This window comes from Staurois parvus, unplaced genomic scaffold (assembly GCF_062004578.1).
Source record: "Staurois parvus isolate SC_StPar_1 unplaced genomic scaffold, SC_StPar_1.0 ptg002024l, whole genome shotgun sequence".
Classification (NCBI taxonomy): domain Eukaryota; kingdom Metazoa; phylum Chordata; class Amphibia; order Anura; family Ranidae; genus Staurois; species Staurois parvus.
In genome coordinates this window covers 1-114,275 of record NW_028319820.1, presented here as the reverse complement: position 1 = coordinate 114,275, position 114,275 = coordinate 1, and the positions used below count along the sequence as shown (strand labels likewise).

The 114,275-nt window shown below is 50.6% G+C and overlaps 1 protein-coding gene across 1 annotated transcript; it reads left to right on the top strand.

Moving 5' to 3' along the window:
- Positions 1–25,941: 25,941 nt before the first annotated feature.
- On the top strand, positions 25,942–99,164 carry LOC149433013 (mannosyl-oligosaccharide 1,2-alpha-mannosidase IB-like; the record flags this gene model as incomplete). Its single annotated transcript, XM_089664758.1, has 2 exons — positions 25,942–28,686; positions 98,909–99,164. Coding segments are annotated over exons 1-2 (564 nt in total), but the record flags the coding sequence as incomplete, so codon positions are not given.
- Positions 99,165–114,275: the final 15,111 nt, after the last annotated feature.

Sequence of the window (114,275 nt, the reverse complement as noted above, 5' to 3'; positions counted from 1 at the left end):
CCTGAGCCTTATATACTGATGGATCTCTCCTGACACCCTCACCCTTATAAACTGATGGAGGTCTCTCCTGACACCCTCATCCCTTATAAACTGATGGAGGTCTCTCTTGACACCTCATCCTTATAAACTGATGGAGGTCTCTCTTGACACCCTCATCCTTAAGAGAGACCTCCATCAGTTTATAAGGATGAGGGTGTCAAGAGAGACCTCCATCAGTTTATAAGGATGAGGGTGTCAAGAGAGACCTCCATCAGTTTATGACACCCTCATCCTTATAAACTGATGGAGGTCTCTCTTGACACCCTCATCCTTATAAACTGATGGAGGTCTCTCCTGACACCCGAGTCCTATAAACCGATGGAGGTCTCTCCTGACACCCTGAGTCTGATAAACCGATGGAGAGATTCCATGTACTGCTGTGGAAGGGTGTACCGACTCTGCAGTTAGTTGCACACATTCCACCTTTAGGCACATTCTGTCTTCTCATTTACTTTCCTTCCTCCTGACACCTTATCATGGCTGCCAGATACACCTTTATGGAGCTTCCACCCTACAAACTGCAAATCATAAATCTCCACCTATATGTATAGACATGGATCCGCCCGGCTCCAGTCACCATGGAGAACACAACACCAACCACATGTCACCCTGCAGACCCAGAAACTCAGCACAGGGATGGTGGGAACCCCTCATAATGGGCACAGCGGGTGTACAGACCCGGGAACTCAGCACAGGGATGGTGGGAACCCCTCATAATGGGCACAGCGGGTGTACAGACCTGGAAACTCAGCACAGGGATGGTGGGAACCCCTCATAATGGGCACAGCGGGTGTACAGACCCGGGAACTCAGCACAGGGATGGTGGGAACCCCTCATAATGGGCACAGCGGGTGTACAGACCCGGGAACTCAGCACAGGGATGGTGGGAACCCCTCATAATGGGCACAGCGGGTTGCATGGAGTTAATCCTAAGATGTTTAACAAACACAGAAATGTCAGTTATTGGTTTGGAATTGGACATTTCTGGTTGAACTTGCCCTCCCTCTGCATTCTCAATGACGGTCATTTTATGGGAGATGGGGGAGGGTGCTTAGCCCAGGACTATTAGACCCTAGAAGCCATAGAGATTACAGTCCCTGTCCAGGAAGCCATGACCCCGGAAGCAGAGTGTTAACATGCACACCTGAATCACATATATACATACTACTGCCAAAAGTATTGGCCCCGGCCTCCCAATCATGTGATTCAGGTGTTCCAATCCCCTCCATATCATGTGATTCAGGTGTTCCAATCCCCTCCCAATCATGTGATTCAGGTGTTCCAATCCCCTCCATATCATGTGATTCAGGTGTTCCAATCCCCTCCATATCATGTGATTCAGGTGTTCCAATCCCCTCCCAATCATTGGACTCAGGTGTTCCAATCCCCTCCATATCATGTGATTCAGGTGTTCCAATCCCCTCCCAATCATTGGACTCAGGTGTTCCAATCCCCTCCATATCATGTGATTCAGGTGTTCCAATCCCCTCCATATCATGTGATTCAGGTGCTCCAATCCCCTCCCAATCATGTGATTCAGGTGTTCCAATCCCCTCCATATCATGTGATTCAGGTGCTCCAATCCCCTCCCAATCATGTGATTCCGGTGTTCCAATCCCCTCCATGGACACAGGTGTATACAATCATCCCCCTAGGCATGCAGACGGCTTCTACAAACATTGGTGAAAGAATGGGTCGCTCTCAGGAGCTCAGTGACTCCAAGCGTGGTCCCGTGATAGGTGGCCACCTGGGCAATAAGTCCATCCGGGACATTTCCTGGCTACTAAATATTCCACGCTCAACTGTTAGTGGGATTATAACAAAGTGGAAGCAACTGGGAACAACAGCCACTCAGCCACCAAGTGGTAGGCCACGTCACATGACAGGGCGGGGTCAGCGCATGCTGAAGCGCACAGTGCGCAGAAGTCGCCAACTGTCTGCAGAGTCAATAGCTAAAGACCTCCAAACTTGGTGTGGCCTTCAGATGAGCCCAACAACAGTGCGTAGAGAGCTCCATGGAATGGGTTTCCATGGCCGAGCAGCTGCATCCAAGCCTTCCATCACCAAGTGCAATGCAAAGCGTCGGATGCCGTGGTGTAAAGCACGCCGCCACTGGACTCTAGAGCAGGGGGAGGCGTGTTCTCTGGAGTGACCAATCACGCTTCTCTGTCTGGCAATCCGATGGATGTGTCTGGGTTTGGTGGTGGCCAGGAGAACGGTAGTTGCCTGACTGCATTGTGCCAAGTGTAAAGTTTGGTGGAGGGGGGATTATGGTGGGGGGTTGTTTTTCAGGGGTTGGGCTTTGGCCCCCTAGTTCTAGTGAAGGGAACTCTTAAGGTGACATTTTGGACAATTTCATGCTCCCAACTTTGTGGGAAGAGTTTGGGGATGGCCCCTTCCTGTTCCAACATGACTGCGCACCAGTGCACAAAGCAAGGTCCATAAAGACATGGAGGAGCCAGTTTGGGGTGGAGGAACTTGACTGTCCTGCACAGAGTCCTGACCTCAACCCCATAGAACACCTTTGGGATGAATTAGAGCGGAGACTGTGAGCCAGGCCTCCTCCCCCGACATCAGTGCCTGACCTGACAAATGTGCTTCTGGAAGAATGGTCCAACCTTCCCATAGACACCCTCCTAAACCTTGTGGACGGCCTTCCCAGAAGAGTTGAAGCTGTTATAGCTGCAAAGGGCGGGGCCAACTCAATATTGAACCCTACGGACCAAGACTGGGGGGCCATTAAAGGTCATGTGTGGGGAAAGGCAGGCGGCCTAACACTTGGGGCAATATAGTGTATATATGGGGGGGGGAGAATACATGGGGCAATATGGTGTATATATGGGGGGGGACAATACATGGGGCAATATGGTGTATATACGGGGGGGACAATACATGGGGCAATATGGTGTATATACGGGGGGGCGGGGACAATACTTGGGGCAATATGGTGTATATACGGGGGGGGGGACAATACTTGGGGCAATATGGTGTATATACGGGGGGGACAATACTTGGGGCAATATGGTGTATATACGGGGGGCGGGGACAATACTTGGGGCAATATGGTGTATATACGGGGGGGCGGGAACAATACTTGGGGCAATATGGTGTATATACGGGGGGGACAATACTTGGGGCAATATAGTGTATATACAGGGGGGGGGACAATACATGGGGCAATATGGTGTATATACGGGGGGGGACAATACTTGGGGCAATATAGTGTATATACGGGGGGGGACAATACTTGGGGCAATATGGTGTATATACGGGGGGGGGGACAATACTTGGGGCAATATGGTGTATATACGGGGGGGGACAATACTTGGGGCAATATAGTGTATATACGGGGGGGGGGACAATACTTGGGGCAATATAGTGTATATACGGGGGGGGGGACAATACTTGGGGCAATATAGTGTATATACGGGGGGGACAATACTTGGGGCAATATGGTGTATATATGGGGGGGGACAATACTTGGGGCAATATAGTGTATATACGGGGGGGGGGACAATACTTGGGGCAATATAGTGTATATATGGGGGGGGACAATACTTGGGGCAATATAGTGTATATACGGGGGGGGACAATACTTGGGGCAATATGGTGTATATATGGGGGGGGACAATACTTGGGGCAATATGGTGTATATATGGGGGGGGACAATACTTGGGGCAATATGGTGTATATACGGGGGGGACAATACTTGGGGCAATATAGTGTATATACGGGGGGGGACAATACTTGGGGCAATATAGTGTATATACGGGGGGGGGGGGGGACAACAATCTCGTGTATATCACAAGCACTGTAATTAGTCACCATACACACATATAATACATCCAACACACACAGAGTGGAACTCACATCCTGAAGATGATGGTCCCGACTCCGGCCATGATGGAGGGTTCCTCTTCCCTGTAGGTCCAGAAGAAGGATCAGGTTTGGTGATGTGCTCAGTACTCCTCCCTCCAGGGACTGTCAGAATGCAGACAATGTTTGGTTTTCCTCCCTCCAGAGACTCTCGGGATTTAGATATTACTCAACATTCCTTCTTCCAGGGATTGTGAGAAATGAGATAACGGGACTAGTACTCCTTCCTCCAGGGACTGTCAGGCTAGAGATAATGCTCAGCACTCCTTCCTCCAGCAGTCCTCAATTCGCAGTAATGCATCACAAGGAGTGTCCCCACACCTAGGTGCGAAGAAGCCAAACCCAGAGCAGTCCTTGTGCTGGGAGGGACTGTCACCTGCTCCAGGGGACAGTCTGCTCTCCCATAACAACTGAAAAAGGTTCACCAGGAACAGTCTGAGTAGAAAGGACCCTCACCAAAACAGGAGGAGACCCCCATCAGAGCAGGAGAAGACCTCCACCAAAACAGGAGGAGACCCCCATAAGAGCAGGAGAAGACCTCCACCAAAACAGGAGGAGACCCCCATCAGAGCAGGAGAAGACCTCCACCAAAACAGGAGGAGACCCCCATAAGAGGCAGGAGAAGACCTCCACCAAAACAGGAGGAGACCCCCATCAGAGCAGGAGAAGACCTCCACCAAAACAGGAGGAGACCCCCATCAGAGCAGGAGAAGACCTCCACCAGAGAAAAAGACTTCCAAAAACGCAGGGGGAGACCACCCTCGGAGCAGGAGGTGACCCTCCACCAGAGCAGGGAGAGGCCCCTACTAGAGCAGGGGGAAACCCACTCTACAGCAGGAGGAAACCCACTCCAGGACAGGGGGAGACATCCCACTAGAGCAAGGGGAGGTCCCCACTAGAGCAGGTGGAAACCCAAACAAGAACTGGGGGGAACCCCCTACTAGAGCAAGAGGAGGCACCCACTAGACCAGGAGGAAACCCAAACCAGGGCTGGGGGGCAGAGACACAAACTACTGCGGGGAAATCTCCCCATTGTGGGAGGGGCAGAGACACAAATACTGCGGGGAAATCTCCCCATTGTGGGAGGGGCAGAGACACAAACTACTGCGGGGAAATCTCCCCATTGTGGGAGGGGCAGAGACACAACTACTGCAGGAACTCTCCCCATTGTGGGAGGGGCAGAGACACAACTACTGCAGGGAAATCTCCCCATTGTGGGAGGGGCAGAGACACAAACTACTGCGGGGAAATCTCTCCATTGTGGGAGGGGCAGAGACACAACTACTGCGGGGAAATGTCCCCATTGTGGGAGGGGCAGAGACACAAACTACTGGGGGGAAATCTCTCCATTGTGGGAAGGGCAGAGACACAAACTACTGCAGAGAAATCTCCCCATTGTGGGAGGGGCAGAGACACCAACTACTGGGGGAAATCTCTCCATTGTGGGAGGGGCAGAGACACAAACTACTGCAGAGAAATCTCCCCATTGTGGGAGGGGCAGAGACACAAACTACTGCAGAGAAATCTCCCCATTGTGGGAGGGGCAGAAACACAAACTACTGGGGTGAAATCTCTCCATTGTGGGAGGGGCAGAGACACAACTACTGCAGGAAATCTCCCCATTGTGGGAGGGGCAGAGACACAAACTACTGCGGGGGAAATCTCTCCATTGTGGGAGGGGCAGAGACACAACTACTGCAGGAAATCTCCCCATTGTGGGAGGGGCAGAGACACAAACTACTGCGGGGAAATCTCTCCATTGTGGGAGGGGCAGAGACATAACTACTGCAGGAAATCTCCCCATTGTGGGAGGGGCAGAGACACAACTACTGCAGGAAATCTCCCCATTATGGGAGGGGCAGAGACACAACTACTGCAGGAAATCTCTCCATTGTGGGAGAGGCAGAGACACAACTACTGCAGGAAATCTCCCCATTGTGGGAGGGGCAGAGACACAACTACTGCGGGAAATCTCCCCATTGTGGGAGGGGCAGAGACACAACTACTGCAGGAAATCTCCCCATTGTGGGAGGGGCAGAGACACAACTACTGCGGGAAATCTCCCCATTGTGGGAGGGGCAGAGACACAACTACTGCAGGAAATCTCCCCATTGTGGGAGGGGCAGAGACACAACTACTGCAGGAAATCTCCCCATTCTGCAGTTTATAATGTTAGGTGACACTCGGGTGCCTGTAGTTCCAGCAATCTTCCAGTAGGTGTCAGAAGGCCGACACCAGTACATGCAGTGATCTGTATATCAGCCCGGGTGGCTTCCTCTGTATTATCGGTTTGGTTGGTTTTGCACATTTTTAGCTGCTTTTAGTAACTTTGTTGTCTTCTCCTTTTAAACAGTTTATTCTTCAATTCAAACGGAGATGTCCTTTAAATTCCTCAAAGTTCACCTTTCATCAAATATTGATCCCCTCCCCCATCCGCCTCTCTTTTCTTTTCATCACATCAGCATCAGTCCCAAAGTATCTACCTTGGCTGGAAAAATCGCTGTCTCAGCATCCCAGTGCAGCGGGTCATGTGACCGAACGCCGAGGCATCGATCATGATCGAATAGGAAGAGCAAAGTTCACACTGGCTTCAGCAAAGGTCATGTGACTGTGCCAAGGCACTTGGTCATGTGATGAGCCACCATGGGTGGGAACAGCATTGTATGGCAGCTAGGATATTGTAAAGGGGCTGGATCCCCTCCCCCCCAACTATTGATCACTGCCCTTTGACAATGATCACCGGCTGAAATGCCACAATTTAAAGACCTCCCCCAACTACAGTGACCATGGTGGCAAAACGCCAGCCAGACCCGGAAGGGTGAAACATGGATTTGTCTGGATGAGACGCTGGAGAGTCACATGACAGCTTCCGTCAGGGCCAGCCTGGCAGGGGGAGGAGTAGCATGTGTACTCTGACAGTACTGGAGCCGGACCCCGCATCGGTCCCAATCCATCCGAAGCTTTACATATCATTCAGAGAATTCATCCTCCCATCCCATGACTGATGGGGGATGGGAGAGAGCTAAGAAACAGTACAGGGAAAGTGCGGGATATGTTCAGAAGTCTGACATCCGGCTCCTCCCCTTCAGTCTTGCACAGGTGTACCGGCTCCTCCCTTTCAGTCTTGCACAGGTGTACCGGCTTCTCCCTTTCAGTCTTGCACAGGTGTACCGGCTCCTCCCCTGTAGTCTTACACAGGTGTACCGGCTCCTCCCCTCTAGTCTTGCACAGGTGTACCTGCTCCTCCCCTTCAGTCTTGCACAGGTGTACTGGCTCCTCCCCTTCAGTCTTGCACATGTGTACTGGCTCCTCCCCTTCAGTCTTGCACATGTGTACCGGCTCCTCCCCTTCAGTCTTGCACAGGTGTACCGGCTCCTCCCCTTCAGTCTTGCACAGGTGTACCGGCTCCTCCTCTTCAGTTTTGCACAGGTGTCCCGGCTCCTCCTCTTCAGTTTTGCACAGGCGTACTGGCTCCTCCCCTTCAGTCTTGCACAGGTGTACCTGCTCCTCCCCTTCAGTCTTGCACAGGTGTACCGGCTCCACCCCTCCAGTCTTGCACAGGCGTATCGGCTCCTCCCCTTCAGTCTTGCACAGGTGTACCTGCTCCTCCCCTTCACTCTTGCACAGGTGTACCGGCTCCTCCCCTTCAAGTCTTGCACAGGTGTACCTTCTCCTCCCCTTCAGTCTTGCACAGGTGTACCGGCTCCTCCCCTTCAGTCTTGCACAGGTGTACCGGCTCCTCCCTTTCAGTCTTGCACAGGTGTCTCGCCTCCTCCCCTTCAGTCTTACACAGGTTTATCGGCTCCTCCCCTGTAGTCTTACACAGGTGTACCGGCTCCTCCCCTCTAGTCTTGCACAGGTGTACCTGCTCCTCCCCTTCAGTCTTGCACAGGTGTACTGGCTCCTCCCCTTCAGTCTTGCACATGTGTACTGGCTCCTCCCCTTCAGTCTTGCACATGTGTACTGGCTCCTCCCCTTCAGTCTTGCACAGGTGTACCGGCTCCTCCTCTTCAGTTTTGCACAGGTGTCCCGGCTCCTCCTCTTCAGTTTTGCACAGGCGTACTGGCTCCTCCCCTTCAGTCTTGCACAGGTGTACCAGCTCCACCCCTTCAGTCTTGCACAGGAGTACCTGCTCCTCCCCTTCAGTCTTGCACAGGTGTACCGGCTCCACCCCTCCAATCTTGCACAGGCGTATCGGCTCCTCCCCTTCAGTCTTGCACAGGTGTACCTGCTCCTCCCCTTCACTCTTGCACAGGTGTACCGGCTCCTCCCCTTCAAGTCTTGCACAGGTGTACCTTCTCCTCCCCTTCAGTCTTGCACAGGTGTACCGCCTCCTCCCCTTCAGTCTTGCACAGGTGTATCGGCTCCTCCCCTTCAGTCTTGCACAGGTGTATCGGCTCCTCCCCTTCAGTCTTGCACAGGTGTACCGGCTCCTCCCATTCAGTCTTGCACAGGTGTACCTGCTCCTCCCCTTCAGTCTTGCACAGGTGTACTGGCTCCTCCCCTTTAGTCTTGCACAGGTGTACCAGCTCCTCCCCTTCAGTGTTGCTCAGATGTATCAGCTCCTCCCATTCAGTCTTGCACAGGTGTACCGGCTCCTCCCCTTCAGTCTTGCACAGGTGTACTGGCTCCTCCCCTCCAGTCTTGCGCAGAGCTCCTCACAATGTGCAATAGAAGCTGCAGCCAGCCAGTCAGAGCTCCGCCTCATTTTTTTTGCACAATCTTGTGAATTTTTTATGCATTTTTGACACGTTCAAGTGCATTTTTTATGTGCTTTTGACGCATTCCGATGCACTTTTTTATGCATTCCAGGTCATTTTTTTCTCCTCTTTTTCAATTTAAATAGAGACTTGTGCGTTTTTGGTGCGTTATACCGCGTTCTAATACAATTCTGTGTAGCCTTTGCTACTTCTTTTTCTGCACCCGGAACGCACTGGAACTGCGAGCGCTGATGTGAACGATGACTTTGATAACCAGATCTCTACTTTCTGTGTGTTCCGAATACGTTTCCGCATGTGCGTTTTTTTGCACTTTCTGGTGCCTTTTTTATGTGTTTTTGCACGTTCCAGTGCGTTTTTTATGCTTTCTGGTTAATTTTTCCCCTTTTTCTTCAAATTAAATAGGGACATGTGCATTTTTGGTTCGTTCGTGCGTTTTTGATGCGTTTTACCATGTTCCAGTGCAGTTCTGTGCAGAAAACAAGCCACCTGTGCTACTTTTCTTTCTGCACCCGGAACGCACTGGAACTGCGAGCGCTGATGTGAACGATGACACCGACAACCATATCACTGACTATCTGTGTGTTCTGGATGTGTTTCCGCATGCGTGTTTTTTTGCACATTCTGGTGCCTTTTTTATGCATTCCTGTTCATTTTTTCACCTATTTTTCATCAATTTAAATAGAGACATGTGCGTTCTAGTGCGTTTTTGGTGCGTTTTTTATGCGTTATACTGCGTTCTAGTTCTGTGCAGCCTGTGCTACTTTTTTTTCTGCATCCGGAACGCACTGGAACAACAAGCACTGATGTGAACGATGACATTGACAACCATAGAACCTACTTTCTGTGTGTTCTGGATGCGTTTCCACATGTGTGTTTTTTTTGCACATTCTGGTGCCTGTTTGATGCGTTTTTGGTGCGTTTCAGTGCGTTTTTTATGCTTTCTGGTTAATTTTTTCCCTTCTCTTTTTCTTAAATTCAAATAACGACATGTGCATTAATGTGTTCCGGTGCGTTTTTATGCATTTTACTACATTCCAGTGCAGAAAAAATGCTCTCCAGTGCGTTTTTTGTGCTTTTTCCTGCATTCCAGTGCTTTTTTTTATACATTCCAGTTCATTTTTAACCCTCTCTTCTTTAATTTAAATAGGAACATGTGCGTTCCAGTGTGTTTTTGGTGCGTTCCAGTGTGTTTTTGGCGCGTTCCAGTGCGTTTTTGATGCGTTATGCTGCATTTGAGTGCAGTTCTGTGCAGGAAAAATGCAGCCCGTGCTACTTTCTTCTGCGAGTAGAACGCATTGAAACTGCAAGCAGTTCCAGTGCATTTTTGATGTGTTTTGGTGCGTTCTGGTGAGTTTTTGTGCATTTTGGATGCAGAAAAAAGGCAACTGAAACGCATGTCGTGTGAACTGGTCCTCAGGTGTGAACTTAGGGTGATTTGCAGTTGATCTCAATAGCAGGGAGATCAGACTCTACAGACTGCAGAGGGCGTCATATCAGAAGGCCACACCCCCCACGCCTCTTTTCTTGCAGCGTCTTCATCATTAGGCCCGGGTTCACATACATGTGGTGCATTATATCGCATGTGACTTGCGCAGGAACCGCGCCACATTCCTGTGCAAATCGCATGTGAATTCTGTGCGGTGCGATCCGAGTCGTACATTTTGTATGGCTCTAATCGCGCCACGCCCGCACCAGAAATGTACAGGACCCTTTTTTTTGGGTCGGCACTAGAATCGGATCGCACGGGTATTTGCACCCATGTGATCCGATTCTGCGCATTGCACCGTGTTTTGCGGACCGATTTTGGGGTGTTTGTAACGTAACATACACACCCGCAGCGCTTCGCAGGAACGGGGTGCGATTCTGATGCGGCATAGGACTCACAAAGAAACCACTGCAAATTCCACTCCGCATCGGTGCGAACGCTGGCTCCAGGGGCGGACTGACCATTTGGAAACTCGGGCACTGCCCAAGGGCCCGGGGTCAGTAGGGGGCCCCATGAGATGCCCCTGGTACCTTTTTCATAGGCTTTTTTGAGTTTGGGCAAGGACACAGGGGCCCCATGATCCCCTATTGCCCGGGGGCCCCATGAGTTGTCAGTCCGCCCCTGGCTGGCTCACTCGTGAACGCTGCCAGTTAGAAATGTTTATTTAAAAATAAATATTTTCTACAAATAAAGATTTTTAAAAAGAAAGAAACAAAATATCAATTTATTAAAAAAAAAAGAAAAACGACTCCAAAACAATTAGGTCCAAATCAGACCCTTGCGGTCCAACAATGCGCAGTCCAACAATGCGCGGTCCAACAAGGCGCGGTCCAACAAGGCGCGGTCCAACAACGCGCAGTCCAACAAGGCGCAATCCAACAACGCGCGGTCCAACAACGCGCGGTCCAACAACGCGCGGTCCAACAAGGCGCGGTCCAACAAGGCGCGGTCCAACAAAGTGCGGTCCAACAAGGCGCGGTCCAACAAGGCGCGGTCCAACAAGGCGCGGTCCAACAAGGCGCGGTCCAACAACGTGCTGTCCAACAAGGCGCGGTCCAACAAGGCGCGGTCCAACAACGTGCCGTCCAACAATGCGCGGTCCAACAAGGCGCGGTCCAACAAGGCGCGGTCCAACAACGTGCGGTCCAACAAGGTGCGGTCCAACAAGGCGCGGTCCAACAATGCGCGGTCCAACAAGGCGCGGTCCAACAACGTGCGGTCCAACAAGACGCGGTCCAACAATGCGCGGTCCAACAAGGCGCGGTCCAACAAGGCGCGGTCCAACAACGCGCGGTCCAACAACGCGCGGTCCAACAACGTGCGGTCATGCATCGTCATTTACCTGTTGTGGTGTGCTGGCAGGCCATCCGAAATAAATGCGCCTCCTCACCACGACGCACAGTAACGCGTGACGCCGCGCAGCCGGATATTAGAGCGTCAATGAGACCTTCTAGTTTTCTTTTCTTCTCCACAAAGACAGAGAATTTCCCATACATGCCCCCCCTCCCCCCACCATCCTTTTATTTCCTATAATGGGAACATCGCCTCCGATAGCGAGACTCCGAAACGTGACGAACGATCGTTTCTCCCGCAATACGCAGATCGGCTCCGGGAATGAACTCATTATGCGTCTTGTCGCTGGGAAGTTAATTAGCGGTCAGCGGTCTCGGCGGAGGAGGCTGATTATTGGATGATGGATGGGAGCGCGGGGAGACGCCGTGGTGCTGCCATCGGATGGAACTGCCGCGGTCGGATACGTAGCGCCAACATGTTCTGCGGGGCTGTACAAGAATGAAGGATAAAGGGAGGAGCATGCAGGGGCTTAACTATAATACATGGGGGCCCCAGTGACCTCTCCGGGGGCACCAGCCACTGTCTATTGGGATATAGGGCCCCCAGTGACCTCTCCAGGGACACCAGCCACTGTCTATTGGGATATAGGGCCCCCAGTGACCTCTCCGGGGGCACCAGCCACTGTCTATTGGGATATAGGGCCCCCAGTGACCTCTCCGGGGGCACCAGCCACTGTCTATTGGATGCAGAGTTCAGGGGTCAGTAGTAAGTGATGTAGAGTTCAGGGGTCAGTAGTATGTAATGCAGAGTTCAGGGGTCAGTAGTATGTAATGCAGAGTTCAGGGGTCAGTAGTATGTAATGCAGAGTTCAGGGGTCAGTAGTATGTAATGCAGAGTTCAGGGGTCAGTAGTATGTGATGCAGAGTTCAGGGGTCAGTAGTATGTAATGCAGAGTTCAGGGGTCAGTAGTAAGTGATGCAGAGTTCAGGGGTCAGTAGTATGTGATGCAGAGTTCAGGGGTCAGTAGTATGTGATGTAGAGTTCAGGGGTCAGTAGTATGTGATGTAGAGTTCAGGGGTCAGTAGTATGTGATGCAGAGTTCAGGGGTCAGTAGTATGTGATGTAGAGTTCAGGGGTCAGTAGTATGTGACGTAGAGTTCAGGGGTCAGTAGTATGTGATGCAGAGTTCAGGGGTCAGGAGTAAGTGATGCAGAGTTCAGGGGTCAGGAGTATGTGATGCAGAGTTCAGGGGTCAGTAGTAAGTGATGTAGAGTTCAGGGGTCAGTAGTATGTGATGCAGAGTTAAGGGGTCAGTAGTAAGTGATGCAGAGTTCAGGGGTCAGTAGTATGTAATGCAGAGTTCAGGGGTCAGTAGTATGTAATGCAGAGTTCAGGGGTCAGTAGTAAGGGACGCAGAGTTCAGGGGTCAGTAGTAAGGGACGCAGAGTTAAGGGGTCAGTAGTAAGTGATGCAGAGTTCAGGGGTCAGTAGTATGTGATGCAGAGTTCAGGGGTCAGTAGTATGTGACGCAGAGTTCAGGGGTCAGTAGTAAGTGATGCAGAGTTCAGGGGTCAGTAGTAAGTGATGCAGAGTTCAGGGGTCAGTAGTATGTGATGCAGAGTTCAGGGGTCAGTAGTGATGCAGAGTTCAGGGGTCAGTAGTATGTAATGCAGAGTTTAGGGGTCAGTAGTAAGTGATGTAGAGTTCAGGGGTCAGTAGTATGTGATGCAGAGTTCAGGGGTCAGTAGTAAGTGATGCAGAGTTCAGGGGTCAGTAGTATGTGATGCAGAGTTCAGGGGTCAGTAGTAAGTGATGCAGAGTTCAGGGGTCAGTAGTATGTAATGCAGAGTTCAGGGGTCAGTAGTAAGTAATGCAGAGTTAAGGGGTCAGTAGTAAGTGATGTAGAGTTCAGGGGTCAGTAGTAAGTAATGCAGAGTTCAGGGGTCAGTAGTAAGTGATGTAGAGTTCAGGGGTCAGTAGTATGTGATGCAGAGTTCAGTGGTCAGTAGTAAGTGATGTAGAGTTCAGGGGTCAGTAGTAAGTGACGCAGAGTTCAGGGGTCAGTAGTAAGTGACGCAGAGTTCAGGGGTCAGTAGTAAGTGACGCAGAGTTCAGGGGTCAGTAGTAAGTGACGCAGAGTTCAGGGGTCAGTAGTAAGTGATGCAGAGTTCAGGGGTCAGTAGTAAGTGATGCAGAGTTCAGGGGTCAGTAGTATGTGACGCAGAGTTCAGGGGTCAGTAGTAAGTGACGCAGAGTTCAGGGGTCAGTAGTAAGTGACGCAGAGTTCAGGGGTCAGTAGTAAGTGACGCAGAGTTCAGGGGTCAGTAGTAAGTGACACAACCTTCCTTCTTTCCCTTCTTCCATCTTTCCTTCTTTCCCCTTCTCCCTTTTTTTCTTTCCCTCCTTTCTTCTTTTCATCTTTCTTTCTTTTTCTCCTTCATTCTATTCCTCCTTCCTTTCTCTCTCTCTTTCTTTCTTCTTTCCTCTTGCAACCGAACTCTAGTGCTCCACCACTGGGCTCCGTAGAAGGGATCCCCGGTCTTCGGGCTGCTCAGTCCTGGCCTATTTTTTTGTCCCAGTCTGGGCCTTATAACATGTATAACGTGTAATAATCTATATAACGTGTGATAACATGTATGACGTGTGATAACCTGTATGACGTGTAATAACATGTATGACGTGTGATAACCTGTATGACGTGTGATAACCTGTATGACGTGTGATAACCTGTATGACGTGTGATAACCTGTATGACGTGTGATAACCTGTATGACGTGTAATAACATGTATGACGTGTAATAACCTGTATGACGTGTGATAACCTGTATGATGTGTGATAACATGTATGACGTGTGATAACCTGTATGATGTGTAATAACATGTATAACGTGTGATAACCTGTATGACGTGTAATAACATGTATGACGTGTGATAACCTGTATGACGTGTAATAACATGTATGACGTGTGATAACCTGTATGACGTGTGATAACCTGTATGATGTGTGATAACATGTATGACGTGTGATAACCTGTATGATGTGTAATAACATGTATAACGTGTGATAACCTGTATGACGTGTAATAACATGTATGACGTGTGATAACCTGTATAACATGTATAACGTGTGGTAACATGTATGACGTGTGATAACCTGTATGACGTGTGGTAACATGTGTGACGTGTGATAACCTGTATAACGCGTAGTAACATGTGTGACGTGTGGTAACCTGTATAACGTGTGGTAACATGTATGACGTGTGATAACCTGTATAACATGTATGACGTGTGATAACTTGTGTAACGTGTGGTAACATGTATGATATGTGATAACATGTATAACGTGTGGTAACATCTATGACGTGATAACTTGTGTAATGTGTGGTAACATGTATGTCATGTGATAACCTGTATAACGTGTGGTAACATGTGTGACGTGTGATAACTTGTGTAACGTGTGGTAACGTGTGATGTGTGATAACCTGTATAACATGCATAGCGTGTAGCGTGTAATCCCAGCAGATAGTTGGTTATATAAGGATTCCATCTTGCTGGTGGAGAGGTGGAGGGGCTGCCAGCAGCGGGATGTGCAGTCTGTTGGATGCGATGGCCCCTGGGCCCCCTCGCCGTCTCTCTCCAGCCTCCCCTCCCCCCACCCTGCGGTGCCATCTCTCCGCAGTCGGCCGCCGTCCTTCACACGCGGCTGCCGCTGTTTGCTGTGGCATTATTTAAGTTGCAGTAATGAGCGTCACTCCTGAGGCAGAGACGCCGGGCAGTAAATTGCCGCCGCTCGTCAAGTGTGACAGAAGTTCTTAGCGAGGGAGCGCGGCGTGCCCGGCCGGCGTCCCGGTGCCAGCTCCCGCAGCCATGGCAGGACTGTAATTGGATCCATAAATCTGATCCGTATTTGCACACGTCCGGCGAGTTTAGTTTTAGCTGGCGTGTTTAAATCAGCGCTGCTAAGAGGCGCTCCATAGATCAGCGGGAAGAGTCGCTCCGCCGCAGAGGTGGCACCGCTGTGGCCCGGTACCGGAGTGTGCTGCGCGCCCCATGCCCGGCCTTCACCTGATCTATAGGGTGATGGAGACGTGGGGCTCATCCACATAGCCGTGATTATAATGCTCATATCTAAGCTCGCTCGTGCTGCATAATCACAAAGTCGCATGTATTGGCGTGTAAATGCACCGACACGATTGGATGTGAATGCGTCCGCACGCCGTACAAGGAGCTGTGCATTTACAAGCGTTTAGGCATGACCCCATTCACACTGCATTGTGGGAACACGCACAGGACATGTGACCCAGGGCCAGGACAGGGGGTGGGCAAAAGGGAAGGACGCCCTGGGCACGGAGGGGATTTTGGATGGTTGTGCTAGAATGGGTGATTTGGAGGGGAGGGGGGGTTGTACTAAGGGGGTGTATTCTGTTAGGAAGGGGACATTTTGGGGGGAGGATTGGTGGTAGGAGAGGGGATTGGGGGGGAGGGGGGTTGTACTAAGGGGGTGTATTCTGTTAGCAAGGGGACATTTTGGGGGGAGGATTGGTGGTAGGAGAGGGGATTTGGGGGGGTTATACTAAAGGGGGTGTATTTCTGTTAGGAAGGGGACATTTCGGGGGGGGAAATTGGTCATAGGAGGGGGGGTTGTACTAAGAGAGTGGATTTTGGTTACGAAGGGGACATTTTGGGGGAGGATTAGAGGTAGGAGAGGGGATTTGGGGGGGGTGTACTAAGGGGGGTGTATTTCTGTAAGGAAAGGGACATTTTGACATTTTGGGGGAATATTGGTGATAGTAAAGGGGATTGGGGGGGTTTTACTAAGGGGGGGTGATTTCTGTTAGGAAGGGGGATTTGGGGGGTAATTTCTGCCAGTAGGTATGACTGAAGGGATTCGTGCTGAAAGGGGGAACTTTGGGGGGAGGATTAGTGGTAGGAGAGGGGATTTGGGGGGGTTGTACTAAGGGGGGCGTATTCTGTTAGGAAGGGGACATTTTGGGGGGGAAATTGGTCATAGGAGGGGGGGGGTTGTACTAAGAGAGTGGATTTTGGTTAGGAAGGGGACATTTTGGGGGGAGGAATGGTGGTAGAAGAGGGGATTTGGGGGGGGTTGTACTAAGGGGGATGTATTTCTGTTAGGAAGGGGGATTTGGTGGGGGGGATTTGTACCAGTAGGGATGATTGAAGGGATTTGTGCTAGAAGGGGAAATTTTGGGGGGAGGATTAGAGGTAGGAGAGGGGATTTGGGGGGGGTTGTACTAAGGGGGGTGTATTTCTGTAAGGAATGGGACATTTTGGGTGAATATTGGTGATAGGAGAGGGGATTGGGGGGGTTTGTACTAAGGGGGGGTGATTTCTGTTAGGAAGGGGGATTTGGAGGGGGGAAGGGAATTTGTGCCAGTAGGTATGATTGAAGGGATTCGTGCTGAAAGGGGGAACTTTTGGGGGAGGATTAGTGGTAGGAGAGGGGATTTTGGGGGGTTGTACTAAAAGGGGTGTATTTCTGTTAGGAAGGGGACATTTTGGGGGGAGAATTAGTCGTAGGAGAGGGGATTTGGGGGGGAGGGGGGGTTGTACTAAGGGGGATGTATTCTGTTAGGAGATATTTTGGGGGGAGGATTGGTGATAGGAGAGGGAATTGGGGGGGTCGTACAATGGGGGGTTTGATTTCTGTTAGGAAGGGGGATTTGTGCCAGTAGGGGGTGATTGAAGGGATTTGTGTTAGAAGGGGAATTTTTTGGGGGGAAGGATTGGTGGTAGGAGAGGGGATTTTGGGGGGTTGTACTAAGGGGGGGTATTTCTGTTAGGGAGGGGGATTTGGGGGGGGGGATTTGTGCCAGTAGGGATGATTGACAGGATTTGTGTTGAAAGGGGAAATTTTAAGGGGAGGACTAGTGGTAGGAGAGGGGATTTGGGGGGGGTTGTACTAAGGGGGGTGTATTTCTGTTAGGAAGGGGACATGTTGGGGGGAGGTTTGGTGGTAGGAGAGGGGATTAGGGGGCGTTGTACTAAGGGGGTGTATTTCTGTTAGGAAGGGGGATTGGGGGGGGTTTATGCTCAGAGGGGAAATTTGAGGGGTACAGGAATTGTGCTGGGGAGGGGGGATTTAGGAATGGAGAAAATCTGAGCTGGGAGGGGGATTTGCATTGGCAGCGAGGAAATTATTTTGGGGGGAGAATTTTGGCTGGCAAAGGGAATTTATTCTTGGGGGGGGGGGGTGTGAAGATCAGTGCTTCAATTTTTTTTTTTTTTTGGGGGGGGGTTTGCTGACTGCTGACATATAATGCACATTGGGGGGGGGGGGGTTTGCTGACATATAATGCACAGACATTGGGGGGGCACTGATTTTACCCCACTAGGGGCACTGCACTGTATGCAGCAGGAGGCTGCTGTATACTCCCCAACCTGAAGGTGGCACTGTGCTGTTTCTTCAGGCTGGTAAGAGCCCACTGAAGACTAATTGTCCCCTTCTACGGGCTCCAGGCGGCCATCTTGGGGAGGACGGCATATCTTTTTGGATACTGAAATCCTGTAGGCAGCCATCTTGACAGCGAATTCTATAACTTAGAGATTCTGCGTCATTCGATGCATCCGAGGACATAAGAGAAGGTCAGAACCCCTAACCAGGGTCATGGTGAGCCCAAACCCCATGCAATTCCAGTATCCATGGAGATATGCCGTCCTCTCCAAGATGGCTGCCTGGAGCCCACCAGATTCATCAGGGGTCACACTGAACATCTGGGCCGTAAGTAAGGTGCGCGGTTTAGTTTCATTGCATCCGGAATCGTTTTGTTTCGTTGACTTTTTCGCGACCGGATTCAGGTCGATGAATTCCAATCTAATTCAAATCGAAAATATCGAACCAAATTCATTGTGAAGAATAGCTGGTTCTATGCTATTCAAATTTCAGAAAACAATTCTATTCTATTCTATTCTGTTTTTTCTCTTCTGTTCTTTTATTCTCTATTCTGTTCTGTTTTATTCTTTTCGAAATTCAAATAACAGAAGATGGCTATATTCTTTCTTATTCTATTCTAGACTATATTTTTCTATTCTGTTCCTATATTTTCTATATTATTCTATTCTTTTATGTTCTGTTTTATTCTATTCTGTTTTTTTTTCTATTCTTTTCGATATTCGAATTTCAGAAGACAGCTATATTCTATTTTGTTCTTTTCTAATCTATTTTTTCTATTACATTTGTTTATTTTGAGTCTATTTTAGTCTATTCTTTTCTATTCTATTCTGCTCTGTATTAGTCTATTCTTTTCTAAATTAAAATTTTGGAAGATGGCTATATTCATTCTAATCTATTCTGTTTAATTTTTTTTCTATTCTATTCTTTTCTAATCTATTCTATTATTTTCTCTGCTATTCTATTATTTTCTAGTCTGTTCTATTCTATTCTTTTCTATTTGATTTTTTGTTCTAATCTGTTTTATCCTATTCTATTCTATTCTTTTATGTTCTAGTCTTTTCTAAATTCAAATTTTGGAAGATAGCTGTATTCATTCTATTCTATTTTATCTATTCTACTCTATTCTTTTATTTTCTGCTATATTCTATTATTTTCTGACTATTCTATTCTTTTCTAGTCTGTTCTATTCTAGTCTTTTCAAGTGTGTTCTATTCTATTTTCTATTTAATTTTTTTCTATTCTGTTTTATCCTGTTCTATTCTATTCTTTTATGTTCTACTCTTTTTCAAATTCAAATTTTGGAAGGTGGCTATATTTATTCTATTCCCATCTATTCTTTTTTTTTCTATTCTACTCTATTCTTTTCTAATCTATTTTTTTCTTTTCTGCTATATTCTATTATTTTCTATTCTATTATATTCTTTTCTATTTCATTTTTTCCATTCTGTTTTATCCTATTCTATTCTTTTATGTTCTATTCTATTCTATTATTTTATTTATATTCTATTTTATTATATTATTTTATATTTTTTATATTCTATTCTATTCTGTTTACTCTATTTTTCTATTCTATTCTTTTTCAAAATTTTAATTTCAGAAGACAGCTATATTCTATTCTATTCATTTTTTTCTATTTTTTTTTATTCTATTTTTTTCTATTCTGTTTTTTTCTGTTATATTCTGTTCTATTCTATTCTATTCTTTTTTTCAATTTGAATTTCGGACGACGGCTATATTCCAGCACTGATATAGTCTTTGAAAAAAATCAGCAATATTCAGCAAAATGTTTCAAATGTGTTTTTAAAATTCGATTGAAATTTCCGGCTGAAATTTCGTTTTGCTGTTTTGGATTTATATAAAATTTGTTACTATCATAATTTGGAAATTCGGATACATCGAATCTCTGAATAAATAAAATTTTGTCCGCATTTCAGAAGGAAACTAATTGCACTTGTCTAGTGCCTGATGGCTTCAAGCTGATAGAGAGCAACGGGGAGAAGAGGGGACGCACCCGGGGCCTGCTAATGTCTGGGAAAATTTGGCCATCAGGACAGGTCTCCTCATTCGTCCAATAGCACGCAAGGACAGGTGGTCACATGCATAATATGATACACTGTATGGCCAAAAGTATTGGCCCCGCCCTCCCAATCATGTGATTCTGGTGTTCCAATCCCCCCCATATCATGTGATTCAGGTGTTCCAATCATGTGATTCTGGTGTTCCAATCCCCTCCCAATCATGTGATTCTGGTGTTCCAATCCCCTCCATATCATGTGATTCTGGTGTTCCAATCCCCTCCATATCATGTGATTCAGGTGTTCCAATCCCCTCCCAATCATGTGATTCAGGTGTTCCAATCCCCTCCATATCATGTGATTCAGGTGTTCCAATCATGTGATTCAGGTGTTCCAATCCCCTCCATATCATGTGATTCAGGTGTTCCAATCATGTGATTCAGGTGTTCCAATCCCCTCCATATCATGTGATTCAGGTGTTCCAATCCCCTCCATGGACACAGGTGCATACAATCAAGCCCCTAGGTATGCAGACTGCTTCTACAAACATTGGTGAAAGAATGGGTCGCTCTCAGGAGCTCAGTGACTCCAAGCGTGGTCCCGTGATAGGTGGCCACCTGGGCAATAAGTCCATCCGTGACATTTCCTGGCTACTAAATATTCCTCGCTCAACTGTTAGTGGGATTATAACAAAGTGGAAGCCACTGGGAACAACAGCCACTCAGCCACCAAGTGGTAGGCCACGTCACATGACAGGGCGGGGTCAGCGCATGCTGAAGCGCACAGTGCGCAGAAGTCGCCAACTGTCTGCAGAGTCAATAGCTAAAGACCTCCAAACTTGGTGTGGCCTTCAGATGAGCCCAACAACAGTGCGTAGAGAGCTTCATGGAATGGGTTTCCATGGCCGAGCAGCTGCATCCAAGCCTTCCATCACCAAGTGCAATGCAAAGCGTTGGATGCCGTGGTGTAAAGCATGCCGCCACTGGACTCTAGAGCAATGGAGACATGTTCTCTGGAGTGACCGATCACAGTTCTCTGTCTGGTAATCCGATGGACATGTCTGGGTTTGGTGGTGGCCAGGAGAACGGTACTTGCCTGACTGCATTGTGCCAAGTGTAAAGTTTGGTGGAGGGGGGATTATGGTGTGGGATTGTTTCTCAGGGGTTGGGCTTGGCCTCCTAGTTCCAGTGAAGGGAACTCTTAAGGCGACATTTTGGATAATATCATGCCCCCAACTGGGGGCTCAGGTACCCTCAGCCCCCAAGATTCCACCTGTCAGATCCAGGAGGTGCGGGACACCAGAGGGTACCAATTCGATTCTGAATTTCAGAAGGAAAAAGTCTAATTTTCGAATTCGGTCGAATTGGTATTACGAATTTGAATTTATTTTATTCAAAATTCAAATTTCGGAAGACAGTTATACGCTTTCTATTTTAATCTATTCTATTCTTTTCTATTCTATTCCTTTATTTTCTATTCTCGTTTATTCTTTTCTTGCTTTCGTATTTAAGTTAAATTCTGTTCGATTCGAATTTCAGATTAATTTTTCTTTTGTTATTTCAGATTCATCCAAATCAGTTACTATTTTAATTTGGATACATTAGAATCTCTGAATAATGAAAAATGAATCCGAATTTCAATTCGGAAGGAAGCAGACTGCACACGTCTGGGAGTGGCTATGCGGTCAGCACTTCCTCCTGGCAGCGCTCAGGTCGTTGGTTTGAATCCCAACCCCGGCAGTACATGGCAAAACGCTGCGCTAATCCGCATCCTTCGCTAACCTAGTTCATGGTGATCCTTGTTCAGGTGCCTCCTGATGCCGGGTGACAACGCTCTGCCCCCCTCCCCCAATTATGCTCCTGCGTTGTCACCGTCCTGCAGAGAGAGAGGCGGCCCGCAGCCCTCCCGCTCAGATGATTGTTTTTATCTCTGGGAGCGGGCGAAGCAGATTCCCTCCCCCGTATGAACCCGCCGCTCAGCAGACCGCGCGCTTCGATAATGACGCAGACTTTCCGGCCCAGCCAATGACATCGCATCAAACCGAGAAATTCGCCCCTCCGGACTCAACCTCCGCAGACTCCGCACTCCAGGCTGACGGCTCATAATCCGGACAGAGGAGAGAATAGCCGTCCACCGTACATCACATTCCCCATCAGAGCCCCCCCCTGTTACATCACATTGCCCATCAGAGTCCCCCCCTGTTACATCACATTGCCCATCAGAGTCCCCCCCCTTACATCACATTCCCCATGAGAGTCCCACCCGTTACATCACATTGCCCATCAGAGTCCACCCCTTATATCAGAGCCCCCCCCCCTTACATAACATTCCCCATCAATGTCCTCCATACATTACAGTCGGTATCAAAGTCCCCCCTTTTATCAAAGCCCCCATCAGAGTCCCCCCTTACATCACATTCTTCATCAGAGTCCCCCCCTTACATGACATTCCCCATCAGAGTCCCCCCCCTGTTACATCACATTGCCCATCAGAGTCCACCCCTTATATCAGAGATCAGAGCCCCCCCTTACATCACATTGCCCATCAGAGTCCACCCATTATATCGGAGTAACCCCCTCACATCACATTCCCCATCAGTATCCTCCGTATATTACAGTTGCTATCAGAGTCCCCCCTTTTATCAAAGCCCCCATCAGAGTCCCCCCTTACATCACATTCTTCATCAGAGTCCCCCCTTACATTACATTCCCCATCAGAGTCCCCCCCGTTACATCACATTGCCCATCGGAGTCCAACCCTTATATCAGAGCCCCCCCCTTACATCACATTCCCCATCAGAGTCCCCCCTTGCATCACATTTCCCATGAGAGTCCCCCCCCCCTTACATCACATTTCCAATGAGAGTCCCCCCCCCTTACATCAAATTCCCCATTAGAGTCCCCCCCTGTTACATCACATTGCCCATCAGAGTCCTCCCCTGTTACATCACATTGCCCATCAGAGTCCACCCCTTATATCAGAGATCAGTGCCCCCCCTTACATCACATTGCCCATCAGAGTCCACCCCTTATATTGGAGCCCCCCCCCCCTTACATCACATTCCCCATCAGTGTCCTCCATACATCACATTCTTCATCAGAGTCCCCCCCGTTACATCACATTGCCCATCGGAGTCCAACCCTTATATCAGAGCCCCCCCCCTTACATCACATTCCCCATCAGAGTCCCCCCCTTGCATCACATTTCCCATGAGAGTCCCCCCCCCTTACATCACATTTCCCATGAGAGTCCCCCCCTTACATCACATTTCCCATGAGAGTCCCCCCCCTTACATCAAATTCCCCATTAGAGTCCCCCCCTTACATCACATTCCCCATCAGAGTCTTCCGTACATCACATTCCCCATCAGAGTCCTCCGTACATTACAGTCTCTATCAGACTACCCCCTTTTATAAAAGTCCCCAACTGACTCCCCTTATATCAGAACCCCCCCCCCCCCCACACCCCTCACATCAGAGTCTCTATCAGTCCCCATAAAACCACCTGTTTTATCAGGGTCCCCATCAGAGTCCCCCCTTACATCAGGGTCTCCATTGGAGTCAAAATTCCCCCTTATATCAGAGCGCTCATTAGAGTCCCACCGTATAGCAGGTTCCCCATCAGAGTTCTCCCTAACATTAGAGTCTACATTTGACTTTTCTTAGATTCCCCCTGTCACGGATCCCCCACACGCCACGCCCACAGCGACTAGCAGACCGAGGCGTGCCTTGTGGCCGTGACTGGGGGTAAGAGGGAATAAAGGGGACTCAACTTTGAATATATAAAACCGTATATAAGATCAGCCGTGATACACTTTCACAGCCCGCACTACCTCTTGGCCACCACCGGAGGGAGACTCCACTCCAATCCAGCTGGCTGACCACACACTGGCAGATACAAATCTTACATACAATCTGGTGCACTGACTAGGGTTGAGCAGCTTAGGAATCACACCCTTCTAGAGTCCCTCCAGCTATCCTAGCTTGAACCCCGGTGTTAATCACTCCTCCACTGTCCACACCCCCCGCACCAGACACACCACAAACGGTAGCCTGCAACCACCCAACAGTTTATCCGCAGAACGGTCTGCTGGGACACCCCACACACACACAGATCTCCGTCTGGCCGATCTGTTACCTTTACAATCTGCACGCAATCTGCCCACACACAGTGCAATTGCATACAGATTGGCAATGAGCTTGACCGAGCGTATAAAGGCACTAAAATACAATACAATCTAATCTCTCCAATCTGATCTCTCCAATCCAATCTCTCCGGAGATATGAGCCTGAGCTTAAGTACCCAGAAGTCACTAATTAATTTTATGATTTAATATACCGAAGTGGGCGGAGCATAAAATATGTACAAAATATAAAAAGTTACAGAAATACAAAAAATACAATAAGACACACAAATGACTAATTACTATAAAATAAAAGGGAATGAAAAACAGAATAAAACTTTTACCGAGATCTATCCTGCGACTGGAGCAAGTCAGAGCGTCAGCAATCCGTCAGTCAAATCGAACCGGCTCCGTACAAATCACACTGTCCCAATGTCCGGGTAACCCATTTATGGGGATATGGACGTAGGCGGTCATTAGTCCTCGGCCAATTGACTCTGTACCCGCCCACAGGATGTTCTGGGTGCTGACCTGCCCAAAGTCAATCGGACCAAGACCGGCTTGAATCACTAAGTCAGGGATTGGATTACTGACACCAGCGCATCAGTCTGGTCGCAACAGTACCAATCACTGTTCGGCTGTCGCACTCCAGCACCACCTAACCATTTCCTGCATTTATCTGACATTCTACATAGGTCACAAATATAGTTTTTATATGTCGATGTGACCCACAGAGCGCCCCATCAGAAGGAAGTATTTTCATCTCTCTGCAACTAATATTTTCCCTTGTATGAGGGATGAAACATACTCCTTTGATGTATGGATATGCTTTAAAGCTCTGGTCTCCCGCTGTCATGAAGCCAACCTGTCTCCAGCCGTTTCCTTCTCGATTTCCCCAGAAGGTGACAAATCTTATTAGCCCCCAGGTGTCACTTCCAGAGGAAGCTAGTCCCTTCAGATGCTAATTGTGACCATCTGTCTCTGAACACCTCATTTCCCCCAATGACAAGGACTACATTTAGGATTACATATTGCTACAGGTCACATTTTATCTACTCAAATCTGTACATTTTATGTCACAGGTGGTGTGTGGCATTGTGCGGGCGTGCAGTTGTATGGCTTTGTGCGGGTGTGCAGTTGTATGGCGTTCTGCGGCATTGTGCGGGTGTGCGGCATTGTGCGGGCATGCAGTTGTATGGCTTTGTGCAGCATTGTGAGGGGGTGCATTTGTATGGCGTTGTGCGGGTGTGCGGCATTGTGTGGGTGTGCAGTTTTATGGCGTTGTGCGGGGGTGCAGTTGTATGGCATTATGCGGGTGTGCGGCATTGTGCAGGGGTGAAGTTGTATGGCGTTGTGCGGGTGTACGGCATTGTGCGGGGGTGCAGTTGTATGGCGTTGTGCGGGGGTGCGGTTGTATGGCGTTGTGCGGGTGTACATGGCGTTGTGCGGGGGTGCAGTTGTATGGCGTTGTGTGGGGGTGCAGCATTGTGCGGGTGTACGGCGTTGTGCGGGGATGCAGTTGTATGGCGTTGTGCGGGTGTGCGGCATTGTGCGGGGGTGCAGTTGTACGCCGTTGTGCGGGGGTGCGGCGTCGTGAGGGGGTGCAGTTGTACGGCGTTGTGCGGGGGTGCAGTTGTATGGCGTTGTGCGGGTGTGCGCCATTGTGCGGGTGTGCGCCATTGTGCGGGTGTACGGCGGGTATAAAGCTTTGTGACAGACTGAGGACTCGGGTGACAGATTCACAATACAATCCTCTCTAACGTCCTCACACCCCTCCCCCCTCATGGGGTAATTAGGATGAATGATAACCCCCTCTAACTCTATTGCCCTTACTTCCCCGATTCTGCCCATACCCAACATGGCGCATGCTACGCCTCTTTTTCCCGCCCCGCGCCGGAAGTGACGGTTACCCTCCGAGTCCCTCAGCGGCCGCCAGCGGTGCTGTTCCGTGATTGGCTACTGGACGCTCGGCGTCTCCATGGCAGCCCCTCCTCGCTCCGCCCGCCCGGCCAAGATGGCGCTGGCATCGCTGAACGTCTGAGGAGAAGGGAAGAGCCAGAGAGCCGGGCCCGGTATAGGCCGATAGTCAGAGGAACCGGATACCGACTCAGGAGAGCCTGCCAGGGGGTGCCACACCCGTTACTGCCAGGACCAGGAGGAGACCAGCCCGGGGGAGACCACAGACGTGTGCCAGGAGGGGGCCCCAGAGAGTGGGGTGCAGGAGAGGGGGGACCCCGACTTATCCTGACAGAGACTCCCACAGAGGGGCCCCCAACCTCACCCTGACCACCGATACAGGGGGGACCCCAACAGACACCCACCAGAGAGGCCCCCCGACCTCACCCTGACTACCAATACGGGGGGACCCCATTAGAGACTCACCAGAGGGCCCCCCAACCTTACCCTGACCACCAATACAGGGGGGACCCCAAAAGACACCAACCAAAGGGGCCCCCCACCTCACCCTGACTACCGACACAGGGGAAACCCCACCAGAGACCCCCCCACCTCACCCTGAGCACCAATACAGGAGGGACCCCATTAGAGACCCACCAGAGGGACCACCCACTTCATCCTGATCACCGATATAGGGGGGCACTTCACTCTGTGGAGACCCTCTACCTTCAGAGGGGTGTTCAAAGCACCACAGATACAGGGGGGAAACCTTCTGAAGACCTTCCAGAGGGGCCCCCCACCTCACTCTGACAACAGACCCAGGGGGCACCCCACCTGACCCTGCTGAAGGCTGCTAACAGAGGGGTGCACGGAGCACCCCACCTCACCCTACCGGAGACCCTCCTGAGGGGCACCCCACCTCACCCTACCGGAGACCCTCCTGAGGAGCACCCCACCTCACCCTACCAGAGACCCTCCTGAGGGGCACCCCACCTCACCCTACCGGAGACCCTCCTGAGGAGCACCCCCCCCTCACCCTACCGGAGACCCTCCTGAGGAGCACCCCCCCTCACCCTACCGGAGACCCTCCTGAGGAGCACCCCACCTCACCCTACCGGAGACCCTCCTGAGGAGCACCCCACCTCACCCTACCGGAGACCCTCCTGAGGAACACCCCACCTCACCCTACCGGAGACCCTCCTGAGGAACACCCCACCTCACCCTACCAGAGACCCTCCTGAGGAGCACCCCACCTCCCCCTACCATAGACCCTCCTGAGGGGCACCCCACCTCATCCTGACCACAAACACTGAGGCACCCTACCTGACCCTGTTGTAGACCCAGAAGAGGGGACACCCTGCTTCATCTTGACCACAGCAATAGAGGACCCCCTCCCCCCCTTCACCATCACAGGACACCACCAACACGGGGAACATCCTGCTGGAGACTTACTAATACCTCACCTTGGCCACAGACACAGGGGGTCACCCTGCTTGAGACCCCTACAATTAGAGGGGTGCACCTCATCTGACCCTGCCAGGGAGAGGTGCCGGGGGTTGGGCCCTCCACCACCTGGGAACAGCCGGCTTCAGACTGTCCAGATCTGGGGGTACAGCATTGAGGCCTGGACAGACTGCTGTCATTGGAGAGGCGGCCACCATCACAGACATCTACTGAGCATTGGAGCCAAGGGGCACGACTTGTCATATCCTGGGGTACACCAACTAGGGGCATCCCTTCTGGAAGAAAAGGTGTGCACAGGGCCACCACCAACATTAGAGTAAAGGGGCACTGTTGGATCTTGGGGTACAGCAGGGGGGAACCCCGTCTGGACAGACTGCAGCTACCAGAGGGACATCTGACAAGCGTTGGAATTAAGGGAACCCCTCTGGCATCAGACTAGTTGGATTTTGGGGTGCACTCTGTTCCTTCCACCACTACAGAAATCTGCCAAGCATTGGAGTAAAGGGGCACCAGACTAGTTGGTATCTCGGGGTACAGAAGTGGGGGCTTCCCACCTAACCCTACCTGCCATTAGAAGGGTAGAAGGACATCTGGAAGGGTCTGAAGACATCTGCCAAGCTTCCGAGAAGAGGGGCACAGGAGGCATCAGGCTTGGGGTACTGCTGGCACTGCACCAGGGGCTCCCCGCCTGACCGTTCCATTTTGGAGGAGATTTTGGTGGCACAGTGAGGGGGCCACACCGGTGGGAGACCTCTCTCCTAGAACATCTGGCACCTCATAGAGTGGCATCTGGCACCGTATGATTGGTAATTGAGTGACACCTGGCAGAGCACTGGGAACAGATGGCACTTGACACCAAGCTTGCTGAGAAGACTCCAACACCCGGTACCGGGTAACACGTCTCCTCCCGATCAGTGGCCTTGTTGTGGACATCTGCCCCCTCCCCCCACTCCCACGCCGGAGTTTAGGGGGTGCCAGTGACTTTCCCGTGCCCCTCAATGCATTGTACGTTTGGCATCACCTGAGGCCTGTCGTTCCCCCTCCGCTTCAGACATGACCACCCCGGCCCTGCTCCCGCTCTCCGGGCGCCGGATCCCAGCGCTCAACCTGGGGGCCTCTTCTATCCCCCATCACCGTGCCACCCTGAGGCTCTCCGAGAAGTTCATCCTGCTCCTCATCCTCAGTGCCTTCATCACTCTGTGTTTCGGGGCTTTCTTCTTCCTCCCGGACTCGTCCAAACACAAACGCTTCGACCTGGGCCTGGAGGACGTGCTGATCCCCCACATAGACTCCGACAAGGGGGACAAGATGACCGGGAACTTTCTCATCCACGGCCAGGGCCACGACGAGCACCGCCACAGGTAAGACCCCACACCATACTTCTATGACTCGGGATTTATATTGTTACAAATTATCAAGTGAAAGGAACAAAAATAAAATGCAACTCCATGCAACAATGATTCATAATCGTAGTATAAACACCGCGATTCCAATTCATGAACACAAGGTGCGCTTGTTCCAACATTTCCTTCAATTGGGAAATAAGGAGTGGATTGGCCACTGCCAAATTAAAGAAAGGGGGAAAAATATATATATATACACACAAAGGGTATGAAAATCTGGTAAAATTGGTTTAGTATGATTAAAAAAAAAAAATGATATATATATTTTTTTTTATTATCATTTGTTTTTTAAATCATAATAAACCAATTTTACCAGATTTTCATACACTTTGTGCGTGTGTATATATATATATATATATATATATATATATATAGTGTAATAATATGTAATTTTAATAAAAGTTTAAACATTTTACAATACCTAAGCTTGATTAGAAATGTGTGTATTTGTGTTTTGTTTGTTTTTTTACATACATATGGAGAGTAATAATGATACTTTGGTAAAATAGATTTGGTGCAGATACAAAAAATAATTAAACATTATATATATTTATATAAAAATACCTAAGCTTGAATCTAGATATGTTTCTCTCTCTCACGCGCTCTCTATAGATATATATACACGTACATACACTGGAAAAAAAATGTAATGATATATATATATTTAGCCAAATTTAAAGGAAGGGAAAAAAAAAAAATGTGTGTGTACAGCGCTGAGCAAACTGTTGGCGCTATATAAATACTGTATAATTATATATATAATATATATATATATATATATATATATATATATATATATATATATAATGTATGTGTGTGTGTATATACATACACATACCCACATTATATACATACATATACACACACACCTATATATATATAATTTTTTTTTTCCCTTTAATTTGGCTATATCATTATATATTTTTTTTTTCCGTGTATGTATGTGTATCTATATCTATAGAGAGCGCGAGAGAGAGGAACCTATTTAGATTCAAGCCTAGGTATTTTAATATAAATAATATAAAATGTTTAATTATTTTTTTTGTATATGCACCAAATCTATTTTGCCAAAGTACCATTATTACTCTCCATGTGTATATAAAAAAACAAACAAAACAAAAATACACATATTTATAATCAAGCTTAGGTATTGTAAAATGTTTAAACTTTTATTATATTACATATTATACAATATATATATATAAATTTTTTCTCCTTTTTTTTTTTTTTTCTATTGTTATATAATGTTGTTTAATATATATATCAATCTATATAAAACGTTATATATTATAACCGTAGAAAAAAAAAAAAGGAGACAAAATAAATTATATATATATATTAAATTATTACATTTTATAATACCTAAGCCTGATTATAAATGTTTCATACCATATATGTATGTATAAATATAACATTTTATTATATAGTATCAATATATTTTTTTAATTAATAATAAAATATATATATATATATATATATATATATATATATATATAATTTTTATTTATTTTTTTTTATACAATATATTCATCCCAGCTTGACTCTGCATGTTTTTTTTTTTTAATATCAGGAATTGTATCTGTGAGGGGATAAAACGAAGGGGAAATAAATGATATAAAGGAGTATAAAGACGCAGACGGTGGGGGTAGCGCACAGCGGGAGAAGGGGGGTGGGGGGGCGTCAGGCTTGTGACTCGGAGTTTTCTGTTCGGTAACTTTATTTCAGTGACACCCTGTGAGCTCTGTGTTTTGTTGCTCTCTGGTGATGGTTTTTGTGCCGCGGATTAGACTGACGCAGTTGTCAGCGTACAATATTTATCTGTTACAAGGCAGATACACAACCGTCTGGAAGGTGTCTGTGTCTCCGTGGCCCCGGGCCCCTCTGTGTGTACGGGGCTCTTGCAAGTCATAGAACACGGACAGGAACGTTGAGCAGTACAGAGCCGTGCTGCGAGGTACAATCGTATGACTACATCCAGAGACATGCCAGACAGAGCCCTACAGACAGATTTACAGGGATGAGGTGTTATTCAGTGTGGTGTCATGGAATGTCACCTTTATGGACACACAGGGTGTCACCCAGTGCTGTATAGAGATACTTACTAAGGTGTCACCCAGTGCTGTATAGAGATACTTACTAAGGTGTCACCCAGTGCTATATAGAGATACTTACTAAGGTGTCACCCCATTTAATATAGACATACACTTGCAAAGATGTTACGCAGTTCCATAGATCTGTACACTTACTAAGGTGTCACTCGCCCCATATATTTGTACATTTACTATGGTGTCACTCGTCCCATATATCTGTACACTTAGGTGTCACCCAGTTCAATATAGACCTACAGCTATTAAGGTGTCCATATAGATATTATTATACAGTATTTATATAGCAGCAGAAGGTTTTCTCAGCGCTGTACATTATAGTGGGGACAGAACATGAGACAAGACAGTAACAATACAATACACGAGGGGTGCAAGGGACCTGCTCCTTGGAGCTTACAATCTAGGAGGGGGGGGATAGTGGTACAGGAGGGAGTGGCTGTGGGGGATGGATGGTGGGAGGAGTGGAGGAGGTTAGTTGTTAGGTGGGGGTGGGGTAGGCTTCCCTGAAGAGATGGGTTTTCAGGGTGCGCCTGAAGGTGAGGAGGGTAGGTGACAGTCTGATGGATTGGGGTAGGGAGTTCCAGAGGATGGGGGAAGTCCTGGAGAAGTCCTGCAGTCGGGTGTGGGAGGTGGAGATCAGGGAACTAGAAAGTAGGAGGTCCTGTGAGGAGCGAAGATTACGGGTTGGGTGGTATTTGGGTATCAGGTCGGTGAGGTAGTTTGGGGCGGAGTTATGAATGGCTTTGTACGTCTGTGTTAGTAGTTTGAATTTAATGCGTTGGGCAATCGGGAGCCAGTGGAGGGAATGACAGAGGGGGGTGGAGCCAGTGGAGGGAATGACAGAGGGGGGTGGAGCCAGTGGAGGGAATGACAGAGGGGGGTGGAGCCAGTGGAGGGAATGACAGAGGGGGGTGGAGCCAGTGGAGGGAATGACAGAGGGGGGTGGAGCCAGTGGAGGGAATGACAGAGGGGGGTGGAGCCAGTGGAGGGAATGACAGAGGGGGGTGGAGCCAGTGGAGGGAATGACAGGGGGGTGGAGCCAGTGGAGGGAATGACAGAGGGGGTGGAGCCAGTGGAGGGAATGACAGAGGGGGTGGAGCCAGTGGAGGGAATGACAGGGGGGTGGAGCCAGTGGAGGGAATGACAGAGGGGGGTGGCAGGAGCGGAGAGGTTGGTGAGGTGGATGAGTCTGACCGCTGAGTTCAGGATAGACTGGAGCGGGGATAGTCTGTGTTGGGGTCGGTCGGTGGGAAGTACACTTAGTAAATGTCTGTATATCTGTAAAGGGCTGAGTGACACCTTATCAAGTTTATATCTATATGGAACTGGGTGACACTTTACTAAGATACTATATGGATCTAAGTGACACCTTTATTAAGCGTACATCTGTATTGGTCTGAGTGACACCTTACTTAGTAAATGTCTGTATGGAACTGGATGACACCTTAGTAAGGCGTCACCCAGCTCAGTATAGACATAAATTTACTATGGTGTCATCCACACTAAGGTGTCATCTGGTTCCATATAGACAGACACTAAGGTGTCATCCCTTTCCATCTGAACGCCTTGACTCAGCTGACAGATCAGATGGTGTCATCCAGTTTTCTATAGACGCACATTTGCTGATGTGTCACCTGACTCCATATGAACACTGACTGAGCTGACAGTTACCAGGAGATCTGTCACACCTCTCCATATATCCCCACACATAGGTAGGTGTCATCAAATGCCATTCAGATGCACACAGCAAGGTGTCACTCAGCCTCCTATGTACACATTAACTGAGATGTTGTCCCCTGGAGACCTGGGAGATCACCTGATGAACTGAAGCCAATGCGGCACCCAGTCCCCCCTGCACCCAGCCCCTCCACACACCCAGTCCCCACACCCGTCCCCCCCCCCCCCCCCCCGCCACCCAGTCCCCCCGCACCCAGTCCCCCCTGCACCCAGCCCCTCCACACACCCAGTCCCCACACCCGTCCCAGTCCCCCCGCCACCCAGTCCCCCCTGCACCCAGCCCCTCCACACACCCAGTCCCCACACCCGTCCCCCCCCCGCCACCCAGTCCCCCCGCACCCAGTCGCCCTCCACACACCCAGCCCCCCCTGCACACCCAGTCCCCACACCCGTCCACCCAGTGCCCCCCCCCCCCCGCACCCGGTCCCCCCCCCCCACCACCCAGTCCCACACACACACATTTAGGCTGATTTGCTGAAAGAGTGAATTAACATCACTTGGTAGGCTGTAGCTGATTGGCCGATCCTTTCCGAATGAAAAATAAATGTAACCAGAAATGTCAGCCGGATGGATAATTGCAGCGACTTTTATGGAGTGAAGATTCTCGCCTCCTTTAGTGACTCGTCCTCATCGACTTGTGTGCTGCATAGTCCGTGAGTGTAGTGCGGGGACTCCAGACATTCCATGGATGTGACATGTGCGTCCCGTGTCCGCGGTGTTCTGCTGTTACTATAATCTACATTTATATATATATACACGGCTCCACCAATGAGAGGACGACTCTGAGGACCCATCAGATCCCAATGGGGAGGAATCTCCTGCTGGATCTCTATACTGACATGGACGGGTGATGGGGGACGGTGATGGGGGGGGACGCCCCATCGTTGGATGGAAATGATGGACCTACAGAGGACTGAATTCAGACACCCCAAAAATCAAAGTGAAGAAATGATGCAGCCGGGGAATCCATGTTGGTGAAATGTCATTGCAGCAACTCAGAATGGCCCTCAGTAGTCTGTGTGGCCCCCACATGCTTGTATGCATGCCTGACAACGTCGGGGGAGGGTCCTAATGAGACCACGGATGGTGTCCTGGGGGATTTCCTCCCAGATCTGGACCAGGGCATCACTGAGCTCCTGGACAGTCTGAGGTGCCACCTGGGGGCGTCGGATGGACCGAAACATGACATCCCAGAGGGGTTCTATTGGATTTAGGTCAGGCGAGCGTGGGGGCCATCAATTCCTTCATCCTCCAGGAACTGCCTGCATACTCCCCCCCCCCCCCCCCCCCCCCCCTTCCACATGAGGCCGGACATTGTCCTGCACCAGGAGGAACCCAGGACCCACCGCACCAGGAGGAACCCAGGACCCACCGCACCAGGAGGAACCCAGGACCCACCGCACCAGGAGGAACCCAGGACCCCCTGCACCAGGAGGAACCCAGGACCCAGCGCACCAGCGTAGGGTCTGACAGTGGGTCCAAGGATTTCATCCCGATACCTAATGGCAGTCAGCGTGCCATTGTCTATCCTGTAGAGGTCTGTGTGTCCCTCCATGGATATGCCTCCCCAGACCATCACTGACCCACCACCACAACGGTCATGCTGAACCATGTTACAGGCAGCAGAACGTTCTCCACGGCTTCTCCAGACCCTTTCACGTCTGTCACATGTGCTCAGGGGGAACCTGCTCCCATCTGTGAAAAGCACAGGGCGCCAGTGGTGGACCTGCCAATTCTGGGGTTCAATGGCCAATGCCAATCCAGCTCTATGGTGCCGGCCAGTGATCACAGGGCCCACTAGAGGAGGTCGGGCCCTCAGGCCACCCTCATGAAGTCTGTTTCTGATTGTTTGGTCAGAGACATTCCCACCAGTGGCCTGCTGGAGGTCATTTTGTAGGGCTCTGGCAGGGCTCATCCTGTTCCTCCTTGTACAAAGGAGCAGATACCGGTCCTGCTGATGGGTTAAAGACCTTCTACGGCCCTGTCCAGCCCTCCTAGAGTAACTGCCTGTCTCCTGGAATCTCCTCCATGCTCTTGAGACTGTGCTGGGAGACCCAGCAAACCTTCTGGCAATGGCAGGTATTGATGTGCCATCCTGGAGGAGCTGGACTGCCTGTGCAAACTCTGTAGGTCCAGGTATGGCCTCATGCTACCAGTAGTGACAGTGACCCGAGCCAAATGCAAAACTAGTGAAAAACAGTCAGAAAAGATGAGGAGGGAAAAAAATGTAAGTGGCCTCCACCTGTAAAACCATTCCTGTTTTGGGGGTCGTCTCATTGTTGCCCATCTAGTGCACCTGTTCATTTCATTACCACCAAAGCAGCTGAAACTGATTACCAACCCCCTCTGCTACTTACCTGACCAGATCGATATCCCAGGAGGTTCATGGACTTGATGCTAGACTCTGATTACAAAGTCTTCCTTTATTTTTTTTTATCAGTGTATATTAGGGGAGATCCGCCGTGTAATCTGGGAAAACTCAGCCGGAGGTTTGTGAAAACAATTGTAGCTTTACACCGGAGTCAGGAAGGGCAGAGAACAGCGGGACAGAAATCGGCGGGTTTATTCTGTGATGTGTTTACATTCCGGGGCAGGATAACCAAAGATCTGATACAGAGAGCGCTGTGCTGTGTATGGTGTAACTCTGTCCTATCATTGGGGTACACTCAGGGTGGGGCTCCCCAGGTGCACAGAGGGAATGGCAGGATATCATTGGGGTACACTCAGGATGGGGCTCCCCAGGTGCACAGAGGGAATGGCAGGATATCATTGGGGTACACTCAGGATGGGGCTCCCCAGGTGCACAGAGGGAATGGCAGGATATCATTGGGGTACACTCAGGATGGGGCTCTCCAGGTGCACAGAGGGTATGGCAGGATATCATTGGGGTACACTCAGGATGGGGCTCTCCTGCTGCACTGAAAGCATTGCAGGATATCATTGGGGTACACTCAGGGTGGGGCTCCCCAGGTGCACAGAGGGAATGGCAGGATATCATTGGGGTACACTCAGGATGGGGCTCCCCAGGTGCACAGAGGGAATGGCAGGATATCATTGGGGTACACTCAGGATGGGGCTCCCCAGGTGCACAGAGGGTATGGCAGGATATCATTGGGGTACACTCAGGATGGGGCTCCCCAGGTGCACAGAGGGTATGGCAGGATATCATTGGGGTACACTCAGGATGGGGCTCTCCAGGTGCACAGAGGGTTTGGCAGGATATCATTGGGGTACACTCAGGATGGGGCTCCCCAGGTGCACAGAGGGTTTGGCAGGATATCATTGGGGTACACTCAGGATGGGGCTCTCCAGGTGCACAGAGGGTTTGGCAGGATATCATTGGGGTACACTCAGGATGGGGCTCCCCAGGTGCACAGAGGGTTTGGCAGGATATCATTGGGGTACACTCAGGATGGGGCTCCCCAGGTGCACAGAAAGCATTGCTGCCCATTCTCCTTCCTAGACTTGCAGGCAGTGCCGCCCGTTCTCCTTCTTAGACATGGAGGCAGTGCCGATCTTTCTCCTTCTTAGACTTGGAGGCAGTAACACCCGTTCTCCTTCCTGGACTTGGAGGCAGTGCCGATCTTTCTCCTTCTTAGATTTGGAGGCAGTGCCACCCGTTCTCCTTCCTGGACTTGGAGGCAGTGCCACCCGTTCTCCTTCCTGGACTTGGAGGCAGTGCCGCCCGTTCTCCTTCTTAGACTTGGAGGCAGTGCCACCCGTTCTCCTTCTTAGACTTGGAGGCAGTGCCGCCCATTCTCCTTCCTGGACTTGGAGGCAGTGCCGCCCGTTCTCCTTCCTGGACTTGGAGGCAGTGCCGCCCGTTCTCCTTCCTGGACTTGGAGGCAGTGCCACCCGTTCTCCTTCCTGGACTTGGAGGCAGTGCCACCCGTTCTCCTTCCTGGACTTGGAGGCAGTGCCACCCGTTCTCCTTCCTGGACTTGGAGGCAGTGCCGCCCGTTCTCCTTCCTGGACTTGGAGGCAGTGCCGCCCGTTCTCCTTCTTAGACTTGGAGGCAGTGCCACCCGTTCTCCTGCTTAGACTTGGAGGCAGTGCCACCCGTTCTCCTTCTTAGACTTGGAGGCAGTGCCACCCTTTCTCCTTCCTAGACTTGGAGGCAGTGCCCCCTGTTCTCCTTCTTAGACTTGGAGGCAGTGCCCCCTGTTCTCCTTCTTAGACTTGGAGGCAGTAACGCCCGTTCTTCCTAGACTTGGAGGCAGTGCCACCCGTTCTCCTTCCTGGACTTGGAGGCAGTGCCACCCGTTCTCCTTCCTGGACTTGGAGGCAGTGCCACCCGTTCTCCTTCCTGGACTTGGAGGCAGTGCCACCCGTTCTCCTTCCTGGACTTGGAGGCAGTGCCACCCGTTCTCCTTCCTGGACTTGGAGGCAGTGCCACCCGTTCTCCTTCCTGGACTTGGAGGCAGTGCCACCCGTTCTCCTTCCTGGACTTGGAGGCAGTGCCACCCGTTCTCCTTCCTGGACTTGGAGGCAGTGCCACCCGTTCTCCTTCCTGGACTTGGAGGCAGTGCCACCCGTTCTCCTTCCTGGACTTGGAGGCAGTGCCGCCCGTTCTCCTTCCTGGACTTGGAGGCAGTGCCGCCCGTTCTCCTTCCTGGACTTGGAGGCAGTGCCGCCCTTTCTCCTTCTTAGACATGGAGGCAGTGCCGCCCTTTCTCCTTCCTAGACTTGGAGGCAGTGCCCCCTGTTCTCCTTCTTAGACTTGGAGGCAGTGCCGATCTTTCTCCTTCTTAGACTTGGAGGCAGTGCCGATCTTTCTCCTTCCTACACTTGGAGGCAGTGCCGCCCGTTCTCTGCCCTTATCTTGGTCCCCTGTGAGGGTCAGTGCCAACCTACCTGCCTTGTGTGGAGGGAAGTACCACCCTCTCCCTCTGTAGAAGCAGAGGCACACTGGTGTTGGCCGTAGGACCATATATCAGTATGCAGTCAGGTTGGTGATTTACTGGTTGTCACCGATTGGACTGCATGGTCCTCAGGGACTACTTATTCCTCAGCATTGAAGACCCCTGGAAGTGAATTATTTAAAATATTTACAGCCCTCCAGAGAGGCCAGCCAGCCTCTGCCTGCTAATCTCTTCCCATCACCCAGCAGCAGCACACCGATCAATGCGCAAGCACTCCGAGTACCGGAGAGATCTTCCTTCATACTCCATGTCCCACCATCCCCTCCGAAACCACAGCCTCCTGCCATCAGAGCAGCCAATCACATTCTTCCCTGTAGTAGCCAAGGGTAAAAATGGCGGTGAGTTTGGTGCTCTGTGTACGGTACATCCGGCGCTGGGTTTGGCGCTCTGTACGGTACATCCGGTGGTGGGTTTGGCACTCTGTATGGTACATGCGGCGGTGGGTTTTGCGCTCTGTGTACGGTACATCCGGCGGTAGGTTTGTCGCTTTCCGTGTACGGTACATCCAGCGGTTCGTTTGGCGCTCTGTACGGTACATCCGGCGCTGGGTTTGGCGCTCTGTGCATGGTACGTCCGGCGCTGGGTTTGGCGCTCTGTGTACGGTACGTCCAACGGTGGGTTTGGCGCTCTGTGTACGGTACGTCCGGCGGTGGGTTTTGCGCTCAGTGTACGGTACATCCGGCGGTGGGTTTTGCGTTCAGTGTACGGTACATCCGGCGGTGGGTTTTGCGCTCTGTGTACGGTACATGCGGCGGTGGTTTTTGCGCTCTGTGTACGGTACATCCGGCGGTGGGTTTTGCGCTCTGTGTACGGTACATCCGGCGGTGGGTTTTGCGCTCTGTGTACGGTACATCCGGCGGTGGGTTTTGCGCTCTGTGTACGGTACATGCGGCGGTGGGTTTTGCGCTCTGTGTACGGTACATCCGGCGGTGGGTTTTGCGCTCTGTGTACGGTACATCCGGCGGTGGGTTTTGCGCTCTGTGTACGGTACATGCGGCGGTGGGTTTTGCGCTCTGTGTACGGTACATCCGGCGGTGGGTTTTGCGCTCTGTGTACGGTACATCCGGCGGTGGGTTTTGCGCTCTGTGTACGGTACATCCGGCGGTGGGTTTTGCGCTCTGTGTACGGTACATCTGGCGGTGGGTTTTGCGTTCAGTGTACGGTACATCTGGCGGTGGGTTTTGCGCTCTGTGTACGGTACATCCGGCGGTGGGTTTTGCGCTCTGTGTACGGTACATCCGGCGGTGGGTTTTGCGCTCAGTGTACGGTACATCCGGCGGTGGGTTTGGCGCGGTATTCCCTTGCAGTCATTGAATGCTCACATGTAAAACATCTCCATCAACTGATTTCTTGGTTTTGATGATTTGCGGCTCCGGCTGCAGTGAAGGGGCCCCAGAGAATTCACAACATAAATATTTCCCTGTAATCGAAGCAGCACTTCGCCTCGTAGACACGACGCAAAGAGGACCTGTCATAATATAGGAATCCTTCATAAGCAGAGCACAGTGCTGGCCGTTGTGGGAGCCGCCTCACAATTTGCTGTGAAATTGATTTGTAATATTTGTTTTATGGCGACCTCCATCTTCCTGAGCCGCGTAGTATCCTCCTTCATTCCACCCTCGCCGCCCGTTCATTCCACCCTCGTTGCCCCGTTCATTCCACCCTCGCCGCCCCGTTCATTCCACCCTCGCCGCCCCGTTCATTCCACCCTCGCCGCCCCGTTCATTCCACCCTCGCCGCCCCGTTCATTCCACCCTCGCCGCCCCGTTCATTCCACCCTCGCCGCCCCGTTCATTCCACCCTCGCCGCCCCGTTCATTCCACCCTCGCCGCCCCATGGGGTGATATTTACATTCTAGATAACACTCAGCTGATCGGATTTGTCCTCCCAGGTTACTCATGTTGACAAACAAGGTTGTTACTTTGTATATTCTATGCTCTCCCATTATTTTGTGTCATCGCTTTATAATGTAGCAGATATTCTTGAATATTTGATGAAACTTCAATGTAGCACTTTGTATCATTCATTCAAAAACATTCATTCACAGTTTAGGCCCCATTATTATTATTATTATTATTATTTGTATTATTTTTATCATTTTTTATTGTTTTTTATTATTATTTTTATTATTTTTATTATTTGTTATTATTTGTTATTATACAGGATTTATGGCGCCAACAGTTTGCTCAGAGCTTTACAATATAAAGGGAGACAATACAGTTCAATACAAGAGGGTAAGGAGGGCCCTGATCCTAGGAGCTTACATTCACATGGGGTGATTATCTGTATGCCCCATGCAGGGCCGTCTTTCATACCTGGGGGATACAGAGTTGTTATGTGCATTCTTATGCAGGTATCCAATTGTTGTCTGTTGGGACACAGCCGCCATGTCTTGATATGACATGTGAGCCCCCAAATGCACACAGAGTGAGTTTGGGGAGTCACACCTGCATGTCAGCTGTGTCCCCCAATGGACAACAACAGGATGCCGGCACAGTGGGTGCACCTACAGCATCTCACAGAAGCAAACTTCTTTGCCATGAGATGCCATGTTGAACCTCCAGTGACCGCTATTTCCCAAAGACAACCTCTGGATATGACGCTGAGCACGTGCACTCAACTTCTCTGGTGGACCATGGTGAGGCCTGTTCTGAATGGAACCTGTCCTGTTACACACCTGTATGGTCTTGGCCACCGTGCTGCAGCTCAGTTTCAGGGTCTCGGCAATCTTCATATAGCCTCGGCCATCTTTATGTGGAGCAACAATTCTTTTTTTCAGATCCTCAGAGAGTTCTTTGCCATGAGGTGCCATGCTGAACTTCCAGTGACCAGTATGAGAGAGTGAGAGCGATAACACCAAATGTAACCCACCCGCCCCCCATTCACACCTGAGACCTTGTAACCAGGGGCGGACTGACCATTTGGAAACTCGGGCACTGCCCGAGGGCCCGGGGTCAGTAGGCATGAGATGCCCTTGGTACCTTTTTTTTTTTTTTTTTTTTTTTTTTATAGGCTTTTTTGAGTTTTGGCAAGGACACAGGGGCCCCATGACCCCCTATTGCCCGGGGGCCCCATGAGTTGTCAGTCCGCCCCTGCTTGTAACACTAATGAGTCACATGACACCGGGGAGGGAAAATGGCTGATTGGGCCCAATTTGGACCTTGTCACTTATGCAGGCCAACAATTTTTCGTCCGAAAATTGAAAACGTCGTTAGCTCGGTAATCCGCCGGTGTCATCAATGATTTCGAAAATCGGCCGACCGAGTCCTAAAGTTCACCTCATATAACAGGCGAAACTTCTGTTCCTTCCAGGTCACGGCTCAGGCGCGTATCCTTTTTGGAAAAACGATCGTACGATTTGACCGTCATTGAGTCGAAAATTGGTCGTTCACGAATTTTCCAACCTGCCCAATCACTGAAAAGGGGAGGAACTACGAAAATTGGCCCGTGCCATTGACCCCACTAACAGAGCGAAAATAGGCCGATTATTCTTAAGTCCGATTTTCGGATGAAAAATCGGTCGAATTTCGACACGTATGGCCGGCCTTAGGGGCGGAGTCACTTTTGTTTTTGGCGGTTTAGACATGAATGGCGGTGTGTTGAGTTATTTTGAGGGGACGGCAAATTTACATGTTATACAAGCTGTACACTGACTACGTCACATTGTAGCAAAGTGTCATTTCTTCAGTGTTGTCACATGAAAAGAGAGAATCAAATATTGACACAAATGTGAGGGGGGGGCTCACTTCTGGGAGATACTGTGTGTGTGTATATATATATATACATTGTATACAGTCCGGGGGAGGGGGGCTCACTTCTGGGAGATATATATATATATATACATTGTATACAGTCCGGGGGAGGGGGGGCTCACTTCTGGGAGATACTGTATATATATATATACATTGTATACAGTGCGGGGGAGGGGGGACTCACTTCTGGGGGATGCTGTATATATATATACATTGTATACAGTGCGGGGGAGGGGGGACTCACTTCTGGGGGATACTATATATATATATATATATACATTGTACACAGTGCGGGGGAGGGGTCGGCCCTCAGCGGGGCACACATCTAGTCACCCAGCGTGAATGGGCCTCTATAGTGCTCACCAGGGACACGCCTGTTTGCATGTTTAGACTTTTCGAGATTTTACACCGTCGGTTTCTACATTTTTCAGTCTTTTTTTTTAATTTGCAGCTTTATTTAAAATAATCTGTTGCTCCTGCCATGAAAGTCCTTGTTTGGACCCTTCTTTTTGGAGGGTGACAACAACTTTGTCCCTGTCTCCCGGTCCTCTCCCAGTCCTGTTCATCCTTCCTGTTGTGACGGTCAGGCCATTCTCGTCAGATCTTCCCACCGTCGATCGATGGTTGTTTGGTATTCGCTGTTTTTCATACATCTGTTCCCTAGGAGCCGCTTCCTCCAATGTGAGTAAAGGTAGGGACTCTGGAGATCACCCCCTGGGAGAGAGCGGTGTGTAAATCCATCCAGCGGTGTCATCTATAGACGCCATTTATTACTCCCCCACCGGGATGACACCTGATGAGCTGGTAGTTGGATCATCACTCATGCTGGGGGGGGGGGGGGGGGAGTAGACTTCGATGTTCCATGAATAGGTGAAGTTTCATTGTTACAGTTCTCAAATCTTTGCCTCTCCCGGCAGAAATGGTGAAATTTTGGCATTGATATGGAAAATCTGACCGATCGTACCAAAATCTGTCTGTTATTGAAGGACCGTGATGACAGGAAGCCATTGAAGGACAGTGATGACAGGAAGCCATTGAAGGACAGTGATGACAGGAAGCCATTGAAGGACAGTGATGACAGGAAGCCATTGAAGGACAGTGATGACAGGAAGCCATTGAAGGACAGTGATGACAGGAAGCCATTGAAGGACAGTGATGACAGGAAGCCATTTATCATCACACAGTCCATTGGCTCCTATTTAAATCCTAATGACAGCAGAAATCCCCCAAATGGCCCGGATCAAATATTTCTCTCCCCTGGAAGGTTCGGCCTTGGTACAGAAGTCTCCGCCCCCTGGAAGGTTCAGCCTTGGTACAGAAGTCTCCGCCCCCTGGAATGTTCAGCCTTGGTACAGAAGTCTCCGCCCCCTGGAATGTTCAGCCTTGGTACAGAAGTCTCCGCCCCCTGGAAGGTTCGGCCTTGGTACAGAAGTCTCCGCCCCCTGGAAGGTTCGGCCTTGGTACAGAAGTCTCCGCCCCCTGGAAGGTTCGGCCTTGGTACAGAAGTCTCCGCCCCCTGGAAGGTTCGGCCTTGGTACAGAAGTCTCCGCCCCCCTGGAATGTTCGGCCTTGGTACAGAAGTCTCCGCCCCCTGGAATGTTCGGCCTTGGTACAGAAGTCTCCGCCCCTGGAATGTTCGGCCTTGGTACAGAAGTCTCCGCCCCCTGGAATGTTCGGCCTTGGTACAGAAGTCTCCGCCCCCTGGAATGTTCGGCCTTGGTACAGAAGTCTCCGCCCCCTGGAATGTTCGGCCTTGGTACAGAAGTCTCCGCCCCCTGGAATGTTCGGCCTTGGTACAGAAGTCTCCGCCCCCTGGAATGTTCGGCCCTTGGTACAGAAGTCTCCGCCCCCTGGAATGTTCGGCCCTTGGTACAGAAGTCTCCGCCCCCTGGAATGTTCGGGCCTTGGTACAGAAGTCTCCGCCCCCTGGAATGTTCGGGCCTTGGTACAGAAGTCTCCGCCCCCTGGAATGTTCGGGCCTTGGTACAGAAGTCTCCGCCCCCTGGAATGTTCGGGCCTTGGTACAGAAGTCTCCGCCCCCTGGAATGTTCGGGCCTTGGTACAGAAGTCTCCGCCCCCTGGAATGTTCGGGCCTTGGTACAGAAGTCTCCGCCCCCTGGAATGTTCGGGCCTTGGTACAGAAGTCTCCGCCCCCTGGAATGTTCGGGCCTTGGTACAGAAGTCTCCGCCCCCTGGAATGTTCGGGCCTTGGTACAGAAGTCTCCGCCCCCTGGAATGTTCGGGCCTTGGTACAGAAGTCTCCGCCCCCTGGAATGTTCGGGCCTTGGTACAGAAGTCTCCGCCCCCTGGAATGTTCGGGCCTTGGTACAGAAGTCTCCGCCCCCTGGAATGTTCGGGCCTTGGTACAGAAGTCTCCGCCCCCTGGAATGTTCGGGCCTTGGTACAGAAGTCTCCGCCCCCTGGAATGTTCGGGCCTTGGTACAGAAGTCTCCGCCCCCTGGAATGTTCGGGCCTTGGTACAGAAGTCTCCGCCCCCTGGAATGTTCGGGCCTTGGTACAGAAGTCTCCGCCCCCTGGAATGTTCGGGCCTTGGTACAGAAGTCTCCGCCCCCTGGAATGTTCGGGCCTTGGTACAGAAGTCTCCGCCCCCGGGAATGTTCGGGCCTTGGTACAGAAGTCTCCGCCCCCGGGAATGTTCGGGCCTTGGTACAGAAGTCTCCGCCCCCTGGAATGTTCGGGCCTTGGTACAGAAGTCTCCGCCCCCTGGAATGTTCGGGCCTTGGTACAGAAGTCTCCGCCCCCTGGCATGTTCGGGCCTTGGCACAGAAGTCTCCGCCCCCTGGCATGGTCGGCCTTGGCACAGAAGTCTCCGCCCCTGGCATGGTCGGCCTTGGCACAGAAGTCTCCGCCCCCTGGCATGGTCGGCCTTGGCACAGAAGTCTCCGCCCCCTGGCATGGTCGGCCTTGGCACAGAAGTCTCCGCCCCCTGGCATGGTCGGCCTTGGCACAGAAGTCTCCGCCCCCTGGCATGGTCGGCCTTGGTACAGACGCACGAGGTGACCCACACGGGTTACAATGGCAATTAAAGGGTCATTTCCCACATCTGTGACTTTTTAAATAGCAATCAGTGTCAGTGTATGAATAGTCAATGAGTTTGTTGGCTCTCACATGGATGCACTCAGCAGGCTAGATACTGAGCCATGGGGAGCAGACAAGAACGGTCAAAAGACCTGCGTAACAAGGTAATGAAACATTATAAAAATGGAAAAGGGTATAAAAAGATGTCCAAAGCCTTGAATATGCCAGTCAGTGCTGTTCAATCACTTATTAAGAAGTGGAAAATTCGGGGATCTCTTGATGCCAAGCCATGGTCAGGTAGACCAAGAAAGATTGCAGCCACAACTGCCAGGAGAATTGTTCGGGATACAAAGAAAACCCCCACACAGGTAACCTCAGGAGAAATACAGGCTGCATTGGAAAAAGATGATTTGGTTGTTTCAAGGAGCACAATACAACAGTACTTGAACAAAAATTAGCTGCATGGTTGAGGTCCCAAAAGAAGCCTTTTCTTGTGCCAATGCCACAAAAAAAGCCCAGTTACAATATGCCCAAGAAAACCTTAACACGCCTCACTGGGCTTTTTTGTGGCATTAGAGCAGTAAGGGCTTCTTCCTGGCAACTCCACCATGCAGCTCATTTTTGTTCAAGTATCGTCCAGTTGTGCTCCTTGAAACAACCACACTGCGTTTTTCCAGAGCAGCCTGGATTTCTCCTCCGGTTACTTGTGGGGGGTTTTCTTGTATACGAAAACAGTCTTCTGGCAGTTGCAGCTGCAATCTATCTTGGTCTACCTGACCTTGGCTTGGTATCGAGAGATCCCCGAATGTTCCAATCTTTCTTGGTCTTCCTGACCTTGGCTTGATATCGAGATCCCCGAATGTTCCAATCTTTCTTGGTCTACCTGACCTGGGCTTGGTATCCAGAGATCCCCGAATGTTCCACTTCTTAATAGGTGATTGAACAGCACTGACTGGCATATTCAAGGCTTTAGATATCATTTTATATCCTTTTCCATCTTTATAAAGTCCCATTACCTTGTTACGCAGGTCTTTTGACATTTTTTTTTCTGCTCCCTATGGCTCAGTATCTCGCCTGCTTCTGATCCGGGCCATTTGGGTGATTTCTGTTATTAGGATTTTAAAAAATGGCTTCACATCATCACTATCCTTCAATAAAAGACAGTTGTTGGCAGATCCGTCAGATTTTCAACATCAATGCCAAAATGTCACCATTTCTGCGGGGGGAGGGAGACTTTTGAGCACAACTGCATATCGCATATGTTGAAAAAAGTCCATAGTGACCGCACAGATGTCTGACAGATCAGCCCATGCTGCAGCCTCTCACCTTGAGATTTGCTGCAAAGTTACAATGTACAGTCTGATCAGTGGGAGAGAGGAGACTGAGGAAATGCTTCCTCTTGCCTGCAGCATACCTGGAGTTCAGCTTTAAACACAGCAGTAAAAACCAGACAGTTTCCCAACTTTCTCCAATATATTCCAGTTGTCATAGAGATTTTGGTTTCAGTTTTGTCTCCGGGATCTTTTCTCTCTGCTTCCTGTATCCGAACCCCGAGGATTTTTTCTTTTTTTTTTTTTTTTAATTCTAAATGACTTTCTGTAAAAAGATCTTTTTTCTTCTTTGATGTTTTTATTGATCGTTCCAACTTGGAAAAGGAACAGAACGTCACCTGACCATGGCTGGTTCCAGACAACAGATGGTAGTGCAGGAATTATAACCAGCATAGAAAAAGGTGCAAAATGCCGCAGAGAGAGCGACCCGACGAGCGACCCGACGAGCGACCCGTCCTCTCCACCACGGGGCCCGGCGTGGAATCCGTGTACTTATCATGGGTGGAGGGGGCGGGGAGGAAAAACTGAGTGTGGTGGGGGTTCGTCTTCTTAACCCCTTCCAGTCCGGACGCTTTTTCCCCCCTCCCGGTCCGGATGCGTTTTCCCCCCCCCCCTCCCGATCCGGATGCGTTTCCCCCCCCCCCCTTCCAGTCCGGATGCGTTTTCCCCTCCCCTCCAGTCCGGATGCGTTTTTTTCCCCCCCCCTCCCAGTCCGGATGCGTTTTTTCCCCCCCCCTCCCAGTCCAGATGCGTTTCCCCCCCCCCTCCCAGTCCGGATGCGTTTTTTCCCCCCCCCTCCCAGTCCGGATGCGTTTCCCCCCCCCCCTCCCAGTCCGGATGCGTTTTTCCCCCCCCTCCCAGTCCGGATGCGTTTTTTTCCCCCCCCCTCTCCCAGTCCGGATGCGTTTCCCCCCCTTCCCAGTCCGGATGCGTTTCCCCCCCCCCTCCCAGTCCGGATGCGTTTTTACCCCCCCCCTCCCAGTCCGGATGCGTTTCCCCCCCCCCTCCCAGTCCGGATGCGTTTCCCCCCCCCCTCCCAGTCCGGATGCGTTTCCCCCCCCCCCCTCCCAGTCCGGATGCGTTTCCCCCCCCCCCTCCCAGTCCGGATGCGTTTCCCCCCCCCCCCTCCCAGTCCGGATGCGTTTCCCCCCCCCCCCCCCAGTCCGGATGCGTTTCCCCCCCCCCCTCCCAGTCCGGATGCGTTTCCCCCCCCCCCCTCCCAGTCCGGATGCGTTCCCCCCCCCCCCCCCTCCCAGTCCGGCAGTCCGGATGCGTTCCCCCCCCCCCCCCTCCCAGTCCGGATTCGTTCCCCCCCCCCCTCCCAGTCCGGATGCGTTTCCCCCCCCCCTCCCAGTCCGGATGCGTTTTCCCCCCCCCTCCCAGTCCGGATTTCCCCCCCCCAAAAAAAAGTCCAAACATTTGGAAAAAAAAAAGTGTTTTTCTGATAACATTTTGCAAATAAATAATCCTTCATAAATTTTGGCCAAAATGTATTCAGCTATCTTTTTAATAAAAAAAAAAAAAAACTAAAAAAACCCAAATTATAATATTTTCAATTTTTTTTTTTTTGATTATTTTTTTTTTTTTTTTACATACTGTCACCCTAGCAGTGTGGTGTCACCATGGTAACACTGTACTACTTGTGGGGGGTGATGAAGATTTTTTTTTACACTGATTGATTTTACACCCATAAAGGCTGTACAATCATTTCTCCTTCTCTCTGGCTGCATTCTTGCAGCCATTGAGAAATACTGTGAGAGCTGTGATTAGTCACAGCTTGTCACATGGTACAAGGCTGTTGTGAATAGCCCTGTACCATGTGACCTCTGTGATCATTCACAGATTTCATTGGTAGTAAGCAATGATGTCAGAAGTGACATCTTGCTTACTACTGTTCATGTGATCACTGATTGGCTAATCAGTGATCAGGATCTCACACAGAGGTCCCGCACAGCGATCGGGAGCGCGGACAGGCAGTGAATGCGGGTGACGTTTATAAACGTCACCCCACCTCAGCGGTGCTCCCGTCCAGCTGTTTATAGACATGGGCCCGTCGGGAAGTGGTTATAGGAGATCTCCGGTCACCGTTTATACTTTCCTTTTAGAACATTATCATTGTAATAACGATACAAACAATAGTTGTTTTGAAAATTTAATATGATTACTTGAAAAATCTCTTTTTTTATGTTGTGCGTTCCCCTGTCTGCTGGCAGCCTCTTTCCACAACTTCCTGGATTCCCAGCATGCTTTGCATTCCTAAAAACTATATATCCCATGCTACCTTGCTGCCGGCAAGCAGTGATCCCCCATACTGACTCCACCTCCTGAAACTCCTCCTCTCAGCACCTCTCTTTCAGAAGGTGGGCTCTGTGTAATGTGTGACACAGCAGTGCCAACTCACAGGGCATAGTGACTACATGTGCTAGAATTCCAGGAAGTAAGTGTGGGGGGGGGGGGGGGCGGGGCTTCACAAAGTAAGTTTACAAAATTCTAAATTGTTCAGATTAAGGCCCCTTTCATATGGGTAGACCAGTCGGGTCTGCCTGTCCGTTTATCAGGCGGACCTGATTGGACCCTTTATTGTCCTCTATGGGGCTTTGGGTGTAAATGGACATGTGCCCGTTCATACCTGCCTACATCCAACCTGGACCGTTCCGCTAGAAACAGACCGATTGGGATCGGTTCCCCGTCCGTCTAGCGGATCGGATGGCATTTGGTTGTAAGTGGACAGGCAGTTGTTTACATCTGACCGCCCATTGGAGGCGTGGAGCAGCCATCCATCTGTTCAGCGGGGATCAGTGGACTCCCGGCGGAGTCCGCCCCCGCGAGACGGGGGGCCTGCTGGCGGAGTCCGCCCCTGCGAGACGGGGGGCCTGCTGGCGGAGTCCGCCCCTGCGAGACGGGGGGCCTGCTGGCGGAGTCCGCCCCTGCGAGACGGGGGGCCTGCTGGCGGAGTCCGCCCCTGCGAGACGGGGGGCCTGCTGGCGGAGTCCGCCCCTGCGAGACGGGGGGCCTGCTGGCGGAGTCCGCCCCTGCGAGACGGGGGGCCTGCTGGCGGAGTCCGCCCCTGCGAGACGGGGGGCCTGCTGGCGGAGTCCGCCCCTGCGAGACGGGGGTCCTCCTCGCGAGAAAAGGGAGAAAATATTTGGAATACAATATGAAAATGAATGTGAGATTCTTCATTTTGATCATAGATCCACTTCAGACGTGGCCCTGGTGTCAGTGAGTGTCACTGTCCTTTTCAGGGAGGTGGCCCCCTAGATGGAAGGCCTCCTGAGGCTCTGGTGGTCCGGCACAGTCCGGCATCCCTGTATTATTACGGGCAATGAGGTTTTAGGTGTCTGTTGGCAGATTTCATAGGATGGTTTGTCGGTGTACAGCGATCCTTTCCCTCAGGTGATCTGGGACAGAACGGCATACGTGGGGGCGGAGCTCCATGGAAAAGTCAATAATTGACAATAAACACAGGATATGTACATTGTCTCCCATAAAACACGGGAGACTCCCAGACCTGTTTGCTGAGCTGCGGGGAGTATTTGTGGGAGAAGCGGACCAGTTCCCTTTATAAAGCAGGAACGGGATTCCCCAATGTGGAGGCCGGGTATCCCTGGGGGGACTCCTACACCTCGGATTTGTGGGTGTTCACACGTCAGGGGCGTTCCTCTGGAAGGAATATTCCTATGCTGCCCATTCTGGCTTAAAGGCTCCATGTAAAAAAATCACCAGTTCCCTTCAGGAGATAAAAACGCTGATATAGAGCATTTCTGGACGTGTTTTGGAGCCTCTAGCATTTTTTTCTGCCAAAAAACTCCAATCAAAAATGCAAAATAGGTTTTTTCTTTTTTTTTTTTTTTTCCTGCCTCTAAACCAGCCCAGGGGTGTGGAAATTTTTGAAAAAACTACTTGTCCAGGGACTAAATCGGGGCCCCAATCTACAGGTCCCTCGTGCCCGTCTGCTTGTCCCTCGTGCCCGTCTGCTTGTCCCTCGTGACCGTCTGCTTGTCCCTCGTGACCGTCTGCTTGTCCGTCGTGACCGTCTGCTTGTCCCTCGTGACCGTCTGCTTGTCCGTCGTGACCGTCTGCTTGTCCGTCGTGACCGTCTGCTTGTCCCTCGTGACCGTCTGCTTGTCCCTCGTGACCGTCTGCTTGTCCCTCGTGACGTCTGCTTGTCCGTCGTGACCGTCTGCTTGTCCGTCGTGACCGTCTGCTTGTCCGTCGTGACCGTCTGCTTGTCCGTCGTGACCGTCTGCTTGTCCGTCGTGACCGTCTGCTTGTCCGTCGTGACCGTCTGCTTGTCCGTCGTGACCGTCTGCTTGTCCGTCGTGACCGTCTGCTTGTCCGTCGTGACCGTCTGCTTGTCCCTCGTGACCGTCTGCTTGTCCCTCGTGACCGTCTGCTTGTCCCTCGTGCCCGTCCGCTTGTCCCTCGCGCTCGTCCGCTTGTCCCTCGCGCTCGTCCGCTTGTCACTACAAAGACATGCTGGGAGGTGAATTGGCTGGTGTCTAAATTGTCCCTAGTATGTGTGAATGTGAGATTGTAGCCTCCTCGGGGGCGGGGACTCATGTGAATGAACAATATATATGTAAAGTGCGGCCTAAATTGATGGCCTGAAATAAATGTCACTTCCAGGTCCCCGTTGAGAGTTTGCAATGCAATCCCCGGGAAAGAATGTAATGCGGTGCAATACATTCAGTGGAGCACACAGGCACATACCCCCCCCCCCCTCGCGCCCGTCCGCTTGTCCCTCGCGCCCGTCCGCTTGTCCCTCGCGCCCGTCCGCTTGTCCCTCGCGACCGTCCGCTTGTCCCTCGCGACCGTCCGCTTGTCCCTCGCGCCCGTCCGCTTGTCCCTCGCGCCCGTCCGCTTGTCCCTCGCGCCCGTCCGCTTGTCCCTCGCGGCCGTCCGCTTGTCCCTCGCGCTCGTCCGCTTGTCCCTCGCGCTCGTCCGCTTGTCCCTCGCGACCGTCTGCTTGTCCAGATAAAAACAAAATACATTTTTTTTTAACCAAAACCATATTTATATTGGAGGTGATATTGGGAATGTCGGGGTTTTAAAAACAAAAGGAGCTTTATGGCGACTTAAATGTTTCATATTTTTGAAATTTCACTGTTTATCTCATATTTGGGGGGGGGGGGGGGTATGTGCTTGTGTGCTCCTCTGAATGTATTGCACCGCATTACATTCTTTCTCGGGGATTGCATTGCAAACTCTCAACGGGGACCTGGAAGTGACATTTATTTCAGGCCATCAATTTAGGCCGCACTTTACATATATATTGTTCATTCACATGAGTCCCCGCCCCCGAGGAGCCTACAATCTCACATTCACACATACTAGGGACAATTTAGACACCAGCCAATTCACCTCCCAGCATGTCTTTGTAGTGTGGGAGGAAATCGGAGTATCCGCCCCTGAGGAGCATACAATCCCCTCCCCCCGAGGGGCGTACAATCTAAGGTCCCTAACTCACATTCATACATACACATACTAGGGACAATTTAGACAGGAGCCAATTCACCTACCAGCATGTCTTTGTAGTGTGGGAGGAAACCCACGCCAGGCACAGGGAGCACATTTGTAACTTTGTAGAGGCAGCCCGGAGATCAGGCTGTACATTGTAACTTTGTAGGGGGAGATCAGACTGAGTGGAGGAGAGGGCTGTGACTGCCCCCCAGGTTAGGATGTGATCACCATGGGTAGCAGAGTAGATCGGTCCCCTCCAGCCTAGATATACCCATGAAGAGTCGGATCGTCATGTCATCACGTATGGTGAGGCTCGCCGTTCCGGTCCGCGCTGCTCATGTTTCCAGGGACAGTCTGGGGAGCTGCTGTTTCGGCACGTTAATGGAACGCTCTCATTAGCCTCAGTAGGAATAATTATCCCTCTAATCAGAGTCCATTAATGATCAGATCTCATTGCTGAGTGCCGTCTCATCATCTGTGCACTTTGCTGATCCATCTGCGTCCAGTAAATGGGATGATGGGGGGGGGGGGGGTGACGTCGAGAGCCAAGAACTCAGCCGTGAAATCCTGAAATGATGGTCATATCTGCCAAGGTTTAACCCCTCGTAGCACTGAGTGTGATTTCTGTCTGCTGTCTCCTTCCTCTTTCTGCAGGAGTTGCTTCTGACAGTCTATGCTGACACCATAGGATCCTGGGGGACACCCCAAACTTTCTAAACAAAGGGCCAGTTTTTTTGGCCTTCAGACTTTACTTCGGGTTCACACGTAAGCGTAGGTGGTGTCAACGGGAGAAACGGTGCCCCATAGGTGGTGTCAATGGCAGAAACAGTGCCCCATAGGTGGTGTCAGCTGGAGAAATGGTGCCCCATAGGTGGTGTCAATGGGAGAAATGGTGCCCCATAGGTGGTGTCAGCTGGAGAAATGGTGCCCCATAGGTGGTGTCAATGGGAGAAATGGTGCCCCATAGGTGGTGTCAATGGCAGAAACAGTGCACCATAGGTGGTGTCAATGGCAGAAACAGTGCACCATAGGTGGTGTCAGCTGGAGAAATGGTGCCCCGTAGGTGGTGTCAACGGGAGAAATGGTGCCTCATAAGTGATGTCAGCTGGAGAGATGGTGCTCCGTAGGTGGTGTCAACGGGAGAAACGGTGCCCCGTGGGTGGTGTCAACGGGAGAAACGGTGCCCCGTGGGTGGTGTCAACGGGAGAGACGGTGCCCCGTGGTTGGTGTCAACGGGAGAGACGGTGCCCCGTGGTTGGTGTCAACGGGAGAGACGGTGCCCAGACGGTGCCCCGTGGGTGGTGTCAACGGGAGAGACGGTGCCCCGTGGGTGGTGTCAACGGGAGAGACGGTGCCCCGTGGGTGGTGTCAACGGGAGAGACGGTGCCCCGTGGGTGGTGTCAACGGGAGAGACGGTGCCCCGTGGGTGGTGTCAACGGGAGAGACGGTGCCCCGTGGGTGGTGTCAACGGGAGAGACGGTGCCCCGTGGGTGGTGTCAACGGGAGAGACGGTGCCCCGTGGGTGGTGTCAACGGGAGAGACGGTGCCCCGTGGGTGGTGTCAACGGGAGAGACGGTGCCCCGTGGGTGGTGTCAACGGGAGAGACGGTGCCCCGTGGGTGGTGTCAACGGGAGAGACGGTGACCCGTAGGTGGTGACAACGGGAGAGACGGTGACCCGTAGGTGGTGTCAGTTGACAGAATAGTGCTTTGTATCAGTTGGAGGAATAGTGCCCCAAAGGGCCAGATAATGGCAAGCAAAGGGCCACATTCAGCCCCCCGGGTAGCAGTTTGGAGACCACTGGTGTAGGGGGATGGGGTGCTGACTGTACGTAAATGTGCAGCTCTCACATCCCTGACTCCCTCGTAGATTCGGTCTGTCCGGTCTTCATGTCAGGGAAGGAAAGGTATAAGCAGATTAGACTTGGGTTTCACATTGCCGGAAATGTACGATCGTTTGGGCGTGCAGCGATCGCTCCACTTTCTCAGGTGACACCGACAGGAAATTGACACAAGGAAGGCAGAGCTCTCTATAAAAGTCAAGCATTCCCAGTAATTACAGGAGATCGAATGACACCGGCCAGATCCGGGGACTACAGGAGCCGGCCAAACCTGTTTGTGACGGTGTGAGGAGCATTTCATGGAGCAACATGGAGGGCCACGTCACACTAATGGTCCTGTTTGGTGGTGGGAACTTGTCAGCAGCAGGTTCTCCATGCAGGGCTGTACTGGCCCATATGTTCCTCCTTTACTTTGCTGGGGGTGGGGTGCACCTGCACTTCAGGGGTTAATTGCTTAATTAGGTCTAGGGCAGGGGTGTCCAAACTACGGCCCTCTAGTGTTGAGGAACTGCAAGTTCCATGAGGCCTTGCAAGACTCTGACACCCAGAGGAATGATGGGACTTGTAGTACTTCAGCAGCTGGAGGGCCATAGTTTGGACACCCCTGATCTAGGGGAACAATTAAAGAAGATTTACTATCCTGATCCTCCACTCCTCCTTCCCTCTAGACCAGTCCCCGCAGTATCCTCTCCCCCATGCTTCAGTGGTCTAGATGTCATCAAGACCAAAGCCTTGCATTGGACATACCAAGGGACAGTCCACCAGTGAAGTGTGGGGGTGCACCATCTGCTGGGGGAGGAGTTCAGGTAAGTTGGTGCAGTAAAGCGTCCTTCTGGCACCTCCACCATGCAGCTCATTTTTGTTCAAGTATCGCCATATTGTAGTCCTTACAAACAACCACCTCGTCTTTTTCCAGAGCAGCCTGGATTTCTCCTGAGGTTTCTTTGGGGTTTCTTTGTATCCCGAACAATTCTTCAGTCAGTTGTGGCTGCCATCTATCTTGGTCTACCTGACCTTGGCTTGGCATCAAGAGATCCCCGAATGTTCCACTTCTTAATAGGTGATGTAACAGCACTGGCTGGCATATTCAAGGCTTTTGATATCTTTTTATGTCCTTCTCCATCTTTATAAAGTTCCATCACCTTGTTACGCAGGACTTTTGACAGTTCTTGTCTGCTCCCCATGGCTCAGTATCTAGCCTAGTCACTGCTTCCACGTGAGAGCTAACAAACTCATTGCACTATTTATACACTGACACTGATTGCAATGTAAGAAGACACAGATGTGGGAAATTAACCTCTAATTGGCATTTTAACCCGTGTGTGTGTCACCTTGTGTGTCTCTACCAAGGCCCAACATTCCAGGGGGCGGAGACTTCTGATCTAGGGGGCGGAAACTTCTGATCCCGGGGGGGCGGAGACTTCTGTGTGTATGTGTGTGTGTGTGTGTGTATATATATATATATATATATATACACACACACATTGTATACAGTCCGGGGGAGGGGGGGCTCACTTCTGGGAGATACTTGATATATATATATACATTGTATACAGTCCGGGGGAGGGGGGGCTCACTTCTGGGAGATACTTGATATATATATATACATTGTATACAGTCTGGGGGAGGGGGGGCTCACTTCTGGGAGATACTGTGTGTATTATATATATACATTGTATACAGTCTGGGGGAGGGGGGGCTCACTTCTGGGAGATACTGTGTATATATATATACATTGTATACAGTCTGGGGGAGGGGGGACTCACTTCTGGGAGATACTTGATATATATATATACATTGTATACAGTCCGGGGGAGGGGGGCTCACTTCTGGGAGATACTTGATATATATATATACATTGTATACAGTCCGGGGGAGGGGGGCTCACTTCTGGGGGATACTATATATATACATTGTATACAGTCCGGGGGAGGGGGGACTCACTTCTGGGAGAACACTGCAAGTTACCACCAACACAAGATAGGGCAGCTCTGTATTCATGTTGACATCACTGAAAGTATTTATTTCAGAGAACCTGAATATGATTTGGTATCGGCCTCGTGCAATCCATGTACAGCAGAGCTCAGACTGAGAGAGGAAGAAGCAGCACAAGGAGAGGCCCAGTGTTGCTGCAGTGCTCATATTCTAACAAGGAACCTTCTTATGGGAGGAAAGAGCAGAGGGATGATTACATCAGCCTGCTTCTTCTCCTTCTCCCGTCCAATCACAGGCTGGAGGCGGGACAAGACCTGCTGGTAAAGAGTATAGCTTATGGTGCCGCTCCGAGCTATGGATGGAAGGAAGAGGATCACCCCACCGGCCAGCGAATTCAGTGTCAACCCAATGTCGAGGAATGGCCTCAGCTGCCGTTCTGGCCCAACCTACTGACGCGTTTCATCCCGCCCACTGGGGGCTCGGTCACACAGGTGTACCTGCAGGTGTGCGTTTCACCCCGCCCACTGGGGGCTCGGTCACACAGGTGTACGTTTCACCCCGCCCACTGGGGGCTTGCTCACACAGGTGTACCTGCAGGTGTGCGTTTCACCCCGCCCACTGGGGGCTTGGTCACACAGGTGTACCTGCAGGTGTGCGTTTCACCCCGCCCACTGGGGGCTCGGTCACACAGGTGTACCTGCAGGTGTGTTTCACCCCGCCCACGGGGGGGCTCGGTTACACAGGTGTACCTGCAGGTGTGTTTCACCCCGCCCACTGGGGGCTCGGTTACATAGGTGTACCTGCAGGTGTGTGTTTCACCCCGCCCACTGGGGGCTCAGTCACATAGGTGTACCTGCAGGTGTGTGTTTCACCCCGCCCACTGGGGGCTCAGTCACATAGGTGTACCTGCAGGTGTGTGTTTCACCCCGCCCACTGGGGGCTCGGTCACATAGGTGTACCTGCAGGTGTTATTGAATTAAAAAAAAAAAATCGTGTCTCCTGCCCTATCCTACAGGGCTGTGCTGTATAAATGTCAGGACTGGATGGCAGGGCAGACATACTACTGTCATGTATGTATTGTATCTGTGTGGCATGTAGGTAAGGCCGGCCCCTTCAGCAGAACATTCAGATTCTTGGTGAGCTCGGTGGTGACAGGTTCTCTTTGCGGGATGCTTTGTTGCTGCACACATGTAGGGCCGTGACGGGCGACGAGTATTCTCCATTCTGGGCTTCTCCGGGGATCATAGAAATATCTTGTACCATTTCCAGCCACGCAGATCCGATCCGACGTTCGTATTATTCGTGCTCCGCGTTCGTCTCGTCATGCCGGAGCGTCGTCACATTACACCCAGCGTCTTGTCAGGATGAAATCGCAGATTTTCCTCCTCTCTGATTGGACGGATGACAGATCACACCTCGCTTTTCTCTCCTGACCACCTATTTGTGGACTAATTAATGAGGGGACTGTCCTCTGTCCCCCCCGGCCGTGGCATGGGAAGGGTGGCTGGCAGCACATCTGTCGGCACATATGCCGGTTTTGTTTCAGTGGGAGTTGTAGAATCGGATCAGCGCCGTCACATCCCAACGTTCTGAGAGGACTCGGCGCACCAGACGATGAATTCCTCTCGCCGTCCTAATGAGGCGTATTGTGCCGCGGCTTCCAGTAACGGATACCCGTCTCCCTCCATATGTCTCGTGATCCCGTCTCCCTCCATATGTCTCGTGATCCCGTCTCCCTCCATATGTCTCGTGATCCCGTCTCCCTCCATATGTCTCGTGATCCCGTCTCCCGCGCCGCGCACAAAACACCCGCGCTGCCCCTCTGACCTGCCGCTTGGCAGCTCGCCTCTTCATTAAGGCACTCAGCGCCTGAATCCCCCCCCCCCCCCCCCCATTGCTGCAGGCCGGCATCCCTGTCTGTATCTATAGCAGGCCTTGTGACTCCACAATTCCCAGCTATGAGATGACTGCTGACATAGTCCTTCTCCGGGACCCCTGTGGCCCTCCGATCCACAATCCCACCTGATGTAGAAATATACATCCTATTTACCTACAAGAAGTCTGTTTCTCTGTTCAGGAGCTGGTTCATTTATTACAGGTACTTGTATATCACCGTCATTTTATGCAGCGCTTTACATATATATCGTACATTCACACCAGTCCCCGCCCCCGAGGAGCGTACAATCCCTGCCCCTGAGGAGCTTACACTCTAAGGTCCCTAACTCACATTCATACATGCACATACTAGGGACAATTTAGACAGGGGCTTATTCACCTCCCAGCATGTCTTTGGAATGTGGGAGGAAACTAGAGTACCCGCCCCTGAGGAGCGTACAATCCCCACCCCTGAGGAGCGTACAATCCCCACCCCTGAGGAGCGTACAATCCCCACCCCTGAGGAGCGTACAATCCCTGCACCTGAGGAGCTTAAAATCTAAGATCCCTAACTCATATTCATACATAAACATACTCGAGCCAATTTAGACAGGATCCAATTCACCTGCCAGCATGTCTTTGGAATGTGGGAAGAAATCGCAGTACCTGCCCCTGAGGAGCGTACAATCCCTGCCCCTGAGGAGCGAAAATCTAAGTTCCCTAACTCGCATTCATACATACTAGGGACAATTTAGACAGCAGCCAATTCACCTCCCAGCATGTCTTTGTAATGTGGGAGGAAACCGGAGTACCTGCCCCTGAGGAGCGTACAGTCCCTGCCCCTGAGGATCGTACAATCGAAGGTCCCTAAGTCACATTCACACATTAGGGCCAATTTAGCCAGCAGCCTATTCACCGCCCAGCATGTCTTTGGAATGTGGGAAGAAACTGGAGTACCTGCCCCTGAGGAGCGTACAATTCCCACCCCTGAGGAGCGTACAATCTAAGGTCCCTAACTCACATTGATACATACACGGGACAATTTATCCAGCAGCCAATTCACCTCCCAGCATGTCTTTGGAATGTGGGAGGAAGTTGGAGTACCCACCCCTGAGGAGCGTACAAGCAAGGCCCCTGAAGAATACGCGCCTGAGCCGTGACCCGGAAGTTTTGCCTGTTATATGGGGTGAACGTTATGACTCGGTCGGCCGATTTTCGAAATCATTGATGGCGCCATCGAATTACCGAGCGAACGACTTTTTTTTTATTTTTGTATGAAAAATTGTTCAGTATTCGACCCGTGTATGGCCGGCATTATATAGGAGCTGGTTAATAAAGAACACCCATCCTAATCCGCACTCCTGAAGCCTGAGGATACGAATACTGATACGATGGGTTATATGTTTTGTTACAATGTATTAAAAACAGCGATATCAGAAAACAAGGAAGAAAAGAAAAAGGAAGAGAAACAAAGAAAGAGAATAATGAATAAAAATGTATGAAAAAAATTGTAAATGAAAAGTAAAATAAAAAATGAAATAACGTACACAAACGCAGATAAAAGCGAGTAAATATCCCGAGATGATATGTGGGCTGAGAAGCCACATTTGTCAATGATGGAAATTTAAATAATGTATACAAAAAACGCATGTCTGCTTGGGATAAACTACAAAAAAACCCCATCCATATTCAGACAGGAAAATATCAAAACAGCAGAAAAAAATCAAAAGTAACATAAAAAAACATCGCATCAAAACCCAATTGTGATGTATCAAAAAGTAATGCATCAAAAATCAAAAGTAACGCATCAAAGCCCAAAAGTCACGCATCAAAAAACAACGCATCAAAGCCCAAAAGTCACGCATCAAAAAACAACGCATCAAAAATCAAAAGTAACGCCTCAAAAAGCAACACATCAAAAATCAAAAGTAACGCATCAAAGCCCAAAAGTGACGCATCAAAAAACAACGCATCAAAAACCAAAAGTAACGCCTCAAAAAAACGCATCAAAACCCAAAAGTGACGCATCAAAAACTGAAAGTAATGCCTCAAAAAACAACGCAGCAGAACTCAAACATGACGCATCAAAAACCAAAAAGAAAAGCAAATCCCAAAGGAAAAAAAGATGGTATGGCGCGGTGCGGTATGTGTGGTGTGGGGACAGCTGACCGCCAGGAGAGCCTGCGGGGGACCCCAGAAGAGGAGGATCGGGGCTGCTCTGTGTACACCAATTACACAGAGCGGGGAAGTATAGACATGTTTATTATTTTACAAAAACAAAAGAAACTTTTTAGAATGTTTTGGACATAACGTGTGGAGAATTGCCCCGCGTGTGGCCGGAAATAACGTGTGGAGAATTGCCCCGCGTGTGGCTGGAAATACCGTGTGGAGAATTGCCCCGCGTGTGGCTGGAAATACCGTGTGGAGAATTGCCCCGCGTGTGGCTGGAAATACCGTGTGGAGAATTGCCCCGCGTGTGGCCGGACATAACGCGTGCAGAATTGCCCCGCGCGGTGGCGTGAATGGGTGCGGGGGGCGCAGTGGAGGGGAGTGCGGTGGGGGGGTGGGTGCGGGGGGCGCAGTGGAGGGGAGCGCGGTGGCGGGGGTGGGTGAGGGGGGCGCGGTGGCGGTAATGGGTGCGGGGGGCGCAGGGGTGGGTGAGGGGGGCGCGGTGGCGGTAATGGGTGCGGGGGGCGCAGTGGAGGGGAGCGCGGTGGCGGGAATGGGTGCGGGGGGCGCAGTGGAGGGGAGCGCGGTGGCGGGTGGCGGGGGGTGGGTGCGGGGAGCGCGGTTGGGGGGGTGGGTGAGGGGGGCGCGGTGGCGGGAATGGATGCGGGGGGCGCAGTGGAGGGGAGCGCAGTGGAGGGGTGGGTGAGGGGGGCGCGGTGGCGGTAATGGGTGCGGGGGGCGCAGTGGAGGGGAGCGCGGTGGCGGGTGGCGGGGGGTGGGTGCGGGGAGCGCGGTTGGGGGGGTGGGTGAGGGGGGCGCGGTGGCGGGAATGGATGCGGGGGGCGCAGTGGAGGGGAGCGCGGTGGCGGGAATGGATGCGGGGGGCGCAGTGGAGGGGAGCGCGGTGGCGGGGGTGGGTGAGGGGGGCGCGGTGGCGGGAATGGATGCGGGGGGCGCAGTGGAGGGGAGCGCGGTGGGGGGGTGGGTGAGGGGGGCGCGGTGGCGGGAATGGATGCGGGGGGCGCAGTGGAGGGGAGCGCGGTGGCGGGGGTGGGTGAGGGGGGCGCGGTGGCGGGAATGGGTGCGGGGGGCGCAGTGGAGGGGAGCGCGGTGGCGGGGGTGGGTGAGGGGGGCGCGGTGGCGGGAATGGGTGCGGGGGGCGCAGTGGAGGGGAGCGCGGTGGCGGGGGGTGGGTGAGGGGGGCGCAGTGGTGGGGAGCGCAGTGGCGGGGATGGGTGCGGGGGGCGCGGTGGCGGGGGTGGGTGAGGGGGGCGCAGTGGCGGGGATGGGTGCGGGGGGCGCAAAGGTGGGGAGCGCAGTGGCGGGGATGGGTGTGGGGGGCGCGGAGGTGGGTGCGGGGGGCGCAGTGGCGGGTGCGCAGTGCGGCCTCCTGTGTGGTTGGGGGTTCGGCATGCATTGGTATTCCAGGACGGATGTGATATTTCCGCATCCTCTGATTGCACCCAACAAGCGCTCTGTGAAGAGCCTCTCCACTCACAATGACACTCGGCTTGTTTGTTTCCCCATAAATACCGCTTCAGGCGGCGGGTGACAACGACTCCCATATTCTCCTCACACTCGCAGTCCTTGTTATCTCCGGGGACAGAAGAGGCCGGGGCGCCCATCCTCCGCTGCTAAAACACCTGACTAATTCACCTGTCAAAGCTTGTCTGATCCCTTTTCCCTCGCCGCGTCTACGCCGTGCCGAAGGGAGAAAACTCGCGGCGATAAGGCCGGCTCTTCTATCATCCCGTACGGCTCGGGGACGCCAGGATTCTGTACGTCTGTCCACATGGAGGAAATATATATCTGAAAATATTCTTCACAAATATATCGACATAAATTCAACTCGCTACAATGTCGCCGTATTCAATGTATTTCAAATTATATTTCAATTAAAAAAAATTTACATTTTTATATATATATTATAATGTTTTTATTACAAAATATTTTTAAAAACACATTTTCTAATATACTGTATATCTTTAAAAATACAAATCTACATTTTTGGAACGCATTTACAAATATATGTGAAAAAAAAATCTGAAGACTATATTTAAAAAAAAAAAAAAATTTAAATATTTTTCATATGTTTTGTAATATATGAAAAAACGCATTTCAACATGCTTCGTATATATATATATTTACAGTGAAGGAAATGCGTATTTGCCCCCCGTGATGGTCAATGTTCGCCCCCCGTGATGGTCAATGTTCGCCCCCCGTGATGGTCAATGTTCGCCCCTCACACAGAAATGATCGGTCTAACAATGGAATGTTCGCCCCTCACACAGAAATGATCGGTCTAACAATGGAATGTTCACCCCTCACACAGAAATGATCGGTCTAACAATGGAATGTTCGCCCCTCACACAGAAATGATCGGTCTAACAATGGAATGTTCGCCCCTCACACAGAAATGATCGGTCTAACAATGGAATGTTCGCCCCTCACACAGAAATGATCGATCTAACAATGGAATGTTCGCCCCTCACACAGAAACGATCAGTCTAACAATGGAATGTTCGCCACTCACACAGAAATGATCGGTCTAACAATGGAATGTTCGGTGTAACACTGAGAGACAGAATACAACAACAAATTCAGCAGAAATGCGTCTAACAAATGATGACGGATCTGCATGTTCATGAGGGAAAGAAGGATTTGATCCCCTTCACAAAACATGACTTAGTACTTGGTGGCCAATCCCTTGTTGGCCATCACAGAGGTCAGACATTTCCTGGAGTTGGCCCCCAGGTTCGCACACATCTCAGGAAGGATTTTGGCCCACTCCTCTTGGCAGATCCTCTCCAAGTCATTAAGGTTTGGTGGCTGACGTTTGGCAACTGGAACTTTCAGCTTCCTCCACAGATTTTCAATCGGATGAAGGTCTGGAGACTGGCTAGGCCATTCCAGGACCTTAATGTGCTTCTTCTTGAGCCGCTCCTTTGTTGCCTTGGCCGTGTGTTTTGGGTCATTGTCATGCTGGAACACCCATCCACCACCCATTTTCAATGCCCTGGCTGAGGGAAGAAGGTTCTCACCCAAGATTTGAGGGTACATTGCCCCGTCCATCGTCCCTTTGATGAGGTGCAGTTGTCCTGTCCCCTTAGCAGAAAAACACCCCCAAAGCAGAATGTTTCCACCACCATGTCTCACAGTTGGGATGGTGTTCTTGGGGTCATAGGCAGCATTCCTCCTCCTCCAAACACGGCGAGTTGAGTTGATGCCAAAGAGCTGGATTTTGGTCTCCTCTGACCACAACACTTCCCACCAGTCCTCCTTGGCATCATTCAGATGTTCAGTGGCAGACTTCAGACGGGCTGGACATGTGCTTTCTTGAGCAGAGGGACCGTGCGGGCACTGCAGGATTTCAGTCCTTGTCGGCGTAGTGTGTTACCAATTGTTTTCTTGGTGACTGTGGTCCCAGCTGCCTGGAGATCATTGACAAGATCCTCACGTGTAGTTCTGGGATGATTCCTCACTGTTCTCATGATCATTGACACTCCACGAGGTGAGATCTTGCATGGTGCACCAGACCTAGGGAGACTGACACTTGTTTTGTGTTTCTTCCATTTGTGAATGATTGCACCAACTGTTGTCACCTTCTCACCAAGCTGCTTGGCCATAGTTTGGTAGTCCAGTCCAGCCTTGTGTAGGTCTACCATCTTGTCCCTGACATCCTTGGACAGCTCTTTGGTCTTTGCCATGGTGGAGAGTTTGGAATCTGATGGTTTGATGGCTCCTGTGGACAGGTGTCTATTATACAGGTAACACAATGAGATTAGCAGCACTCCCTTTAGGAGACTGCTTCTAATCTCAGCTTGTTACCGATCGGTACCCCCACTGAGAGCAGGTGCAGATGTCCAGCGTGCCTCGAACTTCCTGTGTAACTTCCATTAGTGGTTGTAGACCCTTCCAAATATCCAGTGATGGGACCGGCCTCAGGTGATACACAGAGATGAAACAAATCCTCCTTCATAAGTTGTACTGGTTTATCTGCAGTCTTCTCTACTTCTGTTCAAAGTACTGAATGTATACAGCTTGTCTGTGTATTATTTATTTATTCCAGGTACTTCTATAGCGCCATCAATTTACACAGCATTCTACATATATATTGTACAATCTCATCAGTCCCCGCCCCCGAGGAGCATGCAATCTAAGGTCCCTAACTCACATTCATACATACTAGAACCAATTTATACAGGAGCCAATTCACCTCCCAGCATGTCTTTGGAGTGTGGGAGGAATCCAGAGGAAACCCACGCAGGCACAGGGAGAACATGCAAACTCTAGGCAGGTGGTGCCGTGGTTGGGATTTGAACCAATGACCCTAGTACTGCCAGGGGGAAGTGCTAGCCATTTAGCCACTATGCTGCCCCAATGATACACTGCGCTGCCCAATGATACACTGTGCCGCTCAAAGATACACTGCGCTGCCCCAATGATACACTGCGCTGCCCAATGATACACTGTGCCGCTCAAAGATACACTGCGCTGCCCCAATGATACACTGCGCTGCCCAATGATACACTGCGCTGCCCCAATGATACACTGCGCTGCCCAATGATACACCGCGCTGCCCAATGATACACTGTGCCGCTCAAAGATACACTGCGCTGCCCCAATGATACACTGCGCTGCCCAATGATACACCGCGCTGCCCCAATGATACACTGCGCTGCCCAATGATACACCGCGCTGCCCCAATGATACACTGTGCCGCTCAAAGATACACTGCGCTGCCGCAATGATACACCATGCTGACCCAATGATACACCGCGCTGCCCCAATGATACACTACGCTGCCCCAATGATACACTGCGCTGCCCCAATGATACACTACGCTGCCCCAATGATACACCGCGCTGCCCCAATGATACACCGCGCTGCCCCAATGATACACCGCGCTGCCCCAATGATACACCGCGCTGCCCCAATGATACACCGTGCTGCCCAATGATACACCGCGCTGCCCCAATGATACACCGCGCTGCCCTATGATACACCGCGCTGCCCAATGATACACTGCGCTGCCCCAATGATACACTGCGCTGCCCCAATGATACACTGCGCTGCCCCAATGATACACTGCGCTGCCCCAATGATACACTGCGCTGCCCCAATGATACACCGTGCTGCCCCAATGATACACTGCGCTGCCCAATGATACACCGGTCCGCCCAATGATACACTGCGTTTCCCCAATAATACACTGTGCTGCCCCAATAATACACCGTGCTGCCCCAATGATACACCGTGCTGCCCCAATGATACACCGCGCTGACCCAATGATACACCGCGCTGACCCAATGATACACCGCGCTGACCCAATGATACACTGTGCTGCCCAATGATACACTGTGCTGACCCAATGATACACCGCGCTGCCCAATGATACACCGTGCTGCCCCAATGATACACTGCGCTGCCGCAATGATACACTGTGCTGTCCCAATGATACACTGTGCCGCTCAAAGAAACAGTGCGCTGCCCCAATGATACACTGCGATGCCCCAATGATACACTGCGCTGCCCCAATGATACACTGCGCTGCCCCAATGATACACTGCGCTGCCCCAATGATACACTGCGCTGACCCAATGATACACTGCGCTGACCCAATGATACACTGCGCTGACCCAATGATACACCGCGCTGACCCAATGATACACCGCGCTGACCCAATGATACACCGCGCTGCCCCAATGATACACCGCGCTGCCCCAATGATACACCGCGCTGCCCAATGATACACCGTGCTGACCCAATGATACACTGCGCTGACCCAATGATACACTGCGCTGACCCAATGATACACTGCGCTGCCCCAATGATACACCGTGCTGCCCAATGATACACCGCGCTGCCCCAATGATACACTGTGCCGCTCAAAGATACACTGCGCTGCCGCAATGATACACCATGCTGACCCAATGATACACCGTGCTGCCCCAATGATACACTACGCTGCCCCAATGATACACCGCGCTGCCCAATGATACACCGCGCTGCCCCAATGATACACCGCGCTGCCCTATGATACACTGCGCTGCCCCAATGATACACCGCGCTGCCCCAATGATACACTGCGCTGCCCCAATGATACACCGTGCTGCCCAATGATACACCGCGCTGCCCCAATGATACACCGCGCTGCCCTATGATACACCGCGCTGCCCAATGATACACCGCGCTGCCCCAATGATACACTGCGCTGCCCCAATGATACACTGCGCTGCCCCAATGATACACTGCGCTGCCCCAATGATACACTGCGCTGCCCCAATGATACACTGCGCTGCCCCAATGATACACTGCGCTGCCCCAATGATACACCGTGCTGCCCCAATGATACACTGCGCTGCCCAATGATACACCGGTCCGCCCAATGATACACTGCGTTTCCCCAATAATACACTGTGCTGCCCCAATAATACACCGTGCTGCCCCAATGATACACCGTGCTGCCCCAATGATACACCGCGCTGACCCAATGATACACTGTGCTGCCCAATGATACACTGTGCTGACCCAATGATACACCGCGCTGCCCAATGATACACCGTGCTGCCCCAATGATACACTGCGCTGCCGCAATGATACACTGCGCTGCCCCAATGATACACTGCGCTGCCCAATGATACACTGTGCTGTCCCAATGATACACTGTGCCGCTCAAAGAAACAGTGCGCTGCCCCAATGATACACTGCGCTGACCCAATGATACACTGCGCTGACCCAATGATACACCGCGCTGACCCAATGATACACCGCGCTGACCCAATGATACACCGCGCTGCCCCAATGATACACTGCGCTGACCCAATGATACACTGCGCTGACCCAATGATACACCGCGCTGACCCAATGATACACCGCGCTGACCCAATGATACACCGCGCTGCCCCAATGATACACCGCGCTGCCCAATGATACACCGTGCTGACCCAATGATACACTGCGCTGACCCAATGATACACTGCGCTGACCCAATGATACACTGCGCTGCCCCAATGATACACCGTGCTGCCCAATGATACACCGCGCTGCCCCAATGATACACTGTGCCGCTCAAAGATACACTGCGCTGCCGCAATGATACACCGTGCTGACCCAATGATACACCGTGCTGCCCCAATGATACACTACGCTGCCCCAATGATACACCGCGCTGCCCAATGATACACCGCGCTGCCCTATGATACACTGCGCTGCCCCAATGATACACCGCGCTGCCCCAATGATACACTGCGCTGCCCCAATGATACACCGCGCTGCCCCAATGATACACCGTGCTGCCCAATGATACACCGCGCTGCCCCAATGATACACCGCGCTGCCCTATGATACACCGCGCTGCCCAATGATACACTGCGCTGCCCCAATGATACACTGCGCTGCCCCAATGATACACTGCGCTGCCCCAATGATACACTGCGCTGCCCCAATGATACACTGCGCTGCCCCAATGATACACTGCGCTGCCCCAATGATACACCGTGCTGCCCCAATGATACACTGCGCTGCCCAATGATACACCGGTCCGCCCAATGATACACTGCGTTTCCCCAATAATACACTGTGCTGCCCCAATAATACACCGTGCTGCCCCAATGATACACCGTGCTGCCCCAATGATACACCGCGCTGACCCAATGATACACTGTGCTGCCCAATGATACACTGTGCTGACCCAATGATACACCGCGCTGCCCAATGATACACCGTGCTGCCCCAATGATACACTGCGCTGCCGCAATGATACACTGCGCTGCCCCAATGATACACTGCGCTGCCCAATGATACACTGTGCTGTCCCAATGATACACTGTGCCGCTCAAAGAAACAGTGCGCTGCCCCAATGATACACTGCGCTGACCCAATGATACACTGCGCTGACCCAATGATACACCGCGCTGACCCAATGATACACCGCGCTGACCCAATGATACACCGCGCTGCCCCAATGATACACCGCGCTGCCCCAATGATACACCGCGCTGCCCAATGATACACCGTGCTGACCCAATGATACACCGCGCTGACCCAATGATACACTGCGCTGACCCAATGATACACTGCGCTGCCCAATGATACACCGTGCTGCCCAATGATACACCGTGCTGCCCAATGATACACCGTGCTGACCCAATGATACACCGCGCTGACCCAATGATACACTGCGCTGCCGCAATGATACACTGCGCTGACCCAATGATACACCGTGCTGCCCCAATGTTACACTGCGCTGCCCACGTATGGTGTATTTGTTATTGAAACTTTGCTTTTCATCACCCGCTGTGCTAATATCGTGACATAAAAAATTGGAACTATCACTAATTTATTCTTTAGGGTGTCTGCTGTCAGCAAATATATGATGTTTGGGGGTTCTATGTAATCTTCAATCCTAAAATTATTTTTTTTTTTTAAAGATATTTGAAAAAACTACTCTGGCAGCAAAAGGGTTAAAACATGTTTTTTCCATTTGGGGTTTTTTTTTTTTTTTTTTAGTTAAGGGTCAGTTCACACTCCATGCGTTTCAGTTGCTTTTTTTTTCATCCAAAACGCACAGAAAGTAGCTGATATGGTTGTCAGTGTCATCGTTCACATCAGCGAACCAGAAAGCATCAAAAACGCGCAGAAAGGCATCCGGACCTCACCTGGACTGCGTTTCTATAGTGTGGACCGCCCCTGAAAGTGTTGATGTTTTCACACTCGGCTGTACCTGCTGTATGACCGGCTGTACGTGGTACCTGGAACCTGTCCACAGGAAGAACCTGCCGGCTCGGTTTGACTCTTCCAGTCCACAGGAAGGACCTGATGGCTCGGTTTGACTCTTCCAGTCCACAGGAAGAACCTGCCGGCTCGGTTTGACTCTTCCAGTCCACAGGAAGAACCTGCCGGCTCGGTTTGACTCTTCCAGTCCACAGGAAGAACCTGCCGGCTCGGTTTGACTCTTCCAGTCCACAGGAAGAACCTGCCGGCTCGGTTTGACTCTTCCAGTCCACAGGAAGAACCTGCCGGCTCGGTTTGACTCTTCCAGTCCACAGGAAGAACCTGCTGGCTCGGTTTGACTCAGCCAGTCCACAGGAAGAACCTGCCAGCTCGGTTTGACTCTTCCAGTCCACAGGAAGATCCTGCCGGCTCGGTTTGACTCTTCGATTCCACAGAAAGAACCTGCTGGCTCGGTTTGACTCAGCCAGTCCACAGGAAGAACCTGCCGGCTCGGTTTGACTCTTCCAGACCACAGGAAGAACCTGCTGGCTCGGTTTGACTCTTCGATTCCACAGGAAGAACCTGCTGGCTCGGTTTGACTCAGCCAGTCCACAGGAAGAACCTGCCGGCTCAGTTTGACTCTTCCAGTCCACAGGAAGAACCTGCCGGCTCGGTTTGACTCTTGCAGTCCACAGGAAGAACCTGCCGGCTCGGTTTGACTCTGCCAGTCCACAGGAAGATCCTGCCGGCTCGGTTTGACTCTTCCAGTCCACAGGAAGAACCTGCCGGCTCGGTTTGACTCTTCCAGTCCACAGGAAGAACCTGCCAGCTCGGTTTGACTCTTCCAGTCCACAGGAAGAACCTGCCGGCTCGGTTTGACTCTGCCAGTCCACAGGAAGATCCTGCCGGCTCGGTTTGACTCTGCCAGTCCACAGGAAGATCCTGCCGGCTCGGTTTGACTCTTCCAGACCACAGGAAGAACCTGCTGGCTCGGTTTGACTCTTCGATTCCACAGGAAGAACCTGCTGGCTCGGTTTGACTCAGCCAGTCCACAGGAAGAACCTGCCGGCTCGGTTTGACTCTTCCAGTCCACAGGAAGAACCTGCCGGCTCGGTTTGACTCTTGCAGTCCACAGGAAGAACCTGCCGGCTCGGTTTGACTCTGCCAGTCCACAGGAAGATCCTGCCGGCTCGGTTTGACTCTTCCAGTCCACAGGAAGAACCTGCCGGCTCGGTTTGACTCTTCCAGTCCACAGGAAGAACCTGCCAGCTCGGTTTGACTCTTCCAGTCCACAGGAAGAACCTGCCGGCTCGGTTTGACTCTGCCAGTCCACAGGAAGATCCTGCCGGCTCGGTTTGACTCTGCCAGTCCACAGGAAGATCCTGCCGGCTCGGTTTGACTCTGCCAGTCCACAGGAAGATCCTGCTGGCTCGGTTTGACTCTTCCAGCCAATGGCGTATGGGGGTGCGGAGCGCTGCCCCCGGTTCCGGCAGTTCAGACGTACATCCCTGATGACAGTCGTTTCCTCCAGCAAGTCGGGACCTTTGGAAAGGGAAGAGATTTTGGCGCTCACACACGCAGCGGGCGCCCGGCGATCTTTCGAAGCGTGAGATTTCTGGACGCGCGAGACGATTTTCTGTATTTCTCTTCTTTGATGGATTTTCTCACTTGTCCCGTCTGCCTGTAGCAGGAAAGAAGGTCATTATCAGCCGGGAACCTTTTTGGAGTAAATCTCAGGCAGTGTAGCGATGCGTTACTCTGGACTTCTCGGTGGTACGAGGCGGGCAGATTTGTCACGACAGAGTTCACGGAAGGCTGCTTTGCTGGCAGGCGATGCATTCGGCTTGCAGCCTTTTCACCGTCTGGTCACTGCAAGTGTTCTGGCACATGCCTTCAGGAGCCGGCAGATACCCGTGGCTCCTCCAAGATCCAGGAGATCCCTCCACTTGCTCAGATGTGCTGCAGATCTCTTCTAGGTTCCGAAGTCCTGCAGCACATCTGTGTGCATTTGGAATCCAGCGCCACGCATGCACCCTGGAGAGCAATGCCACCCTTGCCTAGACGAGAATGGAGGAAGTGCTGCGGGTGGAAGATGGAGGAGGAACTAGGAACTCGATTTGCTGGTTGAGGGTTCGATTCCAGGCCTTGTTAGTATTGCGAAACCAGACAAGTTCAGCATTTATGGGTTGATGTAGTTAAAGCCGGATTCCACTACACTTTCAAGATCTCTGTATTACTTCTTGCCTTTTGCCACAGTAACAACGAGGATGTCATTTTTTTTTTTTGACAAGTAGTTTTTGTTAAAATCACCTTTTTACTGTCTATGATGTCATTGCTGGATACGGGAAAAAGCAGTTATGCCCAGTCAAGGTGAGGAGGGACCGAAGGAAGCGCCAACATTACTACTTCATACTGTGTGGTGCTGCCGTATGACACTATAATTCCCATCATGTCATGGGAATGAGTGCATTCGCTAGGCATGAATGTGGATGGGATGATGGCAGATCAGAAGTTTTCAAGTCATTCTTTCTGACTCCGCCCACTTCGTGAATAAGTATGGCAGACCAGGAGTCTTCTAGTCTATCCTTTCTCAACCAGGGTGCCTTGAGGCTTCTTCAGGGATGCCTTGAGGCTTCTTCAGGGGTGCCTTGAGGTTTCTTCAGGGATGCCTTGAGGCTTCTTCAGGGGTGCCTTGAGGTTTCTTCAGGGGTGCCTTGAGGTTTCTTCAGGGGTGCCTTGATGTTTCTTCAGGGGTGCCTTGAGGTTTCCTCAGGGATGCCTTGAGGTTTCTTCAGGGATGCCTTGAGGTTTTTCAGGGGTGCCTTGAGGCTTCTTCAGGGGTGCCTTGAGGTTTCTTCAGGGGTGCCTTGAGGTTTCTTCAGGGGTGCCTTGAGGTTTCTTCAGGGGTGCCTTGATGTTTCTTCAGGGGTGCCTTGAGGTTTCCTCAGGGATGCCTTGAGGTTTCTTCAGGGATGCCTTGAGGTTTTTCAGGGGTGCCTTGAGGTTTCCCCAGGGGTGCCTTGAGGTTTCCCCAGGGGTGCCTTGAGGTTTCCCCAGGGGTGCCTTGAGGTTTCCCCAGGGGTGCCTTGAGGTTTTTCAGGGGTGCCTTGAGGTTTTTCAGGGGTGCCTTGAGGTTTCCCCAGGGGTGCCTTGAGGTTTTTCAGGGGTGCCTTGAGGTTTTTCAGGGGTGCCTTGAGGTTTCTTCAGGGGTGCCTTGATGTTTCCTCAGGGATGCCTTGAGGTTTCTTCAGGGGTGCCTTGAGGTTTCTTCAGGGGTGCCTTGAGGTTTCCTCAGGGGTGCCTTGAGGTTTCTTCAGGGGTGCCTTGAGGTTTCCTCAGGGGTGCCTTGAGGTTTCTTCAGGGGTGCCTTGAGGTTTCTTCAGGGGTGCCTTGAGGTTTCTTCAGGGGTGCCTTGACAAAATGTCTAAAAATTGGCCAAAACTTATATACAAGCCTGCCTTTTAGTTACACAAAGCCGCAGGTTTTCATTGTGGACCATTACAACCTTCTAGCTACCGGTGTCCTGACAACAATTTTACATCAGTTGATAAGGAGGATAGTTGCCTGCACATCATCCTAGTTTGACCCTCCCCTGCCCCACTCCTGCCCCTCTCCATCAGTGCTGGGGTCGCATTAGTTCGGTGATGGAGAAGAGAAACATGGGAATACTGGTTAGTACCAGTGTGCAAAAGTGTATTTGCTTTGGAAGAATAAATCCCCTCTAATGTTGGGTGTCCTCCATGTGTGGATGTTGCTGCGGTATAGAAAACTTTTCACTTTTAGAATGGGGTGCCCTTTTAAAATTATGGACGGTCTTGAGGCACCCCATTTTAGAATAAGGTGCCTCAAGACTGTCCATAATTTTAAAGGGTGCCTCAGGATTGAGACACTGTTCTAGTCTATCAATCATTGTTATGTCATGGTGGGTGGGACAGACCAGGAGTCTCCTGATCCATCATACGTGGTGTTATGTCATGGTGGGCAGGACAGACCAGGAGTCTCCTGACCCATCATACGTGGTGTTATGTCATGGTGGGCAGGACAGACCAGGAGTCTCCTGACCCATCATACGTGGTGTTATGTCATGGTGGGTGGGACAGATCAGGAGTCTCCTGGTCCATCATTCATGGTGTTATGTCATGGTGGTCAGGACAGACCAGGAGTCTCCTGACCTGCCATTCATGGTGTTATGTCATGGTGGGCAGGACAGTCCAGGAGTCTCCTTACCTGCCATTCATGGTGTTATGTCATGGTGGGCAGGACAGTCCAGGAGTCTCCTTACCTGCCATTCATGGTGTTATGTCATGGTGGGCAGGACCGACCAGGAGTCTCATGGCCCATCATTCATGGCGTTATGTCATGGTGGGAGAGACAGTCCGGGAGTCTCCTGACCTGCCATTCATGGTGTTATGTCATGGTGGGAGAGACAGTCCGGGAGTCTCCTGACCTGCCATTCATGGTGTTATGTTATGGTGGGCAGGACAGTCCAGGAGTCTCCTGACCTGCCATTCATGGTGTTATGTCATGGTGGGAGGGAAAGACCAGGAGTCTCCTGACCTGCCATTTATGGCGTTATGTCATGGTGGGCAGGAAAGACCAGGAGTCTCCTTACCTGCCATTCATGGTGTTATGTCATGGTGGTCAGGACAGACCAGGAGTCTCCTGACCCATCATACGTGGTGTTATGTCATGGTGGGCAGGACCGACCAGGAGTCTTCTGCCTCATCATACACGGTGTTATGTCATGGTGGATGGGACAGACCAGGAGTCTCCTGGCCCATCATTTATGGCGTTATGTCATGGTGGGCAGGACAGTCCAGGAGTCTCCTGACCTGCCATTCATGGTGTTATGTCATGGTGGGCAGGACAGTCCAGGAGTCTCCTTACCTGCCATTCATGGTGTTATGTCATGGTGGGCAGGACAGTCCAGGAGTCTCCTGACCTGCCATTCATGGTGTTATGTCATGGTGGGAGGGAAAGACCAGGAGTCTCCTTACCTGCCATTCATTGTGTTATATCATGGTGGGCAGGACAGTCCAGGAGTCTCCTGACCTGCCATTCATGGTGTTATGTCATGGTGGGCAGGAAAGACCAGGAGTCTCCTTACCTGCCATTCATGGTGTTATGTCATGGTGGTCAGGACAGACCAGGAGTCTCCTTACCTGCCATTCATGGTGTTATGTCATGGTGGTCAGGACAGACCAGGAGTCTCCTGACCCATCATACGTGGTGTTATGTCATGGTGGGTGGGACAGATCAGGAGTCTCCTGACCCATCATACGTGGTGTTATGTCATGGTGGGTGGGACAGATCAGGAGTCTCCTTACCTGCCATTCATGGTGTTATGTCATGGTGGTCAGGACAGACCAGGAGTCTCCTGACCTGCCATTCATGGTGTTATGTCATGGTGGGCAGGACAGACCAGGAGTCTCCTGACCTGCCATTCATGGTGTTATGTCATGGTGGGAGGGAAAGACCAGGAGTCTCCTGACCTGCCATTCATTGTGTTATGTCATGGTGGGCAGGACAGTCCAGGAGTCTCCTGACCTGCCATTCATTGTGTTATGTCATGGTGGGCAGGACAGTCCAGGAGTCTCCTGACCTGCCATTCATTGTGTTATGTCATGGTGGGCAGGAAAGACCAGGAGTCTCCTGACCTGCCATTTATGGCGTTATGTCATGGTGGGCAGGAAAGACCAGGAGTCTCCTTACCTGCCATTCATGGTGTTATGTCATGGTGGTCAGGACAGACCAGGAGTCTCCTGACCCATCATACGTGGTGTTATGTCATGGTGGGCAGGACCGACCAGGAGTCTTCTGCCTTATCATACACGGTGTTATGTCATGGTGGATGGGACAGACCAGGAGTCTCCTGGCCCATCATTTATGGCGTTATGTCATGGTGGGCAGGACAGTCCAGGAGTCTCCTGACCTGCCATTCATGGTGTTATGTCATGGTGGGAGAGACAGTCCGGGAGTCTCCTGACCTGCCATTCATTGTGTTATATCATGGTGGGCAGGACAGTCCAGGAGTCTCCTTACCTGCCATTCATGGTGTTATGTCATGGTGGGCAGGACAGTCCAGGAGTCTCCTGACCTGCCATTCATGGTGTTATGTCATGGTGGGAGGGAAAGACCAGGAGTCTCCTTACCTGCCATTCATGGTGTTATGTCATGGTGGTCAGGACAGACCAGGAGTCTCCTTACCTGCCATTCATGGTGTTATGTCATGGTGGTCAGGACAGACCAGGAGTCTCCTGACCCATCATACGTGGTGTTATGTCATGGTGGGTGGGACAGATCAGGAGTCTCCTGACCCATCATACGTGGTGTTATGTCATGGTGGGTGGGACAGATCAGGAGTCTCCTTACCTGCCATTCATGGTGTTATGTCATGGTGGTCAGGACAGACCAGGAGTCTCCTGACCTGCCATTCATGGTGTTATGTCATGGTGGGCAGGACAGTCCAGGAGTCTCCTGTCAATCAAATTAAAGTATGCTAGCAAGCTTGGCACCACGGGTACAGAATGGACTACAACAAGGATCGGTGTCCCATGGAAGGAGCAGATACAACATCCACCCAGTCCTACAACCAATAAAGGAGACTGGTCCCCTATAGTGTCCCATTCCTGGGGTGATTTGCAGTGTCTGCGGCATTGGATTCACAAAAAAAGACCTTTTTTTGGTCAAAGATTAGAAATGACATTTCTGAATCCGCTATAAAATGTCTGTCCGGAGTTCAGCTTTAATAAGAGCGTTCGTTGTGGTGATGGCGGCGGCAATCGTCTTCCATTGGCCTCCATGCTGTGAATGACGTTTGATTGGATGGAAGGCCTTTGGTTGTCGTCTGTTTTCTGTGACTCCGTTCTGTCCGGATGGAGCGAGATGTTTCTGTGTCACGGCTATTATCACATGTCACCCGTTCACGCGTGTATCCGTCCCGCGGAGAGCCCGGAGCAGCCAGTGTGACATCAGTCTTCTGCCGCGTCTCCCCGGCTCATGTGATGAACGAACGATTATCAGAGCGATGAAGAGATTAGGCACCTGGGTGATCGAATTACTCCCCGGATGATTCAATAAATCCTGCGAGCAGGCTCTCCCAGCAAAGCTCTGTCATTGGCCGTTCAGTGCGATATCCCGCCAGTATCTCCCAGAAGGCTGGTCTGTGATTGGTTCGGGTACAGGGGGGCTCAGGGGGGAGCGCCTGCTATGGGGGAGGCAGTGAGGCGTGTTTAGAGGGCTCATCAAAGGGATCTCTCTTCATTCCGACAATAATTGATGAGAAAAATGGTTCAAACTGCCGACAAGCTGGATCTCCTGTCGTCATCTGTATATAAAGGCCCCTAGAACTGTGGTCTCCAAACTGCGGCCCGGGGGCCAGATGTGGCCCTTTGCTAGCCTTTATTTGGCTATACTTACCTTAGGATGAAGCCTTCCGGGAGTGCGCTGGCGATGCCACTTCCACCTTCTCCTGGTCTTCCTTCCGGGTTCCCGGGCTCCAGCCGTCTGACCGGCCGAGCCGCAATGATGTCACTTCCTGGTATTTTGGGGGGATTTGTACTGTCCTGACATTTGGGGGGATTTGTACCGTCCTGACATTGGGGGGGGGATTTGAACTCTCCTGACATTTGGGGGGGATTTGTACCTTCCTGACATTTGGGGGGGATTTGTACCTTCCTGACATTTTGGGGGGATTTGTACTGTCCTGACATTTGGGGGGATTTGTACCGTCCTGACATTGGGGGGGGGATTTGAACTCTCCTGACATTTGGGGGGGATTTGTACCTTCCTGACATTTAGGGGGGATTTGTACTGTCCTGACATTGGGGGGGGGATTTGTACCTTCCTGACATTTGGGGGGGATTTGTACCTTCCTGACATTTAGGGGGGATTTGTACCTTCCTGACATTTGGGGGAGATTTGTACCTTCCTGACATTTAGGGGGGATTTGTACCGTCCTGACATTTGGGGGGGATTTGTACCGTCCTGACATTGGGGGGGGGATTTGTACCGTCCTGACATTTAGGGGGGATTTGTACCTTCCTGACATTTAGGGGGGATTTGTACTGTCCTGACATTGGGGGGGGGATTTGTACCTTCCTGACATTTGGGGGGGATTTGTACCTTCCTGACATTTAGGGGGGATTTGTACCTTCCTGACATTTGGGGGAGATTTGTACCTTCCTGACATTTAGGGGGGATTTGTACCGTCCTGACATTTGGGGGGGATTTGTACCGTCCTGACATTGGGGGGGGGATTTGTACCGTCCTGACATTTAGGGGGGATTTGTACCTTCCTGACATTTAGGGGGGATTTGTACCGTCCTGACATTGGGGGGGATTTGTACTGTCCTGACATTTAGGGGGGATTTGTACCGTCCTGACATTTAGGGGGGATTTGTACTGTCCTGACATTTGGGAGGGATTTGTACCGTCCTGACATTTGGGGGGGATTTGTACCTTCCTGACATTTGGGGGGGATTTGTACCTTCCTGACATTTAGGGGGGATTTGTACCTTCCTGACATTTGGGGGAGATTTGTACCTTCCTGACATTTAGGGGGGATTTGTACCGTCCTGACATTTGGGGGGGATTTGTACTGTCCTGACATTGGGGGGGGATTTGTACCGTCCTGACATTTAGGGGGGATTTGTACCGTCCTGACATTTGGGGGGGATTTGTACCGTCCTGACATTTAGGGGGGATTTGTACCGTCCTGACATTTAGGGGGGATTTGTACCGTCCTGACATTTAGGGGGGATTTGTACCGTCCTGACATTTGGGGGGGATTTGTACCGTCCTGACATTTAGGGGGGATTTGTACCGTCCTGACATTTAGGGGGGATTTGTACCGTCCTGACATTGGGGGGGGATTTGTACCGTCCTGACATTGGGGGGGGGATTTGTACCTTCCTGACATTTAGGGGGGATTTGTACCATCTAAGCTCCTCTGGTACAGAGACGGATGTGACTGTGGGGGAGGGGACATTAGAGTGTAAGCTCCTGTGGTGACTGGCTCAGTGATCTCTGTACAGTGCTGTGGTATATGTCAGCGATACAGTGGGGCAAAAAAGTATTTATTCAGTCACCAATTGTGCAAGTTCTCCCACTTACAAAGATGAGGTGTGTTACTGATGGTAGCCTTTGTTACGTTGGTCCCAGCTCTCTGCAGGTCATTCACTAGGTCCCCCCGTGTGGTCCTGGGATTTTTGCTCACCGTTCTTGTGATCATTTTGACCCCACGGGGTGAGATCTTGCGTGGAGCCCCAGATGGAGGGAGATTATCAGTGGTCTTGTATGTCTTCCATTTTCTAATTATTGCTCCCACAGTTGATTTGTTCACACCAAGCTGCTTGCCTATTGCAGATTCAGTCTTCCCAGCCTGGTGCAGGTCTACAATTTTGTTTCTGGTGTCCTTCGACAGCTCTTTGGTCTTCCCCATAGTGGAGTTTGGAGTGTGACTGTTTGAGGTTGTGGACAGGTGTCTTTTATACTGATAACAAGTTCAAACAGGTGCCATTGATACAGGTAATGAGTGCAGGACAGAGGAGCCTCTTACAGAAGAAGGTCCAGGTCTGTGAGAGCCAGAAATCTTGCTTGTTTGTAGGCGACCAAATACTTATTTTCCACCATAATTTGCAAATAGATTCTTTCCAGATCAGCCAATGAGATTGTCTGGATTTGTTTTCTCATTTTGTCTCTCATAGTTGAGGTCTCCCTATGATGCCAATTACAGGCCTCTCTCATCTCTGTAAGTGGGAGAACTTGTACCATTGGTGGGGACTAAATACTTTTTCCCCCACTGTATATAGTGTATAGTAGTGTGTGACTGTGGGGGAGGGGACATTAGAGTGTCAGCTCCTCTGGTACAGAGACTGATGGGACTGTGGGGGAGGGGACATTAGAGCGTAAGCTCCTCTGGTACAGAGACTGATGGGACTGTGGGGGAGGGGACATTAGAGTGTAAGCTCCTCTGGTACAGAGACTGATGGGACTGTGGGGGAGGGGACATTAGAGTGTAAGCTCCTCTGGTGCAGAGACTGATGGGACTGTGGGGGAGGGGACATTAGAGTGTAAGCTCCTCTGGTGCAGAGACTGATGTGACTGTGGGGGAGGGGGCATTAGAGCGTAAGCTCCTCTGGTGCAGAGACTGATGGGACTGTGGGGGAGGGGCCATTAGAGTGTCAGCTCCTTTGGTACACAGACGGATGGGACTGTGGGGGAGGGGACATTAGAGTGTAAGCTCCTCTGGTACAGAGACTGATGTGACTGTGGGGGAGGGGACATTAGAGTGTAAGCTCCTCTGGTGCAGAGACTGATGGGACTGTGGGGGAGGGGGCATTAGAGCGTAAGCTCCTCTGGTGCAGAGACTGATGGGACTGTGGGGGAGGGGACATTAGAGTGTCAGCTCCTCTGGTACACAGACAGATGGGACTGTGGGGGAGGGGGCATTAGAGTGTAAGCTCCTCTGGTACAGAGACTGATGGGACTGTGGGGGAGGGGACATTAGAGTGTCAGCTCCTGTGGTACACTGACGGATGTGACTGTGGGGGAGGGGACATTAGAGTGTAAGCTCCTCTGGTGCAGAGACTGATGGGACTGTGGGGGAGGGGCCATTAGAGTGTCAGCTCCTTTGGTACACAGACGGATGGGACTGTGGGGGAGGGGACATTAGAGTGTAAGCTCCTCTGGTACAGAGACTGATGTGACTGTGGGGGAGGGGACATTAGAGTGTAAGCTCCTGTGGTGCAGAGACTGATGGGACTGTGGGGGAGGGGGCATTAGAGCGTAAGCTCCTCTGGTGCAGAGACTGATGGGACTGTGGGGGAGGGGGCATTAGAGCGTAAGCTCCTCTGGTGCAGAGACTGATGGGACTGTGGGGGAGGGGACATTAGAGTGTAAGCTCCTCTGGTACAGAGACTGATGTGACTGTGGGGGAGGGGCCATTAGAGTGTCAGCTCCTGTGGTACACAGACGGATGGGACTGTGGGGGAGGGGCCATTAGAGTGTCAGCTCCTGTGGTGAGTGGCTCAGTGTCCTCTGTACAGCGCTGTGGTATATGTTGGCGATATATCCTGTATAGCAGTGTGACTGATCTGCTGACACTCTGTACATCCAGGGATGTAATGTGGATGTATTGGAGGGATCTGTATCTCTGGGAACATTAGTGGGATTGATGTGAAGGCGCCTGGCTGCACAGATGTTGCTCGTGTTCCTCGGACAGGTTGGGAATACAGCGAGTTGCTCGGTGTGAGTGATGAATGTGCTCCTCCTATGAATTCATCTCCCCTCGCTGGGATGGATTCCATGTATATATGATGGGGAATTGCAGGCCTGCACTGTCCTTGAACCGCAGAAGATGAAGAACTCCTTCCTATAGCCCCAGGGGGCCCGTCCGGGGCCTGCGGACATTTTTCCATGTTCTGTTCCTCGTAGATTTTATGTATCACATTCTGGACACTTTACCTTTTATATCGCTCCATAAATCCCTCCGTCATGCAGCTTTGGCCCCGCACTGTGTACCCTGCCGGAGTGTCCCCATTAGGGAGATTCACCCTCTCGCTGCGTCCTGTGTACCATTATCACTGACAACGAAGGACAATTCCACATTTTGGGTTGTCACAAGAACAGTAATAGAGTTGAATGGGGACAGTAGTCATGATGACAAATATCTGTTACTTTGTTTCTATCTCCTATCTGAACATTGTTTATAAACATTGATCAGACGGGAGATAGAGAGATACAAAGTAACATTGTTTATAAACATCGATCAGACGGGAGATAGAGAGATACAAAGTAACATTGTTTATAAACATCGATCAGACGGGAGATAGAGATACAAAGTAACATTGTTTATAAACATCGATCAGACGGGAGATGGAGAGATACAAAGTAACATTGTTTATAAACATCGATCAGACGGGAGATAGAGAGATACAAAGTAACATTGTTTATAAACATCGATCAGACGGGAGATAGAGATACAAAGTAACATTGTTTATAAACATCGATCAGACGGGAGATGGAGAGATACAAAGTAACATTGTTTATAAACATCGATCAGACGGGAGATAGAGAGATACAAAGTAACATTGTTTATAAACATCGATCAGACGGGAGATGGAGAGATACAAAGTAACATTGTTTATAAACATCGATCAGACGGGAGATAGAGATACAAAGTAACATTGTTTATAAACATCGATCAGACGGGGGATAGAGAGATACAAAGTAACATTGTTTATAAACATCGATCAGACAGGAGATAGAGATACAAAGTAACATTGTTTATAAACATCGATCAGACGGGAGATAGAGGGATACAAAGTAACATTGTTTATAAACATCGATCAGACGGGAGATGGAGAGATACAAAGTAACATTGTTTATAAACATCGATCAGACGGGAGATGGAGAGATACAAAGTAACATTGTTTATAAACATCGATCAGACGGGAGATGGAGAGATACAAAGTAACATTGTTTATAAACATCGATCAGACGGGAGATGGAGATACAAAGTAACATTGTTTATAAACATCGATCAGACGGGAGATAGAGAGATACAAAGTAACATTGTTTATAAACATCGATCAGACGGGAGATGGAGATACAAAGTAACATTGTTTATAAACATCGATCAGACGGGAGATGGAGATACAAAGTAACATTGTTTATAAACATCGATCAGACGGGAGATGGAGAGATACAAAGTAACATTGTTTATAAACATCGATCAGACGGGAGATAGAGAGATACAAAGTAACATTGTTTATAAACATCGATCAGACGGGAGATAGAGAGATACAAAGTAACATTGTTTATAAACATCGATCAGACGGGAGATAGAGATACAAAGTAACATTGTTTATAAACATCGATCAGACGGGAGATGGAGATACAAAGTAACATTGTTTATAAACATCGATCAGACGGGAGATGGAGAGATACAAAGTAACATTGTTTATAAACATCGATCAGACGGGAGATAGAGAGATACAAAGTAACATTGTTTATAAACATCGATCAGACGGGAGATAGAGATACAAAGTAACATTGTTTATAAACATCGATCAGACGGGAGATGGAGATACAAAGTAACATTGTTTATAAACATCGATCAGACGGGAGATGGAGAGATACAAAGTAACATTGTTTATAAACATCGATCAGACGGGAGATAGAGAGATACAAAGTAACATTGTTTATAAACATCGATCAGACGGGAGATAGAGATACAAAGTAACATTGTTTATAAACATCGATCAGACGGGAGATGGAGAGATACAAAGTAACATTGTTTATAAACATCGATCAGACGGGAGATAGAGAGATACAAAGTAACATTGTTTATAAACATCGATCAGACGGGAGATAGAGAGATACAAAGTAACATTGTTTATAAACATCGATCAGACGGGAGATAGAGAGATACAAAGTAACATTGTTTATAAACATCGATCAGACGGGAGATAGAGATACAAAGTAACATTGTTTATAAACATCGATCAGACGGGAGATGGAGAGATACAAAGTAACATTGTTTATAAACATCGATCAGACGGGAGATAGAGAGATACAAAGTAACATTGTTTATAAACATCGATCAGACGGGAGATGGAGAGATACAAAGTAACATTGTTTATAAACATCGATCAGACGGGAGATAGAGATACAAAGTAACATTGTTTATAAACATCGATCAGACGGGAGATAGAGAGATACAAAGTAACATCGTTTATAAACATCGAGCAGACGGGAGATGGAGAGATACAAAGTAACATTGTTTATAAACATCGATCAGACGGGAGATAGAGATACAAAGTAACATTGTTTATAAACATCGATCAGACGGGGGATAGAGAGATACAAAGTAACATTGTTTATAAACATCGATCAGACGGGGGATAGAGAGATACAAAGTAACATTGTTTATAAACATCGATCAGACAGGAGATAGAGATACAAAGTAACATTGTTTATAAACATCGATCAGACGGGAGATAGAGGGATACAAAGTAACATTGTTTATAAACATCGATCAGACGGGAGATGGAGAGATACAAAGTAACATTGTTTATAAACATCGATCAGACGGGAGATGGAGAGATACAAAGTAACATTGTTTATAAACATCGATCAGACGGGAGATGGAGAGATACAAAGTAACATTGTTTATAAACATCGATCAGACGGGAGATGGAGATACAAAGTAACATTGTTTATAAACATCGATCAGACGGGAGATAGAGAGATACAAAGTAACATTGTTTATAAACATCGATCAGACGGGAGATGGAGATACAAAGTAACATTGTTTATAAACATCGATCAGACGGGAGATGGAGATACAAAGTAACATTGTTTATAAACATCGATCAGACGGGAGATGGAGAGATACAAAGTAACATTGTTTATAAACATCGATCAGACGGGAGATAGAGAGATACAAAGTAACATTGTTTATAAACATCGATCAGACGGGAGATAGAGAGATACAAAGTAACATTGTTTATAAACATCGATCAGACGGGAGATAGAGATACAAAGTAACATTGTTTATAAACATCGATCAGACGGGAGATGGAGATACAAAGTAACATTGTTTATAAACATCGATCAGACGGGAGATGGAGAGATACAAAGTAACATTGTTTATAAACATCGATCAGACGGGAGATAGAGAGATACAAAGTAACATTGTTTATAAACATCGATCAGACGGGAGATAGAGATACAAAGTAACATTGTTTATAAACATCGATCAGACGGGAGATGGAGATACAAAGTAACATTGTTTATAAACATCGATCAGACGGGAGATGGAGAGATACAAAGTAACATTGTTTATAAACATCGATCAGACGGGAGATAGAGAGATACAAAGTAACATTGTTTATAAACATCGATCAGACGGGAGATAGAGATACAAAGTAACATTGTTTATAAACATCGATCAGACGGGAGATGGAGAGATACAAAGTAACATTGTTTATAAACATCGATCAGACGGGAGATAGAGAGATACAAAGTAACATTGTTTATAAACATCGATCAGACGGGAGATAGAGAGATACAAAGTAACATTGTTTATAAACATCGATCAGACGGGAGATAGAGAGATACAAAGTAACATTGTTTATAAACATCGATCAGACGGGAGATAGAGATACAAAGTAACATTGTTTATAAACATCGATCAGACGGGAGATGGAGAGATACAAAGTAACATTGTTTATAAACATCGATCAGACGGGAGATAGAGAGATACAAAGTAACATTGTTTATAAACATGCTTAAAAAACGCTGCTAAATGCCAATGCAAAAACGCTAAAAAAAAACAAAATCTCTTTACACAGCTAACGTTACCAGTGTTATTAACACGCCCCGTGTGCATGGAGCCTTCCCCCGGGTTCACATATCCGCGTTCCTGCCGGCATTCATTTGAATGAACTCCCTTACCCCGGGACACGCAGGGAAGAAGTTGCTACACTTCTTCTGAAAACGCAGCCCGCAGGGGAAGCTCGGTTCCCAGAACAGTTGCGATGTCCAGAGCGGTCAGTGTGTTATTAGAATTAATGGAACCCGCGGGTCCTCATTCCTCCCACCCGCACATATGTGAACCTCTCCTTACACTGCAAGGTCTCTCCCCTCCCTACTAGTCCCTGGGTGTGGTGCTGGAGACGGGGGGGGCAGGTATACAGCACAATGTTAAAAAATGGTTAAGTTGCCCCTTTTTGTTTTTAAAAGCCCCCGACATTACGTAAAGCAGATTTAAATATGCTTTTGGTTAAAATGTTTTTTTTTTTTATCATGACAAGTAGATTGGGGCCCCAATTTAGTCCCTGGACAAGTAGTTTTTTTTTGTTTTTTTTTTTAAATGTCCACACCCCTGATCTATGTGAGTAGTGTCAGAATGGGCCTGGGGGTGAAGAATGGGCCTGGGGGTGAAGAATGGGCCTGGGGGCGAAGAATTGGCCTGGTTGGGGGCGAAGAATTGGCCTGGCTGGGGGTAGAGAATTGGCCTGGCTTGGGGTAGAGAATTGGCCTGGCTTGGGGTGGAGAATTGGCCTGGGGGCAAAGAATCGTCCTGGGGGCGAAGGATCGTCCCGGGGGTAAAGAATCGTCCTGGGGGCGAAGGATCGTCCTGGGGGCAAAGAATCGTCCTGGGGGCGAAGGATCGTCCCGGGGGTAAAGGATCGCCCCGGGGGTGATGGATCGTCCCCGGGGTGAAGGATCGTCCCGGGGGTGAAGGATCGTCCCGGGGGTGAAGGATCGTCCCGGGGGTGATGGATCGTCCCGGGGGTGATGGATCGTCCCGGGGGTGATGGATCGTCCCGGGGGTGATGGATCGTCCCGGGGGTGATGGATCGTCCCGGGGGTGATGGATCGTCCCGGGGGTGAAGGATCGTCCCGGGGTGAAGGATCGTCCCGGGGGTGAAGGATCGTCCCGGGGTGAAGGATCGTCCCCGGGGGTGAAGGATCGTCCCGGGGGTGAAGGATCGTCCCGGGGGTGAAGGATCGTCCCGGGGGTGAAGGATCGTCCCGGGGGTGAAGGATCGTCCCGGGGGTGAAGGATCGTCCCGGGGGTGAAGGATCGTCCCGGGGGTGAAGGATCGTCCCGGGGGTGAAGGATCGTCCCGGGGGTGATGGATCGTCCCGGGGGTGATGGATCGTCCCGGGGGTGAAGGATCGTCCCGGGGGTGAAGGATCGTCCCGGGGGTGAAGGATCGTCCCGGGGTGAAGGATCGTCCCGGGGGTGATGGATCGTCCCGGGGTGAAGGATCGTCCCGGGGTGAAGGATCGTCCCCGGGGGTGAAGGATCGTCCCCGGGGGTGATGGATCGTCCCGGGGGGGTGATGGATCGTCCCGGGGCGGAGAATCATCCTGGGGGTGAAGAGGTTCATGCCTTTGCGATGGAGATGAGCGTCATGTGACCCCCGTTACCGGTCCGCGTTGGTGTAATATTGTGTAGAATTCCTTCATTCACCACTGTATAGCCTGGGACGGCCATATTTGTTTCTGCCAATCGCACGCCTTCTTGGCCTTTCCTTCCATCACGTTGTGGGTCCTCCGGACGGGCTCTGCGTGATTGGAAACATTCTTCAGCAACGATTGGCAGCCAGAGACCAATCATCCGTGTCACGTCCGACTGGCGGCTCTCAATAATCGCGGTTCTACGCCGGGCCGCGTATTGTATTTCCATTCCCAGGTACGATGCAGCCGGTGACATTAACCGTCGTATTTTCTCCCATCTTTAATTTCATGCCGCTGTGTTTTCCCGCTTCTCATCCGGCCTCCTCCTGTGCGTCTCTGCCTTCCGCCGCCGCTCATTATTGATGAATGCGTTTTATCTCGGCTCGCGGAAGAAAGAGGCTGTGAAATATTAATGGCTTTGCTGCGGCGCAAGGTCTCCATGAAATATTCAGCGGATTTATCACTGTGGCATCCTGACGCAGAACACCGCGAAGAGAGAGAGCGTTTACACCCTCATCCGCGGAGCCGAGCGAATCTGAAGGCTGAACTGTCCGTGTTGTGTCGGCTCCAATTAGACGATTTATTTCCTTCTCCTGGTGCGAGCAGATAAAGACACAAGTTAAAGTCGTCTTTTCTTTGTCCCGTAAACTATTTGTTACTTTTGTACTTGTCATTTACAGCTTATTATTATACAGGATTTATACAATTACTTTGTATCCATTTGTGTCATCGCTTTATAATGTAGCAGATATTCTTCAATATCTCATGAAGGGCAGGGATGGCTGAAACTTCAATGTAGCACTTTGTATCATTCATTCACAGTTTAGTCCCCATTATTATTATTATTATACAGGATTTATATAGAGCCGATTACTTTGCATCCATTTGTGTCATCGCTTTATAATGTAGCAGATATTCTTGAATATCTGATGAAAGGCAGGGATGGCTGAAACTTCAATGTAGCACTTTGTATCATTCATTCAACAACATTCATTCATAGTTTGGGCCCCATTATTATTATTATTATTATTATTATTATTATTATACAGGATTTATACAGCGCTGATTATTTTGTGTCATCACTGGTTTCTTGATTTATAATGTAGCAGATGTTCTTGAATATCTCATGAAGGGCAGGGATGGCTGAAACGTCAATGTAGCACTTTGTATCATTCATTCACAGTTTAGTCCCCATTATTATTATTATACAGGATTTATACAGCGACAATTACTTTGTATCATTTGTGTCATCGCTTTATAATGTAGCAGATATTCTTGAATATTTGATGAAACTTCAATGTAGCACTTTGTATCATTCATTCAACATCATTCATTCACAGTTTAGGCCCCATTATTATTATTATAATACAGGATTTATATAGAGCCGATTATTTTGTATCCATTTGTGTCATCGCTTTCTAATGTAGCAGATATTCTTGAATATCTGATGAAGGGCAGGGATGGCTGAAACTTCAATGTAGCACTTTGTATCATTCATTCAACAATATTCATTCACAGTTTAGCCCCCATTATTATTATTATTATTATACAGGATTTATAAAGCGCCGATTATATTGTATCCATTTGTGTCATCGCTGGTTTTTTGCTTTATAATGTAGCAGATATTATTGAATATTTGATGAAACTTCAATGTAGCACTTTGTATCATTCATTCAACAACATTCATTCACAGTTTAGGCCCCATTATTATTATTATACAGGATTTATATAGCGCTGATTATTTTGTGTCATCACTGGTTTCTTGATTTATAATGTAGCAGATATTCTTGAATATCTCATGAAGGGCAGGGATGGCTGAAACTTCAATGTAGCACTTTGTATCATTCTTTCAACAACATTCATTCACAGTTTAGGCCCCATTATTATTATTATTATTATTATTATTATTATATATGATTTATATAGCGCCGATTATTTTGTATCCTTTTGTGTCATCGATTTATAATGTAGCAGATATTCTTGAATATCTGATGAAGGGCAGGGATGGCTGAAATTTCAATGTAGCACTTTGTATCATTCTTTCAACAACATTCATTCACAGTTTAGGCCCCATTATTATTATTATTATTATACAGGATTTATACAGTGCCAATTATTTTGTATACATTTGTGTCATCATTGGATTCTTGCTTTATAATGTAGCAGATATTCTTGAACATCTGATGAAGGGCTGAAACTTCAATGTAGCACTTTGTATCATTCATTCACAGTTTAGGCCCCATTATTATTATTATTATTATACAGGATTTATATAGAGCTGATTATTTTGTATCCATTTGTGTCATCGCTGGTTTCTTGATTTATAATGTAGCAGATATTCTTGAACATCTGATGAAGGGCTGAAACTTCAATGTAGCACTTTGTATCATTCATTCACAGTTTAGTCCCCATTATTATTATTCTACAGGATTTATACAGCGGCAATTATTTTGTATCCATTTGTCGCTGGTTTCTTGATTTATAATGTAGCAGATATTCTTGAATATTTGATGAAACTTCATTGTAGCACTTTGTATCATTCATTCAACAACATTCATTCACAGTTTGGGCCCCATTATTATTATTATTATTATTATTCAGGATTTATATAGAGCTGATTATTTTGTATCCATTTGTGTCATCGTTGGATTCTTGCTTTATAATGTAGCAGATATTCTTGAATATTTGATGAAGGGCTGAAACTTCAATGTAGCACTTTGTATCATTCATTCGACAGCATTTAGCTCTCTGTCCTGCACCCCCTCTGATTTTTGTTTAGGCCCCATTATTATTATTATAATACAGCAGACATGTCCAAAGTCCGGCCCGCGGGCCAATTGCGGCCCGTGTTCCAATTTAATTCGGCCCCACAGGTAATTTGGGAATATCTTAAAAAAAGGAGAAAAGTGCCTTTAAAAACCTCTTCACGCAAATGTGTGGCCTCCCGGGGTCTGGGCCTAGACGCAGAGCGGCCGCACATTTGTGTTCTATTGAAAAAGAACATATGTGATGAGAGCGCCCGCCCTGCGCGCTCCCAGCACACGTCCAGTACTCACGGAAAGGTCCCGATCTCCTCCTTCAATCGGGACCTTGTCCGATCGTTTGACTGCCGTGACTACGTGTCAGGCGGTCACATGACCCTAAACCCCGCCCCGCCTCCCGGCTTCTGAAACCCTTGAAGGGCCGGGAGGCGCTGACGTGAAGGGGTAAGTGCAATATGTGGAACATTTATTGAGGAACATAATGAGAAACACATGATGAAAGAAAACAACAGGCTTAGGCATAGGCGGGGAAAGCGAAGGACATGGCGGCGTCCTCGATGTAGGCGCTGGAAGAGACTCGGGATGTTCACAGGGAGCCGGCCGGCATGTGTGAGATCCAAAGATGGCGTCCGGAGTCCACCATGGAGCGCAACGACGTCAGCGTGATGACGTAGGGATGCCCAGCATGCAATGCGACGCATTCGCCGATGAAAGGTGCGCTCCCTTCTCAAGCATTGAAGGAAATAAGGAGTCATTTTGCTTTTTTTTTTTTTTTAGGGGGAGTAACAAGTACAGATTTCAGATGTCATGACCAGTATCAGTCGCTCCTTTATCCATTCATTGTTTTTTTGCCGCAAAACAGTCGGCCTTCACGCATGTTCACTTCATCAAATCTGGCCCTCTTTGAAAAAAGTTTGGACACCCCGTTATGCAGGATGTATATGGCGCCAACAGTTTGCTCAGCGCTGTACAATATACAGGGAGACAATACAAGAGGGTCAGGAGGGCCCTGATCCTGGGAGCTTACAATCTAAGAGGGAGGGGCTGGTGGTACGAAAGGTAATACCTGGCAATTATGGCACACGTGTTGGCAGAGCACATTGGCACGCATGCGCGAAGGCGAGGAAGATTTTCTATTTCCCAGCTCGTAGTCTTTGCACACGTGTGGGAAAACCCCGCCGTTGCTGGGGAAACCGACGCATACGTATATATGCCCGAGGGCTCTGTAGGCAAAATCTGCGCAAATACTAGGGGAGGGGAGAACGTCTTACCTAGGCAGAGGGAGGGCGGAGGAGGCAGGGCGGCACAGGGTGAAAGGTCACTTTAACAATAGTTCGTTTTGAAAAAAGATGGCACTGCAGCTGCTCGCTTGTGGACGGTCTCTATCTAATTGACACTCAGACAGGAAGTGGGGGTGTGGGGGGTGTGTCTCATCCCATCCTGTCCCGTCCAATCCCATCGCTCTTTTGATAGTTTAGCTCTGTGTATGGTTGTCCTTTTTCCTGGATAGCAAAGATCTGCTAAAAAAAAAAAAAGCGGACTACAGAGCGCCTCCTTCTGCCTCGTTTTTGTTCATTTCTAAGAAATGAAAAAAAAATGTGAAGTTGAAATCCTGACTTTTGTTTGTTTTGTCAGACTTTACCGCCTTGTCGGCTTTTTTTTTTTTTTTTTCTTGTTAATGGACCCTTTCTGGCGACCCCGCCGCTCATTTCCCCGGAGTCGGTATCTCTTCATCCTCTCGGCTCGCGGCTTTCTTTCCCGATTCTGGAGCAGAACGGCTCAATTGTCTCCGCGTCTCGCATTCTCGCTGCCTGCGAAGCTCCATTTAGTGATTGAATCCATTTTCACGGCCTCCTGGGGCCGATCTGAAACAATCCGAGCCTGTCTTGCCTGTCACTCACAAAGGGGTCCTGTCCCCGAGGGAGCAGCCATTACTGCGTGCCGCTCGGATCCGTTATCACAGAGAGCAGGAGCCGGTCTGGGAGTGGAGCCATTTCCGCTCGTATTATTCGGAGTAATTAGGAAATTATTTTTAGAGTCGCATTGACATTGTTCTTTATCTGCTAATTAAAATCGGCAGCCGGCGTGGTCTTTCTCCGAGCCCGCGGGCATCACCTTCGGCTTACCGAGAATAACCCGGGAGCAGCGCATCGCATCTCAGGCCATAGCAAAGGGGGCGAGGAACCTCATCGCAGGCCATAGCAAAGGGGGCGAGGAACCTCATCGCATCTCAGGCCATAGCAAAGGGGGCGAGGAACCTCATCGCAGGCCATAGCAAAGGGGGCGAGGAACCGCATCGCAGGCCATAGCAAAGGGGGCGAGGAACCGCATCGCAGGCCATAGCAAAGGGGGCGAGGAACCTCATTGCATCGCATCTCAGGCCATAGCAAAGGGGGCGAGGAACCTCATCGCAGGTCATAGCAAAGGGGGCGAGGAACCTCATCGTATCTCAGGCCATAGCAAAGGGGGCGAGGAACCTCATCGTATCTCAGGCCATAGCAAAGGGGGCGAGGAACCTCATCGCATCTCAGGCCATAGCAAAGGGGGCGAGGAACCTCATCACATCGCATCTCAGGCCATAGCAAAGGGGGCGAGGAACCTCATCGCATCTCAGGCCATAGCAAAGGGGGCGAGGAACCTCATCGCATCGCATCTCAGGCCATAGCAAAGGGGGCGAGGAACCTCATCACATCGCATCTCAGGCCATAGCAAAGGGGGCGAGGAACCTCATCGCATCACATCTCAGGCCATAGCAAAGGGGGCGAGGAACCTCATCGCATCTCAGGCCATAGCAAAGGGGGCGAGGAACCTCATCGCAGGTCATAGCAAAGGGGGCGAGGAACCTCATCGTATCTCAGGCCATAGCAAAGGGGGCGAGGAACCTCATCGCATCTCAGGCCATAGCAAAGGGGGCGAGGAACCTCATCGCATCACATCTCAGGCCATAGCAAAGGGGGCGAGGAACCTCATCGCATCGCATCTCAGGCCATAGCAAAGGGGGCGAGGAACCGCATTGCATCGCATCTCAGGCCATAGCAAAGGGGGGCGAGGAACCTCATCGCATCGCATCTCAGGCCATAGCAAAGGGGGCGAGGAACCTCATCGCATCACATCTCAGGCCATAGCAAAGGGGGCGAGGAACCTCATCGCATCGCATCTCAGGCCATAGCAAAGGGGGCGAGGAACCTCATCGCATCACATCTCAGGCCATAGCAAAGGGTACGAGGAACCGCATTGCATCGCATCTCAGGCCATAGCAAAGGGGGCGAGGAACCTCATCGTATCGCATCTCAGGCCATAGCAAAGGAGGCGAGGAACCTCATCGCATCGCATCGCATCTCAGGCCATAGCAAAGGGGGCGAGGAACCGCATCGCATCTCAGGCCATAGCAAAGGGGGCGAGGAACCTCATTGCATCGCATCTCAGGCCATAGCAAAGGGGGCGAGGAACCTCATCGCATCTCAGGCCATAGCAAAGGGGGCAAGGAACCTCATCGCATCTCAGGCCATAGCAAAGGGGGCGAGGAACCTCATCGCACCGCATCTCAGGCCATAGCAAAGGGGGCAAGGAACCTCATCGCATCACATCTCAGGCCATAGCAAAGGGGGGCAAGGAACCTCATCGCATCGCATCTCAGGCCATAGCAAAGGGGGCGAGGAACCTCATCGCATCTCAGGTCATAGCAAAGGGGGCGAGGAACCTCATCACATCTCAGGCCATAGCAAAGGGGGCGAGGAACCTCATCGCATCGCATCTCGGGCCATAGCAAAGGGTACGAGGAACCTCATTGCATCGCATCTCAGGCCATAGCAAAGGGGGCGAGGAACTGCATCGCATCTCAGGCCATAGCAAAGGGGGCGAGGAACCGCATCGCATCGCATCTCAGGCCATAGCAAAGGGGGCGAGGAACCGCATCGCATCTCAGGCCATAGCAAAGGGGGCGAGGAACCGCATCGCATCTCAGGCCATAGCAAAGGGGGCGAGGAACCTCATCGCATCACTTCACAGGCCATAGCAAAGAGTACGAGGAACCTCATCACATCTCAGGCCATAGCAAAGGGGGCAAGGAACCTCATTGTATCGCATCTCAGGCCATAGCAAAGGGGGCGAGGAACCGCATCGCATCACATCTCAGGTCATAGCAAAGGGGGCGAGGAACCTCATCACATCACAGGCCATAGCAAAGAGTACGAGGAACCTCATCGCATCGCAGCACTTGGCACAGCAAAGGGGGCGAGGAACCTCATCGCATCTCAGGCCATAGCAAAGGGGACGAGGAACCTCATCGTATCGCATCTCAGGCCATAGCAAAGGGGGCGAGGAACCTCATCGTATCGCATCTCAGGCCATAGCAAAGGGGGCGAGGAACCTCATTGTATCTCAGGCCATAGCAAAGGGGGCGAGGAACCTCATCGCATCGCATCTCAGGCCATAGCAAAGGGGGCGAGGAACCTCATCGCATCGCATCTCAGGCCATAGCAAAGGGGGCGAGGAACCTCATCGCATCGCATCTCAGGCCATAGCAAAGGGGGCGAGGAACCTCATCGCATGGCATCTCAGGCCATAGCAAAGGGGGCGAGGAACCGCATCGCATCTCAGGCCATAGCAAAGGGGGCGAGGAACCTCATTGCATCACATCTCAGGCCATAGCAAAGGGTACGAGGAACCTCATTGCATCGCATCTCAGGCCATAGCAAAGGGGACGAGGAACCTCATTGCATCGCATCTCAGGCCATAGCAAAGGGGGCGAGGAACTGCATCGCATCTCAGGCCATAGCAAAGGGGGCGAGGAACCGCATCGCATCGCATCTCAGGCCATAGCAAAGGGGGCGAGGAACCGCATCGCATCTCAGGCCATAGCAAAGGTGGCGAGGAACCGCATCGCATCTCAGGCCATAGCAAAGGGGGCGAGGAACCTCATCGCATCACTTCACAGGCCATAGCAAAGAGTACGAGGAACCTCATCGCATCGCAGCACTTGGCACAGCAAAGGGGGCGAGGAACCTCATCGCATCTCAGGCCATAGCAAAGGGGACGAGGAACCTCATCGTATCGCATCTCAGGCCATAGCAAAGGGGGCGAGGAACCTCATCGTATCGCATCTCAGGCCATAGCAAAGGGGGCGAGGAACCTCATCGCATTGCATCTCAGGCCATAGCAAAGGGGGCGAGGAACCTCATCGCATCGCATCTCAGGCCATAGCAAAGGGGGCGAGGAACCTCATTGCATCGCATCTCAGGCCATAGCAAAGGGGGCAAGGAACCTCATCGCATCACATCTCAGGCCATAGCAAAGGGGGGCGAGGAACCTCATCGCATCGCATCTCAGGCCATAGCAAAGGGGGCGAGGAACCTCATCGTATTGCATCTCAGACCATAGCAAAGGGGGCGAGGAACCTCATCACATCTCAGGCCACAGCAAAGGGGGCGAGGAACCTCATTGCATCTCAGGCCATAGCAAAGGGGGCGAGGAACCTCATCACATCACATCTCAGGCCATAGCAAAGGGGGCGAGGAACCTCATTGCATCGCATCTCAGGCCATAGCAAAGGGGACGAGGAACCGCATCGCATCACATCTCAGGCCATAGCAAAGGGGGCGAGGAACCGCATCGCATCACATCTCAGGCCATAGCAAAGGGTACGAGTAACCTCATTGCATCGCATCTCAGGCCATAGCAAAGGGGGCGAGGAACTGCATCGCATCTCAGGCCATAGCAAAGGGGGCGAGGAACCGCATCGCATCGCATCTCAGGCCATAGCAAAGGGGGCGAGGAACCTCATCGCATCACTTCACAGGCAATAGCAAAGAGTACGAGGAACCTCATCACATCTCAGGCCATAGCAAAGGGGGCGAGGAACCTCATTGTATCGCATCTCAGGTCATAGCAAAGGGGGCAAGGAACCTCATCACATCACAGGCAATAGCAAAGAGTACGAGGAACCTCATCGCATCGCAGCACTTGGCACAGCAAAGGGGGCGAGGAACCTCATCGCATCTCAGGCCATAGCAAAGGGGACGAGGAACCTCATCGTATCGCATCTCAGGCCATAGCAAAGGGGGCGAGGAACCTCATTGTATCTCAGGCCATAGCAAAGGGGGCGAGGAACCTCATCGTATAGCATCTCAGCCCATAGCAAAGGGGGCGAGGAACCTCATTGTATCTCAGGCCATAGCAAAGGGGGTGAGGAACCTCATCGTATCTCAGCCCATAGCAAAGGGGGCGAGGAACCTCATCGTATCGCATCTCAGGCCATAGCAAAGGGGGGCGAGGAACCTCATCGTATCTCAGGCCATAGCAAAGGGGGCGAGGAACCTCATCGTATCGCATCTCAGGCCATAGCAAAGGGGGGCGAGGAACCTCATCGTATCTCAGGCCATAGCAAAGGGGGCGAGGAGCCTCATCGCATCTCAGGCCATAGCAAAGGGTGCGAGAAATGCAGCCACCTCATCTTATGATTGATGCATTTTACATTGATTTTCCCAGAAAATTACTACTCGCCCTCCAGAGGATTTACACCCCCCTTCCCTTCCTGACCAGGCCTTTTTTTTCATACGGCGCTGTGTTACCTAACTGACAATTGCACGGTCATGCAACGTTGCACCCAAATGAAATTTACATCCTTTTTTCCCCACAAATAACTTTCTTTTGGTGGTATCGGATCACCTCTGCTATTTTTTTTTTGCGCTATAAACAAAAAAAAACAATTTTGGGGAAAATTTTTTTGCTATAAAACATATCCAGTAAAAATTAAAAAAAAATCAAATTTCGTCATAAATTTTGGCCAAAATGTATTCTGCTCCTAAAAAAAAAATCCCAATACGTATAAATTAATTGGTTTACGTGAAAGCTACCGCGTCTACAAATGGCGGGATAGATACTGGATTTTTTTTTTTTATACTAGTAATGGCGGCGATCAGCGACTTATAGCGGGACTGCGGTGGGCATTCTGACACTGGGGGGGGGAGCTAATTGCCACTGACATCCCCAGTGACACCAATACAGTGATCAGTGCTAGTAAAAAGCCCCGACACTGTACTAATGGCACTGGGCAGGAAGGGGTTACCTGTGTGCTTTGTGTGCAGGGGCGGACTGACCATTTGGAAACTCGGGCACTGCCCGAGGGCCCGGGGTCAGTAGGGGGCCCCATGAGATGCCCCTGGTACCTTTTTCATAGGCTTTTTTGAGTTTGGGCAAGGACACAGGGGCCCCATGATCCCCTATTGCCCGGGGGCCCCATAAGTTGTCAGTCCGCCCCTGTGTGTGGGTGTTTCACTATGTAAGCATTCTGCTATGCAGAGCCATCTAGTAACAAGCCGGGCGCTAAGAAGGCTCTCGTGTCCTGCACTGAACCATGTGCGTCCATAGACACACACAGCTCCGAAAAGCCACGCCCCCACTCCCTCCTCACATGGTGGGAGGAGCCTCCGTTTTTCCTGTGACGCTAGAGTCAGCAGTGATGACATGGAGCCAGGTAATTATCTATAGAGACGGGGGCCAGGACAGGTAGTGGGGTTCTCTTTGTCTTCACGCAGACAATGCCCTCTGCTGCACTACAGAACTCCTCCCCCCTCTCCTCCTCTCCTAAAGGGAGGTGTTCTGTCGTCTAGAAGGGGAGTTGTCTGGTCACCACAGGTAGATCATGTGATCTCTTATTATTTTTCAGTTTTTTTGCATTTTTCAGGAGACAATGTGTATGTTCTGCAGACAGGTTCTCTGTGGTTTCTTTTCCCCCATAATCGTGGACGCCTTTTATCAGGTGTATTCTATTCCATTGCTAGGCGTTCAGTTCCCCGGGCTGGTGTCACAGATGATAATCTGTCCTCTGCAGAGGGTGTCAGAGCCTCTCGGGGGGAGTTCCTGGCGGTGAGACCCCCGACTGATCTGCGGCGGTATGAAAGTGAAAACCCTCTTTAGCACTTCTCTGTGCCCTCGGTGTCGCTGGATCTGACATGCGTGCCGAAGAGTTTCATTACCAGCCGTCTGCTTTTATGTTCACGCCAGTTAGCGAGCTGCAAGATTGTACCCCCCCCCACCTGCTGCGTCTCATGGCGGGGGGTTATTAAAGATCACAGCACGATCTCTGGCTGCTGGGTTAGATTTCTGCGGTGTCACATAGTGGAGTGTCACCTTCTCTGTGCTTTTCCAATCCCGTCTAGGACTCCTGTATACAGTTAGGTCCATATATATCTGGACACAGGCACTATTCCTCCCACTGACACCAATGATGGGGCACTATTCCTCCCACTGACACCAATGATGGGGCACTATTCCTCCCACTGACACCAATGATGAGGCACTATTCCTCCCACTGACACCAATGATGAGGCACTATTCCTCCCACTGACACCAATGATGGGGCACTATTCCTCCCACTAACACCAATGATGGGGCACTATTCCTCCCACTGACACCAATGATGGGGCACTATTCCTCCCACTGACACCAATGATGGGGCACTATTCCTCCCACTGATACCAATGATGGGGCACTATTCCTCCCACTGACACCAATGATGGGGCACTATTCCTCCCACTGACACCAATGATGGAGCACTATTCCTCCCACTGACACCAATGATGGGGCACTATTCCTCCCACTGACACCAATGATGGGGCACTATTCCTCCCACTGATACCAATGATGGGGCACTATTCCTCCCACTGACACCAATGATGGGGCACTATTCCTCCCACTGACACCAACGATGGGGCACTATTCCTCCCACTGACACCAACGATGGGGCACTATTCCTCCCACTGATACCAATGATGGGGCACTATTCCTCCCACTGACACCAATGATGGGGCACTATTCCTCCCACTGACACCAATGATGGGGCACTATTCCTCCCACTGACACCAATGATGGGGCACTATTCCTCCCACTGACACCAATGATGGGGCACTATTCCTCCCACTGACACCAATGATGGGGCACTATTCCTCCCACTGACACCAATGATGGGACACTATTCCCCCCACTGACACCAATGATGGGGCACTATTCCTCCCACTGACACCAATGATGGGGCACTATTCCTCCCACTGACACCAATGATGGGGCACTATTCCTCCCACTGACACCAATGATGGGGCACTATTCCTCCCACTGATGGGGCACTATTCTTCTCAGTGACACCAATGATGGGGCACTATTCTTCTCAGTGACACCAATGATGGGGCACTATTCCTCCCACTGATGGGGCACTATTCTTCTCAGTGACACCAATGATGGGGCACTATTCTTCTCAGTGACACCAATGATGGGGCACTATTCCTCCCACTGACATCAATGATGGGGCACTATTCCTCCCACTGACATCAATGATGGGGCACTATTCCTCCCACTGACACCAATGATGGGGCACTATTCCTCCCACTCATGGGGCACTATTCTTCCCACTGACACCAATGATGAGGCACTATTCCTCCCACTGACACCAATGATGGGGCACTATTCCTCCCACTGACACCAATGATGGGGCACTATTCCTCCCACTGACACCAATGATGGGGCACTATTCCTCCCACTGACACCAATGATGGGGCACTATTCCTCCCACTGACACCAATGATGGGGCACTATTCCTCCCACTGACACCAATGATGGGACACTATTCTTCCCACTGACACCAGTGATGGGGCACTATTCCTCCCACTGACACCAATGATGGGGCACTATTCCTGCCACTGACACCAACGATGGGGCACTATTCCTCCCACTGACACCAATGATGGGACACTATTCCTCCCACTGACACCAGTGATGGGGCACTATTCCTGACACCAATGATGGGGCACTATTCCTCTCACTGACACCAATGATGGGGCACTATTCCTCCCACTGACACCAATGATGGGGCACTATTCCTTCCACTGACACCAATGATGGGGCACTATTCCTCCCACTGACACCAATGATGGGGCACTATTCCTCCCACTGACACCAATGATGGGGCACTATTCCTCCCACTGACACCAATGATGGGGCACTATTCCTCCCACTGACACCAATGATGGGGCACTATTCCTCCCACTGACACCAATGATGGGGCACTATTCCTCCCACTGATGGGGCACTATTCTTCTCAGTGACACCAATGATGGGGCACTATTCTTCTCAGTGACACCAATGATGGGGCACTATTCCTCCCACTGACATCAATGATGGGGCACTATTCCTCCCACTGACACCAATGATGGGGCACTATTCCTCCCACTGACACCAATGATGGGGCACTATTCCTCCCACTCATGGGGCACTATTCTTCCCACTGACACCAATGATGGGGCACTATTCTTCCCACTGACACCAATGATGGGGCACTATTCCTCCCACTGACACCAATGATGGGGCACTATTCCTCCCACTGACACCAATGATGGGGCACTATTCTTCCCACTGACACCAATGATGGGGCACTATTCCTCCCACTGACACCAATGATGGGGCACTATTCCTCCCACTGACACCAGTGATGGGGCACTATTCCTCCCACTGACACCAATGATGGGGCACTATTCCTCCCACTGACACCAATGATGGGACACTATTCTTCCCACTGACACCAGTGATGGGGCACTATTCCTCCCACTGACACCAATGATGGGGCACTATTCCTCCCACTGATACCAATGATGGGGCACTATTCCTCCCACTGACACCAGTGATGGGGCACTATTCCTCCCACTGACACCAATGATGGGGCACTATTCCTGCCACTGACACCAAGGATGGGGCATTATTCCTCCCACTGACACCAATGATGGGGCACTATTCCTCCCACTGACACCAATGATGGGACACTATTCCTCCCACTGACACCAGTGATGGGGCACTATTCCTGACACCAACGATGGGGCACTATTCCTCCCACTGACACCAATGATGGGACACTATTCCTCCCAATGATGGGGTACTATTCCCCCCACTGACACCAATGATGGGGCACTATTCCTCGCCAAGACATTTTTTACTCCCTCTGGCCACAGTCCGGTCCTCCTAAAGTTTGAAGGACTGTAAACTGGCCCTTTATTTAGAAAGTTTGGAGACCCCCCTGCTTCAGAGTTGCATTGCCCATGGTGACCCCACCAAAAATGAAAACATCTGAATTGTCTGAGGCCATCGGGTGTGAAGTGTGACAGGTTTGTACCCTGGAGGGCAGAGTGTGTCTGGATTGGGAGGTCCCAGTACACCCTCAGGCCACCGTTGGCCATCGGCTACCTAGTTAGATCCGCCTGCTCTGGTGTTCCTGCCTGAAATGTGGGGGGCAGGGAGAGGCAATGAACGGGGCAGCAGCAGCACACTGGTGGCAACGCCGCTGAGCCCAGGTCAGGTCAGGCTGTAGAGCGTTGACACCAGGAGCGAGGAGGTGACACCAACTGGCAGGATCACCAGGTATTTTCATAGGAGGCCAATAAAACAGAAATTCTTTTTGGGTTTCATGATGCTTGAACCTCCTTTCTGTCCTCGAGGTGATGATACGCAGCGAGGTGATGATACGCAGCGAGGTGATTGGGCGAGTCCTATTGATTGTGTGTTTTTTGTTTCCGGCAGGGAGGAGGAGGAGCAGCTGCGGAATAAGATCCGAGCGGACCACGAGCGCGCCCTCCAGGAGGCCAAGGAGAAGCTGAAGAAGTCTCGGGAGGAGATCCGGGCCGAGATCCAGACTGAGAAGAGTAAGCTGATAGAAGAGATGAAGAAGAAGGACAATCCACCCTTACCGCTGGCACCCGTCCCCAACCTGCCTGAGCTGAAGAACGGTGACCCTGGGGACCCCGAAATCCGAGAGAAACGGGATAAAATAAAGGAGGTGAGAGGGGGGGCAATGGGCAGTTCTGGACTGTTAAAGGCCAACTCCGGGCACATAAATGATCCCTTCCACTGGGGCTGTGCCCCCTTGTTTGTGTCTAGGCCAGGGGTAGGCAACCTACGGCTCTCTAGCTGTTGTGGAACTACATTTCCCATGAGGCATTGCAACATTACAAAACTGACAGTTACAGCTATGACTTGCAGAGGCATGATGGAACTTGTAGTCCTGCAACAGCTGGAGAGCCGCAGGTTGCCTACCCCTGTTCTAGGGGAACATCAAAAGGAGGTTTACTGACCCAATCCTCCGCTCCTCCTACAGGTAAAGATGGAGTTCCCCTCACACTGTAAAATAATAACTCAGCTGCTATAGAAACGGAAAAAACAGCCACTTACCTGTCCCACGATCCCGCGGTGTCCTCCCCGCAGCCCTTTTCACCAGCCGTCTGGTGTTCCAGGTGTCGGCATGTTCAGTGTGGGCACCCGGCTGTGACAGCTTGTGACTTCACACCCGGGTGCCCACTGCGCATGCGCGAGTAGTGCTGCGCTTCATAAATAGCCCCGTAGTCTGTCACATGTCCCAGAAGACTGCAGGGAGGGAGGGAGGATAGGGTTCTGTTAAAAGCAAATACACCATATTGCCCGCAGTATTGGGCCCCAGCCTTTCCACATGACCTTTAATGGTCCCCCCAGTCTTAGTCCGTAGGGTTCAATATTAGTCTGCCGGCCTTTCCACACACATCATTATTATTATACAGTATTTATATGGCGGCAGAAGGTTTGCTCAGCGCTGTACATTATAGTGGGGACAGAACATGAGACAATACAGTAACAATACAAAACACGAGGGGATCGAGGGCCCTGATCCTTGGAGCTTACAATCTAGGAGGGAGGGGATAGTGGTACAGTAGGAAGTGGCTGTGGGGGATGGGGTGGTAGGAGGAGTGGAGGAGATCGGCTGTTAGGTGAGGGCGGGGTAGGCTTCCCTGAAGAGGCGGGTTTTCAGGGTGCGCCTAAAGGTGAGGAGGGTAGGTGACAGTCTGATGGATTGGGGTAGTGAGTTCCAGAGGATGGGGGAAGTCCTGGAGAAGTCCTGCAGTCGGGCGTGGGAGGAGGAGACCAGGGAGCTAGAAAGTAGGAGGTCCTGTGAGGAGCGAAGATTACGGGTTGGGTGGTATTTGGGTATCAGGTCGGTGAGGTAGATTGGGGCGGAGTTATGAATGGCTTTGTATGTCTGTTAGTATTTTGAATTTAATGCGTTGGGCAATCGGGAGCCAGTGGAGGGATTGGCAGAGGGGGGTGGAGCCAGTGGAGGGAATGACAGAGGGGGTGGAGCCAGTGGAGGGAATGACAGAGGGGGGTGGAGGACACTGAGTGGAGGCCAGTGGAGGGAATGACAGAGGGGGGTGGCAGAAGCGGAGCGGTTGGTAAGGTGGATGAGTCTGGCCGCTGAGTTCAGGATAGACTGAAGCGGGGATAGTCTGTGATGAGGTCGGCCGGTGAGGAGGGAGTTGCAGTAGTCCAGACATGAGATGATGAGGGAGGGAACGAGCTGTTTAGTGGTTTCTGGGGTTAGGAACGAACGTATTTTGGATATGTTGCGGAGGTGGAGCCTGCATGAGTTTGCCAATGATTGGACATGGGGTTGGAAGGACATATCTGAGTCTAGAGTGACACCCAGGACTTTGGCTTGTGGGGTGGGACTGATGGTGGCGTTGTTGGTCGTGATGGAGAGGATGGGGGGGGAGGGGGGTACGGGCTGGGGGGGGAAATCAGGAGCTCGGTTTTGGAAAGGTTCAATTTGAGGAACTGAAGCGACATCCAGTCTGATATGTCGTTCAGTAGGTGGGTGATACGATACATGACCTTTAATGGCCCCCCAGTCTTAGTCCGTAGGGTTCAATATTGAGTTGGCTCCGCCCTTTCCACCCACATGACCTTTAATGGCCCCGCAGTCTTAGTCCGTAGGGTTCAATATTGAGTTGGCTCCGCCCTTTCCACCCACATGACCTTTAATGGCCCCCCAGTCTTAGTCCGTAGGGTTCAATATTGAGTTGGCTCCGCCCTTTCCACACACATGACCTTTAATGGCTCCCCAGTCTTAGTCCGTAGGGTTCAATATTGAGTTGGCCCCACCCTTTGCAGCTATAACAGCTTCAACTCTTCTGGGAAGGCCGTCCACAAGGTTTAGGAGGGTGTCTATGGGAAGGTTGGACCATTCTTCCAGAAGCACATTTGTCAGGTCAGGCACTGATGTCGGGGGAGGAGGCCTGGCTCGCAGTCTCCGCTCTAATTCATCCCAAAGGTGTTCTATGGGGTTGAGGTCAGGACTCTGTGCAGGACAGTCAAGTTCCTCCACCCCAAACTGGCTCCTCCATGTCTTTATGGACCTTGCTTTGTGCACTGGTGGGCAGTCATGTTGGAACAGGAAGGGGCCATCCCCAAACTCCTCCCACAAAGTTGGGAGCAGGAAATTGTCCAAAATGTCGCCTTAAGAGTTCCCTTCACTGGAACTAGGGGGCCAAGCCCAACCCCTGAGGAACACCCCCACACCATAATCCCTCCTCCACCAAACTTTACACTTAGCAAAATGCTGTCCGGCAAGTACCGTTCTCCTGGCCACCACCAAACCCAGACTCTTGCCAGACAGAGAAGCGTGATTGGTCCCTCCAGAGAACACGTCTCCATGCTCTAGAGTCCAGTGGCAGTGTGCTTTACACCACGGCATCCGACACTTTGCATTGCACTTGGTGATGGAAGGCTTGGATGCAGCTGCTCGGCCATGGAAACCCATTCCATGAAGCTCTCTACGCACTGTTGTTGGGCTCATCTGAAGGTCACACCAAGTTTGGAGGTCTTTAGCTATTGACTCTGCAGACAGTTGGTGACTTCTGCGCACTGTGCGCTTCAGCATGCGCTGACCCCGCTCTGTCATGTGACGTGGCCTACCACTTGGTGGCTGAGTGGCTGTTGTTCCCAGTTGCTTCCACTTTGTTATAATCCCACTAACAGTTGAGCGTGGAATATTTAGTAGCCAGGAAATGTCACGGATGGACTTATTGCCCAGGTGGCCACCTATCACGGGACCACGCTTGGAGTCACTGAGCTCCTGAGAGCGACCCATTCTTTCACCAATGTTTGTAGAAGCCGTCTGCATGCCTAGGGGCTTGATTGTATACACCTGTGTCCATGGAGGGGATTGGAACACCTGAATCACATAATATGGAGGGGATTGGAGCACCTGAATCACATGATATGGAGGGGATTGGAACACCTGAATCACATGATATGGAGGGGATTGGAACACCTGAATCACATGATATGGAGGGGATTGGAGCACCTGAATCACATGATATGGAGGGGATTGGAACACCTGAATCACATGATTGGGAGGGGCTTGGAACACCTGAATCACATGATTGGGAGGGGATTGGAATACGTGAATCACATGATATGGAAGGGATTGGAACACCTGAATCACATGATTGGGAGGGGATTGGAGCACCTGAATCACATGATTGGGAGGGGATTGGAGCACCTGAATCACATGATATGGAGGGGATTGGAATACCTGAATCACATGATATGGAAGGGATTGGAGCACCTGAATCACATGATTGGGAGGGGATTGGAACACCTGAATCACATGATATGGAGGGGATTGGAACACCTGAATCACATGATATGGAGGGGATTGGAACACCTGAATCACATGATATGGAGGGGATTGGAACACCCGAATCACATGATATGGAGGGCGGGGGCAATATAATGTATATCCTATTATTACAGTACACTATCGATAACATCTTAGGAGGCCGGAGTACACAATCTATTATATTACAAACTATCGCAGCACCTTATTGTTTCCTAACACTTCTAACAAAAGTTAAAAAGAGAAGAAAAGATCGTAAAGGTACAAACGTTGGCTCCAACGGTCCAGCCTCATTAAAATGGGTGATGCTCGTGTAGCGTATGCCCGTGCAGAGATGCACAGATGCTGCGTACATCCCCAGGCAGGCAGTTCCTTTCATGTCAGCTGACATGCAGCAGATAGACGTCACGGCCGCTGCTCCAGCCATGTGGATGTCACGGATGTCAAATTGGGTGCAGCGGCTGTGTCCCTATTAAAGTTAATAGGACTGCCTGCAGGAGTGCCCCCCATAGCAAGCGGCTTTCTCTAGGGACACTCAGAAGGCAGGAGGAGCCAGATGTGCTGGTGGGGGACCCCAAAGAGGGGGGGGGGGGGATCGGGGCTGCTCTGCGCACAGCCAATACACCACAGGTGCTGCACGCATCCCCGTGTGGGTCAAGCATGGCCCTCATACACGTATGCCCATGTGAACAAGTCCATAACCCCTTGTCACCGAGCACACGCAAATATTCGGGGTCTTGACGCCGAGCGGGCGTACATTTGCATGCAATTAGAATACATATGTGCTGAGAGCGCGCGCCTTGCGTTGTCACAGCATATATGTCCGTGACTCACGGAAAGGTCCCCATCTCCCCTTTCGATCGGGACCTTTTCCATTCATGTGACTGCCCTGACAGCGAATCACGGCGGTCACATGACCCTAAAACCCCGCCCGCCTCCCGGCTTCTGAAACTCTTAACTCAGGAGGCGCCGGCGTTAAGTGGTTAAAGTGATTCTAAAGGTTCCATAGTTAGTCTGGCTGAAAAAGAGACCAAAGTCCATCCAGTTCAACCGTTAAAAAAAAAAAAAGTTGTAATTGTTCTTCTTTAAAACCACAAACACGTCATACTTACCTGCTCTGTGTAATGGTTTAGTACAGAGCAGCCTCCAATCCTCTTCTTTTTGGGTCCCCCATTGGCGGTCCTGGCTCCTCCCCCCCGCTGAGTGCCGCCAATAGCAAGCTTCTTGTTATGGAGGCACTCGAGCAGGCTCGCTCCTGTGAAAGGACATTGTCCACTCACACAGAGCTTGTCTCGGCCCCGCCCCCCTCGCTCTCTCTTGCTGCTGTGTGAGCGAGTGAGGAGAGAGTGACCTGGGAGAGCCGCTGCTCTCATGCATATTGCTGGTCCGAGGTGGGGCTCAGGTAAGTATGAGGGGGGAGCTGCACTCAGACGGTTTTTTACTGTAATGCGTAGAATTCATTGAGGTACAAAAACCTGCCTTCAGCCCGGGTTCACGCGAGGCGACGCGGAATTCTCAGCGTTTTCAGTGCGAATTCCACACCGCAGTAGAATCGCACCGCGTTCATGCGAACCGCTGCGGGGGTGTATGTTATGTTAACACCCCGAAAGTGGTTCTCAAAACGCGGTGCGATGCGCAGAATCGGATGGTATAGGTGTGAATACCCGTGCGATACGATTCTAGTGCGGACCCAAAGAAAGGGTCCTGCGTGTTTTTGTTGCGGTGCGATTAGAGCCATACAAAATGTACGACTCGGATCGCACCGCACACAGATCGCATGTGATTGGCCCAGGAATGCGGCGCAGTTACTGTGCGATTCACATGGGATATACCGCACCGCATGTATGTGAACCCGGGCTTAGTACCACTTTAAAATGTATGTAGCTCTTCCCCCTGAGGTCATCACAGAGGACAAGGGGGCGCTCTTTACGTCTGGAGGAAAAGAAATGTCATCTCCAAACACGGAAAGGTTTCTTTACAGTGAGAGCTGTGAGAATGTGGAATAGACTCCCTCCAGAGTTGGGTGTGGCCAGCTCAGTGGATTGCTGTAGGAAAGTCCTGGATCCTTTCTTGGATACACAGAATATAACTGGATATAACATTTATAGGGAAAGGTGATCCAGGGAATATCCGATTGGCTCTCGGGGGATCAGGAAGGAATGTCTTCCCTGCAGGAGGAGATTGGATCGTGCTTTGCTGGGTTTTGTTGCCTTCCTCTGGATCAACTGTGGGTGGAGGATTATTACTTTTTTTTTTCTTTTTTTTTTTTAATGGTTAAACTGGATGGACTTTTGTGTTTTTTTTCAGCCAGACTAACTATGTAGCTAAGGGTCTAACTTTTTCTTAATGTCATATTTACCTATTCTGTGATAATTTTGCACAGAGCAGCCCCAATCCTCCTTTTTTGGGGTCTCCTGCCATCACTTCGGGCTCCTCCAGCTTTCTGAGTGCCCCCTTTGGCAAGCCGCTTACTATGGATGTACTCGTGCAGGCTTGTTCGTGAACCGCACTTTGTACGTCTATTGACACACAGCGCGGCTCAGCCACGCCCCCTGCGCACAGATATTGATTGATAGCAGCAGGAGCCAATGCTTCCTGCTGCCGGGCCTCATGCAGGAGGAGAGCGGTGTTGCTGCAGACGTGCACATCGCTGGATCACATTCAGACTCAGGTACAGTGAAGGAAATGTGTATTTGCTCCCCGGCTGATGCTGCATGTTCGCCCCTCACACAGAAATGATCGGTCTAACAATGGAATGTTCACCCCTCACACAGAAACGATCGGTCTAACAATGGAATGTTCGCCCCTCACACAGAAATGATCGGTCTAACAATGGAATGTTCGCCCCTCACACAGAAACGATCGGTCTAACAATGGAATGTTCGCCCCTCACACAGAAACGATCGGTCTAACAATGGAATGTTCACCCCTCACACAGAAACGATCGGTCTAACAATGGAATGTTCGCCCCTCACACAGAAATGATCGGTCTAACAATGGAATGTTCTCCCCTCACACAGAAATGATCGGTCTAACAATGGAATGTTCGGTGTAACACTGAGAGACAGAATACAACAACAAATTCAGCAGAAATGCGTCTAACAAATGATGACGGATCTGCATGTTCATGAGGGAAAGAAGGATTTGATCCCATTCACAAAACATGACTTAGTACTTGGTGGCCAATCCCTTGTTGGCAATCACAGAGGTCAGACGTTTCCTGGAGTTGGCCCCCAGGTTCGCACACATCTCAGGAGGGATATTGGCCCACTCCTCTTGGCAGATCCTCTCCAAGTCATTAAGGTTCGGTGGCTGACGTTTGGCAACTCGAACTTTAAGCTCCCTCCATAGATTATCAATCGGATGAAGGTCTGGAGACTGGCTAGGCCACTCCAGGACCTTAAGGTGCTTCTTCTTCAGCCGCTCCTTTGTTGCCTTGGCCGTGTGTTTTGGGTCATTGTCATGCTGGAACACCCATCCACCACCCATTTTCAATGCCCTGGCTGAGGGAAGAAGGATCTCACCCAAGATTTGATGGTACATTGCCCCGTCCCTCGTCCCTTTGATGTGGTGCAGTTGTCCTGTCCCCTTAGCAGAAAAACACCCCCAAAGCAGAATGTTTCCCCCACCATGTTTCACAGTTGGGATGGTGTTCTTGGGGTCATAGGCAGCATTCCTCCTCCTCCAAACACGGTGAGTTGAGTTGATGCCAAAGAGCTGGATTTTGGTCTCCTCTGACCACAACACTTCCCACCAGTCCTCCTCGGCATCATTCAGATGTTCAGTGGCAGACTTCAGACGGGCTGGACATGGGCTTTCTTGAGCAGAGGGACCGTGCGGGCACTGCAGGATTTCAGTCCTTGTGGGTGTAGTGTGTTACCAATTGTTTTCTTGGTGACTGTGGTCCCAGCTGCCTGGAGATCATTGACAAGATCCTCACGTGTAGTTCTGGGATGATTCCTCACTGTTCTCATGATCATTGACACTCCACGAGGTGAGATCTTGCATGGTGCACCAGACCTAGGGAGACTGACACTTGTTTTGTGTTTCTTCCATTTGTGAATGATTGCACCAACTGTTGTCACCTTCTCACCAAGCTGCTTGGCCATAGTTTGGTAGCCCAGTCCAGCCTTGTGTAGGTCTACCATCTTGTCCCTGACATCCTTGGACAGCTCTTTGGTCTTTGCCATGGTGGAGAGTTTGGAATCTGATGGTTTGATGGCTCCTGTGGACAGGTGTCTTTTATACAGGTAACACAATGAGATTAGCAGCACTCCCTTTAAGAGACTGCTTCTAATCTCAGCTTGTTACCTGTATGAGAGACACCTGGGAGCCAGAAATCCTGCTGAATGATCGGGGATCAAATCCTTCTTTCCCTCATGAACATGCAGATCAGTCATCATTTGTAATACAGGCCATAGACGGGTCAAAAACCGTCCGTTTTTAAAAAAAAAAAAAAAAGGGAAAAATTGATTGTTCAATAGGCCGACGTTACCACCAATGGTAAAACAAATCGCCTGATTTTCGTCCCGTCTACGGCCGGCATTTTGTTACTTCTGTTCATGCAGAGAGCTCCATTATTATATTTGACATGAAAAAGTATTGCTGTTGCAACAATGTATCCATTTGTATCTATTTTGGATACAGATGTTTTTATTTGGATACAAATAGATACATTGTTGCAACAGCAATACTTTTTCATGTCAAATATAATAGCGGACTGGAATTCTTCTTTTTCTTCTTCTTTTAGGTCACGGCTCACGCACAGATTTTTATCGGTAAAACGATCGGCCGATTATTGCCGAGAAAATCGCCCAATCGGCAAAATCGGCTGATTTTTTTCCAACTTTACCGATAAAAAAAATGTGCCAAAACCCCAAAAAATGGCCAACCAATTAACCCACTAACGGTGCAAAAATCGTCCGATTATTTTTTTTTTCGGCTGAAAAATCAGCCGATTTTCGACCTGTCTATGGCCTGCAATAGACGCATTTCTGCTGAATTTGTTGTTGTATTCTGTCTCTCAGTGTTACACGGAACATTCCATTGTTAGACCGATCATTTCTGTGTGAGGGGAGAACATTCCATTGTTAGAGCGATCATTTCTGTGTGAGGGGCGAACATTCCATTGTTAGACCGATCGTTTCTGTGTGAGGGGCGAACATTCCATTGTTAGACCGATCGTTTCTGTGTGAGGGGCGAACATTCCATTGTTAGACCGATCGTTTCTGTGTGAGGGGCGAACATTCCATTGTTAGACCGATCGTTTCTGTGTGAGGGGCGAACATTCCATTGTTAGACCGATCGTTTCTGTGTGAGGGGCGAACATTCCATTGTTAGACCGATCGTTTCTGTGTGAGGGGCGAACATTCCATTGTTAGACCGATCGTTTCTGTGTGAGGGGCGAACATTCCATTGTTAGACCGATCGTTTCTGTGTGAGGGGCGAACATTCCATTGTTAGACCGATCGTTTCTGTGTGAGGGGCGAACATTCCATTGTTAGACCGATCGTTTCTGTGTGAGGGGCGAACATTCCATTGTTAGACCGATCGTTTCTGTGTGAGGGGCGAACATTCCATTGTTAGACCGATCGTTTCTGTGTGAGGGGCGAACATTCAGCATCAGCCGGGGAGCAAATACGCATTTCCTGCACTGTAAGTATTTTGGGGGTTGGGGGGAGGGGGGGGTGGGGGGCTGGTAATGGCTCCATGCTGAGAATACATTCCGGTAAGACGCCTTCTCCCTTCACATCACTATGAATCTTTGCTAACACCGCATTCCTATAGACTTGTATGGAAACACAAATCCTGTCGGATCCAACAAAAGCCCATCAGCCAATCACATCTACATATAAAACACTTCCCTCAATAAGAGACGATTTGCCGTTTTTGGGGTTCAGTAAAGTTCATGCTGCTGAGGGATAATAGAAGACAAAGTGGGCCGTAGACGGGGGGTGCGGCCATAGAGGAGCGTAGAAGGGGCTTCGGATTGGGAACCCTTTGAACGGTCTTGGCAGCGCTTTGTGTTGGGTTGTCTGGGTCACGTCTTCTCCATCTTCACCCTCCCTCTTCCGTCTATTACCTCACACCCCTCATCCTTTGCCTCCTGCCTCCCTCCCGCAGACCTCCTGACCCACCGCGCTCTCTGTGCCATAGTATCTGTGCCAGCCACTCACAGCTCCGTCTAATGGCAATTAAAAGCTTTTCTTCCTAACGAGGCTTCAAGCGCAGCAGGAGGGCCGCCGGTTCTGCTGCCAGCTGCCTGTCATTATCTGCCTGTGAAGAGGGGGGGGGGGGGATGGTGGAGGGGGGTACGCAGCCTGTGTGGAACGAAGCTGCCAGGATCGGACACTCCGGAGAGGCCATGACAGAAGAGGCATACGGGGCAATAATGCCGCGCACGAGCGACTGCGCACTTCCCGGGTTGTACAAAGATGCAGCCCGCTGACATTGCCGGGTCAAAGTGACTCGTGTAATTAAAGAGAACCTGTCATTTAGTAAGGAATGTTAGTGCTGTGGCAGGCGAGGGAAGCTGCACTTGGTTCTTCCAGAAGTGGAGATCTGAGGCCGGGCTCACATTCTGTCTTTTGCTCGTCGCGGACCTGCTGTGTTCAGCGCTGGCTTCATGAGAACACCGATGACCTCAGAAATTGTCTGAGACTCCCGGAATGGTCCGTGAACTCGAAAATCCATCAACTTTCTGCAGCTATTTTCTCTCTTGAGACCCAAAGCGCTTTATCTGCTGCTATGGCGGATAGTCAGGCAGCCATCTTGGGGCACTCACAGTACAAGATCGTACTGGGACCAAGTTTAGACAGGAGCCAGTGAAAGTGACACTAAACTCAGTTCAAAGTGGAATTCCAGTTAAAAATTAAAATTTCCTCCTGACTAGTATGTCTAACAACTTCAACTTTTATATTCGGCATTTTCAATATTGCAGCTTCTCTGGATTGGAAATAGCAGTCCAAGCTAGAAATCTGCTGATCTGTCGTGACAACGGTCTGCCTGTGCAGCCAAATGTGGCAGCTCACAGGCGCTTCCTTACACCATTGTCCTCTGTGTAGCAATTTTCAGCACCACCCCCATCCCGCCCAGCCATGCCCCCTCCCACTCAGCACCACCCCCATCCTGCCCCCCTCCCACTTGGCACCACACCCATCCTTCCCAGCCCTACCCCTGTTTTACATGGCACCACCCCGATCCTGTCTAGTCCTGCCCCCGTCCCGCTCAGCCCCACCCCTGTTCCACCCAGCCATTCCCCCTTCCACTATGCTCCACCCCCATCCTGCCCAGCTCTGCCCCCCTCCCACTCAGCACCACACCCATCCTGCCCAGCCCTACCCCATCCCACTCAGCACCACTCCCATCCCGCTCAGCACCACTCCCATCCCGCTCAGCACCACTCCCATCCCGCTCAGCACCACCCCCATCCCTCCCAGACCTGCCCCCATCTAGCTTGGTACAACCCCTTCCCGCATCCTGTTTGGCACCACCCCCATTTCACCCAGCTCTTCCCCCATCCCGCTCGGCACCACCCTCATTCCCACCCAAACCTGCCCCCATCCTGCTTGGCACCACCCCCATCCCACCCAGCCCTGCCCCATCTTGCTCGGCACTGCCCCTATCCCACTCAGCACTACCCCCACCCCTCTCCGACCTGCCCCATCCAGATTGGTACAACCCCTTCCCCCATCCAGTTCAGCCCCCCATCCCTCTCGGCACCACCCCCATCCCACCCAGCCCTGCCCTCGTCCCGCTTGGCACCACCCCCATCCCGCTCAGCACCACCCCCATCCCTCCCAGACCTGCCCCCATCTAGCTTGGTACAACCCCTTCCCGCATCCTGTTTGGCACCACCCCCATTTCACCCAGCTCTTCCCCCATCCCGCTCGGCACCACCCTCATTCCCACCCAAACCTGCCCCCATCCTGCTTGGCACCACCCCCATCCCACCCAGCCCTGCCCCCATCTTGCTCGGCACTGCCCCTATCCCACTCAGCACTACCCCCACCCCTCTCCGACCTGCCCCCATCCAGATTGGTACAACCCCTTCCCCCATCCAGTTCTGCCCCCCATCCCTCTCGGCACCACCCCCATCCCACCCAGCCCTGCCCTCGTCCCGCTTGGCACCACCCCCATCCCGCTCAGCACCACCCCCATCCCGACCAGCCCTGCCCCCATCCTGCCCAGCCATCGGCGTCATGTGCTACAGCTCCTCCTTGCCTGCTTTGGCCTACAGGAGGGACTGAGAGCTGCAAGTGTCATGCTGTCGTCATCAGTACTGTAGAAAGCAGCACTACTGCGGCCGCTGTGCTGCTTCTGTACTAAAAGAATTCAGCCAAGCGTTCAGTTTCCATGGGAACTCTGCCGAGCGCCATGCACAATGCTATGTCACCTCTGGAAGTGACGGCGCTACCTTGCACTGTTCACGGCCACCGGTCATTTACGTCACTTCCGGCAATTTATGTCACTGCGACGTAGGAGACACGCCCGGCGGGTGCGCTGTGAGAAAGCATTTATGGCCATTGGAGTCATGTGACAGTAAAATTTAGAAGAAGAAAGGTACAAAGATTATATCTGTTCACGATTTCACATCTAATAATTTATATAACATGAATGTAAGATTCGGGTAGCTGAGATGTGATGTGATCTGTAGAAATCTGTAATTGTAGATCTCGTCTCATTCCGTGTTATTACAGATCCGTGTTCAGTATTCAGTCAGAGACATATGTTCACCAATCCGTGTTCAGTATTCAGTCAGAGACATATGTCCTCCAATCAGTATTCAGTCAGAGACATATGTTCACCAATCAGTGTTCAGTATTCAGTCAGAGACATATGTCCTCCAATCAGTATTCAGTCAGAGACATATGTTCACCAATCAGTGTTCAGTATTCAGTCAAAGACATATGTCCACCAATCTGTGTTCAGTATTCAGTCAGAGACATATGTCCACCAATCTGTGTTCAGTATTCAGTCAGAGACATATGTCCACCAATCTGTGTTCAGTATTCAGTCAGAGACATATGTTCACCAATCAGTGTTCAGTATTCAGTCAGAGACATATGTTCACCAATCAGTGTTCAGTATTCAGTCAGAGACGTATGTTCACCAATCAGTGTTCAGTATTCAGTCAGAGACGTATGTTCACCAATCAGTGTTCAGTATTCAGTCAGAGACATATGTTCACCAATCAGTGTTCAGTATTCAGTCAGAGACATATGTTCACCAATCAGTATTCAGTCAGAGACATATGTTCACCAATCAGTGTTCAGTATTCAGTCAGAGACGTATGTTCACCAATCAGTGTTCAGTATTCAGTCAGAGACGTATGTTCACCAATCAGTGTTCAGTATTCAGTCAGAGACATATGTTCACCAATCTGTGTTCAGTATTCAGTCAGAGACATATGTTCACCAATCAGTATTCAGTCAGAGACATATGTTCACCAATCAGTGTTCAGTATTCAGTCAGAGACGTATGTTCACCAATCAGTGTTCAGTATTCAGTCAGAGACGTATGTTCACCAATCAGTGTTCAGTATTCAGTCAGAGACATATGTTCACCAATCAGTATTCAGTCAGAGACATATGTTCAGCAATCAGTGTTCAGTATTCAGCCAGAGACATATGTTCAGCAATCAGTGTTCAGTATTCAGCCAGAGACATATGTTCACCAATCAGTGTTCAGTATTCAGTCAGAGACGTATGTTCACCAATCAGCATCTGAAAGGACACAGCAGCTTCTAGGCTGGAGGTGACACCTGGATGCCAATAAAACGTTGTCACCTATGTAGCCAGAGTTTGCCACCTTCTTGAAATCTAAAAGAAGAGCTCCAGCCATTTCGGCTTCGGGAAGCAGCAGGAGACCAGGAGTGGCTCCAAATTGTCAGCCAGCTCTGATTTACACCCACAGATCAGAGGAATATATTTCATCTCTCATAACAGCTAAAATATTAGTTGCAGAGAGATGAAAACACTTCCTTCTGATTGGACACACTGTAGGCTCCATCTACATGTAAAACTGTATTTGTAGCCCCTGTGGAATCCCAGAGAAACGCAGAAAACGGTTATATGGCGCCTGATTGCGACAGCTGGACAGCGATTGGTACTGTCGCGATCGGACTGATGCGCTGGTGTCAGAAATTCTATCCCTGACCCAGTGATCAGAACCATTTCAGGCCCTTTTGAGATTGGGCACTTCAGAACACATAACGTCCTGTGGGCTGGTATAGGAACACCCCACCAGGGTTGATTGGCCAGGGGCTAAAGTCCCGCCCATATCCATATTTCAATAAATTGAGGACCCTGAGATATGGACGGTGTGATTCGTACGGAGCCGGTTCCATATGACTAGCGAATCGCGGACTTTCTCTGACTTGCTCCAGTCGCAGGATAAAAGTTTTATTTCTGTTTTTATTCCCTTTTTATTTCATAGTGAATAGCTAATTGTGTGTCTTTTTGTATATTTTGTAACTTTTTTTTTTCTTTGTACATATTTTATGCTCCGCCCACTTTCGGGATATTAAATCATAAAATTAATAAGTGACTTCTGGGTACTAAGCTCGGGCTCAGATCTCCGGGGAGATTGTTGTATTGTAGTGTCTATGTGCTCAGTCTAAGTTCATTGCCAATCTGTATGCAATTGCACTGCATGTTGGCAGATTACATGCAGATTGTAAAGTAGCAGATCTTCCAGACGGAGATCTGTGTGTGTGTGGTGGCCTAGCAGACCAGTCTGCGGACAAACTGTTGGGTGATGGCAAGCTACCATTTGTTGTTTGTCTGTTGTGGGGAGGGGGGGTGTCTGGTGTGGGGATGTGTGGGGGAGGGGTATGTCTGGTGTGGGAGAGGGGTGTGTCTGGTGTGGGAGTGTGTGGGGTGTGTCTGGTGTGGGAGTGTGTGGGGGAGGGGTGTGTCTGGTGTGGGAGTGTGTGGGAGAGGGGTGTGTCTGGTGTGGGAGTGTGTGGGGGAGGGGTGTGTCTGGTGTGGGAGTGTGTGGGGGAGGGGTGTGTCTGGTGTGGGAGTGTGTGGGAGAGGGGTGTGTCTGGTGTGGGAGTGTGTGGGAGAGGGGTGTGTCTGGTGTGGGAGTGTGTGGGGGAGTGTCTGGTGTGGGGGTACGTGGGGGAGGGGTGTGTCTGGTGTGGGGGAGTGGTATGTCTGGTGTGGGGGTGTGTGGGGGAGGGGTGTGTCTGGTGTGGGAGTGTGTGGGGGAGGGGTGTGTCTGGTGTGGGGGAGGGGTGTGTCTGGTGTGAGAGTGTGTGGGGGAGGGGTGTGTCTGGTGTGGGAGTGTGTGGGGGAGGGGTGTGTCTGGTGTGGGAGTGTGTGGGGGAGGGGTGTGTCTGGTGTGGGAGTGTGTGGGGGAGTGTGTGGTGTGGGGGAGGGGTATGTCTGGTGTGGGGGTACGTGGGGGAGGGGTGTGTCTGGTGTGGGGGAGTGGTATGTCTGGTGTGGGGGTGTG